General features: G+C 43.6%; 1 protein-coding gene across 3 annotated transcripts; it reads right to left on the minus strand.

Annotated features, from left to right (window-relative positions):
- Window positions 1-14,877: 14,877 nt before the first annotated feature.
- NCOA6 (nuclear receptor coactivator 6) lies at window positions 14,878-100,199 on the minus strand. Of its 3 annotated transcripts, none has more exons than XM_073606376.1 (15): window positions 100,020-100,197; window positions 72,814-72,925; window positions 71,236-71,470; window positions 67,598-67,753; window positions 61,748-61,870; window positions 61,518-61,652; window positions 58,895-59,695; window positions 54,711-54,857; window positions 51,279-52,335; window positions 41,314-41,423; window positions 37,305-40,028; window positions 27,996-28,064; window positions 27,861-27,888; window positions 25,525-25,661; window positions 14,878-19,014 (listed from the first exon to the last, which is right to left on the minus strand). In XM_073606376.1, exons 3-15 carry the CDS (start codon window positions 71,441-71,443, stop codon window positions 18,968-18,970), a joined length of 5,742 nt encoding a protein of 1,913 aa, XP_073462477.1. In that variant the 5' UTR covers window positions 71,444-71,470; window positions 72,814-72,925; window positions 100,020-100,197; the 3' UTR covers window positions 14,878-18,967. The 3 variants fall into 3 exon arrangements, with proteins under 3 accessions (XP_073462477.1, XP_073462478.1, XP_073462479.1); XM_073606377.1 differs by lacking the exon at window positions 100,020-100,197 and adding an exon at window positions 99,868-99,987; XM_073606378.1 differs by lacking the exon at window positions 27,996-28,064 and having other exon boundaries at window positions 100,020-100,199.
- Window positions 100,200-117,727: the final 17,528 nt, after the last annotated feature.

A 117,727-nucleotide genomic window follows, 5' to 3' on the forward strand; every position in this document is an offset into this window, starting at 1 on the left:
TGTAAGGTTGTCATGATGTTTAAAAGAATACTACTGCTCCTTTTTATGTATTGTGCATTTCAAAGAGGTTTGGTGGGAATAAATTAAAATGCCAACAAACAATTCTAAAGGAAAGCAGTTGGGATTCCTGGCTGTCACGCTTCAGTACCTTTTTGAAGTCATCAGGAACCTCACTCCAAACTTTACTGATTTGCGTGCTTGTTCCAGATCCGTGTCTAAAACTACCAAAGCCAGAGACATCCACACAACTAGTGGTTTAAGAATCTGGCAGCTTCTGTTTTTCTTTTAGTATAGTTTTCCTTTAAATGGAGGGTGATTAGGATGCTTGTTGTTAAAAGGTTATACTTTCTGTATGGATCTGCAGCATGAGCATTGGTTGCCTTTAATTTTCTCTGTCTTATTCCCTTTGTGCTTGCTAACTATATCAGGATATAGAAGATTCTTTCTTGGAGTCAGTTAAGCTAGTTCATAACTTCCCCTTTTAATTTTAATTTAAGACCGAGTGGGTAAGAGTCAGAACCTCTCAAGTTTTTATTGCTGCCTGTGTCTTTATTGTGAAGATTTCCCACCACTTTCTGTCTTGGTAATACCAGGACAAGAAATTTAGGTGCATGTGTTGCTGACACAGGAAGACCCAAAAATCAACAAAAAACCCAACAAGTATTCCAGCCGTTCGTCCAGACAGAAAGTGCGGGCAAATATCCCCCCAAGGGAGCCACAGACAGCAGCCAAACTTGATAGAAATTCTTACCTTTCCTCTATCTAAAACTAAGATTTGGGCTTTCAAAATCCTTCCTCTATCCAAAACTAGGATTTAGGCTTTCAAAACCCTTCATCCATCTAAAACTAAGATTTTGGTGTTCAAAACCCTTCCTCTATTTAAAATTAGGATTTTGGCTTTCAAAACCCTTCCTCCATCTAAAACTTGGATTTGGGCGTTCAAAACCGAACAACTTATCTTCACAGTGAAGCTTTGGCGGTTAGGTATAAACCCTTGCTTCAAGTGCCCTCATCACCCTCCAGAACTTGATCAATGACTTTATGTAGAGCTTTGTATTAACTGTTAACATTTTCAGATTAGGGCTAAGAGACGGGTTATAGAACAAAATAACTGAGACAGCATTTATCCTGTCACCACTGTTTAGTAACCCACCACTTTGTAATCCAACTTGTACATAAATCCTAAAAACAAACAAAAAAAAAAAAAGGTGCTTAATAATTTTCTTTAACAACGTGTAAATATATCTTAGAACACTATCGAAGCATGTGTGAGTATTTGGTGACAGTGTTTTTACAACTGGGAACGTGCATGGTTGGTGTCATCCATTCTATTTAGACACAGAGACACCTCACGGCTATAAGATTATTGTTTTGCTCCATTATGTTTTGTAACAGATTGACTTTTATAGAGCCGTTCAGGCTCTTTTTGGAAGCATATGTGATTTAGAGCAAATCTGTGTGGACTCAGGGACCCTAACAGCTAGTGATAAAAGACAATTTGATGCGCATGTTTTATTATGGTGTACGTTCTGTGTTGATAGTGCAGGGAGACTTTTAAGCACATTTGTATCTTATTTTAGGGTCACTTTTGAAGGGAAAACTGCAGTGAGCAAGTATGCTGGCCTCCTTAGCTGATCTCTCCTGAAAATTTTAGTATTAGGACTTCATGCTTTCCAAAGCCAGCCATACATAGATCGAAATTCTGCTGGTCCCTGCTGAACTGGCTGAATTTCGATCCATGTATGGGCACCCTGGTTGAATGAAAAAACAAAAACGATAAATGTATGGGGCACCTAAGTTGCTTATGTGTAACAGATTTATACATTAGCAGCTCCTGGCTATGACATCTTCCAGGCCAGTGCTCAGGGGATTGCATCCACATGGATTTTTAGGAAAGTGCAAGCTAAAACATTGCTAGCACTGAGGAATTCTGGCAGGTTGTCTACTCTGTGGCATGCATAGTAGTTCCTCAGCCTAGCTAGCTTGGTCCAGTAGAAAAAATTCAGATAAAGAAGGAAGGGACATGTAGATACATGCTATACATCAGAAGATTTATTATAAAGTTGGATGGCTCACATCTGCATTTCACACAAGTGCCTAATCAGAAGGCTTTGAGTCAAGATCTTTAAAGAATGGAAAGTGCCAGTTTCCTGCCATAAAAGACGTATTATACTCATCTCTCTGGCGGCCCATGTTTCCCATCTTTCCTCCAGTCCAGTGCTGCAGCCTCCATCATTGTCTTCAGCATTCAACACTTCCACAGATGCCTGTGCTCCTCCACCACGCACCATGGTTCCCAATACGTCGAATCAGTGCCACTACAGAACTTAGTAGTGATGTAGGAGTTAGAGTAAAGGGTCATGGTGGGGTACAAAGGCATCAGATACTCCCAGAAATGTTGAATTCCGAATACACTGAGGCTGCAGCACTGAAACCGAGAGAAGGTGGAAGACACAGGCTACTGGAGAAACAAGTATTTGTAGAAAGCTGTCCTTTTCAGTTCTTTAAAGACTTGGCAGACTCTCCTTAAAGCAGCATGTCATAATCACTTATTTGGATCATCAGAGTTTATAATAAAACCTACTGATGTTTGGCGCACAACTATGTGGACCTTCTTTCTACAATTCTGTATCATTTTCAGGTCAGCAATGGTCAGCCTCCAACTGCAGATTTCCTTAAGGCGCAAACAAGCTTTGTGCCTCCGGACTTAGAGATGTCCCTAGTTCCTTGTGTATTGACAGCTGTCAAGACTTCCAGCATCATATGTAACCAGGCGGAGGGGGACTTGGCCAGCCTGTTTCAGAAGTTGGTCATTTCCTCAGGAAGCTGAGACAATGGTGCTTCTCTCACTCTATTTAATTATGAGCTTTAGTATCTGTTTAGACTTTTCTGTCTATTTTATTTTAGCATTTTAATCCTAAGCAACCATGCATCTGTTCAGTTATTTTAATACTTAATCTGAAGATTGTAGCTACAAAATAGCCGCCATCTTGATTACATACATATGATATTCTAGAATAGTGCCATGGCTAGTTCCATGGCTATGCTGTGTGTATATATTATCGTAGTGCAGAACATTCACATTTAATCTCAAACCGTTTTACCTATTGTAGACTATGGGGTTGATTTACTAAAACTGGAGAGTGAAAAATCTGGTGCAACTGTGCATGGTAGCCAATCAGCTTCTTCAATTAAGCTTTGACAAAAAAAAAAAAAAAAACTGGAAGCTGAATCGTTTGTATGCAGAGCTGCACCAGATTTTTCACTTTCCAGTTTTAGTAAATCAACCCCACTGTGTCTATAGTGTTATCAGCTCTGCCAGTGTGGATGTTTACTGTCTCCCCAGAGCAATGAGAGGCTTATTCCACTGCAGAGAAACACTAATGCAACATGAATGCAGTTGTCAGTGCTTACTGACACTTTGCTGAGAAGTATTTGAAATTCACCGGGTGATCAGCCTAATTTCAACCTATTGGTCACCCACATTCGGCATACATTCACTGTATTCTGTGGTGAATCCTTACAAACTATGCCTGCCATCCATTATTACTTACTAACAAAGAGGATCCCCCTAAAAATATATACATTATATTATATAGATATAAAAAAATATATATTACAAGAATATGACCCCATTTTATTGCTTGGCATGGCTTGGTCCAGCTGATGAAAACGCATCATTTCTTTTGAAGGACCTCTGTCTTTTTATAAATGCTCTGCAAAACCAAATTCTACCATCAGGTGGCAAGTCTTGGAACCACTGTAACTGCGATTTATGATAAATGCTGGATATGTATTGCATTAAAATATATTGGCCTATTCAGTTGACTTGAAAGATAAAATGCAACAGGCAGGCTGTTTTGAACACATCTAATGAAGTTGTGCTGTTCATGTTGCTACACAGGCACATAACCATTTTTTCGAGAGATCATTCTATCAATGCATGACCTAGGGGCTCATGTAGTTGGTGAAATAAAGATTTAAGTTGTAATTTTTATAATTTAATATTAAACACCATCTAGGTGCATATGAAGAGTTTTCATAGCTATCAGTTTGCAGTTATTATGCTATTAAGTTTTATAAATTAAACATTAATGAGCAACATTCACAACATTGCATTGCAGCAGCAAATTAATTTAAATGTTTAGGCCGGGTTCATACACATGCGAATTGGATGTGGATTTTCCACCGCATCCAATTCGCATGACAGGAGAGTTTGACCGGCTCTCAATGAAGCCTGTTCACACAGCTCCAGTCTGCACTTAAACAGGGTCCTGTGCATCTTTGGTTCTGATTCAGGTGCAAATTCAGGCAAAAATTCTGACCTAAATTGCACCTGAATCGGTGAAAAGGGACGCACCGGACCCCATGCTGTGAGCTTTGTCCGCAGCATATGTGAACGGAGCCTTAGTCTACCTTTCTGACCATGTTTTGTATAATACCCATATTTAGGGGGCAACATGAAACATGGTCGCATTCCCTAAACCCCCCCATCTTAAGGCCCCTTTCACACAGGCTGGATCCATTCTCAGCAGCGGATCTGTCTGCTGATCCCATGCTGAGTGGAAGGGGCGGATGACAGGTCTGTGTCTGCTCATGCAGAACAGACACGGACACAGCCCTCTCTGCTCTATGTACAGTTGGATTTAAATGAACCAGCTGACTGTTTACACCCGACTGCCCTCTGATCAGACGGAGCGGAATGGATCCCCTTCCATTTTGTTTTTGCCAGATTGGAGGCAGGACACAAGTCAGTTTACCTCCGCCGCTCCATTAAAGAGAATGGAGGGTCTGCCTGTCTGGAAAACAGACAGGCGGACCGGATAGGACCACTCGTGTGAAAGAGGCCTAAGACTTCCCCACCTTTTCCTATTTACCTGAATTGCAAGGTGCTTCCTCCTAGCAGTCTTCTATCTGCATCTGAATTCGGCATGGCTCAGTTCGCTCAGCCGTGCCACCCATTCACAGATCCATGCGTTATGTTTTTTTATGATTGCTTACTTGCGTGAACAATATAGGCCCCTCTTAATGTTTCTCTAAAATGCTGCAACAGGATCACATGTAAAATAGCTGACTTATTTCACCTTAGAATATCCAGCCTTTTAGATCTGTCAAATGACCATTGATATGCCATCTAACCTCATAGCTGTGCGTTTTATTTCTACTTCTATTTTAGTTGTATATTGCTGTATGTATGTCATTAGATGCAACCCAATATCACAAAGCTTTATGGTGCTGTTTCAGGTCAAAGCTATATCAAAGTTTTTTGGGTTTTTTTTTTTCTTAAAGTTGCACCAGATTCTGTAAGGAATAAAATCCTTCATGGCGTGGATCTGGTGTCATATTTTAGGTGCTAGTTTTGATATTTTGCAGTTTTTAGTGGCTATGCTATCCCAGTGTTTGTGGGTTCAGTAACAGATCATAAAACTATAATAGGAGTCTCCAAGTCCAAACAATAGTTTTGTGTGCAGTGAAATCAATTGCAGCAATATGAAAAAGAAAAAAAAAATCTAAAATAGATGCACTATGTAGTAGTTGTACATCTCTGCAGTATATACAATGCATGTGCCTTTCTAGTCATTTTTGCATGGAATTTTAAGTCACAGATTATGGTGAAGTATTGGACTGGTTGATGTTCTCTAGCAAGAACACTGTATGCGTCCTATTGCTTTGTGAGCAAATGAGTTTTATAATTTAAAAATAAAACAAAAAACCTACAATATCCCTTTTTATAGGGTTAAAACCAGCAACAGGCAGAGCGAGAGCTTGAGAGTGTGTGTGTGTGTTAGAGATGGAAGTCAATGGGAATTAAAGTTAATGTAAGCAATTATTTCAGTTCACTTTTTTTTCAATGTAAATTCTAGACCTTTATTAAATTCAAGAGTTGCTACAAAATAAGGGTTGCTAGATACAAACCTTCCTCTGATTGGCCAAGGCGGTTGGATAACGTTACAATCTCATCCAATTAGAGGAAGCGTTGAAGTTATTCATAAAATGCAAAGCTCCCTGTTAATGGCTGAGTGGCACTCAGTTTTGTTCAGGAGTGGGAAGGGAAGTCTCCACCCACTGCTTGAACACAGCCCTGTATACAGGCAATCCCGAGGAGTTACATGCACTCAACTTACATACACTATATTATCAAAAGGATTGGGACACCTGCATTTACATGGAAATAAACTTTAATAGCACCCCAGTCTTAGTCCGTAGGGTTCAATATTGAGTTGGCCTACCCTTTGCAGCTATAACAGCTTCAACGCTTCTGGGAAGGCTGTCCACAAGGTTTAGGAGTGTGTCTATGGGAATGTTTGACCATTCTTCCAGAAGCTCAATTATGAGGTCAGGCACTGATGTTTTGGACAAGAAGGCCTGGCTCACAGTCTCCACTCTAATTTATTCCAAAGGTGTTCTATCGGGTTGAGGTCAGAACTCTGTGCAGGCCAGTCAAGTTCCTCCACCCCAAACTCGCTCATTCATGTCTTTATGGACCTTGCTTTGTGCACTGGTCCAAAACATTTGGTGGAGGGGGGATTATGGTGTGGGGTTGTTCTTCAGGGGTTGGGCTTGGCCCCTTATTTCCAGTGAAGGGAACTCTTGAGGCATCGGCATACCAAGACATTTTGGACAATTTCACGCTCCTTACTTTGTGGGAACAGTTTGGGGATGGATCCTTCCTGTGCCAACATGAAGGCAGGCGTCACAATACTTTTGGTAATATAGTGGTAACTCATACTTACAAACGGAGTGAGACAATAGGAAGTGAGGGTAAATTTACTCCTGTAAGAGTCATCTTGGGGAAAAAGGGGTCTCCACTGAAGCTTTATCAGCAATCCTTATTTCCACAACAACCAAAAACTTTCCAAATCCAATTGTCATTGGGACAGGAAGTGAGGTGAAATCTTCTAAACAGGGGCCCAGACAGCAAAACAAATGTTACAGGGGTGTTAATCCTTCCATATGCTATCCAAAACTTGAAAAGAAAAATTTTTGGCTGACGTTACACTTAAAAAATTGTACCTGTTCCAACCTACATACAAATTCATCTTAAGAACAAACCTACAGTACCTCTCTTATTTGTAACCCAGGGAGTACCTGTACTGTAGGTAGCTGAGGCTACCTACAGTCCATGTGGCACTGAGAGCCGCTGCATGTCTTAGTGAAGTCATATGTTTGTTTGGACCAGCTTGGTCCAAACTATTTAAACTTCCCTAAAAGCTGGAGATCAGCTTAAAAAACAGAAGTGTGGGCTTAAAAAAAAAAAACCCCAATTATTCATTCTCACCTAGGTGACTGCAGCATCGGTCCTCCACCACCTCTAAGCCCGAGAACTCAGCGATCAAAGACCACTGATCACCAATTTCTTGGTCTTCACAGAGCAGAGAGCGGTGACTGTCAGTTACCACTCTCCATTTTGCCCCTCCAGCACACACTGGAGCGCCAGGCTGTGGAGGGGGCAGAAGCGGCTGGCTCAGGCACTCAGCAGCATGCTAAGAGGCTGAGCCAGCTGCTGGTCAGGCATCTGGGTAGATCCTGAAATTAAAGTTGGGATCCCACCAGCATCTGGACCAGCCGAGTGACGTCAGCCCACTTGTCAGCTGAATCTGGGTTACAGAAATGCAGAACTAAGTGCACTCTTGTGACCTACAGGAGACGTCGGGCCAAAAGAACTTTGCCCTACTTCTCCTTTTAACGTTTTGATACTAGTTTGGGTTGAAAGGACATTTTCATCAACTCTTGGATCAAGTATAAGATTGCCTCATTGGGGAGTCATTCACCTATATATAGCAGTGGGCATTTTGTTGGTTTAAGTAATATTCACAAGACCAGCCTTACAAATAGAAGACACTACTGATGTTTCTAGAGACGCAACACAATATGAACAAAATTCTCTGCTGTGTATAGGTGGAAAGTAAGATCTCTTCAGTGTGGAAGCAATGCAACTATAACCCGTAACCCGGTAGAGCTCTCTGCCCTCTGTACTGTCTGTATGTGTGTGTGTGTGTGTGTGTGTGTGTATGTGTAGTTAATGTTCTGGTAATAAGAAGCGTAATGCAATTAATAGAATATACAACATTCATCCCTGCCGTGGCAGGCGGTGAAGCCTTTTAACCCATTGTATGCCTTACAACAGAACATCATTTCGGAGGATGGACATTAAGGGTTTGGCAGGCACTGTTAAACGAGAAATGTAAATCTCTCATACTAGCAGCTTCCTACAGCGTGTTTTAGTTGCTGTATACAATTGTCTCCTTGCCTGTTAAGTGACCTCTTATTTCTGAGGTTCACTTTTTTTTTTTTTTTTCCCTGTAGTAGTTAAAACAACCCATCCGCTGGCACTGAGTAACAAGTATGTGTTCCCTGGATGTTAACGGTTTACAGTGAGTGTGTTTTTGTCTCCCTCTTAAAGGGAAGCAAATGTGATTCTATATATATAGTGTGTTTGCTATTGGTGTGCGCAGATGTAAGATAATGCATTAATCACTAGTGGGTAAGATGGCTGAGTACAGCGGAGTGTAATTCATTTATTCTGGTATGGCTGTATGCAATTTATAACTGTATATTTTTTTCCCCCTTTTTGTTTTTTGAAGTGAGTCTGTTCTACTGTAACATGTCACTGACAAAAAAAAAAGTATAAAAGGATAAAATATAAAGAAATAAATAAAATATTAATTTATTCTATTTTCTTGGCTCTTTGCATTTTTTTTTACTAGTAGATGCAGCAGCAACATGAGAATTCCAGCCGATGCTTTTTCTGGGTTTGGATAGAGTGGAGAAGGGTTGTAACCCCCGTTTGCTTTTATTGTGTCTACACCAGAAAGATAAGAATAAACTGCATGTTACCAGCACACTATGAATCCGTAATGAATAGTTTGAGCATTTGTTTAACCACTTCACATCCAGGCCATTTCTGACACTTCGCTCCTACATGTCAAAAATCATCATTTCTTTGCTATAAAATTAGATAGAACCCCCAAACATTATATATGTTTTTTTAGCAGAGACCCTAGAGAATACAATGGCAGTCATTGCAACTTTTTATCTTGCACGGTATTTGCGCAGCAATTTTTCAAACGCGTTTTTTTTGAAAAAAAAACAGTTTCATGCTTTAAAAAAAAACAAAACAGCAAAGTTAGCCAAATTTTTTTGCATTGTGTGAAAGATGAAGTTACGCCGAGTAAATAGATACCTAACATGTCACGCTTCAAAATTGCACACGCTCGTGGAATGGCGCCAAACTTTGGTACTTAAAAATCCCCATAGGCGACGCTTTAACATTTTTTACTGGTTACATGTTTTGAGTTACAGAGGAGGTCTAGGGCCAAAATTATTGCTCTCGCTCTAACGTTCGCGGCGATACCTCACATGTGTGGTTTGAACACCGTTTTCATATGTGGGCGGGACTTACGTATGCGTTCGCTTCTGCGTGCGAGCTCACGGGGACAGGGGCGCTTTAAAAATTTTTTTTTTTTTTTTTATTGTTAATTTTACTTAAAAATTTTTATTTTTACACTTTAAAAATTTTTTTTTTTTTTTGATCACTTTTATTCCTATTACAAGGAATGTAAACATCCCTTGTAATAGGAATATGACACGATCAGTCCTCTTTACAGTGAGATATGGGGTCAATAAGACCCCACATCTCACCTCTAGGCTGGGAAGCCTAAAATCAAAAAAAAAAATAAAACGATCGCCGCTTCACAGCTGAAGCGGCGCCGTTTTTTTGAATGCAGAGGCCGGGCGTGACGTCATAACATCGCGCCCGGCCTCCGAACGATCATAGAGACTCCGGCGACCATCTGGTCCGCCGGAAATCTCTATGGTGAACATCCGGTGCCGGCGGATCCGCTATCCAACTCACCGATCGCTGAGGTGAGTCGGTAGTAGCACCGGAGGGCGGCGGGAGGGGGGGGACGTCCCCTCCCGCCGCCCGTAAGAACGATCAAGCGGCGGAACAGCCGCTATGATCGTTCTTATGGTGTACGGAATCGCCGGCTGAAAATGCCGGTATCTGAATGATGTCTGTAGCCTCAGACATCATTCAGATATAAGCCCCGAAAGTCGAGGACGTCATATGACGTCCTCCGGATGTCAAGCGGTTAAAGCTAAATTCCAGGAATTGTTTGCATTATTGCATACTTACATTCCTCCAGCTTCGCACAAACACTATATTGTCAAAAGTATTGGGACACCTGCCTTTACACCAAGGGTCTCAAACTGGTGGCCCTCCAGCTGATGCAAAACTACAAGTCCCATGAGGCATTGCAAAGCTGACAGTTACAAGCATGACTCCCACAGGCAGAGGCATGATGGGACTTGTAGTTTCGCAACAGCCTGAGGGCCTCCAGTTTGAGACCCCTGCTTTACACGCACAAGAACTTTAATGGCATCCCAGTCTTAAGCCTCGTACACATGCTTTGATTTTCGGACGACAGAACGTTTGATTTTTGTTCCGTGCTAGTCTCATGTCGAAAGTGAAGAGGTTACTCACAATACGAGAATTTTCGCATGACAGAATACGTCAAAAGTGACGTAACATGTTGAATTGTTTTGTATGTATTCTTTAGTTTCTGAGCATGCGTAGTCTTGCTCTTACGATTTTTTTCGTACGAAAACCGTACTAATGAAATGAAAATCAAACGTTGAGTTCACATCCGACAAAAATGTTATAGTCTGCACATCCAGTTTGTGCCTGATGAAAAAGTGAAAATCGGCTGTCGAAAGCACCGTACTAACGGTAAGATTTGCGGACGATCGGTCGTCGCAACACAATTGACGTCCGAAAATCAAAGTGTGTGTATGGCCTTTAGTCCGTAGGGTTCAATACTGAGTTGGCCCACCCTTTACAGCTTCAATTCTTCTGGGAAGACTGTCCACAAGGTTTAGTAGTGTGTCTATGGGAATGTTTGATCATTCTTCCAGAAGCACATTTGTGAGGTCAGGCACTGATGAAGACGACAAAGCCTGGCTCGCAGTCTCTGCTCTAATTCATCCCAAAGGTGTTCTATCAGGTTGAGGTCAGGACTTTGTGCAGGCCAGTCAAGTTCCTCAACGCCAAACATCCACAATCAAACCTGCATCCTTGCTAAATGACAGTAAGGACAGAGACTATTCTACTGGAGAATAGAAACAAGCTTATAAAACATAACCACATCACACAGCTCCCCCTTTTTTTTTTTCGTACAAGCTTTATTTGAAGTGTACAAAACGTACACTTCATTCACTGCAATGTTGAGCAGCACGATGCATGGCGCTGCCTGACACTGCAGTGCAATTTGCCTTAATACGCTGTGATAAAATGCAGCATGTCTGCATTTTAGTGCAGCACCAGGTTGCATTGCAGTGTGAATGGGAAACAACGGTTTCCGGCGTGTCCCTGGGGTGACAGACATTATACCAAGAAGTAAAACGTCTGTCACCGCATATAGTGTGAACTGGCGCTAAGTATGTCTGATTCCTTTGAAAGAAGAAAATGTAGTTGGCCACCCCTACTACAGTGATCCTCTATATCTTCTGGGTCTTGTGCCAGGCAGCTGCCCTGCTGCATGGTAACCACAGGGGTAGCCTGCTCTGCATGGGCACCATTCAGAGAACACCTTGTGTTTTTCTCAAAGCATTTAAAGCTTTCTCTTATTGGATTAGGTGGAGATTGTGACGTTACCGCCCACCTGTCCACCTCATCTAATAAGAGAAAGTCTTGCTTTTTTTTTTAACTGAGTAAATGTTATTGAAAAGCAATATTCATGTCAGTATCACAAAACATTGCAGGGTAAAAAAAAAAAAAAGGTACAAAAATATACATAGTATGCATTGTTTACATATGTCTGTATAAGGGAATACCAGTCAACCGTATTCAACAGGAGGACTACTAGAAAAAAGAGGGTTATCCTACATTTACTAGAACACTCTCACCCGGACCAGTGAGTCTTGGACAAACACTGGAGGATCGCCGGAGGGGGGGGCAGGGGGATAAGGAAAGAGGGGGGGATAGGTATGGCGGAGAGGACGGGGGGGCTGGGGGGTCAGGGAGGATATGTAGAAGGGAAGGGAGAGGATGGGGGGGGGGGCTAGACAGATTACAACCAGCCTTGGGTCCACCCAGCCAACTATTATAGATAAAACTAAGGGTCAGCTTCCTCCAGCTGTAAAGAACCCCAGGAATCTATCCAGAAGAACCAGATTTTGTCACTTACTCGGACCGGGCCCCCGCAACCTGGTTAACATCCCCTGCGAACCTGTTCCCAGAAGCTCTGCAAAAGGGGTCGGGACCATATCATATGTATAAAGGAAGCCTCCAGGTTTCCACATCGTGGGCAGGACGAGGATCTCTCCGGGTAGATAGCTGCCAGTCTGCGTGGTGTAAAGTAAGCCCTGTGTAAAAATTGAAGTTGTATGAAGCGATCTCTAGTAGAAATCAGATTGGCGACATAGGAGGAAACACAGCTTTCCCAGTCCTCATCAGTGAGGGAGGGGATATCCTGTTGCCATTTCCTAAAAACCTTAGTTTAGAAGATGGGGATGAACGTCTTGCTTTAGTTAAAAAACAATACATAACATTCTCTGAATGGCACTTGTGCTGAGTGAGCAAACCCCTGTAGTTACCATGCAGCAGGGAAGCTGCCCAAGACAGCGAGGATGACTGAAGTAGCATTCTACATTCTCCGCTAGTACAGAATCTACCAGGTATGGAATATGCATACATACATCGGTCCAAGCTGAACCAATGAAACTATGCAAAAAAACAAAACATACCTGGAATTCAGCTTAAAGACTAAAGATTTACTTGAACATGTAAATATGTTCATATATTTGTATAAAAGCAGTGCAAAAATACAGCTGTTAGAATCACACCATACACTTAAAAGCAGTAGTAAACCGCTGAGAGAAAAAACAAAACAAAAAAAAAACATGCAAGACTAAAGACCAACATCGCATACTAGCACATTAGGAAATACCTTAGAACGAAGCCCTGCAGCAGCACCCGGTTACCGCTGAGGGTGCCGACATGTTCACTCAGCATTTCTTCCAGGATCCCTGACTCCGGCGCTGTGAGTGTCTGGAGCCGCGACAATGTCACTCCGGCGCATGCGCGCGGGAGCCCTCCGTTCCGACAGGATACGCCGGACCTGCAGAGCGCATGCCCTGCTGACATCAGCAGCTGCATACAGGGTCAATATCTCCTAAACCGTGCAGGTTTATGAGATATTCTTTTTACCTAAAGCTAAGCTTTATTATAGGCTTAGCTGTAAGTAAAAATCACCAAGCGGGGTTTACACCCATGGTCACTGATATACACTTACATATCCGTAAAAGTAGAAGCAATATACAGTAAAACCATGGATTGTGAGCATAATTCATTCCAGAAACTTGCTTGTATATCAAAGCAAATTTCCCCATAAGAAATAATGGAAACTCAAAATGATTTGTTCCACAACCATTTACTCATAGGTTCTTCAGTTTATAGTCCATACAAAAAGATTATAGCAACGTGATAGGTTGTGTAACCATAAAATGCCTCCACAAGGGGATTAGAAGCAAAGTCCAGCAGGAGCTACAGAGCATTAAAGAGAAGAGAGGCACCTCTAAGAGTAGCAATATGTTGCTAAATGTTTTACCTTCATTAAATGTAACCATATTGCTATACTTAGAGGCGCTTGTCTTCTCTTTTATACTCAGTTGTGACATGACACTACTTGTAGTAGTGGATAGGGCTGAATGCTGTACCCAGAGGCAGGGGCACCCTGTCTGCCCAGGGATAAAGGTCAGGAACACAGAGGACTTTGACAGCGGCCATGGACCTTGCACCTGTCCCTCCTGGGCATGCTATAATGCTGGGAGGGATGCACTGCAGCTGGATAGCTACATGTGCAAGGGGCGTAAAGCTGGCATAGACAGTGCAAATCTTGGCCGGTTCAGCAGGAACCGGCAGAGATTCAAACCATGTATGGGCAGGATACATGTACCCAAGTTGCTTGTTCGATCAATCAACTTGGGTACAACCAGCGGGGATAGCTTTCACAATGGCTCCACAGGAGGGATTCCTCCATCAACACTTGTATTGATGGGAGAATCAAGAGATTTTCTTTCCTGCAACAAAAATCACTCCATCTATGGTCAGCTTAAGTTGGCCACAATCCTTATTCTTTTATTTATTCTTATCGTTTGGATTACTGTTTACACCTGAGCTATTGTTATAAGGGGTTCACGGAGACCAAAAAGTTATTTCAAGGGTTCATCTGTGTTAAAAAAAAAAAAAAGTTTGAGCATGGCTGCTCCAGAACATTCTACTGACACCCAATTATTGTGGAAGCTCCCAATGGGACCCACTGCCAATTTGGCAGCCACTGACAGAAGTTCCTTTCTTCAATAATAAACACAATAGAACAATATGCATTAGATTCACTATTTGATTCAGCTACAGCAAACCTGCAGATGAAGATAAATATATACCATATTTATCGGCATATAACACGCGCCGGCGTATAACACGCACCCCAAGTTTAGGAGGGAATGTTAAGGGAAAAAACTTACATTTAAATGCCCATCAAAGCAGCCTTGTCAGTGTCCATCTGTAGCCTTGTCCATCATTTGCAGACTACTGCCGTTTAAAAATGGCGCGGCCATTCTCGTTGTGTCTCGGCTGCTCTCGGCCATTCTCAGCCGCACTCTGCGGTTTTCGGCTGGTCTCGGCGGCTCATGTGGGACTGCGAGAGCCGCCGAGAATGGCCGAAAGCGGCCGAGAGCCGCCAAAAGGCTGACGATCGGCGTATAACACGCACCCACGATTTTAAGGGGAAAAAAGTGCGTGTTATACGCCGATAAATACGGTATACACACACACACACACACACACACACACACAAGAAAACAAAAACTGAGCTGTTTCATTAAGAAAAAAAAAACATTTAATTTTAAAACATCAACATATTTGTTACAAACAATGTTTCAACTGGTCCAATTCTACAACAAATTAACCATGATTGTTAAAATTATTTACAACATTTCAGACTCCTAGCTGATGCTTTAATAAACTCTGCTATATAAATACAGTACTTTGACAAGACGAAATAAGGGGTGTTCGCATTATTCAATAATAAATCTATTACAAAAACCAAAGAAAGTACAGGGGACACAATGTTCTGCTATTCTGTGGTCTCGTTTAAAGGAAATCACCGGAAGTCTTTATACTGCTGGATGTATACTACAATATGTACATGTTCTGTTAAAGTTCTCCCATTGCCCTATGCAGTACAAGGATGCTATTTTTTGACTTAAACTACTTGACTTTTCAGTTAGAAAATAGCCTAGGATGGATTCTCATACTGGTTAAGTCTAAAAAATAGCGACCTGCATTGTCTTTTGGCAATGAGAAAACTAAAGCAGATGATTTATAATAAATTTAGAAGCTACTATATATAACTACTATATGCAACAATGAATACACATGAGCCATGACCCTGCAGGCGATCCAGTCTGACTCTTTCCTGAATGACTGCCCTTCAGCTAAGGTGTGCAGTGTATCCAGTTACCCAATATGTGAATTTAAAAAAAAAAAAAGAGTCCATTCTGTCCCAGAATGCTTTGTACCGCTAACCTATGCGTCCAGATACTAAGGCTCTCTGCATCCCTATGTGCCTGGCCAATCTGAGCTGAAGATCAAGAGAGGAACAGTGCAACCTCGACACCATATGTACACTTTCACAACACAATTACAGTAAGTGTGTGAAGAAAGAAGGTTTCATCAGATGGTCTGCATTACACCACAGCAACCAACCAGACCTCACTTTGCAGCAATGTAGAATGTGATTGGCAAATGTGTTGGTAAGGTATATAAGTACATCCCTGTTTTGTCTTTTGCTTCAAGGGTGTGGTGAGCTTTTGGCCACAACATCCGTTTTATACATATTACACATTATATATATATATATCAGTATAAAGCTGCAAAAGGTGCAGTAGGCACTCAACAGACTTCCCAGAGAGGATGATGATAGTATAGGCTAGGTTTACTATTACATGCATATTACCTTGAGAAGGTTGGGCTGTTCCTCAGTGAAAAGTTGGTGTAATAAGGCAACTATGTGATCTTTATCATCGCTTGATGAAAGTTCTTTGAGTGCTTACTATACCTTTTGCTGTAATATTCCCTTTATAGAACCAAAGCATTTACATGAGACTAAGTACGGATACTGGAACTCGCATCAAATATATGTAAAATTAACATTTTGGCCAAAAGCTAACATACTATATCTTTTGTGAAAAACAAATAAGGAAGACATCTGGTAGTCTTTGATAGTGCCCATGCCCACTGCTACGTGTCTTGAAATTTACCTGATTGACAGCAGGGGTGCATGCAAGGTTAATACATCTCTATGTGCAGTAGATGGATCAGTCCTGTCATGCAACAGTTTTCTTTGTGCTTCCACTCGTAGAATTAGGTTCGCCCTTTGTGTCCTGATCCTTGTCCAAAAGATACACTAGGCTGGCAGATGGGGGAATGGCCACCATACCAGAAGATGTCTGAGTATTGTACAACCTAATTATATTCTCTCTTCATATCTAGTTTGCTTTAAAGTAAATCTAGGAGAAACATGGAGGGCTGCCATTGGTGATCACCTTTTCTAAGAATGCCTGTAAATTCAGGAAGAGCTAAAAGTCCTTATGGACATACTTGTTCTGTGTCAGTAACTCAAAGTAATGAAACCAGTGGTTTGGCAGTGGCAACCTCCCATGTTCATGTCAGCAAAGCCATAGGTATTCCTACTTCAATCCTGGTTTCCTTTGTGTATTACTGTGCAGTATTCCAGCATGAAACAACATCTGCACTTTGCCTTTGTACAGGAGTTTCCTGTAATGAAGACCAGTCACTATTGCTCTCTCACTGTGTCAGGTGACTGGTCATGCATCCCCTCTCCCATCTGCCATAATTTTCTGCTGGGGTTCCCTCCACAGCACTGCTCTCTGGGTTTCTAAATGCATTTGGTACACACACAGTTTTTCATATCCTTGTGGCTATAGAGCAGTGGTCTCCAAACTGTGCCTCTCGGGGGAACTTTTCTTCCCACTGATAAAGGACACTATTCCTCCAACTGACACCAACAATGGTCGTAATTTCTGCTACTGACATCAGCAATGGGGCACTAGATCTCCTATTGACGCCAAGGATGGGGCACTATTACTCCACCCAATACCAAAGAGGCATTGTTTACTCCCACTGAAACCAGGACAATTTCTTCTCCCAATGGCCGCAGTCCAGCCCCCCTAAATTCTGAAGGACCATAAACTACCCCTTTGTTTAGAAAGTTTGGAGACCCCCGCTATAGAGGAATATAGTTAAATGTTTGTGCCTGGAGTTCAGATTTCAAACCTGACCACTATTGGGGTAATGCAGACCATGTGAAGAAATTCATCCCCCAGACATCTTGATTAATAAGGCCAGCAAGTTCTGACCGATGACCACTGAACAATGACGAGTGATGTTGTAACCAAATACCTTGTTGTGTTCTCCCAGTGGAGGGTGAAAAACTAAAGATGGCACCTCTCTGTTGCTATTGTGGTATGTTTGCTAAAATGATACAAACTGAAAAAACAAATTAGTCTTCCAATCAGATCTTTTGATTAATGCCAAAGGGGTATAAGTGGCTAGTATGTTTTACAGTTGTTTGAAAGAAGGCATCTCATAGCAGCCAATTTTCAACATCTAAGAGAAAATGAGACTTGGAATCTAACAGCCTCAATCTGAGAATTTCTACTGGCCAGCCTCAGGACTGAAATAAGACTTATTTTTCCTCCTTGCAATCTAGCCATAGGATACATACTGACAAAACCAATCATTTTTTCCATCTTAAAGCGGAACTAAACCCACTGATTAACAGTTTAAAAAAACAGTTACATTCCCAACACGTGCCAGGAATGTAACTGTCACATTTGCTTGTGCTCTCAACCAAACTGTCAAACCATCAAATGTCTGGTGCCATAACTGATCACATGTGCAGCACCATGGCAGCTGAAGATCAAAACAGAGGCCAGGATGGCAGCTTCCTTGGCTGAAAACATTAGGAGGGTTTAGTTCCACTTTAAACTCAACTATATGAGGATATTAACTCCACAATAGGTTTCAAATGTGTGTTTGTGCTCTAACAAGGGTATTCTAATAACGTATCTGAAGGCTAAAGGCTTCTATTCAAAAAACAGTGCAAGGAGTAATGTGCCAAAACCCACAATAACCAGAGTTAGTAATCAGAGTTCAGCTTACTGAAGTTTTCATTCATACTAAATGGATTCTGGCTGGTTGCCCTGGGCACAGCACTTTGTGGTTACTGCATTGCACCTTGCACGGCTGTAGTCAATGAACCCAAATTGTTCAAACACATTAACCGGTCAAACATTGGCTTTCATTTTTAATCTCTTTGCAAGCAATTAAAACTGGAAATTATTTAGTAGGGCAGCAAAAGGAGCAATTATGACTGCATAACTATAGCAACCACATTTTAATAGATACTTCTGACCTGTGTTGCTCTGAGTTAATGACCTTTGCTTCAAGGTGCCGAAGTCAAAACTACCTAATTTCCTGTCTAAAAGGAAGCCATTAGCTGAACTAGTAAGTAAACTGTGACCGTTTTTTAAATATATGCTACTGTGAATTTAAATTAAAAAAAAGCAAAGACAATTTTATATTCCCTAACTTTCTTATTAAGTCTTTTCCCAGTATTAAACGGGCCGCAAAGGAAAAGACTTTAGGTAAAATTGGGGGCGGGTAGGTAGTTTAAAATCTCAGTTCATTAAAATAAGAAAGAAGTACTACGTTTCCCCAAAAGACACAGGAAAACAACAGACAATAAAAACTATGAGAACTGTACAAACATATTCACCTCCAGTTGATAAAAAAATAGAGATATATCACAGCTCACGAACATTTACAGATCTGTCAGCAGATGTGCCAATAAAAAAAGAAGAAAAAAATAAAAATAAAAGTCTACTTGGACTTCCTCCGTTTGGATTGGTTGGAACTGGCTCCAGGTTCTGCAAGGAAAAAACAGTGGTTGATTAACCTCTTCACTGCCAACAGGGAACAGAGCACTGGCACTGACTGCCCCTCCGGCAGTCAAGGGGTTGACGTTGTAATCATTAGTAGCTTTGTAGCTCACATTGGGGGCCCTTTGACTGTTGGGGGTGTTTTCTGAGGGTGCAGAGACCGTTTTAACATCCCAGTGAAAACTTACTGTTATCCTTGCAAATAAGAACCAGATAGTATGTACTATGTAGGGTCTGCTCTGCAGAGGGAATGTAATGCATCATCTATAGACCCCAACAGCACAATACTGCACCACGGTCACATTATACTGCAATATAAGCTACCTGCAAGCCACCAGCAACATAAGCAAAGCAATTTGGTATAATTATGAATTCTATGAAACACACATGAATGCATTACGCATATTGAAGCAGATAGCTGTGACCCATAGCAACCAATCAGACTTCATCAGTCAGTGTGTTGAATGGTGCCCTCTCTATACTATAACTACCAACACACAGGGCTTGTAAGAGGGGGGAGGGGGAGCAATAGTGTACTTGGGAGCAGCCCCTTCTATTTATGCACAAACAAAATAAGAATATTGTAGTATATATGCCAATGTACAATATATGCGGCCAGAAGTTTATGTATACGTAACCATAAAACCCACTACATGGCCAAAAGTATGTGGAAGACCCTAGAGTTTAGGGGTTTCCAGCAAAAGGTAATGCTACAGCATGCAAAGACATTTCAGGGCCTGTTCACGTGAAGTGTGTTGGGACTGCGCTGAGCTACCTTGCCCAATTTATTCCTAAAGCAAGACCAGGCAAAAAGGTTTGTTTCCTATGAGGCTAGTTCACAGCACCATGCTGTGGTACTATGCACAGTGCAACACAATCCACTGCATTGCACCACACTGCAGCCAACAGAACTTTGCAACATTTCAATAAAGTTTGCAAAAAAAAAGTAAAGACAGTTCAGGGATTGGTCATTGGCACCACTGCATTACACTGCACACCAGAGGCTGTGAATGTGTCAAACATGCACCTCCAACATGGTGTAAGCACTTTGGGGAAAACCCTTTTCAGTTTCAGCAGGACTGTGCCCCTGTCTACAAAGCCAGCTTTATAAAAACATGCTATGATGAGTTTGGTTTGGAAGAACTTGAATGGTTTGCACAGAGTCCTGAAAATGAACACCTTTTGGATTATTTGGAACACTGATTTGAACTTTGTTTTCCCATCCAACATCGGTATCTGATCACAATACTCTTTATGCGGAATGGCCATACAGCTTTGCTCAAAAGTTTGCATACCTTGGCAGAAGTTGTGAAATTTTGGCATTAATATAGAAAATATGACTGATCATGGCAAAAAACTCTCTTTTATTAAAAGCGGAGCTCCGGTCATTTTTGTGTTTAAAAATCCGCAGTTACAAAAAATGTAACTGCTGACCTAATAAACACACTCACCTGTCCCAGGATCCAGCGATGCAGCCGCTCGAACCCTCAATTCTCTACCTCGGGCCAGAATTACAACTGTGGGCACTGCGAATGCCGAAACTCGCTGCGCCTCTTGCGTGGTCAGGCAGTCTTCTGGTAACTGTGACATGTCACAGAAGACTGCAGGGAGGGAAGAGAAGAGGAGAACTTCCGCTCAGAACGCCTAAGCCAGTGGTTCTCAACTCCTGTCCCCAGGACTCACTAACAGGCCACATTTAAGTACTACCTTGGGGAGATGCAGACAAGAATACTGCAATCACTGAGCAGCAAATGATATAACCTGTGATGTATTTCAGTTATCTTGCAAACTTGGCCTATTAGTGGGTCCTGAGGGCAGGAGTTGAGAACCACTGCCCTAAGCGATCGGAGCAGAAGAAGGAGTGGGCACCTGTCAAAACTAGGTACCCGCTGCTCCCCCAAAAAATGGCATGCCAAATGTGGCAGAGGAGGGGGGGGTGCTTAAAGCGTAACTTTCCCTTTTGGGTGGAGCTCCGCCTTAAGGATAGTGATCATATGAAGCCATTTATTATCACATAGTTGTTTGACTCCTTTTTAAATCATGATAACAGAAATCACCCAAATGGCCCTGATCAAAAGTTTATATACCCTGGAATGTTTGGCCTTGGTACAAACACACAAGGTGACACATACAGGTTAAAATGGCAAATAAAAGGTTAATTTCCCACATCTGTGGCTTTTTAAATTGCAATTTGTGTCTGTGTATAAATTATCAGTTTGTTAGCTCTCACGCAAATGCACGGAGCAGACCAGATGCTGAGCCATTTGGAGCAGAAAAGAACTTTATAAAGCTGTATACGGATATAAAAAGATATCCAAAGCATTAAATTTGCCAGTCAGTACTGTTCAATCACTTATTAAGAAGTGGAAAATTCAGGGATCTCTTGATACCAAATCAACCAAGGTCAGGTAGACCAAGAAAGATCCTTTTCTTTCTCTTTCTATCGTCTACCTCTCGTCATCAGGCAGCGAAGGATACAGCTGCTACCGTTAAGAAAAGCCTGTTTTTAATGCTCGCTTGTGAGTAGTATCTTTGTTTTTATACTCTTAATAAATCTTTGTTTTGGTAATGCACTAGGTCGGTGCGCCCTCTCCTTTTTTCATTTTTTCTTTAGACCAAGAAAGATTGCAGCCATAACTGCCAGAAAAATTGTTCCGGATACAAAGAAAAACCCACAGGTAACCTCAGGAGAAATACAGGCTGCTCTGCAAAAAAAAAATGGTGTGGTTGTTTTTAAGGAGCGCAATACGATACTTGAACAAAAATTACTGGCATGGTCTAGTTGCCAAAGAGAATCCTTTACTGTGCTAATTCCACAAAAAAGCCTGGTTACAATATGCCCACCACCACCTTGCCATGCCTCACCGGGTTTTTTTGCGGCATTGGTGCAGTAAAGGCTTCTTAGTGGCAACTAGACCATGCAGCTAATTTTTGTTAAAGTATTGTGGTATTGTGCTCTTTAAAAACAACCATACCATCTTTTTCCAGAACAGCCTGTATTTTTCCTGAGGTTACCTGTGGGTTTTTCTTTGTATCCCGAACAGTTCCTCTGGCAGATTATACTGCAATCTGTCTTGGTCTACCTGACCTCGGTTTGATATAAGAGATCCTCAAGTTTTCCACTTCTTAATAAGTGGTTAAAGAGTACTTACTGGCAAATTTAAGGTTTTGGATATCCTTTTATATCTTTATAAAGTTCCATTACCTTGTTACGCAGGTCTTTTTACAGTTCTTTTCTGCTCTCCATGGCTTAGTATCGAGCCTGCTCAGTGCATCCATGTGAGCGCTAACAAACTGATTGACTATTTATACAGACACTAATTGCAATTTAAAAAGCCACAGATGTGGGAAATGAACCTTTATTTGCCATTTTAACCTGTGTGTGCCACCATCTGTGTCTGTACCAAGGCCAACCATTTCAGGGTATGTCAGCTTTTGATCAGGGCCATTTGGTGGATTTCTATTATCAATATGATTTAAAAAGGAGTCAAACAACTAAATGGTTTCATATGATCACAATCTAAATAAAAGAGTTTTTTTGGCATGATCAGTCATATTTTCAATATTAATGCCAAAATATATCTTGATTCCTGCCAGGGTATGCAAACTTTTGAGCACAGCTGTAAATTTCCACATGCAAACTCAAAATCTTGTGGAAATCTTCCCACAAGAATGGAGCCTGTTTGTGATAGCCACAAAGGAGATTGGGGGTGGGGGGTAGAGAGCAGATATAAATGCATGCTAAATTTTGGAATTGGATGGCCACAAAAGGGGAGGAGGCCAATCCAAACAAATGCCCATGATTTGGGAAAATGTGCAACAAGCTTATATAGGTAGTGATGGTCAGGTCCACAAACTTTTGCCTATATAGTGTATACAGTATGTGTGTATATGTGTGTTTTTGAGCAAAGGACAGAGGCCAGAATGAAATTAAAAGCGCTATCCACTGAAATTACACATTTTATGCCTCGTGCAAACTGGCATTTTTTTTTAAACTCCCCTAGAAGCCTCCTGTTTTGAGCAGAAAAAAAAAAAAAACCTGACGCTTGTAAAAGTGTGTACTCCATTTACAAGTGTTTACCAATGTCTAGCGTTTGGGAGTTAATTAAATTTCATTGGCCAGAATAAATCATTTATTCTATCCACTGAAATAAATTAACGCTCATAGCGTTTTAGGCACGTTTAGCAGCTTCAGTCATTTTTTCTGCCAAAACACCGCTGCTCCAGGACGCACTGGGTTTTTTTTTCTGCCACTAAACTCTCCTGCCTGAAAACGCTGCTAGAAGCCTATGTGTGCATGAACACAGGATAACATGCAGGAGAATTTAGAGGTAAGGAAAAAAAAAACGCCTGACGCCCCTAAAGAAGCTTCAATAACACCCAGTGTGCATGAGGCCTTAATGTTTTACTGAATCATAAAAACTTCAATAAAGCCAACATGCAGCCAAAAATCACAAACAGAAAAAATCAGCACAAGGAACATAGCTTACAGTCAAGTAGGATGTCCCTTGTGCTGATTTCTCTTCTTTTAGTGAAAATCTCCCTCCGTCCTGTCAACCCTCACCCACCTGCTCCTGCAATCTTCTGGAACGGTGGGGGTAATACAACTAACTGGCTTTCACAGGTTCTCATCCAGAGAGCCTAACTATGCCTGTCCTGTCTGCCCAGCTGCTTCATTCATTGAAGCCGTACTACCGTTTCTATGAATGAAAACAGACCTATGAATCGAGGGGCTGGAACTAGCAATCATCCACCAGTCCTCCAATCATAGATTGTGTTCCATTCACAGAAGCAGTAGTACAGCTTCTATGAATGGAACAGCTGGGCACAAAGGGCAGGCATAGTCAGGCTGCTTTATTGGCAGTCCCATTAGCTGCATTAACCCCCGTCGCGCCAGAAAACTGAGGAGGTGGGGAGGCAGGACGAAAGAAGATTTTTACTAACCGAAGAGGAATCGGCACAAGGGACACATCCTACTGACTGTAAATTATGTCCCTTGTATTGATTTTTTGGACCGCTTAAAAATACTGATCCAGTCGTTGCGTCCTGGGGAGGTGAGACCAATAGAGTCCTCAGTGTTATTGAAGACTTTGCTGCCAGTGTCTACAATCCAGAGCTGCTGTGGGTCAAGTGACCCATCATATGTGCTTCAAGTCACATGATCCAGAAGTGCTGACAGTTGAGTGCTTACAATTAAGGAACCCTGATTCTGCCTTTCTAATTTCCCTGTAATTTTCCAAAGCAGAAATAAACTCAAAGTGCAAGTCTGCTGTAGTCCCCTTTCACACCAGTGGACCAATCGAGTCCACCTGTCAGTCTTTTAGGTAACCCGATTGGACCACCCATTGTTCTCTAAGGGGCGGCAGATGTCAGCACCCACCGGGCATCTGAACCGATAAAATTCACGAAAAATAGACGTATGGCGTAGTTCCCCATCCGTCCAGCGGATCGGATGACAATCGGTAATGGATGTGCAGTCTGTTTCCATCCGACCGCCCCATAGTGTAGAGCGGGCTGTGTTTGTGTCCGCTTTGCATAGCGGAGCGGACACGGACCTGACATCTGCCTACTCAGCGAGTATCAGTGGAGAGATCCCCGCTGAGCAGGCGGATTCTGCTTGGACGGATCCGATCCATCTGAAAGGGGCCTTACATACCAATAGGCTTAAGACATCACATAAAGTCCAGTTGTTTGCTACAGGTAACACACATGACTTTCTACGACAGTGCTATCCCAGTTCCCATTATTAAAACAGAAAAACATTCAGGCTGTGTCCTCATCAGTCAGATTTGGTCCCATGCTGGCTCTCCAATACCCCTATTAAAACCAAGCATTGCATCGGTGCCATCATTTTCAACACACAACTTTTAAAGTGGATTAGTCACCAGTGTATCTATGCAGTCAAAGCCAGAGGAGGTGCATATACTGCCTGTGCAGCTTCTTCATACTAGCCCACAAAGTAGAAAAGTTTCAACATGGGCAATCAATGGGAAGGTAAAGGGGCGAAGTATTGGCGGCCTAGACATGAGTGGGAGGCTGAGCCAGGCACTCCATCCACTGTCGGACCTTTTAAGTAGAGGAACTAGACCCCAATCAGGAAGCTGAGCTGCTCCAAAGTCATCCTGGTAAGGTCATGGTGGCGGTGACGTCACGGGAAGCTACTGGGTCGGCCAGGTATGGTAAAGTGAAAATCAGCCAAAAGAGAAGTCACCAGCGAGCGCCTGTCAAAGACACATATTAGCCAGGTGTGGCAACTTAACACTGGCCTAAAATATTCTCTTTAAACAGGCCCTTTGAATTAATATTTGTGGAAACGTGTCACTTGTAAGCCACAGAATGTGACGAGACCACTTTAAAGTTCTCCTCTCTCACAGTCTCTGGTAGATGTCCAACAGTTTCTCCACAACCATCCATCATCCTAAACATGTTGACCTTGCAACAACCCGCTAAAACACATCTTGTATATCTACTGCATATCAGTTGGCTGGTTTCCTTCACCTTTCGCGGAAATGGATGTAGCGCTGGGACGGGCCGTACGTTTTCGTTGTCCACTCTCCAAGATGTCTTGTGGGATGGAAAATTCCTCCATTCTGGAATTTCTACGACTTGGGGGCCTGGGCCTTTCTTCTGGCTCGCTAAATGGAATAAGATAATATCAGTGAGCTAAGGACACCTCTATGCAACATGTCTGCTTTACTGTGTTCTTAATATGTGTTTTATATCAGTGATTCTCAACCTGCACAATCTTGAAGCACCCCATTCAAAAATGTAAAAAGTGAACCCACACTTTTACACATCGCAGAAGCATCTACACACATAGGACACCCCACATTGGAGGGCAGTTTATACTTGCAAAGCAGTTTTTCTTTAGAGCTGAACTCTGGGAGCGCCATGGCAAAGGTAGTTTTAATTTTTCCCCATAGTTCAGCTTTAAAGAAATGCCTCATGTTAAATGCTTGTTTTTGCTTAGGGTAGCTTTAAATGAAGTTTTTACTGACCATATCCCTTGCTCCCCCTGGCAGACAGAGCTCATCTCCTCCCTCTGGCTTGTGGGCAGGCCCTCAACATCCTCACTTATAAATGCAGGACTGTTGATCTTGCATTGTACATGATGGCAGAGTGCAACCACCTGTTGGAATGCTAAACAGAAATAGCACAGAGGGAGGAAAGCCTGCTAGAGTGAAGATTAAAGTGGTTCTAAATGCAATAAGGTTAAAAAAAAAAAAAAATTCCAATACCCACTCACTTGAGTCATGTATCGATCTAGCACTGTACCCATCTGCAGTTTTTCTCTCTCCTCTTCCTGTATTCACAGGACACAGAAGCAGCAGCGGGAGCCATTGGCTCCCGCTGCTGTTAATCAAATCATACAAAGAGAGTAGGGGGCAAACCATGTTGTGTGTGTTATGGGGCACTCACAGAACAGAAGGAGGGGACAGTGCTGCGGGGGACCCCAAAACAGGGAGGTAAGCCCTTGTTCTGTGCAATACCATTGCATTCACTCCTGCAATGCGGGAGGGGCCCCGTTGCAAAGGGAGCATCCAAGGGGTTGTAAACCCTTGTTTTTTTAAAATAAAAATAACAAACAAGCCTGTACTTACCTGCAGTCCTGATCATCTTCTTCTGGGGTGCCCCGCTCGCGCTCCAGGCCCCTCCTCTTCATCGGGTGCCCACATGGAAACCAGCCTTCCCTGGGGGCACTCGTTCGGGCTTGTTCCCGAGCCCCGCTGCTGCGTCAATTGACACAGACAGCGGGACTCAGCCTTCCTTCACTGCCGTGCCACTGGATATGTGCCACAGAAGGTTTTACACCTTAATGCATAGAATGCATTATGGTGAAAAACCTTGAGGCTTTACAACCACTTTAATTGTTCCCCGAAGTTGAGTTTGAATAAACAGAATTCTTATAGTACCACTAAAGGCTCCTTGTACTTGTTCTGTACAGTTACTATATCATGCACAAAGTAATAAAAAAAACTAAAACTTTATTTACCTTTCCTGAGTAAAATTCTCCCTGTGTGTCTTACGCACTCTCCTCCCAGACACTGCAAATCACAGTGAGAGGATTGCAGCAACAAAGGCAGTGCTGTCAATCCAGAAAGCAGTGGGCAGAACTAGGTGTGGCTATAGTCTTGTGAATCAAATGTGACCATGCAGATTACACTCATCCCACTGTATTGCAGTCAGGCACACCCTACATTAGAGTGGCAACTCTGCTCTGAAATCAGGAGCAGTGCAGCATTGTTGCCACACCATCATAGGATGCGCAATAGCTGGATTTCACTGGCAGGTTCTACATGTATTTATAGAACTCTGCAGGGAATCAAAGAAAAAACAAACTTACAATGGAGTGCTGCAGCTCCCTTTTGTATGGGAGGTTGCAAGTCTATTTAAATTGACCCAGTTGCCAAGTGAAGAACTCCAGCAATCCCCTGTACAAGAAGGTTGTTTAAACATACCCCTCTGTTGGCACCCTCCCTTTAGACTTCTTTCAAAAAAGCTGTCAATTAAAAAACTGACAGCCGAACAGTAGCTGCTTCCAATAAGATGAAGCTGTTGTTCGGGTATTCTGCAGTAGCTGGCACTGCAAATTTGTCAATCTTAGCTGTAAAGCATGCATGGAGGAATCTGTAAGATTTTTTTTTCATTCAGCCTGCAAAAATCAGTGTATGGTCAGTTTAACAAATATCTAGACAGTGTTCATGCAACTTCTTATTAGGGGTCCTGTGGGATGGGAAGTACCCTACTATATTACTATTCCATTGTTCTAAGATTCTTTTTTGAAAACTCCCATTTAAATTCAACAAAGCACACAAAAAATAGCATAAACTCACCACTCCATAGTCTCTGGCATATCAGCATCTGAAAAGAAAAAAGTATTTTTTTCATAAGATGATGCATGGCAATGTTGCAGGAAGACCATATTTATTTCTTCTTCAGGAAATAAACCCATTGCCATAACATTTTACCTTTTTTCTCTGATGCATTCTGATTGTCACTGCTGGTCCCTTCCTCTGGCCCGTGATTCTGAGGAAAAACTAATCAAGAGAAGACGGGTAAGGGGAACATGGAAGGCAATTGTTCGTAGAACATTCGCTGATAACATTTTTGTACTTGGATCATGCTTCACCTTAAGGAGAAATGGACACTGGCAATCAGAAAAGTTGTAAGCCAACTGGAGTATAACCCCGGGCATAAAACAGAGGGATGGGAGCTGTGTCCCTTAATGGACTCAAAGAAAAAGATTTCACTGTAAATGCAAAAATCTTATTTTCTCCATAATACATTAAGGGACTCAGAAATTTAGAAACAGTCAGGATGTTCAAAAGAAGTCCAACTGAGAGCTGAGCAACAGCCATTGCCGGACCTATGACAGATTAAAGCGGGGGGTCCACCTAAACCGCCAAAAAAAAAATTATTAAAAGCCAGCAGCTACAAATACTGCAGCTGCTGACTTTTAATACATGGCCACTTACCTGTCCCAGGGTCCAGCGATGTCGGCAGGCGACGCCGAGAACCCGCCAGGTTCTCGGCAGCTGCCGCCGCCATCCTAGGTGAGGGAATCAGGAAGTGAAGCGTTGCGGCTTCACTTCCCGGTTCCCTACTGCGCATGCGCGAGTCGCGCTGCGCATCGTAACTGGTCCCCGCTATCTCCTGGGAGCTGTGTGTTTCCCAGAAGACAGCACGGACTGACAGGAAGAGGCATAGACTCCCATGGGAGTCTATGCCGGAAGTGGGTGCAAATACCTGTCTTAGACAGGTATCTGCACCCCCTCCCCCTGAAAGGTGCCAAATGTGACACCGGAGGGGGGGAGGGTTTCCGAAAAGCGGAAGTTACATTTTTGTGTGGAACTCCGCTTTAAGGAACCATCTGCTGCAGAAGGACCAACGCCCAAATCTAAATCAGAGGCGGTGAAGCCCCCTAACAGCAGGGGTTCTCAACCCCCAGGCTGCAGACCGATGCCAGTCCGTGGCCTGTTGAGGGCCAGGCAGCACAACTTGCAATGCCACCCTCCCACCACCAGAGGGTCCCTGCTCCCCTTCTCATGGCACCACTACTCCCTTCCCTCTCTGTGACCTTATCTATGGAGAGGAAGTGTGAGAAGAAGAGAAGGGAGGAGAGCCAAGCTGGCCCAGAGGTGACAGGCTGCACATGCCGAAACCCTCTGGAGGTGACAGGTTGCGCCAACACACACCCTCCCTCCCAGTGACAGGCTGCACACACACCTCCCCATGGAGATGACAGGTGTTGCTTACACAAGGGAGGTGACAGGCTGCACACCCAAAACCCCCCCGTCAGAGGTAAGAGGCAGCACACCACTCCCCAGAGGTAAGAGGCAGCACCAACCCCCCCTTCTCCCGGTCCGTTAAGGGGTTGTCATCGCTGGGGTTGGTCCCTGGTACCGGGGGTGGGTGGGTTTGGGATCGCTGCCCTACAGGACAGGGGAATCTGTCAATGACCAAGGTGAGGTCACAGAGGATCAACTGGATGCTCAAACTAGGACAGAAGAACCACTGCCAAGGGGAATGCCTACACTAGACGGGACACTAAACCTACCCTAGCAACAGCTGTGAGCCAAAACAACCAATAGGTGGAGCAACAAAATTATTCAATAGGAGAGAAACAAGTCACAATAATAACAGATCCTTAGAGGGAACATTGGACAAACAGGTGAAAAAAGGCCTAAGCTTTATACGTTTGGCTCCTGTAACCAGGGAAGGAAGGATCCCAGAAAGAATAAGGCTGCCTGACAAGACACCCCAATCCTGCTAGGAAGTATTTAAGATGGAAAGAACTTTCAGGAACATATCCCAAAGGGATAACCAATGGACCATAGGAACTGGAGATATCTCCAAGGGTACCAACATAGGTTGGACTTGTGTCTTTTTTTTCAACCTCATCTACTATGTAACTATATGTTTTTCATCCACAGGGTTGTATTGGCCCCCATAGGGAGCAGCAGAAATGTCCGGTCTGCTCTCTATATGACAGTCTACGGTAAAATGTCGGCGGCTGACTATCATGGTTGACGTCATTCCTGCCGATGGCGGACGCTCGGGAAGTGACGCCTGGTCGGTACTTCCGGTCCTGTGGAACACAAACATGGCGTGCGTCCCAGGTACAGATCCGGCCGTGAGGGGAAGCCACAAACGCCACTGTTGTGGCAGCTATTACTACTATATTCACTGGCGGCACATCGCGCTGCTAAATAGTGCGTAGAGGAGACAAGCTTTGGACCTCCAGGGTGATGGTGCATGGCGCTGTGAAGTGATGATCTAAATGGGTGAGCTTTGTACTCTTGCTGTCATTAACCAGTATTCAATATGTTGCTATGAGATGGAAATCCCAGATTGCCACATTTGCTAGCTATGTGTGTCCACCTTCTTACTGGTTTGGATTGTTTGTAGTCTTTCGATTGGGTTTATTTGTGTTTGGCTCTTTTATTGTATTTGTCTGGTCTATGCACCAGCAGAGAGTTTTTTTGATGGCTCTCTGCGAATACAGATGTAGGTTACACTATCTGCATCTGTCTGATGGGTACCAGATTAATGGATGGAGGTGTGGTCGTCCATTCAGTTTATTTGGGCGTTACCCTCTTGTTAAGTACCCCAATTTAGGTGCCTCATTGGTGCACACTCTCTCATTTGTGTGTATATATAGGAAACTGAAGGAGATATAACTGCTGGGCTCTGAGGAAGAAGGTATTCCTTCGAAACGCGTCAGCCAGTAGTGGCCCTTATAATCTTCTCTATTACCATCTGGAGTCTGTTATCGTGAGACCGATGGCCATCATCTGAAGGCTTTTTATATTGCAGTTTTTGTCCACGTTTGTGAGTAGTTTTTAATTTTACTTTTTTAATAAAATACATTAAAAGGATAATGCACAAGGTCGGGGCGCCCTCTTTTTTTTTATTTCTCCTTTGACTACTAGGACATCTCTATCCTTGAGGACAGCAAGGCCTGAGACATTGTCCATTACGAACTCTAGCCCACCTGGTTGGCCCACTAGTGCGCAGGAGTATTTGTTTTCTGCTAACTATATGTAACCCTGAGGTCAGTTAGACTGAATAAGTGGGCATACACTATTCCCAACAGGGAGTATGTGCAGCAGGATTCCAACAATGGCTTTGGCTTTCTGGTGACAATCTATAGGAACACAGGTTCTTCCAATGCCGGTTTCTTCCTGCCATGCAGGAATGGGTTCTCCAAAATGGGGAGTATAGGTTAAAAGAGAAGTAAAAGGCAATGCCTTTTGGGAGACCGTGTGGTTGAGAAAAGCACCCCTCAATATCATCCAGCATAGAGCCAGGTCTTAAAGCATTAAAGGGATATCCAACAGAGTCCAAGTCACGGGACCTACTAACAATCGGATCCCTTGAAGAAATTAGGACAAACTGCTCAGAGGAATTAAACTCAATTCCCAGAATGAAGACAACCCTTCAACCCTCTTACCGGGCTCTGCACATATTCAGTTGTTCTCCATTTTTAGGCAGTGCCAAATTTGTAGAGGCCGATTTGCTGACACTCAAAGAAAATTAAACCCTCCTATCATTTACAGCCATGGAAACTGCTTCTATTTGATCTGCAACTGCCATGGTGCTACACATGTGATCAGTTATGACACCAGCCATCTGATGGTTTGACAGTTTGGCTAAGGACACAAGCAAATGTGACAGTTAGCATTCCCGACACGTAACTTTTTTGAAACTGTTAAATCAAGAGTTCCAGCCTGTAAAAATAAATACTGTAGCTGCTGACATTTAATATAAGGACACATGTCCAGCGATGTCAGCATGCCTAGCTGATTCGTCAATCGGTTTTGGGTGCAGGCACCGGCATCTTCACTAAGGGAAACAGGAAGTGAAACCTTGCTGCTTCACAGCCTGTTTCCTACTGTGCATGTGCGAGGAGTTGCGCTGTGCTTTCTGAATGGTCTCGCTGTCTTCTGTGTGTCCCAGAAGGCAGCGGGCAGTGGAGGGGGGTTGCCGGAAATTTCAAAGATTGCCATGATTGGTGTGCAGCGATCTTTCCTGAATGTGGGAGTGGGTAACTGGTTTTGACAGCCCCCCCCCCCCCCCAAAAGTGCCAAATGTGGCAGTGGAGGGGAGGAGGGTGCGTTTAAGCGGAGCTTCCCCTTTTGGGTGGAGTTCCACTTTAAAGTGATAGTAAAGTCTTTTTTTGGCACGTGTACCTACAGGTAAGCCTAATTCCTGCTGTATCGAATTGTATTGTAACTGTACTGTCTGCCCTCATGTTTTAAAGAGCTGCGCAAAGTGTTGGCGCTATATAAATCCTGTATGATATTAATAATAAGGCTTACCTGTAGGTACAGTGAATATCTCCTAAACCTGCACGGTGATGTCACCGGCGCATGCAGTCTGAAGGGAAGGCATATCGGTGCCGTTCCTTCAGAGCTCCGTGCCGCGGTCCGTGACTCCCGCGCGCATGACTGGGAGTGACGTCATCGCACCTCGCCCAATCAGATGGCCGGAGGATGCGACCCCGGAAAGAAGACCGGGTGGAGATGGAAGCCCTGTCAGCAGCGAGAGCACATCGCTGGAGGACTTCGTTCTAAGGTAAGTATTTCATAATGTGCTGGTATGCGATGCATACCAGCACATTATGCAATTGTCTTGCAGAGTTAAAAAAAAGTGTGGTTTACTACCACTTTAAAATGAAGCATTTAGTTTCACTTTATGATTTACTGCTGTTGAGGGGCTCTGGGCTTCGGCAAAATGTCAGCCTCCAGCAAGAAGAAACAGGAGCAATGCTGGAGGAAACTTAAAGCACACACTTACTTTGATATAACAAAGGCCTGAAACAGCAGGCTGATCCTCCAGATGCAAAGGGATATGCACTGCTTCACTAAGGTTTCAAACAACCCATTGTATATCAAGAGACTACGGTGACCTAAAAACAGTCTCTCTCAATATAGACTGTTTGGACTCCGAATCGGAGACAATAACAGGAACTGCAAGCCCAGAATTATTTATGAGCTCAAGGAGGGTCAGGGACAGGCTCTGCAGGGAATGGTGCCGGTGCACACTTAGATCCTGTTTCAGCAGAATGCTCCAGTAACCATGTACAAACAGTTAAGAAATACCAGTGGGCATGGGGAAGGCCAGGCCCCTTCTGACAGATGGCAACACTATAATAATAGGGGTTGCAGATTACTAGTGTCGGTCAAATTTGGAGATAATGGGAAAATGCCACTCAGAACCACTAGGGGAGTGTGGGCTAAGGTCACCCATGACAGCACAACTGTCCACGGTTTATCTTCAGGAAGATATGTTGTGCCACGTGATAGTAAGTAACTAGGCCCAATGTTAGACAAAGCCTCACAAATCCAGGCAGCTGGTGCTAAAGAGGGCTTCATGTGGCCTGAGGTGACCAACTCAATGTAGGTAGCAGTGGAGTCCAGAGACTGGAGATCCAAGTGGTGTTTCTGGAGCAGGAACAGTAGCGGCATAGTGCCTCCCCCAGGCTGAACAGCTGAATGGCAAGCACTTTACCAAGTAATGTCAGCACTTGATCCCTTAGCCGTATGCCTTACCATGGTAAAACCAGCAGTGAGGGGAATTTAAAAATGTACCTAGTGGCACAGTGAAGTAGCTCCTGGTGTTTACGCCTGACCAGCCTTACTCGCCGAGTGAGACGTCAGAGAAGAGGCACGTCACACCAGAGGCTGTTCCATGGCTCTGGACCCATAAAGCACTCCACGGCTACCACAAATCACAAAGGTTTGGAAAGTTCCACAATGCAGAGCCCACTGTCTGAAGGTCACAAGTCAGAGAAGGCTTGCAGTGTCCAGAGGCCTACTCACAGAGCAAATCTTTGGAGAAAGGGTCATACCCGAGTCTGTGCCATGACTCTGGACCCAGAAAGTGGCTAACTTAACCATTACAGTCAGGTCTGAAAAGTGTCACAATGCAGAACCAAGTGCCTGAAGGTTGCATTCCAGGTTAGCCGTGCAATCATCCAGTCCAGCAAGGTGGGTACTGCCTCCAAAGCTATTGCTGAGGAAACGCAGACCTGAATATTTGCATATAGAGACCAGCTAAAGCAGCTCACATCAAGAGGTCATCTTGATTGCAAGAGCAAACCGGCGAGCAAATGAGGTTAGACTTTTCTCAGCAGAGCAGAGAAATAACATTTGTCCGTCTGGAAACAAACAGAAAAACATGCTGGGTAGAGAAGGGGTTATACTGGGGCTGGCTTACAAACTTGTTTGCCAGTGTCCAAACATCCTGAAGAATGCAGCATTACCTGACTGTATTCAATGGACAATGGAGAACTACACATTTGCTGTGCATGCGCAATGCGCTCTGCATTCAGGGCACCCTGAGTGTGCCGTCAATGCAGAGAGTGCTGTGCCGCGATGGACTTCCGCATGCATGCGTAGAAGTGACATAATTGTGGCCTGGCCATTCAAACGTCTGGACAGCTAGAACAAGGAAGAAAGACCGGGTGAAAATAAAAGCGCCTGGTGCGGAGACAGTGCACCGCTGGAGGGCGCCGCTTGACATTGCATACTAGCACAGCATGGCACAGCACTGCAGGGGGGCCATGTAATCAAATTTTGTTAGCAGAGTTTGCTACCGCTTTACTTTACATAAACTCATTTGTAATGACCTTTAGATATTGAAAAGTAAACAGATGACATATTAGAATATTAAAAAATCAAGCTTGGACCTGCCTTCTGATCTTTTCTATTGGCCGTTTACATGATGGGAGGATCACTGACCAACAGAGATAAATATAAGACACAACATTTTCAAAAATGACTTTTGTAAGGAAAAGTTAGATATTAATTCCAGCTGCCTATATCACAACTTTTTTTTTTTATGTGCAGCTTTAGTAAGGATACCATCTGTCTGGGTATTTTTGTGTTCAGCTTGAATTGCTCAGGCTTGTGGTAAGTTTACTTTAAAGTGGTTGTAAAACCACTTTCTGGACTTCTACCTAGAATAAGGCTTACCTATAGGTAGTGGAAATTACTCCTTGTAGTCCGCCGAAAATTCCAACGGCGCACGCATGGGGAAGAAATGAAATGAAGTGCCGTTTCTTCCCTAGCCTGTGGCGTTAATCGCGGCTCCCGTGCGCATCACTGCTTACCTTTCCTATTTGTTTATAAACACTGCCTGGTTTTCCCCTTCAAGCTGAGGCATTATCTTTACCATAATTAACCCTGTCGTACTGTACTGGCAGATCTCATCACCATTTGTAAACTAGCTGTGCACACTGTTCTGACAAAGGGTTAAAAGATCTCAATGCTTGTATGTTACTGCTGTAAAAAAACAACTTTCCCCTATGCTGAGTACACACGGGAATTCGTTTTTCTCCGTTCAATCCAGCGGGCTGAAAAAAAACTAACAAACATACAGTTCGCCATACTAACACATCCAATGTTAGTGCGGCGATCTCCTCGCTGAGCTATTGCGTTCTAACATGGGGACTGCCCCCTGCCAGAACACACTGATCAGCGGTCGCAGCAATTGGCTGTGAGCGCTGAGCGGATGCTGGTTTTCCAGCTAGCTCGTTCTGCCGGATAAGGAGCTGTACAAACAGGCCGAAGCTTGAGCCCAGGTTCACACTGACAGCGAGAATAAAATCGTGCAAGTTCATTTCATTCCTGCATGTCAGTCCCAACTTCAGGGGCGATTTCAGAGACATCTGTGCGGGTTGCTGCACAGATGTCAATGGAAATCGCACCCTGAAGTCGCCAAAAGTAGTACAGAAACTCTTTTTGGGTATCGGTGCGGCGTTGATTTGGACGGTGCCATTGCTGGCAATTGCAGCCGGTTTGGCATGAGATTTGACATTTCGAATCGCATGCCAAATCGCTCCAATGTGAACCAGGGCTTAGTCTGTCCCATAATTGCACATTTAGTTTTCTAAAGCATAATAGAAGCTGCCTACAGAATCCTATGTATAATTATTTTAGGTATGTTTTGTGAAAGTGAACACATAAAAATATATTTAGGAGTTGATTTCTAAAACTGGAGAGTGGAAAATCTGGTGCATCTCTGCATACAAACCAATCAGCTTCCAGGTTTTATTGTCAAAGCTTATTTGAACAATCTGAAGTTAGAAGCTGATTGGTTACTATGCACAGCTGCCCCAGATTGCTCCAGTTTTAGTAAATCTCCCCCATAGTGTCAACTTCTCAAATTTGACTGCAAAAGTGGAAATATACTTTAATTCCTTACAATGTAAGTCACTGAGCAGATTTTATTTCAAACAAAAGTGATTTATATCCCCCTAAGGGGGATATAAATCCTAACAATGAATTTCTCTTATTTGGTGCCTTTCAGTTTGTTAAGGGATAAGTTCACCTTCGGGAACATGTTACATGTTCCACCCGGTTTTAGGGTGGAACATGTAACATGTTCCCGATCCTGCAGCTGCTCTCAGTGATAGCAGTACAGTGAGAAGTTCCCAGTACTAGCTGTCACTTTTTGAAACGTGAAGGGCCGTGCTGGGCTCCGCCCATGCAGCCACATCATTCATTCACAGAGTTTGTGAATGGATGAACTACAAGTCCCGACATCCTTTTCGGCTGTCAGCTTGTAGTTCTGAATGAACTACCACAGCGCTATTGAGTGCTGTGGTAGTTCATTGAGTTTTCCTGGCAGTGTAAAACTGCCTGGCCGTACAATGTACGGACAGACAGCTCACACTCAAGTCTGCAGGTGGCCTGCATGGCTTCAGGGATTCGCTGATCGCTGGTGCAACGCTTTACAGGCTCCTTAAAAGTAAAAAACTAGTAAATGCACATTTTTTTTACTTGCAAAAAAATTGTGCATTTATTTTTTTAAAGTGAACCTATCCTTTAAAAACCACTGAAAGTGTTATACGCAAAATATACCTGTTGATCCTGCCAAAAATCTTGTCAGCTAAAAACTTTCTTTGTTCTACCAGTTACACTATTCTCAACTATCTTTGCAGATTACAGAACCCCTCCCCATTATGTTATTGGGGGGGGGTGGCGGCGGAGTGGTTCTGTGGCCCTTTGCCCGGGTGGCAATGCTGCTTCTCCTTAGATACAGTATGTTGAGTTAGCATTGTCACCCTGAAACAGGAAGTTATTGACAGATCACCATAAATAAGGAAAACAAATTTAAGCTAAAGAAAACCAATGTATCCACCACACCTGACCAGTAATCTGCAATAAATGTAATTTTTTGTTTTTCGGTTTAGATATCCTTTAACTTTACAGAATATACCAAAATGTAAATGCATTTTGTTAGTCTAATATATAAAATAGATAGCATACCTGTTTCTAAAATTTGTTCTGGAACAGTGTCATCGAAGGTGGTGCCAATTTGCTCAGCTAATGTGCCCGTGCTACTTTTTTCAGCCAATAGCATCATTGGTGGATTTGGAGATGGAAACGGCAGAAGGTCATTGGGATTGCTGGATGCATGGACAATTGGTTCCAAGGACAGTGTAGAAGTGCTGTTACTCTCTGTACTGGTCTGACTGGTTAGGGATGGTGACCTTCCTGGTCCACCCACACCAGAGCAGCCGGCTTCAGAGCTTTCCATATGATCTTGATTGGCAACTTTGCCTTGACCCATGGAAGGCGTGGTTAGTAACTTGCTGCCAGATGGGTCCATATTGCTGCCAACTGTTGGTGACAAAGTGGGCTTCATATTAACAGGTGAAGATAAGTCAGAAGCAGAGCCAAGTTGAGTGCTAAGGTCATCTGAACCGTACTGCATTTTGGCTGATGGTTGTGGGAGTGGAGAAGGAGACTGAGATGGTGCACGTTGGGCAGTCATTTGTACCGGGCTTGTGAGGGCTGGTCGGGTTGTAGGTAAACTGTTGGTGCTACTGGAAGGGACAGTAGATGTTGAGGGTCCAGGGAACTGAATATTTTGGGGGATATGCAAAGGTCCAACAACTGCAACAGACTGAGGCATTAAGTTAGTGTTGGGAGATGGCATGTTATTTTGCTGTGATCCTTTCATTACTTGGATAATAGAAGAGGAATTGAAAAAGACTGGAGTGATAAATTGTGGGCGTGTACTAGACTGTACAGGAGGCTGTCCTTCAGACACAATCACTTTGTTTCCAACATTGGCCATAGTGACTACAGTTGGTACCAAAGTGGGCTGCAACTGAGAAGCCATCGTGGCTGACACGCTGGATGAAGGAGTTATAGGATTTGATGTTACAAAAACAGTTATTTGATTTGGTGTCATCGAACTGGAAGCAGAAGGTGGACCACCAGGCCTCTTCAAACTGTTACCCGGTAGGTTCAACGGCACATTAGTGTTATTCTCCACTGTGTCAGTCCTTGACTGGACATTGGATGCCTCTGCATAAGGATGAGTATTAGGCACACAAGCTGTATCTTTTAGAGTGTCCCCTGGCAAAGAAGTAACATCCATTGTTTTTGAGTCTTCTGTTAGTGGCAACATTATAGATGTTTCAGGAAGTGGACCCGGTGGCTTGATATTAAAATTGGGAGCACCAGAGTGGTCCAGCAGTTGACTCAGGGATGTTGGGGCATCTCTCATGGCTGGTGAAATGGCAGACAGATCTTCGGGACGTGGGATTTTTGATGCTTCTAGGAACAGTGCTTCCTTCTTAGCTAGCTCTTCTGGGGACACCATTTTCATTTCTTGGTGAACATCTGTTTTATGTTCTGCTACTGAGTGCTCCCTGGGGATCATCTGCATGGTTTGGTTCTCATTTTCTTGAATCAAGCTTGAACTTTCTTTGATCTCCTCAGAGGTAACAGCTGCACTTGGTATAGATTGTGTTGAGTATTGTCCTATTAAGGGTGCTGTTTGAGGTGGTGGTACAGATGGTTGGCCTGCCAACATGTTTCTCTGCATCTCCATATTATGTAATATTCCAGGAGTCTGTCCTCCAAGTACCATCTTAGGAGTCTTGGAGTTCTGCCTACCAGGACTTGGTGTTGTTTTGCGACTTGATGCGGGACTTGAGCGCCTACTATTGCTTGGACTTGCTCGTTTGCTAGCACCACCAGATGGCGGCTTTCCTGCTCCATTATCCATCTTATTCATGTGTGAAGCAAAATTAGACTGGCTGTTCACAGTCAACCCTGGAGGAGCTTGTCCAATTGCTTTTAGAGTAGTTGGATTCAGTCCTTGCTGATCAAAACCTCGATTGAGGGTAGGCCGAGGAGGTAATGGAATATTGATCTGAGGAGGAAAAAGACCAGCAATGGAGGCATTGAGTCTTTCTGGAGAAAGGCTAATTTCTGAAGGCTCAGTACTAGGAGGACGATTATTGGGTGTCTGAGGGTAGTAAGGTCTCGGACTTGCTCTGTTGGGCGTCTTCGGCCTTGAAGACTGAGATGGAGTCTGAACGTTTTGGTAATGGTGCCCATGGGATCCACCCATAGTATTGGAGTGCTGCTGTTGAGGGCTTGTGCCTTGTGTAAGAGAAAGAGAGGAGGCAGTCCCTGGTTTAGATCCAGCCATCATCATTGGATTTTGAGGCATAAGCATATGTGGGGCCATATTGTTTTGAGATCCAGGAGCTGGGGGAAGCTCAGGAATGTCACCAAGTGGAGCAGCCGAGGATCCATCTCCCAGAGGTGACCCTGTTAGATTCTGCCCACTCTCTGGAAAGCCCATTTTTCTACCACTGCCTCCTAATGATGCACTGGATATCATTGCCATTCTCTGCTTGTCAGGTGAAGGTGGTATGGAACCAGTACTTTGCAAATTCACCATAGCTTGCATGCTGCCTCCTTGCTGCATGGGCATTCTCTGAGCATCTGTGTTCATAGCAGCCCGGGGGTTAAAGATGTTCTGTTGCAAAGGAAGCCTCACTGTTTTCTGTTCCTGCTGCTGCTGCTGTTGTTGTTGTTGCTGCTGTTGCATCATCAGCATCATCATCATCTGCTGAGAAGGGGTGGGCTGCTGATTCTGCCCGCTTTGACCCTGTTGCTGTCCAAGCTGCATTAACTGAGGGGGAATCTGCTGAAGCTGTCTCTGCTCAAGTCCTTGTGTTGGGTAGCCTGAAATTAGATTTTAAACATCATTTTTCTACAATTCCATACAAGATCTGATGCTACTGCATTCATGTATTTCTAGAACAAGCAAATACATGAAACATAGGAACACAGGTTATTACATATCAGTGAAGCAAAAATAAACAGAACTGCCCTGGAGCATGCACCTTCAAAATAGGTCAGTAATTGGCAACTCCCTAATTTCTTTCCTGACAGGTCCCCTTGAAAAGAAAAAAAAACACACCAACAGTGAATTTGAATTTAATATTAGTGTATTAGTGTAACATTAATCTGGACACCCAAACTGTAAACACATTTTTCTCACCAATCAGTGCCCATGGAGGACAGAGCAACTAGTTCAATTTAACCCCCAACCAGCACATTCACCTTAATTTCCCGCACTTTTATTCAGCTTCTGGGAGTAGGACTATTATATTGGATATTGACCCTGTGCTGTCACATAGAGCAGGTCTCCATACCTTAAATACTGGGTATTTTCTTTATTCTAGGCAGCCAAACAGAATGGCAGCCAAAGGCAGGCTAAGATAATTTTTGGACAGAAAAAGGAACTGGAAGGATATTTTCAAATACTGTATATCAATCTCTTAGTAAAACGCATATCTGAAGAGCTCATTAAAGTGGCAGTAAAGTCTATGATGTTTTTTTAACAAATGGGTCCCCCGGTAGCTCTAAGTCATAATGTCCTAGTATGCCGCATACAAGGACATACTTACCTACAAACGCAGCCCTCCAGCGATGCGCTCTCATCGCTCTCCCTTGTCCCTGCAGCTCCCATGTTCACCCGGTCTTTCTTCAGGGTTTGCGATCTTCGGCTGCTTGATTGGCTGTGCCAGGGCAATGACACTCCCTTGCATGCGCACGGGAGTCACATCTCAGCAGCACACAGAGTGGGCCATAAATGTGGTCTGAGCCGCGCTTGTGTGGCTCACATCAAATTACTTGCTGACAGGCAGGGGTGGAATATATGACAGAAGAGACCTCTAGGGTTTCTTCTGTTATAAGAACCCTGCCTGTCAGCGAGTTTTTTTTAAAAATGACTTTACTGCCACTTTAACAGGGTCCACTAAAAATGCTTGGTAAGAGGTTGTTTAGTTTAATGCATTCTCCCCATACTCACCTAAGCCTGATCTGGATCCAGCATTGTGCACGTCTGCAGCAGTTCTTATCCTAAACTATATTATTCCAGTTACATTTAGTATTACCTGATATTTAAAAAAATTAAAATGGGTAAAAGGCACACATTTACAGTTGTAATATTGTTGGTTCTCACCCGGTGGCCGGTTTTGGAATTCTGAGAGTTTCTGACCAGCATCCAAGGCTCCTAATTGATCTCCAACCATTCCAGATTGATCAGAGTCTTCCATACGAGGTTCAGCAGCACTAAAGAAATAACAAATTGGTAACAGATTTATGCATATTACCTGAACAAACACACCGTAGTACCCTTTATAGCTTTAAAATGGATTAACAAGAATGTATACAATTTTTATGGTTATTTTTTTATTTTTTTTTAGGGTTTATATATATGCTTTAATTGTGATAAGGCGTGTGATAAAAGCTTTGCAATTGCTGTGTTTAAATACATTTACACAATAATGGTTCCATATCTTGCTGGTTACTTGTAGATATTTATGGCTTTTGTAAATTGCTGCAGTTGTTTTTGGTGCAGTTGTTTTGTTGACATTAACCACTCAGCCCCGGAAGGATTTGCCCCCTTAATGACCAGAGCATTTTTTACAATTTGGCACTGCGCTGTTTTAACTGGTAATTGCGTGGTCATGCAATGCTGTACCCAAAACGGAATTTGCATCCTTTTTTTCCTACAAATAGAGCTTTTTTTTGGTGATATTTGATCACCTCTGTGGTTTTTATTTTTTGCGATAAAAAGACTGAAAATTTTGAAAAGAATTATATTTTCTACTTTTTGTTATAAAAACATTACAATAAACTCAGTTTTAGTCATACATTTAGTTCAAAATGCATTCAGCCACATGTCTCGGGTAAAAAAAAAAATTCAATAAGCGTATATTTATTGGTTTGCGCAAAAGTTATAGCGTCTACAAACTAGGGTACATTTACTGGAATTTACGCAGCTTTTAGTTTATGACTGTCTATCTCATTTCTTGAGGTGCTATAATGGAAGGGTAGTACAAAAAAACCCTCCATGACCGCATTTTAAAAAGTAGGCACCCCAAGGAATTTGCTGAGAGGCATGCTGAGCACTTTGAATATTTTATTTTTTTGTCACAAGTGATTGAAAAATGACAAAAAAAAAAAAACCAACAAAAAAACAAAAAAAACACAATTTGTCACTAAAATTATATATTGCTCACACAGGTCATGGTTATATGTGGTATTACACCCCAAAATACATTCTACTGCTTCTCCCGAGTACGGGGATACCGCATGTGTGGAACTTTTTGGCGTTCTAGCCGCGTATAGGACCCCGAAAACCAATCACCGCCTTCAGGATTTCTAAGGGCGTAAATTTAAATTTCACTCTTCACTACCTATCACAGTTTCGGAGCTCATGAAATGACAAGATAGCACAAACCCCCCCAAATGACCCAATTTTGGAAAGTAGACACCCCAAGCTATTTGCTGAGAGGTATGTTTAGTATTTTGCAGATCTCGCTTTTTGTCACAAAGTTTTGAAAATTGAAAAAATAAAAAAAAAATTTCCTTTTCTTTCTTCATTTTCCAAAACAAATGAGAGCTGAAAAATACTCACCATGCCTCTTAGCAAATACCTTGGGGTGTCCACTTTCCAATATGGGGTCATTTGGGGGGGGGTTGGTTGTGCTATCTGGACATTCCAGGGCCTCCGAAACTGTGTCAGGTAGTGAGGAAGTAAAATCACCATTTTACGCCCTAAAGGCCCATACACACGATCAAACTTTTTAACAAACATGCAAATTACCTGTTTTAAGGCAACATCCGACCGTGTGTACGCTCCATCGGACAAACTTTTTCAGTTTTCATCGGACAAATGTTGGCTGTGCAAACAAACTTTCCAGCAATAAAAGTCCTATGGTGCAAAATCCTATCGTGTGTACACAAGTCCATAGGACTAGTCCAAAGTACAAACACGCATGCTCAGAACCAATGCAAAAGATCAGACAACAATACAGAAGTTGACCAAAGGGTGGCGGTAAAGAGCTGAAAAACCACATGATTTGGTAAAAGTTGGCTGAAAAAGTCCTGCCGTTTGTATGCATACCAAGTTCACGGCCAACGCCCTTTGGACAGAAATCCACGGAAAAGTATGTTTGTAGTCCGATCGTGTGTATGAGGCTTTAGAAATCCTGAAGGCAGTGATTGGTTTTCAGGGTCCGGTACCCGTACTCAGGAGAAGCAGCAGAATGTGTTTGGGGGTGTAATTTCACATATGCCCATGTCATGTGTGAGCAATATATCATTTAGTGACAACTTTGTGTGAAAAAAAATAAATAAAAAATTACATTTTCCCGAAACTTGTGCAAAATATAAAATAATCCATGGACTCAACATGCCTATCGGCAAATAGCTTGGGGTGTCTACTTTCCAAAATGGGGTCATTTGGGGGGGGTTTGAACTGTCCTGGCATTTTATGCACAACAGTAGAAGCTTATGTCACACATCACCCACTCTTCTAACTACTTGAAGACAAAGCCCTTTCTGACACTTTTTGTTTACATGAAAAAATTTTTTTTTTTTGCTAGAAAAATACTTTGAAGCCCCAAATTTATATATTTTTTCAAACGCAACTTTTTTGGAAAAAAAAAAAACACTTTTGAATTTTAATGCACTAAAACACACTATATTGCCCAAATGTTTGGTAAAATATAAATGATCTTATGCCGAGTACATAGGTACCAAACATGACATGCTTTAAAATTTTGCACAACCGTGCAGCGGCAACAAACTACATACATTTTTAAAAGCCTTTCAAGGTTACAACTTTAGATTTGGAGGAGGTCTACTGCTAAAATTATTGCCCTCGATCTGACGTTCGCGGCGATACCTTAACATGCATGGTGCAATTGCTGTTTACTTATGACACGATACTGACGCTTGCTCGCCTTTGTACACGAGCACGGGGGAACAGGGGTGCTTTATTTTTTTGCTTTTTTAGTTTATTTTTAAACTGTTCCTTTAATTTTTTTTTTTTATCACAGGGAATGGAAATATCCCCTATGATAGCAATATGTAGTGACAGGTACTCTTTTTAAAAAAAAAAAAGGGGTCTATTAGACTCTAGATCTCTCCTCAGCCCTCAAAGCATCTGAACACACCAAGATCAGTGTGATAAGATGCTTTCCCAATTTTCCAATGGGGCTGTTTATATACGGCGAAACTGAAGTCATGAAATGCTCGTAGCTTCCGGTTTCTTAGGCCATACAGATGATTGGAGCCGTTCTGGGCTCTGATCATCAGCTCTATGGTCAGCTGGCGTAATCCCCAGCTGCATTCTCGGGTTCCCCAGTGGGACAAGAGAGCCCGAGAAAATCATGGAAGAAGGCGGGCAAATTAGCTGCTTGGGTTGCTTTTACATGAAAGCCAACCACCAGCTGAAAAGAACGATACCAAGATGATACCTAAACCTGCAGGCATCATTCTGGTATAACCACTCAAAGTCCAGCAACATAACAGTACGTCGCTGGTCCTCAATGGGCATATATTGTAATGTTCTTTTTTTTCATGCAGCCTTTGGGCTGCATGAAAAAATAGGATTTTTACCTGTAAAATCCTTTTCTTGGAGTACATCATGGGACACAGAGCCTAAGTTAATAACTTAATGGGTATATAGGCACCTTCGGGTGATGGACACTGGTATACCCAAATCCAGGAAGTTCACTCCCAATATAACCCCTCCTCCTATCAGGAGTACCTCAGTTTTTGTATCAAAGCAATATACTTAAACCCCAAAAGAGGGGAGAGACCTCTGTGTCCCATGATGTACTCCAAGAAAAGGATTTTACAGGTAAGCTGTTATAAAAACCCTATTTTCTTTATCGTACATCATGGGACACAGAGCCTAAGTTAATAACCTAATGGGACCTCCCATAGCAATGCTATCTGAGGGGAGGGAGACACAACCCGCAGGGTACCCCCAGACTTGAGGACCTATATTGCTGCTTGCAGCACACTGTGCCCAAAGGCGATATCATACCTCATACCTCCTTACATCCACTTGATAAAACTTGGTGAATGTATGTACTGAAGGCCAAGTTGCGGCCTTACAGGTCTGAGCCATGGAGGCCCGGTGACGCGCTGCCCAAGAAGCACTAACCGCCCTGGTAGAGTGCGCTTTGACTTGAAAAGGGGGAATCTTACCCCTTAAATTATAAGTCTGAATTATAACCTGCCGAATCCACTTAGCGACAGTGGATTTTGATGCTGCCTGTCCTTTCTTAGGACCCTCTGGCAGAATAAATAAGACATCAGTCTTTCTAATCTGAGCAGTTGTCTTTAAAAATAGAATTTCACTGCTCTCACCACATCAAGACAATGTAGTGACTTCTCTTCCCTGGAACATGGTTTTGGAAAAAACAATGGCAGGACAATATCCTGGTTCAGGTGAAAACCTGAGACCACTTTTGGCAAAAAGTCTGGATGAGGGCGTAACACCACTCTGTCCTCATGAATAATCAAGTATGGCTCTTTACATGAAAGAGCAGCCAATTCCGAAATCCTTCTTGCTAAGGATAACCAAGAACACCAGCTTCCTTGTCAGAAGGACTAAGGGAATATGCTGTATCAGTTCAAATGGCTGTTTTTGTAACACTGACAAAACTAAGTTCAAGTCCCAAAGGTTCAAAGGAGGTTTGACTGGCAGATTAAGCCGCATCACCCCTTGCATAAAACCCCGGACTAAAGAATGTGTAGCAAGCGGTCTTTGAAATAAGACAGATAAAGCTGAGACTTGGCCCTGTACTCAAGGCCAACTTCATCTCTACCCCTAATTGTAGAAAGGCAAGAATTCTGCTTATGATATACCTCTGAGGGTGCCAACCTTTACATTCACAACAGGAAACATAAGCCCTCCAGACTCTATAATATATAGTTCTGGAAGCTGGCTTCCTTGCATTAATCAGGGTAGAGATAACTGACCCAGAAAGCCCACGTTTCTTCAGAATATGGGTTTCAATAGCCAAGCCGTTAAATTTAGAGACCGTAAAGTAGGATGGAATATAGGCCCCTGTGAGAGTAGGTCTGGCCGTAGTGGGAGGGACCATGGACCCTCCACTGCCATCTTTACAATTTCTGCATACCATGACTTTCTGGGCCATGCTGGTGCTACCAGAATTACCGGCTTTCTTTCCATATTGATTCTGAAAAGAAGTCGTGGCAGCAACTGAATAGGGGGAAATGCATTGATCAGTGAGAACTGATCCCATGGGGTCACCAACGCATCTGAACCGCATGCGAGTGGATCCAGTGTCCTGGACACAAAGTTGACTAACTTCATGTTGAAAATATAAGGTTTTTGGATGATGGACTTTTTAGGCATAACACATTCTTATAAAAAAATAATATTTATTACAAATTTTAAAATCAAAACAATTACACAGATTTCTCATATGATTTATTCACAGAAAATAGGCTATGAGCATGAATAGCACACCACCTATATACAATATAGTCAAACCCCAGAGGACCAGACTGATCACTCTTGAAAATGTATAGAGCTTGACGAGGTAGCATGTCATAAAGTGCTCAACTTTGCTCTACATGTTGCGCGTAACGAAACGCTTCTTCAGGAGCTATGGCGAATTATTCAATCATAGGTAAAAAAGAAAGAAAAGGGATGAGGCAGAGAATAGTATCCTCAATGATGGTAGAGATTCACAATGATTCGGAGGAACTTAGGAGGGTAACACTTCAGGAACCATATAGGTTTAAACTAAAGGGTAATTCTATGCCACTGTCAACAATTAGAAAGTGGTCTTTAAGGTAAAAGATGGTGCCCAGGACTGCTATTGTGTTGCCTTTGCTATTTGTGTGGGGCGGTCGCAAAGAGAAGACTCTGCCAGGAACTTAGTGTTTAAGGGACCAATATTTATGGGATAATAGGCATGGACACAATGGGAGGTTTCCCTACACTGAACAAGCCAGTATTTTAATAGCAGTCCTGAGCACCATCTTTTACCTTAAAGTGGAGTTCCACCCAGGGGCTCCATTAAAAAAAAAAAAAAAAAAAAATTAAAAGTCAGCAGCTACAAATACTGCAGCTGCTGACTTTTAATTGGACACTTACCTGTCCCTGGGTCCAGCGACGCGGGGGGTCGAAGCCCCGCTCGTCTGCGCTGGCATTTCAACTGTGGGCGCCGGGCTGTGGCTTCACAGCCTGGCACCCGCCGCGCGCCGTGATTGCCCGCTCAATCACCTGGGACCTGTAATGGGTCCCAGATGATTGACAGGAGGGAGGGAGCAGAGCTAAGCCCTTCCTGTGCCTGGGGGGAAGTGATGTCACCAGCCCAGGCAAAGGAAGAGGCAGACTACGAGGGACCACCTAGCAACAGGCATTTAGAGGTAAGTAAAAAAAAAAAATATTCAAATGTTTTTTTGTTTTTGTTTTTTACAATTTTTCAGTTAGTTTTGTTTTTTTGGGTGGAACCCCACTTTAAAGACCACTTTCTAATTGTTGACATTGGCATAGAATTACCCTTTAGATTAAACCTATATGGCTCCTGAAGTGTTACCCTCCTAAGTTCCTCCGAATCATTGTGAATCTCTACCATCATTGAGGATACTACTCTCTGCCTCATTCCTTTTCTTTCTTTTTTACCTATGATTGAATAATTCGCCATAGCTCCCGAAAAAGCATTTCGTTATGCGCAACATGTAGAGCAGAGTTGAGCACTTTATGACACGCTACCTCGTCAAGCTCTATAAAAATTTCAAGAGTGATCAGTCTGGTCCTCTGGGGTTTGACTATATTGTATATAGGTGGTGTGCTATTCATGCTCATAGGCTATTTTCTGTGAATTAATTATATGAGAAATCTGTGTAATTGTTTTTATTTTAAAATTTGTAATAAATATTAATTTTTTATAAGAATGTCTTATGCCTAAAAAGTCCATCATCCAAAAACCTTATATCTTCTATACTTAAAATATCGGGACGTGACAAATTAATTTTAACTTAGTGTTGTATCCACAGCACCACTCTATGGAGATATGAAATTTCTAATTAACTTCATGTTGAATCTGGACGCTAGAAGATCTACGTCCGGAGTCCCCCATCTTTGGCAAATAGCCCGAAAAATGTTGTGAAAAAACCATTCACCTGGGAATAACTGCTGGCGACTCAGATAGTCCGCCTGACAATTTTCTACTCCCGGAATGAAGACTGCCGATAGGCATGGAAGATTCTTTACTGCCCAAGTTAGAATATGGTTCACCTCCGTCTGCGCCGCGAGACTCTTGGTGCCCCCCTTGGTGATTGATATAGGCCACAGCTGTGGCATTGTCGGATTGGATACTGACAGGACAATCCCGTAACCTGGACGTCCAGGACTTCAGAGCCAGACGCACTGCCCGAATCTCTAGGATATTGATGGGCAAGGGTCTTTCGGCTCTTGACCACTGTCCCTGGACAGTGATCTTTTCTAGTACTGCTCCCCAGCCTGAAAGGCTGGCATCTGTCGTTACCACTTTCCAGATAACAGGTCTGAAGGATTTTCCTTTCAGCAGATTCTGGGTTAGTAACCAGGCTTTGGGACACCCGCATTGGAAGTCTAAAGCTTGAATTGTTTTGTTCCAAGTAGACAGGATACTGTTTTGCAACAGCCTTGAATGGCACTGGGCATAGGGAACCGCTTTCTAATGAAGCCACCATGTTTCCTAGCAACCTCATGCAAAGGCGAATGGAGGGATCGCCTTTTGACCTGACCATCCGCACCAGCTCTCTTATGGAGTTGATCTTTGCCAGAGGCAAGAACACCTTTTTCTGGGCTGTGTCTATGATCAGACCCAAGTACTCCAGCCTTTTTTTTTTTTTAAGGAAGATTTCTCTAGGTTGAGAATCCAACCCAAACTTTCCAGGTAACTGGTTGTATAATGCGTGCGTTTTGGTCTAAACGAGCCACCGACTGGTCTATTAGCAATAGATCATCTAAGTACGCCAAGACTGTTATGCCCTGTGCCCTTAACCTGGCTAAAGGTGGAGCCAGGACTTTTGTAAACACCCGGGGTGCTGTAGCTAGCCCGAAGGGCAAAGCTACAATCTGGAAATGCTGCTGTTCTACCTTGAACCACAGAAACCTTTGGCAAGCGGGAAATATAGGAACATGCAGATATGCATACCTGATGTCGATAGATGCCAGAAGTTCTTCTCCTAGTGGGACAGAAACTACTGACCTGATCGTCTCCATGAGAAAGGAGCAGATCTTCAGGAACTGATTTAGATTCTTTAGATCTAGAATGGGTCTGAACCCCAAACCTTGCTCTTCTGTGGGGATCTGCATGATCACCCCCTGAGCCATTAATCGGTCTAGTGCCCGAAACAGAGATTGCCTTTTTTCTGGATCTTTGGGAACATTTGACCTCAGGAAATGAGATGGTGGAAAGCCCTGAAATTCCAGCTTGTACCCCAGAGTTACCGTGGAGATGACCCATCTGTCCTGCATTTCCTCTTGCCAGACTTCTGAAAACTGCAGAAGTCTTCCCCCCACCCTAGAGAGGGGGGGTGCCTCTTCATGATGAGGCTTTAGGATTCTGCTTTGCAGGTTTCTGGCCCCAGGACTTCTTTTGAGCCTGGGCCTGACCCTAAGGTTTTCCTCTAGAGTCTGACGGCAGAGGCCGTCGCCACTGCCTAGATGCGGAAGCCCCTGGCGCAGGAGAAAGAGCCCGTTAAAATGAAGGGCGTTTATACTTTTTTTTGACTGGCAAAAGAGTACTTTTCCCACTAGAAATTGTTTGGATGTATTTGTCCAAATCATCCCCAAATAACCGATCCCCGTGAAAAGAGAACCCAGTCAGGAGCTTTTATACATGGTGCTTCGGCTGACCAACTTTTTAACCACAGGATTCTACGCATATGTACTAGCATAAGAGTAAAGCGGGACGCCTGGTGAATAGAATCTTTAATGGCATCTATGGCAAAGCATAATGCTTTTTGTAGTTCGGCCAATTCCTGGGCTTGTTGTACAGGAACCTCTTTAAGGGCCTGTCTAAATTGGTCATTTAGGGATTGACAGACGCCTATTGCAATGATGGCAGGCTGAGTAACGGCACCTGCCAAGGGAAAAGAGGATTTTAACAGGAATTCCAACATTTTATCTGTTGGATCCTTAAGCATTTGTGCATTGTCTACTGGACAAGTTAGACTTTTATTCACACTGGAAATCGCAGCGTCAACTGCTGGTACCTTCCATTTTTTGGTGAATTTCTCCTGCATGGGATAGAGAACTGAAAATCTCTTTGGCGGGAGAAAATGCTAATCCCGGTGATCCCATTCAGCATAAATAATCTGTTCTAGTAATGCATGCACAGGAAACGCATGCAAAGGCTGTGAAGGTTTTAAGGAACCCAAGGAAGAAACCGAGGTTTTAGTAGACTCCATTAGGGGTAGCATGAAAGTAGAACGAACCATCTACGTAAGAGAGTGTATCAGCAATTTCTCAGATTGCAAGGCTGAAAAAGGTTCATCTACCGTTGTTTCCTCCACAGAGGAATCAGGCAGGCCTGGAGAACACAGAATACTCAGCATACTTAATAGGGCTGGGAAAAAAATCGATTTAAATCTTGAATCGAGTTGAGAGGTCAAATCGATTCAAAATTTAAGCAAATCGATTTTTTTAGATTTTTTTTTTCACCGCGCCGGCCCCGAGGCGTTGCGGGCATGAGTTTTTAGGCGAGGCCGCGGCTTCGGCCTAGTCCGCGGCTAAGGCCGGACGCCACGGACTCGCCTAAAAACTCATGCCCGCAGCACCTCCGGACCGGCGCGGACACCGCGCCGAGAATGAAGAGCTGCGGACAAGGAGTTTTTAGGTGAGGCCGCGGCTTCGGCCTAGTCCACTAGGCCGGACGCCGCAGACTAGGCCGAAGCCGCGGCCTCGCCTAAAAGCTCATGCCCGCAGCGCCTCGGGACCGGCGCGGTTTCCAAAAAAAAAAAAACTCGATTCGAATCGTGAATCGAGTTTTTTTTAAGAGAATCGAAGATTTTTTTTTTTTTAAGAAAATCTCCCAGCCCTAATACTTAATACATCAACCACAACATATTCTTCTGCTGGTACCATTAATCACTTACTTCATATGTTCCTCCCCCTGTTGGTTCTTTTTCTTCCTTGGTGGCTTCTTCTTCTTTGGCTTGGCAGCAGCCGTGTTCTGTTTGCTGTTTACACCAAAGTGACCAGCAGATATGTCACTCTGAAGAAGATTTACCAGGAGAGGGCTGGTCAATGTGACATCTTTGTTGACAGGGAAGGTTGAATTTTGTCCACAGGACAGCTGATTTCCATTGCCACCCTGACCAAATGGAGAACTGAAGGAGAGGCCATGTCCAGGAAAGTGTTGTCCAGGTCCGTTATTCCCAGGCATGTTCTGCAAGTGTTGAGGATGTTGTGGAGCCATATTGCCTGTTTGCTGCATGGGTAAATCAGACAACATATTCCCTAAGTCACCAGTAGCTTGAGAAGTTTCTGCATGGGGCTGCTGAAGATGCTGTCCTGGTCCAGCTTGTCGGAGGACCTGAGTCTGTATGTTGACACCCTGTGAAGGATTACCACCCACTGTTCCCTGCTGGGAAATGTTCTGCCCTGAGAACTGAACCATGCTGTTGGCTAGACCAGAGGCTGGTCCCCTTATTATCTGACTAGTTCCTACCATAACACTCCCTGGGTTTTGGTTGTTAAATCCTTGTTTATTTCCCTGCATTATCTGCTCCATTACAGCCTGATTCTGGGCTGTCATCATCTGACTGTGAGAAGGAATCATTTGCTTCGGGGGTGTCATTCTTTGGGGTGTCTGACCCAGATTTTGAGGTCCTGCCAGCATCTGTCCCTGCGACATGAGCTGTGCTCTTGAAAGTACCAGTTGACCTTGGGCATTCAGAGGAGTCTGTCCTTGAAGGTTAACCATTTGTCCTTGGGAGTTAATGATTTGTTGATGCATGCTAAGTATCTGGGACTGTTGTCCTTGCTGTGCCTGACCGTGCAGTCCACCAATACTAACTTGACTCACACCACTACCACTGGTTTGCTGGTTATTTAGGTTGTTATGAAGTCCAATCAGATTGGTCTGCATCATGTTGGCACCACTATGAGAGCCTTGCAGCTGACCATGGGATGATCCATTAGCCTGGCCACCTAAGAGTTAAGCAAATCATTAGTGTTACTCATCACACTTTATGCACAATAAACACAACTACAGAAAACAGTATGTGTCCTACATTGTTATAAATAGGAAAAAGTGTTCCTTCCTAAACCATTATTTTTTTTTCTGGTCGCTTCTCAAAAAATAAGCGTTTTAGACATTTCCCCATCTGTATTCCACAAAAACTGTCCCACACAATGAACACAAGTAAAAGCAGGGGTTAACGTTAGCTGAATGTCAAAGTAATTCCTTAATTCCTTTTTTTCATAAGTCAGTGAGGCATTTATCACAAATAACGACCAACAGGGAGGAGCCTCATGTGCATATGACCAAGGACCAAGCTCGACACCTACTGGAAATGTAAATCATTCTATTTAACTTCATCTGCCTGTATTTCCAGATCAACTGACTATTATGAAAATCAAATTGCATTAAACATAACACATTCATGCATTTTTCATTTTATGCTCAATCTGAATTGCATGGTATGCTCACATACCAGGAAGTACACTACTATTTTTTAGGAGAAATTCCAGACAAAAAGGTAGATGTTTCAGGGTACTGCTTTAGGCACCATTAACATTTCTAGATGTTCCTTTTAACCACTTGCCGACTGTAGTCATACAGCGGCAGAATAGATCTTATGTGCCGGATCACGCACTTAGTACGTGATTCGCACGTCTGGGTTTCGGTACGCACGCCGCTTCTGCTGTGATTAGTCACAGCAGAAGCTGATCAGTGGGTGCTGGTGTTCTGTCAAAATAGCCAATTCATGGAGATCTTCAATCAAGTTACTTCCGGTTACTGTAAAGCATCAGTAATTGGAGATTTAGATGAGTTGCTGTTTTGACACAACAGTGGCAATCGTGTACACTCCGGTATATGATATTATGAGTGGACATTGTTAGTCAATAGATATCCACCAGCACTCGCTGATCGAGGTGAGACACAGGATGGAGCTCTGCCTATGTAAACAATTCAGAGCTCCGTCCTGTCAGCAGGTATGTGGTGGATTTTGTTTCCCTGAAAAGCAGGGAATAAAGTCCAGCACATCCCTTAGTAAACACACCACACTGTGTACACATAAACACTTATTAGGCAGACATTTAACCCTTTGATCGCCGTAGATGTTTAATCCTTTCCAGTCAGTGTCATTAGTACAGTGACAGTGCATATTTTTAGCACTGATCACTGTTTAAGTGTCACTGGTTCCCACAAAGTGTCAGATTGTCCACCGCAATATAAAGTCCCGCTATAAGTCACTGATTGCCACCATTACTAGTATAAAAAAAATACATTATATATATCCCATAGTTTGTAGACGCTATAACTTTTGTGCAAACCAATCAGTATACGTTTATTGGGACTTTTTTTACCAAAAATATGTAGCAGAATACATATTGGCCTAAATTGATGAAGAAATTTGATTTTTTTTTTAAATTTTTATTGCATGTGTTTTATTGCAGAAAGTCTTTTTTTGTTTATAGCGCAAAATATAAAAAAAAACAGTGGTGATCAAATACCACCAAAAGAAAGCTCTATTTGAGGGAGAAAAAAAAATAACATAAATGAAATTTATGTACAGTGTTGCATGATCCCGCAATTGTCAGTTAAAATAACGCAGTGCCGTATAACAAAAAATGGCCTGGTCATGAAGGGGGGTAAATATTCCGGAGGGCAAGTGGATAACATAGAAAATCTTCACTTTTTTTTAGTTCAGATTCATTTTAAGTAGGGCTTACTTCGCACCAACTGACCCTTTGCTCTCCCCAACATACCACACTAACAAACTAATCTTTGTAGCACTGGACATAAGGTAAGAGGTGTATGTCAGTATTTATTTCATAAGCAGAAATGGTAAAATTAGAGTAGGACATTACTGTTGTCTATACTATATAAAGTTACATGCTAAAGTCACTATTCACTATAAAAACTAATATCAAAAATTGAGGAATAATAAAACTATGTTCAGTATCCCTCCCACAGACAGGATGTTAATAAAACAATAATAAGCAGCTGCTATACTAGAAGCAAAATACATCAAATATATGTCAAAGAAAATTTTCTAAAACATTAGCAGCACTAGTGCACAAATAGCAAGCATTTAAAAATAACAATAGATTTTCTATTTGTGCACTAGCGCTGCTGTTTTAGAAATTTTTTCTTTGACATACATTTGATATATTTCACTATAAAAACTAGCTGTGGTGGTCATTTTTCCCTAGAGGTCACATTTTCAACTATCGGTCTAAAAGGAGTAAAAAGAAAAAGCAAATAAAGCATTAAACCACAAAGCATAACCTGTTTAGATACAAAGACAATCGTCAGTTTCATGAAACTTGCTGTGGTTGATAGCAATGGGTCTTACCTGCCCCTTGACCAGCGGCGGTAGCTTGCTGCTGAGCTGTGCCACCATTAGTTGGTGACCCTGCATTGCTGGGTGGGGTCTGCCCCTGCAGAAAACTGGCATTTGCTTGCCCTGCTGAAAAGCCAGGCAGCAGTCGCTTAGGAATTCCTGGGAGAGTAAAGGAAGAGCTCTTTGTAAAAATTAGATTAGTATTCTGCAATTTACACAACTAGTTTGTATAGAAAACCTCTAGTGGGTGAAATATGCTCTTGGCTTAACCACTTGCTGAATGCCCTATAGCAGTTTTACTATATACACATGATCCTGCACTTCTGCATTTAGGGGGTAAACAACACAGAAGGGGGATCTGCCTATGTAAACAAGGCAGATCGCCGTTCTGACAGGGGGAAGGGATGCATTCTGTGTTTCTGCAAAGCAAGGACTAGAATCCATCTCTTCCCCTAGTAAAAGCAGCACACTGTGTACACAAAAACACTGGCTAGGCACACAGTTAACCCTTTGCTTGCTCTAGATGTTTAACCCCTTCCCAGAAAGTGATTAGTACAGTGACAGTGCATATTTTTAGTATTAGTGTCACAGGTTTCTGCAAAGTGTCAGAGTCCAACTGTCTGCCGCAATATCGCAGTCCTGCTATAAAATGCTGATTGCCGCCATTACTAGCATAAAAAAAATGAATCCAAAACCCATAAATATACCAAAGATTGTAGACACTATAATTTTCGCGTAAAATAAATAGAGATATGTGGCGCTAACTCAAAGTGCATAAATGTGATGAAATAAATATAATCCAATTCTTCAAGTAAAGTGCATAAGTGTAAAGAGAAAAATCCCATAAAGTGACTAAACATCCATTAAATTCATAAAAAGTGACATTGGATAAATAACAGTGAAAATTCATGAAATATGACATCAAATAAATAAACAAAACCAAATGAAGGTGAATAAATCCAAAGATAGTCTAAAAGTGCATCAAGATTAAAAAAAAAAAAAAAAAAAAGAAAAAAAAAAAATCACAAATTTAGAAAAAATGTAACAAAAAAAAAAATTGCATGAGATAAAAATAAGTTGCATGCAATAACAAAAATCACATAAAGTGCAAAAACGCTATAAAATAGCCACAAGTTGATCCAATTAATGTAATACAGTTCCAATATGAACAAAGTGAGTCTTCATAAAACAGTTTGTGCAAAAAAATAGATGAAAAAAGTGCAAGTGCAAATGATGATAGGTGCACTTGCACTTTTTTCATCTATTTTTTTGCACAAACTGTTTTATGAAGACTCACTTTGTTCACGTTGGAACTGTATTACATTAATTGGATCGACTTGTAGCTATTTTTCTAGCGTTTCTGCACTTTTTAGCACTTTATGCGATTTTTGTTATTGCATGCGACTTTTTTATCTCAAGCGATTTTTTTTCTAAATTTGTGATTTTTTTTATCTTGATGCACTTTTAGACTATCTTTGGATTCATTCACCTTCATTTGGATTTGTTTATTTATTTGATGTCATATTTCATGAATTTTCACTGTTATTTATCCGATGTCACTTCTTATGAATTTAATGGATGTTTAGTCACTTTATTTATGTGATTTTGCTCTTTATGCATATGCACTTTTTGAAGAATTGGATTATATTTATTTCATCACATTTATGCACTTTGAATTAGCGCCATATCTCTCTATTTACCTTATTATTTTTCTGTGTGGGAACACTGCCGTATTAGTTCTCTTTAGCTGCTTTGGCTCGCCTTGGTTTTGCGCACTAGTTTTCTTCTTTGTTTCTTAATTTTTGCATAAACCAATCAATATATGCTTACTGGGATTCTCTTACCAAAAGCAGAATACATATTGGCCTAAATTTATGATGAAATTTGATTTTTTACATTTTTCTACTGAATACGTTTTACAGCAGAAAGTAAAAAAAATATATATATTTTTTTTAAGTTAGTGTCTTTTTTTGTTTATAGCACAAAAAATAAAAAAGACAGTGGTGATAAAATACCACCAAAAGAAAGCTCTATTTGTGGGGAAAAAAATGACCTACATTTTATTTGGGTATAGTGCTGCATGACCGCGCAATTGTCAGTTAAAGTAACGCAGTGCTGTATCGCAAAAAATGGCCTGGTCATGAAGGGGGGTAAATCTTCCACAGATTTAGAGCCCATTCACACAGGGACGACTTGTCAGGCGACCTAGTCGCCTGACAAGTCGCCTCCCGTTCTGTGCTATGGAACCGTTCTAAGGGGAGCGACGCAAGTCGCTCCGACTTAGAAAAAGGTTCCTGTACGACTTCGGGGGCGACTTGCATAGACTTCTATACAGAAGTTGTTTTGCAAGTCGCCCGAGCAGTCGTTTGCAGGTCGCCTCGCTGAGGCGACCTGCAAGTCGTGTTGCCCCTGTGTGAATGGGGTCTAAGTGATTAAAGCAGTTCTTCACACTAGAAACAAAAAAAAAGAAAAAAGTCAGCAGCTACAAATACTGTAGCTTCTGACTTATAATAATAGTATACTTTCCTGTCCAGGGATCCGGCTCCATCCTCGCCCGAGGCAGGCTTTTTGCTGATCTTCGGGTCCAGGGGCCAGCATGTTTACTTTCAGAAGCCGGCTGGGACTGCTTGTAGCCTCACAGCCAGCTTCCTACTACACTTTGTGAATGGTCCCGCAGCCTTCTGGGACCTGTGACATGTCCCGGACGGCTGCGGGTGAACGAGGGAGGCCAAATCCTCTTAGAATGCATGCCACAAGTATCTCAGGAGGCTTCAGGAAGCTGGGGTATGCCATTGAAGCCTAGGTGAAAATAATGGAAGTGAGGTAATCTTGGGGGGAAAAAAAACGGTATTTACAAAAAAAAGAAAAAAAATGAATAAAGAAGGGAGTAGAAGCATTTTACGGAAAGTGTAGGTCTGCTTTAAAGCACCTGGTGACCTGGAATAATCATGCACACCAGGAGTAGGGTCTTCACTTGCTGCATACTTCTTCTAGGTCACTGAGTCAAACATTACAGAAGCCAAACTACTGATATTTTTTGTAGAAAGTCAGCCTATATATTTTAGTAATTCCTCTCCATGGACAGAAGAAAGCTGTCATGTGACATCTGCTATTTCAAATTTGATTAATTTGGTTTAAGAATAACCCCTGAGACAATCCAGCTGAAGGTAATTTTTAGCAAAAAGTCCAAAGTGCTTTCATATTAATCCAGAAACAGAGCACCAAAAAATTGCCAACTGTAAGTGAAAAACAGTGAAACTCAGTAATGGAACAAAAGCAAAAGAAAACAAAACGAATCTTTGTCTTATCCAATGAAAAGGCATTCTCTCTTTGGTGAGCTTAAAAAGGTTCTCCAAACTATTTGAAAAAAAAAGTCAGCAGTTATAAATACTGTAGCTGTTGACTTTTAGTAAAAGGACACTTACCTGTTCAGGAAACCAGCACCAACCTCACCTGGGCCAGGTTCGCAGGTCTTCAGGTCCCTGGCGCCAGAATGTTTACTGTGGGAAGCCAGCTGTGACGCCCTGCGACTTCACAGTCGGCTGCACACTGCGCATGTGTGCGCCATGCTGTGCTTTGTGAGTGGTCCCGCAGCCTTCTGGGACCTATGACTTGTCTCAGAAGGTTGCAGGCAGGAGAACTTCTGGTGGAATAACCACCAGGGTACCTGCTCTACCCCACAAAAAGTTCCAAAAGAAGGGGAGGGGGGCATAAAGCAGAAATTCCCCTTTAAACAGCAAAATTCACCATAATTGGGACAAATCTGAGAAGATTCAACAAATACAGAATGAACAAGAATGACAACATTCTTGGGGGGAGATTGTGACATCACTGCCCCTCCTCATCCAATCAAAGGACATGAATGGCAGCTGTGCCCAGCGAGCAACCCCCTGTGGTCAGTGTGCAGTGGACCAAGCTGACCCACTGTAAGTATGCAAAAGATATTATCTCTGGAGTTCAGCTTTCAAATGTTCCTAATATGTGTTGGCTTATGTGTGTTTGAATTAAATCATTTTGCTAATTAGCATTCATTGAACCTTACCATATATCCATCAGTCTATAGCCAGCCTAAGCCTTTCAGCGTTACTAATAATAATATCTAACCACTTTAATACTCAAAGACACAGTTATCATTGCTAGATTTACAGTCATCAGGTCAACACGCTGTTTAAATCAGACAGCTTTGTATGACATACCTGCATGAATACCCTGTGGACCCTGATTCTGCTGCATCATAAAGTTTCCTGCTGTGCTCCCCTGTGGTATCACACTACTGCGCCCCGGAGAGCTGACAGCCTGTTGTTGGAAACCCTGAGGCAATGAATTGCCTTGTCCTGGTCGTGGTCCCATGGCCTGTTGCTGGGTTTGGATCACTGTGGGGGACGATGCAGGTGAGCTCTGCTGGAAGGAAGAAGGAGATGAGGCCGGAGATTTGGAGAGATGGGGTTGCTGCAATGGAGTCATCGCCCTCGGAGGTCCCCCCTGCATTGGTTTCATTGGAGGTGTGCTGAACTGATTTGAGTTAGCCATAGAAGGGAAATTAGAGTGAACTTGGGATGCCTGCTGGCTGCCAAATGGGTAAGGAGGGGGAGGGTGGGACGGTGTCTGCACTGCTGACAGAGACGGTCTCTGTGTAAATTGCTGCTGTTGCTGTAATGGCCCTCCTGCACCCAATGCAGATTTCTTCCACTGTTGATTGGGAACAACAGCCCCCATATTTGCTTGAGCCGGGGGAGGCTGCAAGGCTCCTGACGCAAGCTGATTCCAGCCTGGAGGAACAGGGACCTGTGCAGGAGTTGCAAAAGGAGGACGAATGCCTTGAGAAACTTGCTGATGCTGCGGCAGGCGAGCCTGTTGCTGAAACTGCTGAAAGTTGGCTGGATTGGCTGGTCGGTTGCCTACAACTGCCTGCATTTGGTGGAGCTGAGGAGCCAGGAAACCAGACGGATGGCTCTGCTGCTGAACTGTCAAACCAGACGCAAGGGGATCCATGGCATCTAAGGGGAAAAACACTTCATGAGGCATTGACACTTGTACCTTTTTTTCTAAATGTAAAACATCCAAGCCTACAAACTGCAAACCTACGTTTTTTTCTACCAAGGCCCCTTTCACACTTGTGAGACTTGTCCTGTGACTTGGGACTGCAAAGTCACATGAGAAGTCGATCCCCATGTATTCCAAAAAGTACCATTCATGCCTGTGCAACTTCAAAGTAGACCCTGTACTACTTTGGTCTGACTTTGATGCGATTTGAGGTCCATAGACCTCATGTTTACACAGGCATTGCTTAACCACTTCAATACCAGCACTTTCCCCCCTTCCTGCCCAAGTCAATTTTCAGCTTTCAGTCACTTTTTAAATGAAAATTGCGCGGTCATGCTACACTGTACCGAAACAACATTTTTAGAATTTTGTTCCCACAAATAGAGCTTTCTTTTGGTGGTATTTGATCACCTGTATAGTTTTATTTTTTGCTAAATAAAACATTTTGCAAATAAGTAAGTTTTCTCCTTCACTGATGGGCACTGATGAGGCTGCACTGACGGGCACTGATAAGGAGGCACTGACGATGGGCACTGATAGGCGCCACTGATATACAGCACTGATGGACATTGATTGGCGGCACTGATGGGCACTCATAGGTGGCACTGGTGGGCGCTGATAGGTTATACTGAAAGGCTGCACTGATGGGTACTTATGGGTGGCACTGATAGGCGGCACTGATGGGAATGGATAGGCGGCACTGGCAGGCATTGCTGATGGGCACTGATTGGCATCTGCCTAGGCACCGATTGGCATATCCCTGGTGGCCCAGGGTGGCATACCTGGTGGGCATCTCTGGTGGTCCTGGCATCATCCCTGGTGGTCCTAGGCGAGCATCCGTGGGGGGGGGGGGGCTGCGCTGATAAATGATCAGCACAGACCCCCCTTTCAGGAGAGCCACCGATCAGCTCTCTACTCGCGTTTATCAGACGCGAGTGAGGAGAAGCCGATAAACGGGTCTTCCTGTTTTCACTGTGATCCGTCAGAGGCTCTTTACCGAGATCAGTGTTGCAGTGTGTCAAACTGACATACCGCATGGCGGCTTATCCTGCTGAACGTCATATGACACCCAGTCAGGATAACTGAACCACCGCCCGGCCGTCATTTTGCTATAGACCGGGCGGGAAGTGGTTAAAGTTGCATCAAAATTGCAGCAAAAATTGCGCGCCTTTCAGGTTGCACAAGTGTGAAAGGGGCATAAATGTTTATAGCAACATGTCAGGGTAGGAAATTTAGCAATAGCAGTACCCATTTTTTTTTTAATGCTGACAGGTTCTCTTAAAAGCTGAGCTCTGGGCACAACATTCATTTATATCTATTTCTCAACAGCCACAAAGGATAAACAAATCTACTTTCTGTGCATCAGATCCCTGTGCAATGATATCACTGGGCTGTATATAGCCTCTAAGCTGTAGGAGGGACCCAGAAGACCCACCCCTTAAAGGCTGCCTACAGACAGCTACAGGAGGGCAGATGCAAGCCCAGTCACCCTGCCCACAAAGAGAGAGCAGGAGTGACCAGTATTTATTTCAGAGAGGCACCGGAAGGTGGTGGGAGACGTCCCCTTCTGCTGCCTGTAAAAGCAATCCAGCAGATTGAGCAGCTAGGATGGCTTTTTACATTGCAGGGAATCGCTGGCTGAAAAAAAAAGATATCTGGATGATGTTTGTAGCTGCAGGCATCATTCAGATACCTCTACTGAAAGTCCATGACGTCATATGATGTCATGCAGGCGGGAAGTGTTTAAGCTGACTGAAAAGGGTTTCTTTACAACACCTTGCTGTGAAGAAGGTCTTGGAGTCCTTGGTTGGAGTTCGGCATTGCCACCTACAGCCATCATAGAAGATGAAACATGGGGACCTTGGGACATCATGGTGCCTGCGGCAGCAGGGTTGTTCATCCTGATGAGGCCTGGATGGTAACAGAATAGTCAAAAAATATTTTTAGTTATAGTAGTAATAAAAACAAAAAGGCTTTGACTTTCTGAATTAGCTGCTGTAACATACCTGCTCTGCCCTGAACCGCAAAACCTGGGTCAATTCTCATTGTGTTACTTGCTGCCATTGGTCCATTCATTCTAACCTCCTGTGCAGGGTTTTGAGCTAATGCAAGATTTATTGCCCCTTCTCCTGAAAATTATCAGCAGAAAACAAATTCAAATCCATGATGGGTCACGGCAGGAAAAAAACATGTAGAAAACTTAAAATGTATGAAAAAGCTTGGGACCTCCTACCATACAGTGCTGTGAAAAAGTATTTGCCCCCTTCCTGATTTATTTTTTGCATATTTGTCACACTTAAATGATTCAGCCCATTAGATAACCTTAATAAATACAAAATGCAGTTTTTAAATGATGATTTTATTTATTAAGGGAAAAAAGCTGTCCAAGGCTGTAATCTCTCCCCCCCCCCCCCCCCCCCCTTGCTAAATCATAAATAAACTGTGATTAACCACATTTTTTGGAAAGCGGAGTTAACTTTCACTTGCCACTTCATTTGTTGAATCAAGAAATCACTTAGACGAGGGGTTCCCCCCGTGAAACGTGTAAGCCATATTGGACACTGAAGAGTCTTCCTGTGTTACAAGCTGAGTAATGTAGATCTGGTGGCAGTCTCACTTGTATACTTTGATACACCCGTCTATGTCATGCGTTATGTATGAAGGGATTCCCACAGTCCTAAGAGGGCAGCAAGGCATGTCAGCGCTATACCTATAAGCTGAAGGAGTGGACAACTTATCAGGCTCTAAGCACCACAATATAGCGCAGGAGGTTGTTCTTGAAATCCACGGGTGTGATAACCCCCAGCTCTTTTTTTGTGGCTCCGAAGATACAATTAGGAAATGGCTGGATTAACAGCCAGAGGACACCATTTTTTCCGCTCTCCTCCCCTTCTAGTTGTTGACCAAGAAGTGACGTGGAGCACAGGGGAGATATGCAGGGTGGATGTCTCATCAAAGAGAACTTGTCACCAAAAAAAAAAAAAAAAAAAAAACATCAAATAAGCGTATTTTTGACCCCTATGTGATGGGAAAAAAAAGTTGTTTTTTTTAATTGTAAAAAAATAAAAAGTTACACCCAAGCACATAAAATCCCCTCCTCCCCCCAAATTTGAGCCCCCCCCCCCAACATATACGCACGTACAAAGGTAAACGCACGCGGTGGGGCGCCTACACCTGAAAACATTGATTGCTATACACGTTACATATCGCCGTGCACAACTGAATGAGAGCAATAAATCTAGAGCTAGACCTCCTCTGTAACGCTAAACTGATGTTTTAAATTTCGGGTACTGAAATATTTAAGGTTTGACATGTAGGTATCCATTTACTCATTGCTTTTATATTTTACCAAAAAACTGGGTAATTTATTGCGTTTTTGTGCCCCCTAAAATTAACTTTGTGGTAATATCGTGTGACATAAAAAATTGGAACTACCACTATTTTATTATATAGGGTGCTTGCTTTCAGTAAATATATAATGTTTGGGGCGGTTATGTAATCTTTAGGCCTAAAATAATTTTTTAAACGTGTGCAAAATACGCAAATACAGCTCTGGCTGTGAAAGGATTAAGGCAGGGCTCGACAAACCCCGGGCGCCAGGTTGCATTTGCAAATAGAATTAGCGACCTAGCGCCTGGGGCAGCACAGCTGGGGTATCCTGTCTCCGTACGACACCCCCCCTCCCGGCGCAAACGCGTTGGGGCGCGCCGGTAATTGAAGCCACGGCTTTGCTGCCTTCTGCAGTCCTATGGTTCCTTCTGGAATCGGGTGCCCTCTTGTGGTGGCCGTTGGTATGACAAGACAACCACCAATGCTAATGGAGCTTCCCCTGCCTGTTTTCACTGCCCGCCCATCTCCTTCCCTTTACTTAGAACCCCCAAACATTATATACATTTTTTATTCTAACACCCTAGAGAATAAAATGGCAGTCATTGCAATACTTTCTGTCACACCGTATTTGCGCAGCGGACTTACAAGCGCACTTTTTTGTGAAAAAATACTTTTTTTAATTAAAAAATAAGACAACAGTAAAGTTAGCCCAATTTTTTTTTATATTGTGAAAGATAATGTTACGCTGAGTAAATTGATACCCAACATGTCGCGCTTCAAAATTTCGTCCGCTCGTGGAATGGCGACAAACTTTTACCCTTTCAAATCTCCATAGGCGACGTTTAAAAAAATTCAACAGGTTGCAAGTTTTGAGTTACAGAGGAGGTCCAGGGCTAGAATTATTGTTCTCGCTCTACCAATTGCGGCGATACCTCACATGTATGGTTTGAACACCGCTTTCATATGTGGGCGCTACTTACATATGTGTTCGCTTCTGCATGCGAGCTCGGCGGGACGGGGCGCGTTTAAAATTATTCTTTTTTTTATTTATTTTAACTTTTAACTTTTATTTTTTCACTGTTCTTTAAAAAAAAAAAAAAAAAAAAAAAAAAGTCACTTTTATTCCTATTACAAGGAATGTAAAAATCCCTTGTAATAGAAAAAAAGCATGACAGGACCTCTTAAATATGAGATCTGGGGTCAAAAAGACCTCAGATCTCATATTTAAACTAAAATGCATTTAAAAAAAAAAAAGAAAAAAAAATTTTCATTTGAAAAAAAAAAATCAATAAAATGTTCCTTTAAGAGCTATGGGCGGAAGTGACGATTTGACGTCGCTTCCGCCATGCAATGACTTGGAGACGGGCGGGGGGCCATCTTCCCCTCACTCGTCTCCATGTCAGGCCAGGGACAGGTCCGGATCTCCTCCGCTGTTACCGACGGCCATGGTAAGCGGTGTAGGGCACCGGAGCGAGGTGGTAGGGGGGGCCCTTTCCCGCTGCCGATAAAAGTGATCTTGTGGCGAAACCGCTGCAGAGACCACTTTTATCTAAAAGAGAACCGCCGGCTATTGAAGAGGATACCGGGGTTATGGTAGCTAGCTGCTACCATAACAACGGTATTTCTCTTCAAAGACAGGACGTATATAGTCGTTCTGCGGGAAGGAAGCGGTTAATTAAAATGCATTTTTGTCATCTCCCTGCTTGTCTGATCAGGTTCGCCTGTCAGTTTTTCAGGCGGACCTGATCGGACCCTTAGCGGGGATATGGCGGTCTTGTGTCCCTGCATAGCAGGAAATAAAAGCAGTCACATTCGTTCTAGTCGTCTTTCTGTGTAAAGTTAAAGGGGGATTACGGCGAAAAATGTTTTTTAGAGGTCAGCATCTGCAAATACTGCAGCTGCTGACTTTTAAAATAAGGTCACTCACCTGTCCCGGGGTCCAGCGACGTCGGCACCCGAGACCGAACCGTCCCTTGATCCTCGGGTGCTGCCGCCGCCATTCTCAGTGAGGGAATCAGGAAGTGAAGTGTTGCGGCTTCACTTCCCGGTTCCCCACTGCGCATGTCGCACTGCGCGTTCTCAATGGTCCCCGCTATCTCCTGGGACCTGTGTCTTTCCCAGGAGACAGCGGGGGAGTGCGGGAAGGGGCGTGACTCCCGCAGGAGTCTATTCCTGGAAGTGGGTGCAGATACCTGTATTATACAGGTATCTGCACCCCCCTCCCCCCTGAAAGGTGCTAATTGTGACACCAGAGGGGGTGTAACTCCGCTTTAAGATTGGTTAATTTTTATATTGAAAATAAAGCTTTGTCGGTCGTTTAAAAAAAAAAAAATGGCTCCTAACTTTTTTAGCTGGCTCCTAGATTCCAAGCAAATTTGTCAAGCCCTGGGTTAAGGGCCAGTTCACACCAGATGCAGTTCTGTGTGCTTTTTTTTCTGCACAAAATGCATGCACAGTGTTTTCCAGTATTCCAATGGCTCTAGTTCACACCATGCAGTCAGTTTCCGGTCAATTTCTGCATGAAAAATACTGTGCATGCATTTTTAGTGCAGAAAAAAGCGCACGGAACTGCATCCGGTGTTAACTGGCCCTAAAGGATAAGTTCACCTCTGGGAACATGTTACAAGTTCCACCCGTAAGATATGTTAGTTGAAAAAAAAAAAAACTCTTCACTCCTAAAAGTCTCCTAACTTTTTTAGCTGGCTCCAAGATTCACAAGCTAATCTGTCAAGCTCTGGGTTACAGTAACAATTTTGGTTCCTTTTGGGATAAAGATTTTACAGAAAAAAATAAAAGCTGATCATTGTAAGCACCTCTGGTAGTGGTAAATCGTTTGTCTCATCCCTCTAACTGCTATACAGTATCTGCAGTACAGCTTTTTCTGCTAAAATACCAACAGACTTAGTGGCCAGCTCACCAGGTGAAAATAAAGGAAAGAAAGTCTAAAAACAAAAAAAACGAATGCAGCCATTAAATCTAAGAATTGGTAACCTGCAATATAATAAAATGCTTGTTTTCGGGCTTAATATCACATTTTAATAAAACAACAGAAAAACACCTTAAATGGTTTCTGATAGAATAGGGAAGGGTTATATCCTCTGTCAGGTTATTGTTTTCTGTTACTTTATTGGGGATATTCCTCCTCACTTTCTTCTAGGGCAGAAGTGATGAGATCTCTCTCCAATGGGTACACAGACTAACATACATTTTTAGTAGTGTGATGAAGGGTTAGAACTTCTTTTTTTTTTTATTGCTGTCTGTGCCTTCCTGTTCTAGTGACAACTGCTCCGCTATTTCTTGGTCCTGGTCTCAGAGACAGAAGTGAGGGAAAATTTCCCCATTGGGGTCAAACAACAAAAGAGAAAATGGATTGGGTAAGCTTTTAGGCCTTGCGATACTTTTACTATATGGGTTAAGTCCATCAAGGTGCATGCCACCTCATGGACTTACCTCTTATTTACAACTGACAGTTTTATTAAGCCCCGGGACTACAGCTATCAGAGAGTATTAAAAAGATAAAGGCAATGAGGTGATGTGCACCTAGTTGGACTTAAAGGGGTTGTAAAGGTACGCGTTTTTTTCGCCTTAATGCATCCTATGCATTAGGGTGAAAAAAAACCTAACAGTCACCAGCCCCCTAGCGCCCCCCCGTTTTACTTACCTGAACCCCTTCATTCAGTCGGCAGGGACACGCTGGTTCCTTCTCCACAGGCTCCCGGATCTTGATTGGATAGATTGATAGCAGTGCAGCCACTGGCTCCCGCTGCTGTCAATCAAATCCAATGACGCAGGCGCCGGGGCCGAGTCCAGCATTCTGTGTCTATAGACGCAAATGCTGGACTCGGGAGCGTGCCCGCAAGGTAACCCCCTCGGGGAATCGCTTCTCCGAGGGGGTTATCAGATGTGGGGAGGAGCTGCGAGAGCCACCGGGGGACCCCAGAAGAGGATGTTCGGGGCTACTCTGTGCAAAACGAGCTGCACAGTAGAGGTAAGTATGTGTTGTTTGTTATTTAAAAAAAAATAAATAAATAATAAATTACCCTTACAATCACTTTAACCCATAGTAATCTGGCATATTTTAGAAAGAGGCTGAATTCATTGACTTCAGCTTTAAAGTAGAACCTCAGGCAGGTATAATAAGGTACAAATTATTACAGCTCTGCATTCATTAAAGTAAAACTAAACTTCTAAAATCCAAAAGAGTTTGGAGGTAGAGTTTTAGACAGATGAAACATCCTTTCACTGTCCAGTCACAGGCTGGTAAAGAACAAAACCTGTAAGTGTGACTTTACTGCAGCAGAGACAAATCAGGCCTCCTGCCCTGCCAGGCAGGATTGTGCTGTTTGGCAGAGCTGTTTAAATGTCAGAACTGGATGAACACAAATGCAATTAATTTGGCAGGTAAAACAGCTCCAATATTTGTACTTTATCTTTGCATTTGGCTGTTTGCCTAGTGGTCAGCTTTAAATGCAATGAAAGCATTATATTAAAACACAGCTGTATGTGACCATTCATAATATTCCTACCTTCTATCTGAACAGACAGAATTCCCAGATCCCGCAGCTGCTGGTTGTTGCCCTGAGCCAGAAGACGCAAGCGCTCTGCAGCTTCCCTGGGGATGTTGAATGTGACCCGAACGCTGTTCCATGGTTCCACCTTTTTTAACTTCAGCTGGCCACACTCTAAGAGGCAAGATAGAAAATTATGAAATTAGGAAGTACACAAATCATGAAAATTGGGCCTTGTAGGTTAATAGTGTGATGTGAAGAACTTTCTTGCAGTAACCAGATTCTAGCAGTCATTTTTATTTATAGCAATGAAGAAAAACACTTCTCCTATACCATCCAACATCAGCAAGACACAAAAACAGAGACAGAAGTAACCTTTAGCAGCTATACATATTCAGCAGAACAAATGGGCACAGCTACAGTGGGTGGAGAAAAGAATCACACCCCTTTAAAATAATCACATGTTGTTGCTTTGCAGTCTGAGATTAAGACAGACCCAGTTTTTGTTTTATCCAGCTCTATTTAATCAGTGCAACTTACAACATCCAAGTGAAAGATATAACACCATGTCACAAAAAATAAAAAAAAATAAAAAACAGAATCACCGAGTTGGAAAAAGGATCACCCCCTTGTGTCAGTATTTTGTTGAACCACCTTTTGCTTTAATTACAGACTTTAGTCTGTTGGGATATATCTCTACTAACTTTGCACATCTAGACTATGCAATATTTGCCCACTCTTCTTTCCAGAACTGCTCAAGTTCAGATAAATTTGATGGTGACCATTTGTGGACTGCAGTCTTCAAATCATTCCACAGATTTTCAATGGGGTTTAAGTCTGGGCTCTGACTCGCCCATGCAAGGACATTCACCTTTTTTTCCTTAAACCACTGTGTGGTCATTTTAAGAGTTGCTGATGGCCTCTTGGTAGTCTCTCTGACCAGTTTCCTCCTGGCTCTTTCATCCAGTTTGGAGTGACGTCCTGATCCAGGGAGGGTCTGTGTTGTACCAAATACCTTCCACTTCCTAATAATAGACTTCACTGTGCTTCTAGGCCTTGCTAAACCCTTTAAAAAAAATTTGTATCCATCTCCTGACTTGTGCCCGTCCACAACTTTATCCCGGAGATCTTTTGACAGTGCCTTGCCACCCACAGTTGATTGCTTCAGTTACACTACCAGGGACCATGCTGCGCTAATCAAAATGACTACAGCTGATCACAGCTGAAAGTCAAATGGCTTTGTGTACCATTGAGAAGGTGATTAGCTACACCTGATTGAGCTTACAAGTCATTTTTAGGAAGGGGGTGATCCTTTTTCTAGTTTTTTTTTTTTTCTGACATGTTAGTGTTATGTCTTTCACTTGGATGTTATAAGTTGAACTGAGTAAATACAGTTGGATAAAACAAAAGCTGTGTCTGTCTTCATTCCAGGTTGGATAGTAACAAAATGTGTTTATTTTAAAAGGGGGTGATTCTTTTCTATATCCATTGTGTGTAATTATGTTTTACTTTATTTGCAATTTTAGTCAAGACGTGTTTTTATTTAAAGTATAACTGAAGGCAAAACTTTTTTTAGTTTTGGATAGCATGGAAAGAGATTAGAACCCCTGTCAGGTTTGTAATGCTGTCTGTGTCCCTGTTAGGGAGATTCACTTTCTCTATCTGTCCTGTTTACCTTCATAACCAAAAGTGGAAGTAAAAGAAAATCACAAATTTTGGGTTGTACCCAGAACAGGAATAGAGAGGAAATCTTCCAATGGGGACACTAGTTCTGGTGACACTAGTGGTCACTTTGGAGGGATTTGCTCTCACTTCCTGTTTTGATATGGGATAGGTAGTGAAAGGAAATCTCCCCAATGGGACACAGATAGCAAAAAAAAAAAAAAAAACTGACAGGGATTATAACCCTCCCTTACTATATCCAAAATGTAAAAAAGTTTTGCCTTTAGTTCTACTTTAAAGTGAAGTTCCACCCATTTTTACAATTTACTTGCATCCACGTGCCCATCCTCAGTGCATTTCTAAATGGCTAATATTTTTATTTTTGTGTCTAAATACCTCATTTTGATATGTTTATGCGCCACTTCTGGTCCGGCCGCTAGGCGATGTCGTCATAAGGCAATTACCTTGGACTCCTGGAATATCGGTGTCATCTATCCCAGGAGTTCAAGGCAATCGCCTAAAACTCCTCTGATTGACAGGTTGCCATAACAGGGTGGGAGCTTCCGCAGATGTCACCACTGCTTTGGAAAATGGTCATGAAGATACTGCACAGGTACGAGATCGGGAGGTGCATGCTGGGCAGAAAAAAAAGACAAGCGGGCTTCAGATGCCCACAACCTCAATGGCCCCTGCCTGCTTCCGAGATCAGGTTAGATTTTAAAGCAAGAAGAAGGAACACATTAGTAACATAATGCCAATCTTAAGTGCTAACAATTAGGGCTGAAACAACTAATCAATTAATCGACAACAAATCGATTATGAAATCAATTACTATTTTCATAATGGATTAATCGGCCAGTAACAATGGGGGTTAAAAAAGCTAAAATTAGCCCTATATAGTATAAAAAGAGCAAATAATCTCTACTGTAAATATTACTTTCACTGTTGCACAGTAAAAAAACTATTTTTTTTTTTTTTTTTTTTAACTCCATTATGTTACTAAATGTCTTAGGCCTGGTTCCCACCCATGTGTTTTTGGTGCTTTTTGCAGAAATGCACTACAGTTCATTTAATGTTTCACATCTATGCTTTTTTCAGCTGTTGTGTATTTGGAAAGGGTCAAGGACCTGTTTCAATGCAAAACGTTTGGTTCAATATACTTCAATGGAGAAGCTGCAGAAAAGCATGTAATATTACAGTGCTGTTTGAAAATCTGCAAAACAGCCTAGAATTTTTTTTTCTTTAATTAAAAAAATCTGATGAGTCCAGATTCAACCTCTAATAGTATATAGAGTATATCTCTTCTGTCTGTTATTCTCAGAGAGGAAAATTTTACTCCTAATCATATAGTTGGTTATTTATATTTCCCTAATCATATAGTTGGTTATTTATATTTACCCCTGCGTATAAAGATATTTAGGAATAAATTGCCTTTTTTTAAACTTTACATATTAACTAAATTATACACCACACCTTTTTTTTTTTTTTATTAACCGATTAATCGAAACAATAATCGGCCAACTAATCGATTATGAAAAATAATCATTAGTTGCAGCCTTACTAACAATGATAGGGGGGCATTTGAAAAAAAATGATTATGGGAACTGGAGCTCTGCCTCATCTTTTAAAAAGCTATAAGGCAATGATTACAGGATCAGTCCACCCTAATATATGACCGTTTTATTTCAATGTTGGGGAGTTTTCTATCTCTCTGGTTCTTATTAGTGAGATTTCCTTGTTTTACAAATTTACTTTGACTCGTTTTTTCATATGAAAAATGTAACAGGAGTAGCTGGAACAAGGAAAAGTGGGTGGGAAAAACCAAAACCCCCAGTGAACAGGGTCAGAGTCAGGAATTATGGGAGATCTTGCTGTTGGAGTATCCCAGACAGGGTTTGACTCATCCACCAGGCACCGCCTATAACTAAAATATCACCTTCGGGTGACTTGAACCTTCAAAGAAAATGGCTTACTTGCAACATATGGAGGCTTACCCATGTTAATCAGCTCAGGCACTCCATATATTATCTTTTCCAGTTTCTGTTGCAAGTCTTGGTCTTTTATATCCCCTTTAAAGGCAACAAAGATAGTAGAGTTTCTGTCTTCTGCTCTGGGTTCATCTTCAATACCAGAGTCTTCGTCCCCTTCAATCTCTAGGTCAGGCTGGGACAGAGCTCGGACCTGACTCTCTCTTGGGTCCATAGCTGGGTGTCCTGCAGTTGTCCGTCTCTATTTGGGGGTTAAAAAAAAAAAAAAAAAAATGGATGTTACAATCAAAATAATACATTTATATAGGGCTGAAACAACTAATCGATTAATCGATAACTAATCGATTATGAAATTAATCGATTACTATTTTCATAATCGATTAATCGGCCAGTAACATAATGTGGTTTAAAAAAACTAAAATGAGCCCTTTATAGTACAAAAAGAGCAAATAATCGCTACTGTAAATATTACTTTCACAGTTCTACAGTAAAAAAATGAACCCCTTGCAGTAGTGATTATTTGCTTTTTTTTGTACTATAAAGGGCTAATATTCGTTTTTTTTAACCCCATTATGTTACTAAACGTCTTACACCTGGATCACATCTATGTGTTTTTTGGTGCTTTTTGCAGAAACGGACTACAGTTCATTTACATGGTTTCCTATGTAGCACGTTCACATCGATGCTTTTTCAGCCGCTGCGTATTTGGAAAGCAGCAGTGACTTTTTTTAACGCAAAACAGTGCTTTTTTGGTTCAACATACTTTAATGGAGAAGCTGCAGAAAAGCATGTAATGCGTTTTTGCAGCAATTTGTGTTTTTTAATCTGCCCAACAACAAATTGGCCAAAAAAAATGCAAAAACGCAAATCGCAGCAAAATCACGTGCGCAAAAATCAAAACGCACAGCAAAGAGCACTTCAGAAACAGAACAAAAGCAAACTGCATAGATGTGTACAGAGCCTTATGCTGGCCACACAGATCAATTTTCAGATGAGAAAATTCAGACGAAAAATCTTTGTACATTCGATGAATGAAAGAATGTTTGAAATTTTCACTTGTTTTTAACATTCTGTTTTTAAAATAATTGTAATTTCTGAACGAAAACCACATACACTGTCTGATAATTCCTTTCACCAAGAAGTTTTTTTATTATTTCCAAATTTTCCCATTACTGTGGTTGAAAATGAACGTCGATTTGACCCCACTAACGATTAGAAAATCGAACGAACGTTCTTATCTCTCCTCTAATAGTATATACAGTACATCTCCTCTTATAGTATATACAGTATATCTCTTCTGTCTGTTATTCTCAGAGTGGATTAGATATTTTGCTCCCTAACCATATAGTTGGTTATATTTATTTACCACTGCATAGAGATATTTAAGAATAAATTGCCTTTTTTTAAAACTTTACATATTAACTAAATTGTACACCACACTTTTTTTTTTTAAGGTTATTAACCGATTAATCGATTGATCGAAACAGTAATCGGCCAACTAATCGATTATGAAAATAATCGTTAGTTGCAGCCCTACATTTATAAACCGTATTAACTGCAGAAATGTGTTGATGCTTCTGTTACCGATTTGTATCAAGTTCTTCCTCCTACGTTTCTAAACAGCTGGCTCTCTTCAACAGAAAGGCAACTGCAGGCATCTTTAAACCAATTTGCAGCTGGAGTTCCTGGACGTACCCTACGAAAAAAAAAAAGTAGTAACATAAATATGCATATTAAGTCCAAAACAAGGTACTGTCCATAGTCCCACCGCACAATTTCCTGGACATAGACTTTTCAGTAGTGGGTAATGTAGCATCTACCAGCTGGAAACTAGGCTTGTCATGAAGCGCACATATTCACCAGCACACCGTGGATCATCAGATATCATCCAAAACTTGTATTGCAAAACCCACTTGGTTCTTTGTGCTGTGATCTTTCTGCAATAAAAGTTTTGGATGATACCTGATGCTCCATGGTGTGTTGGCGAATATGTGTTTCTTTCAAGTTAAAAAACAAAACTCGGAAAGGTTTAGGGCCCATTCACACCAGCGAGCCACGCTATTTAATTTTTTCACAGAACTTTATTGAAATCTCACAAGCGACATTTCCATAGAGTTCTAGAGATGCAGTGGTACGCGTTGCAACCACCTGCACTACATGGAGGATTTTTGGTTCAGTGTACACCACAGCGACACTGTGGTTTGAACTGACATCATTGTCAACAAGGCATTCTGCCTCCTCTATGCATTAGGGCTGTGCTAGAAATAATTTGCAGCATTTAAGGGGAATGAGCCCTACGAGTGATTCAGAACAAGCTAAATTTAAGCCAAGGAGGGCCTTATTGATCAAAAGTATCTAAAAAAAAAAAAAAACAGGTTCTGGATTTTGCAAAAGCTTTTTACATTGTCCTTCATAATAGCCAAGGTTAACCACTTCAGGTCTGGAAAGTTTACCACCTTCATGACCAGGCCATTTTTTGGGATACGGCACTGCGTTACTTTAACCCCTTGCCAACCAGCCGCCGTCAATTTACTGCAGCAGGTTGGCACGATCTGTCGCAGCTATACATCGGCTCGCGGGATTGGGATAGCAGGCGCCACGCATGTGCCTGCTGCACAGTGGGGGTGCCGATGCTTGTGACTGACGGTCGCGATGACTGCCGCCCACGAGTGTTCACAGGCACGAGAGGCAGAACAGGGAAGTGTGTGTGTAAACACACAAATCCCTGTTCTGTTCTGTGAGGCGTGACAGATTGTGAGTTCCTATTAGCTAGGAACCATGATCCATCACTTCCTCTAGGTCAGCCCCCTCCCCCCTACAGTTAGAAACACAGTTAACCCCTTGATCGCCCCCTAGTGTTACCCCCTTCCCTGCCAATGACATTTTACAGTAATCAGTGCATTTTTATAGCACTGATCGCTGTATAAATGCCAATGGTCCCAAAAATGTGTCAAAAGTGTCCGCCATTATGTCACAGTCCCGATAAAACTCGCAGATCGCCGTCATTACAAGTAAAAAAAAAAATAATAAAAATGCTATAAATCTATCCCCTATTTTGTTGATGCTATAACTTTTGCACAAACCAATCAATATACTCTTATTGCGATTTTTTTTACCAAAAAGATGTAAAAGAATACATATCGGCCTAAGCTGAGAAAAAATGTGCTTTTTTAAAAAAAAAAAAAAAAAAAGAAAAAAAGTGGGGATATTTATTATAGCAAAAAGTACAAAAGATTGCGGTTTTTTCAAAATTGTCGCTATTTTTTGTGTATAGCGCAAAAAATAAAAACCGCAGAGGTGATCAAATACCACCAAAAGAAATCTCTATTTGTGGGGAAAAAAAGTATGTCAATTTTGTTTGGGTGCATCATCGCATGACCGCGCAATTGTCAGTTAAATCGACGCAGTGCCGAATCGCAAAAAAATGGCCCGGTCATTCAGAAGCCAAATCTTCTGGGGCTGAAGTGGTTAACTGACAATTGAGCAGTCATGCAACACTGTACCTAAATAAAATTGATGTTATTTTTTTTCCCACAAATAGCGCTTTCTTTTGGTGGTATTTGATCGCCTCTGCAGTATTTAATTTTTTGCGCTATAAACAAAAAAAAATCCTGACAATTATAAAAAATAAAAAAAAAAACAACATTTTCTACTTTGTGCTATAAAACATATCCAATATTTTTAAAAAAAAAAAATAACGAATTTCTTCATAAATTCAAGCCAATATGGATTCTGCTACATATGTTTGGTAAAAAAAAAATCCCAATAAGCGTATATTGATTGGTTTGCGCAAAAGCGATAGCGTCTACAAACTTTTTCCCCCTTCTTCCCCCGCCCCCCCCCCTTCCTCTCTGCACCTATATTAATACATATAAAACCTCGAAGTAGATATCTATAACTTTTATCTCAAACTGTCAAGATTTTCGTTTAGATAAACCACACAACCACTTAAATGAGACCCTCATATCCCCCCTTCCCCTCTTATGTTGTTATTTTCCAGTTATCCAAGATATATTCAGTTTACACCAACCATCTTCGTTATTTCCCTTTGAATCTTCAACACTAGTTCAACCAGGTATGATACACTTGCACGATTTCTAAATTTTCTTTTTACTATCAAGTGGACCCATTTGGCTGGCTATTATATATTTCTATAACTTCACATTCTACAGGACCCGCATTTGACCTCAGTGGAACTCCAGATCCAAAATCTCTTTACGCCCTATGTATATGGGCCTCTCTTCCCACTATGAGGAAGTAAACTACCTATAAATATCCATACTCACCTACTTCCATCTGCTACATATGGATTACTAATAATCTGGGGATACCAAATAACCCTGATGTATCACGATTGGGAAACACGCTGGATGGGCAGACAGTGTCAGCGCCTTTGTTTTTAGAAGAAGGAGGCTAAAACAACTCCGAAACGCGTCGGGTGCAAGCACATTGGTATCAATAGTTATAGTTGTATAAATGTATGAATCGCATTCCCTTCACTATCTGTTATAATGCTATTGATGTTTTTATGATGTTTTTGCAATGAATACATTATTATTTATATACTATACATTTTTCCATACGTCCTTCTATATGTGCCTATATGTTTTACTAGTAATTATGTGCGATTAGCGACTTATAGCGGGACTGTAACATTACAACAGACAAATCAGACACTAAGTGACATTTTTTTGGAACCAGTAACACCAATACAGCTAAAGAATATGCACTGTCACTGTACTGACACTGTCTGGGAAGAGGTTAACCATCAAGGGTGTTCAAAGGGTTAAATGTGTTCCTAGGGTGTGCTTGCTAACTGTGAGAAGACAGAGATGCGTGTTCCTGCTTAGAAGAAACCCAGATATCCATCTTCCCTTGTCACAGAATGACAATCTGCCTTGTTTACAGAAAATCCCCCCACACACACACAAAGAAAACCTGAAAGGGTTTAATTCTTATTTACTCTTTCCAGAACTAAAAAAAGGCTTTAGAAATTGTATACAGTACATATTTGGTGGCAAGGTGTACGCCGCTGGCAACCTGCTCCCGCTGTGATTTGACCCGCCGATCGTTCCCGAGAGAGGCAGAACAGCGGTCTGCCTCTCTCGGGAACGATCGGCGGGTCAAATCACAGCGGGAGCAGGTTGCCAGCGGCGTACACCTTGCCACCGAATATGTACTGTATACAATTTCTAAAGCCTTTTTTTAGATCTGGAAAGAGTAAATAAGAATTAAACCCTTTCAGGTTTTCTTTGTGTGTGTGTGGGGGGATTTTCTTTCACTTCCTGTCCTAGATACAAGAAGTGGAAGGGAATCTTACCAGAGTGAGAAGAAATCCCTTCTTAATGGTGTGTGGTGGAGGCTACTAGGTCTTTCTTATGTTCTTTTTGTCCTTGATAAAATGTTTTACTTAAAATGGAACTTCACTCTCTCAATCAAGCTTGATTAATTTTAAATAAGGATTAAATCCTCATGTTGCTAACATTAGTAAATAGATAGGAAGTTATAATATATTTACTTGTTTAAAACTTTTTTTTTTTTTTTTTTTTTACATTTCTTCGGTTACTTCCTGTTTTTTTGCCTAGGCAAATTATGTCATGCATCCCAGGAGTCTTCACGAGGGAAGGAAAGGGCTTTTCTCAGCTAAGCACACCGTCCTGCCTGCATGCTTGAGCTAAGGGCAGATGGAACCCGCTGACAGCTGATGAGTCATCTGTTGTTAAGGACGTGGCAGCCGGCTTTCCAGCCCGCTTCTTAGCAACCAGCTCAATGCGATAAATTAACGCATGAAAATATGCGCTAATTACCTCATTATAAAAACTTTACCGCACAATTCTTAGTGAATTGAACATTTGCACAATTGTTTCTGCATGCGTTATTTAACCACAATTTTTCAGCGTTATTTAACTCTTAGTGAATTGACCACTGGGTTTTTTTTTATTATTTGCGAAAGATAAGCGAAAAAAGACAAAACATTTTGAAAAAAAAATTTAAAAAATGATATTTTCTACTTTCTGTCATAAAAACATTCAATAAAATCAAATTTTGGCATAAATTTAGGCCAAAATGTATTCTGCTACAGGTCTTTAAAAAAAAAATCCCAATAAGTGTATATTGATTAGAGTGAAAGTTATAGCATCTACAAATATATATGATATATATTTTAAAATTGATCAATTCTGATGTACTGACGGCCTATCTCATTTCTAGAGGCCCTAAAATACTAGGCCAGTTCAAATCCCCCCCCCAAAATGACCCCTTTTTGGAAAGTCAGTCTGAGGCATTTAGTAAGATGCATGGTGAGATTTTGGAAGTTGTCATTTTGTGACACAATTTTTTTTGGAAAATTAAGAAATTGAATAAAATTCTTTTTTTTTCCATATGTCACCAGTGCAGTACAGTGTTATCATATGACTGATGTGGCGGTCATCAGGGACACTGACTGGTGACAGTATGTTAAAAATAATTAAGTCATCTTTTATTCCGTTTTTTTTTCCCGCATCCTGTCATCATAGTAGTTCAGTATCACCATAGTAACACTGTACGGTGGGTGATCAGAGATTATTTTTTTCACATTTTGTTTGTTGTTGCAATGAATATCATTGTAACAGAAAAGTTTTAACTGTCATGAATGGGTTAACCATAGGTGACAGCTGTGATCACTAATGATCTGTGATTGGTTACAGCTAAGTACATGGTACAGGGTGTTGTGATTGGCCCCAAGTACCATGTGATAGCTGTGGGTCAATCAGATTAGTCAACACAGCTGTTGTGAATGAATTTGAGAAAATATCCTGTGCTCTTTGTATTGCTTCCTTTATGTGAAGTCCCTGGTGTTCCTGTCAGTCCCTCTGCTTTCCTAATAAAAACTGACCACACTAAGCAGCAGAATACACCATGGTCAGTTCTCTGTCTGCTCTCCTCCAATGATCAGACCCCCCCCCCCCCCCCCCACACACACACACACACACACACACACACACACACACACACACACACACACACACACTCACTCACTCACTGGGAAGCTCAGTGTGCTTTTATGCACCTGAGAACAGAGGACAGGTGATCATTTATAAATAAAAAAAAAAATGAATAATAAAATGGGGGGGGGGGGGGGGGGGTAATTTATGATGTTTTTTGTATCTATATACAAATGTTTTGCCTGTTTTACAAGGTAAGGGTTTACAACAGTGGTCTCAAAGTAGCGGCCCGCGGACTGGTTATAAATGGCCCGCCGAGCCTGGACGGGTTTGCAGAGGGGGAGGCGCCGAAGAGCTTTGTCTCCGTCCCCTCTCTGCTACACGCTGCTGCAGCCCAGTGAGAGAACAGAGCGGAGGAAGGAGCGGAGGAAGGATCCGCCCATCGCCCCGCCCACCTAGGCACTGGTGATCGTTCAGAGGGCCGGATCCAGGGTCCCGGAGAGGTGAGTGAGCAATCACACTGAGGCAAGTCCTTAGTGGGGTGACTGGGGTAGAAATTTGTGTGTGGGGGTATTTATGGAGTGTGAGGGGTATTTGTGGGGGTATTTATGGAGTGTGGGGGGTATTTGTGAGGGTATTTACGGAGTGTGGGGAATATTTGTACAGTGTGGGGGTTATTTGTGCAGTGTGGGGGGTATTTATGGAGTGTGGGGTGTATTTGTACAGTGTGGGGGGTATTTATGGAGTGTGGGGTGTATTTGTACAGTGTGGGGGTATTTATGGAGTGTGGGGGTATTTATGGAGTGTGGGGGTATTTATGGAGTGTGGGGGTATTTATGGAGTGTGGGGGTATTTATGGAGTGTGGGGGTATTTATGGAGTGTGGGGGTATTTATGGAGTGTGGGGGTATTTATGGAGTGTGGGGGGTAATGCTGGGTTAATGCGTTTAATAATGCTGACACCAGTGCTGGGGGTTAATAATGTGTTTTGCTGACACCAGTGCTGGGGGTTAATAATGCGTTTGCTGACATCAGTGCTGGGGGTTAATAATGTGTTTGCTGACATCAGTGCTGGGGGTTAATAATGCGTTTGCTGACATCAGTGCTGGGGGTTAATAATGCGTTTGCTGACATCAGTGCTGGGGGTTAATAATGCGTTTGCTGACATCAGTGCTGGGGGTTAATAATGCGTCTGCTGACATCAGTGCTGGGGGTTAATAATGCGTTTGCTGACACCAGTGCTGGGGGTTAATAATGTGTTTGCTGACATTAGTGCTGGGTATAGTATATTATTGCTGGTATAGTTTATTGTTTTGAAAGTTTGCATGCGGCCCCCATGGGATATGAAAACTTGTCATGTGGCCCTCTGGCAATTTGAGTTTGAGACCCCTGGTTTACAATCACTGTAACTAGGTAAACAAAAACATGCTGGGGGTCTGTTTATTGAAAGTCAGCAGCTACAGTTAGACCCCTTTCACACTGAGTCTGTTTTCAGGCATTTTAAAAGCACCTGAAAACCGCCTCCCATTCATTGCAGTGTGACTCTTCACACCGGGGCGGTGCACTTGTGGGACGTTAGGAAAGGTCCTGCAAGCAGCATCTTAAGGGCGGTTTGGGAGCGCTGTATTTAGAGCTCCCAAAACACCCTTCCCATTGAAAGGAATGGGCATCGCTTTTGAAGCGCTTTTTCGCTTTTAACCCCTTCTTTTAGAGGCCGAAAAGCACCACTTAAACAGCGCTAAAGTGCAGCTAAAACAAGCGGCGCTTTAGCGCTAATGTGCCCCCAGTGTGAAAGGGGTCTTATTGTAGCTGCTGACTTTTAATAAACACAAAAACGATTGGAACTCTGCTTTAATCAGTTCAGCAGATTTTATGCCCTTGACGACAAGGCCATTTTTTGCTATTCGGCACTGCGCTACTTTAACCACTTCCCATCCGGGACAATTCTGGCACTTCGCTTCTACATGTAAAAATCATCATTTTATTTATAGAAAATTACTCAGAACCCCCAAACATTATATGTTTTTTTTTTAGCAGATACCCTAGGGAATAAAATGGGGGTTGCTGCAAATTTTTATGTCACACGGTATTTCTATAGGCGACGCTTTAAAAAATTTTTTTACAGGTTACATGTTTAAAGTTACAGAGGTCTTGGGTTAGAATTGTTGCTTTTGCTCTGATGTACGTGGCAATACTTCACATGTGTAATTTGAATGCCGTTTACATATGTGGGCGTGACTTACGTATACGTTCGCTTCTGTGCGCGAGCACGCAGGGACTGGGCGATTTAAAAAAAATTAAAAATTTCTATTATTTATTTTAACTGTTATTTTTACACTTTCTCTTTAAACATTTTTTTTTTAATTCCTATTACAAGGAATGTAACCATCACTTGTAATAGGAATAGTGAGTGACAGGTCCTCTTTAAGGAGAGATGCGGGTTCAATAAGACCCCTCATCTCCCCTCCAGGCTGGAAAGGCTGAGAATATAAATAAATAAACTCTCTCGGCCTTTCCACCCATGTCCTTGGCTTTGTTTACTTCCACCGGCCCAGACGTGACATCATAACGTGGCGCCCGGGCCACAGAGGGACATAGAGATGACTGGGGACCATCTGGTCACCAGAAATCTCTATGGTAAACTTACGGCGTCGACCGATTCGTCCTCCGGCTCACCGATCGCACAGGTGACTCGGGAGAAGCACCAGAGAGCCGCGGGAGGGGAGGAGGAACCTCCCCTCCCGCCACCTATAAGAACGATCAAGCGGCTGAACTGCCGATATGATCATTCTTACAGTGCACAGAATCGCCGCCTGAAAAAGATGATATCTGAATGATGCCTGTAGCTGCAGTCATCATTCAGATATCCCCGCTCAAAGTCCATTATGTCATATGACGTACCTTGGGCGGGAAGTGGTTAACTGCAGATTGCACGGTCATGCAACGATGTGCCCATATGAAATTTGCATAATTTTTTTCACACAAATAGAGCTTTTTTTTTTGGTGGTATTTTATCACTTCTGCGTTTTTTTTATTTTTTGCAATATAAAGGATATCATTTAAAAAAAGACAGAAAATTTTGGGGTAAAAACACAATACTTTTTACTTTCTGCTATAAAACAATTTTCTTAATAAATTTTGGCTAAAATTTATGCTGTTACATGTTTTTGATTTAAAAAAAAAAAAAGTGTACATTGATTGGTTTGCGTAAAAGTTATAGTCCTACAAACTATGGTATGTGTACTGGAATGTTTCTTTTTTTATACTACTAATGGTGGCGGATCAATGACTTATGACGGGACTTATTTTGCAGCGGTCAATCTGACATTACCTGGTGCTGGGGGGGGGGGGGACAGACTAACTGCCATTGAGATCACCAGTGACATTATTAGAGTGATTAGTGCTAAAAATATACACTGTCACTGTACTAAGGACACTGGCTGAGAATGGGTTAACATTTAGGGAGATCAAGGGGTTAAATAGGTGCCTAACTAGGTGTAATGTATGCTGCTTTTTACTAATGATCTCTAAATTTCTCATCCCCACTTTGCCAGGATGAGAAACTGACAGATCTCTCCCTGTGTACAGAACTCTGTGTTGACTTTCAACACAGAGCTCTGGGCTGTCATTGTACACAGCTGATCAGCATGTCCTGGCCGGGCCTTGATGACAGGCTCCTGCTGTGTACAATCACAATCCTGGGGCGCACATCCTAACCCGGAGGTAGGCAGCGACATACCAGGGCTCTTTACACTCATGATACGATTTAGCTGCGTTTTAACCACCCTCCTCCCAAGCTGCAAAGGTAGCCGAACAGGGTTGTGCGCAAGTCTCACCCCTTATGCTTTGCTTCGCAGCAAAAATGATACACTCTGTTGTGTCGGGCAGGCAATACTGCCACCAAACACGACCCATTCAAGTGAATGGGGCTGCACTGCAACGGTTTTGCAATCTGCGCTGTGATGCAGCACTTACAGGCGGTGAGGGGGCGACCTATCACCAATTTGCCGCCTCTTAAAAGCAATCCACGGTGGGTCATTTTTTAGAGGGGCGACAAGGTCTGCCACACAGCTAAACTTAGCATAGAGGTTTGAAGAAACCTGAACTTGCACATTATGCCAAGTGCTCTTGCAGCCCCCAATGGCTCAAGTTCCACTTTAAAATATAAGAAACACTAATAATACATTGTTATTGGTCGCATCCCTTTGGTCTGGTAGATATACCATTGAAGATGCTTTGTTATACCTGTTGTATAAGCGCCTTTTGATCCTGCCAGAAATCTTGTAAACCAACAACCTATTGTGCTTTTTGCCTGTGCTGACAGTTGGAATTGTTCACAGCTATCTACAGGTGCATCTCAAAAAATTTGAATATCATCAAAAAGTTAAAGAAGTTGTAAAGTCAGAAATGTTTTTATCTTAATGCATTCTATGCATTAAGATAAAAAGCCTTCTGTGTGTAGCAGCCTCCCCAGCACTCCCCTAATACTTACCTGAGCTCCCTCTTTGTCCAGGGGTGTCGAGTCCCTCAGCCATCCAAGACTCTGCCTCCTGATTGGCTGAGACACAGCAGCGGCACCATTGGCTCCCCGGGCTGTCAAAGTCAGTTAGCCAATCAGGAGAAAGATGGGGCGGGGCTGAACACCAGATCTGTCTCTGAATGGACACAAGGAGCTACAGCTTGGCTTGTGTGCCATCATAGCAAGCTGCTTGCTGTGGGGGCACTCAACAGGAGGGAGGGGCCAGGAGCACCGAAGAGGGACCTGAGAAGAGGAGGATCCGGGCTGCCCTGTGCAAATCCACTACACAGAGCAGGTAAGTTTACAAAGTTTTGTTTTTTTGTTTTTTTTTAAACCAGACTTTACAATCAATTTAATTTTTTTCAGTAATTCAATTCAAAAAGTGAAACTCATATTTTATGTAGATGCATTACACACAGAGTGATATACTTCAAGCATTTCTTCCTTTTAAACTTGATGATTATGATTTATGCCCCATACACACGATCGGAATTTCCGACAACAAAACCGTGGAATTTTGTTTGAAGGTTGTTGGCTCCAACTTGTCTTGCATACACACGGTCATACAAATGTTGGCCAATAATTACGAATGTGGGAACGTGGTGACGTACAACACGTATGACGAGCTGAGAAAAAGGAAGTTCAATAGCCAGAGTGGCTCCTCCTGCTTGATTCTGAGCATGCGTGAACTTTTGTGCGTCGGACTTGTGTACACACGATTGGAAATTCCAACAACAAAGTTTTGTTGGCGGAAAATTTGAGAACCTGCTAGCCAACATTTGGCAGAAAGTCCGACAACAAATGTTCGATGGAGTCGGACTTTCAGCCAACAAGCTCACATCCAACATTTGTTGTTGGAAAATCCGATCGTGTGTACGGGGCATTAGTTACTGAAAACCAAAAATTCAGTATCTCAGAAAATTAGAATATTACATAAGACCAACAAAAAAAAAAAGGCATTTTTAAATAAAGAAATGTTAGCTTACTGAAAATCTGTCCATGTACAGTATAGTATGCATGCAATACTTGGTCGGGGCTCATTTTGCATGAATTACTGCATCAATGAGGCGTGGAATGGAGGCGAGCAGCCTGTGGCACTGAGGTGTTATGGAAGCCCAGGTTGCTTTAAAGAGGAAGTAAAGTCTTCTTTTTTAATTGTACCTACAAGTCTATAATAAGGCTTACCTGTAGGTACTGTAAATATCTCCTAAACTCACACCGTTTAGAAAATATTTACTACATACGCCGCCGATTACATCATTGGCACATGCGCTCTGAAGGAACGACCGTATGTGCCATGACCGGCGACTCCTGAGCACATGCGTGGTAGTGACGTCATCACGATTCCTGCCACTCACAGCGCCGGAGACCGCAAATCTAGAAAAAACACCGGGGAAGAGGTCAGCTGTCTCAGTGGTGTGCGGGCACCTCTGCAGTGCTTCGCTCTAAGGTAAGTATTTCATAATGAGTTAGTATGCGATGCAGTTGTGAACAAGGCCGTTGCGGCTGAAACGCGTCTACCTCTGCTGTCCTTTTATCTTTATGGAGATATAAAAAAATACGGAGTGGCGGATTGTCCTTTATCCATGCATACTTGCTCATTATGCCTTTGTCTTGCAAGGTATTTTTTCTCGGGTTTACAACCTCTTTAATAGCGGCCTTCAGCATTGTTGGGCCTGGTGTCTCTCATCTTCCTCTTGACAATACCCCACAAGTTCTCTATGAGGTTTAGATCAGGCAAGTTTGCTGGCCAAATCAGAATAACATGATCATTAAACCAGGTATTGGTACTTTTGGCAGTGTGGGCAGGTGCCAAGTCCTGCTGAAAAATGAAATCAGCATCTCCATAAAGCTGGTCAGCAGAGGGAAGCATGAAGTGCTCTAGAATTTCCTGGTAGGTACTTTGGACTTGATAAAACACAGTGGACCAACATCAGCAGATGACATGGCTCCCCAAATCATCACTGACTGTGGAAACTTCACACTGGACCTCATGCAACTTGGATTCTGTGCCTCTTCACTCTCCCTCCAAACTCTAGGACCACAATTTCCAAATAAAATGCAACAATTACTTTCATCCGAAAAGAGGACTTTGGACCACTGAGGAACAGTCCAATCCTTTTTCTCCTTAGCCCAGGTAAGACGCTTCTGACGTTGTCTCTGGTTCAGGAGTGGCTTGACACAGGGAATGCGACCATTGCAGCCCATGTCCTAGATCTGTGTATGGTGGCTCTTGAAGCACTGACCCCAGCTGTAGTCCACTCCTTGTAAATCTCCAAATTCTTGAATGGCCTTTGCTTCACCAAACTCTCAAGAATGCAGTTATACCTGTTGCTTGTGCACCTTTTTCCACCATACTTATTCCTTCCACTCAACTTTCCACAGCACTTTGTGAACAGCCAGCTTCTTTAGCAATGGCCTTTTGTGACTTACCCTCCTTGTGGAGGATGTCAATGACTGTCTTCTGGACAACTGTCAAGTCAGCAGTCTTCCCCATGATTGTGTAACCTACTGAACCAGACTGAGAGACCATTTAAAGGCTCAGGAAACCTTTACAGGCGTTTTGAGTTAATTAGCTGAATAGAGTGTGAGTCTACAACAGGGATATGCAATGAATGGACCTCCAGCTGTTGCAAAGCTACAAGTCTCTGCCTCTGGGTGTCATGCTTGTGGCTATCAGAGTCTTGCTATGCCTTATGGGACTTGTAGTTCTGCAACAGCTGGAGGTCCGCTAATTGCATATCCCTGGTCTACAATATTGAACTTTTTTAACAATATTCTAATTTCCTAGAATACTGAATTTGGGGTTTTCACTAGCTGTAAGCCATAATCATCAAAATTAAAAGAAAGAAATGCTTGAAATATATCACTCTGTGTGTAATGAATCTATATAATATATGACTTTCACTTTTAAAATTAAATTACTGAAATAAATTAAGCTTTTGATTCTATTCTAATTTTTTGAGATGCACCTGTTTGTGTTCTTTAAATTTGCAATGTGCCTCTGAACTTGCTAGAACATGTTATTACTCCATAGAGCCAATTCCATCTACGATACAACAGGCCAATCGCCTGGTGAATTCTGCTTTGCCTAAATATAAGCTCATTCACACAGAAAGAGCTTGCCAAAAATAAAATGTACTAAAATGTCAGCCATGGCCAGACATCCCTGCCTCCACCCCCAATGGACCGATATCTCTACCTCTTAACTGTCTCTGTTTAACTCTTACTTAACCCGCATTGCTGGCGTGTGTACCCATCTTTTTTCGGGAAGGGGGGGGGGGGTATGTGTGTGTTTGTATGGATGGACATTATCTTGTGTACATTGTTTTTAATATTCTGGTCCCTACGTAGCCTTTTGCTACATTTGGACATGATGTAAACTAAGTAAATGGCTACATTTTCTTTTTGTTTATGTGACAAAAATAAATAAATACCTATTAAAAAAGTAATTTCCCTAGCACAGCCCCCTCCCCTCCTTGCATGTAATAGCTTTCCTCCTCTGGTAGTGTCCAATTACTCTCTGTGCTGGCCCAGCTCCTTCAGCCCACTCTTCATCTCCCTACATAATATTTTATGTAGCTGTAGTGAAGGGGAATGTTATAATGGGTCACGATTGACAACTTTGAACCAGCTGGAGTTGCTGACATCACAACCAAGATGGTGCATCCAGCAGAAGTCTCAGGGCTTTTGGATGTCTACACCAGGTACATTTTACAGATAAATAATATGCATTAAATATGTGAAATCATATAATCCTGTGGGAAGATTTTTGTTAAAATGATGGTCTGGCAACAGGGTTTTTTTATTCTTTGGAGCTCATACCCACTGTTTTTTATAAAGTACCCAGTGTCATCCAAGCACTGCTTTTCCAAATGCTGGGAATGGATGTATTCTTATCATTATCATTGCAGTGGCAAGAGCTTGCCGGTCCAAACTACCTACTATTGCTCAAAAATAGTCTGGTTCTTGACAAATAAAGGTGGCCACTATCTTCAACTACTTTTTTTTTTTTTTTTTTTAAATTTGGACACCATGGATAGCACATTGTTATCCGAATAACTCTCCAACATCGTATTTACATATTCATTACAGGCAAAATCATGGACATGTCTTGGGTGGGCTTACTCCAGAGTTCCTCATTTAGACCCCTTTCACACTGGGGTGCGTTGCAGGCGCTACAGCGCTAAAAATAGTGCCTGCAAAGTGCCCTAAGAGGGCCGCTCCTGTCTCTTCAGTGTGAAACCCCTGAGGGCTTTCACACTGGAGCGGTGTGCTGGCAAGACCAAAAAAAGTCCTGCTAGTAGCATCTTTGGATCGGTAATGGAGAGGTGTGTATACCGCTCCTCCACCGCTCATGCCCACTGAAATCAATGGGGCAGCGCGGCTATACCGTCAGCAAAGCGCTGGACCCCTTAGTACCAATTGAGAATCGTTGAAACGCCACGGCCTACCTGAGTATTGTTGCTGACCATGTCCATCCCTTTATGACTACAGTGTACCCATCTTCTGATGGCTCCTTCCAGCAGGATAATGCCACAAAGCTTAAATCATCTCACCACTGGTTTCTTGAACATGACAATGAGATCACTGTATTCCAATGGTCTCCACAGTCACCAGATCTCAATCCAATAGAGCACCTTTAGGATGTGGTGGAACGGGAGATTCGCATCATGGATGTGCAGTCGACAAATCTGCAGCAACTGCGTGATACTATCATGTCACTATGGACCGAAATCTCTGAGGAACGTTTCCAACACCTTGTTGAATTTATGCCACAAAGAATTAATGCAGTTCTGAAGGCAAAAGGGGGTCCAACCCAGTACTAGCAAGATGTACCTAATAAAGTGGCCGGTGAGGATATGCAATTTCTTATTTTTGCCCATAGTTACAATTTACCGGTTATAATCTGCCACAACCACTTTTATTTTCAGCTAAAGGAAAGCTGAAAAATAACAGCCATGTGGCCATGTAAAAATAATCATCATTATAGCAAATATCGCATGCATTAAAACTGTATATACAACCTATTAAAAACATGATTACCATTAGTTCATATGGGTAACAGGGTTGTCATGGTAACAAAGGTTCTAGCATGGAAAGAAAATCCTGGAATGTCCCAACTGTCAGATGGATGACAATACTAGAATTCAAAAGTTCTATGTTTTCTTATAGGCCAAGTTCACCTTTAACCACTTCCCACCTGGCCACTGCACATATGCAGTCGGGTTCAGGAACATCCCTCAGAAGGAGGGGGGATAGCGCGCTTGCCCTCGCAGCGGCGCCATCCCGACATGGCGCATCTTCGATCGGCAGGAGGGCTCTGTGACTGGCCCACCTGATCACATGACGGCTGTGTCCAATCAGAGCCGTCATGTGATGTAAACAGAGAGCTGGTTGCTAGGCGATCGGCTCTCCTCTCCTCACACGGAAGTGGTCAGTGAGGAGAGGAGAGAACAGATCGCTGCAGCCAGCCGGTGATCAGTGATCAGAGTTTGAGCTGTTTTTACACACCGATCACCAGCACACAATGTAAACACACACAGTGTCCCCAAAATACTGTCCCCACATATGTAACACTAAAATCATATGTCCCAATGATCATCTGCACACATATGTCAGTGATCATTGCGTACATATGCCCGTGATCACACAAACCAATTATTATACACTCAACTGAATATTTTTTTGACAAAGACATGTAGCAGAATACATTTTGGCTTAAATTTATGACAAAATTAGATTTTATTGGATTTGTTATAAAACAGAAAATATTAATTAATATTAATTTTTAATATTAATTTTTTTCAAAATATCCACTCTTTTTTTCGCTTATATCGCAAAAAATAAAAAATAGATTTGTGAATAAATACCACCAAAAGAAAGCTCTATTTGTGTGAACAAAATGATAAAAAATTTCATTTGGGTACAGTGTTGCATGACCGCGCAATTCTTATTGAAAGTGGAAGAGCGCTGAAAATTGGCCTGGGCAGGAAGTGAGTGAAAGTGCCCGGTATTGTAGTGGTTAAAAAAAAAAATGAATAAATGCACATATTTTTGCAGTAACAAAAAACTGCAAAAAGGGCCTTCATGACTCCAGGGGTCAGTTGGAAGTTCAGTCTTAAAGCGGTACTAAACACACCTAACCTTTACAGCCAAGGAGGCTGGCAACTTAACCTCTGTTTGATCTGCAGTAATTTGCCAACTTGTCATACTGCAAATATATTGATTCCTGCTACTGGGATTTACAGCTGCGCACAAATATCAGTGGTCGTTGAACCTGTACATTGCAATGACAGGCTGTTGGCAGCCAGAGCTATCCGTGCCTGATCACATAGCCAGCGATCACCTGCGGTAAGAGCAGCTTGATGCACTTTGTGTGCTGCTGGGATTTGCAACGTGGCAAAACACCCATGCAAATGCTGCCTTGTTCACTGTGTAATGAATAAAGCCCCTTTCACAGTGGCGGATCTCTCCGTTGATCCCCCACTGAGCAGGCGGATGGCAGATCTGTGTCCGCTCCGCTGATGCAGAGCGGACACGGACACAGCCCGCTCTACTCTATGGACTGTCAGATGGAAACGGACCATCTGTCAATGGATCCCCATCCGTCTCTTTTTAGCGGACAGGTTGGATCGGATGTCATTGGACACGTCTGTTGACATCCATTGCTCCATAGAGAGCAGTGTATTGTCCCAGGGCTATCTTAATGAGTGGGCACACCTGGGCACTGCCCAGGGGCCCCAGCTGCATGGGGGGCCCCTGCACTTTCCCCAAAGCAGTTGGTCCCAGAACCCGCGCTGCCCCAAAATTGGGGGCAGGGCCAGAGCGCCAGTGATGCTCTGACCTCGCCCCATGCAGCTTGAATGGGAGGAAGTTCACCGCTTACAGTTAACTACCTCTCCTAGGTTCAGCTGTCTCCACAATCAAGCAGGGGTAGTCTGTACCGATTTGTGATGCTTTGATATCCATTTTTATACAATAAAGGTGAATTTTTTGGAGAGCGGCTATCCAGCTATTTATTTTTCCTTGAATGCTCGGAACTCGAAGGCTGCGGGGTAGGAGCTGGGGGGATATCTGAGGTGTAGAGGGGTCAGAGTGCTGGGGAGATATCTGGGATGTAGAGGGGTCAGAGTGCTGGGGGGATATCTGGGATGTAGAGGGGTCAGAGTGCTGGGGGGATATCTGGGATGTAGAGGGGTCAGAGTGCTGGGGAGATATCTGGGATGTAGAGGGGTCAGAGTGCTGGGGGGATATCTGAGGTGTAGAGGGGTCAGAGTGCTGGGGGGATATCTGAGGTGTAGAGGGGTCAGAGTGCTGGGGGGATATCTGCGGTGTAGAGGGGTCAGAGTGCTGGGGGGATATCTGAGGTGTAGAGGAGTCAGAGTGCTGGGGAGATATCTGAGGTGTAGAGGGGTCAGAGTGCTGGGGGGATATCTGAGGTGTAGAGGGGTCAGAGTGCTGGGGGGATATCTGAGGTGTAGAGGGGTCAGAGTGCTGGGGGGATATCTGAGGTGTAGAGGGGTCAGAGTGCTGGGGAGATATCTGAGGTGTAGAGGGTCAGAGTGCTGGGGGGATATCTAGGATGTAGAGGGGTCAGAGTGCTGGGGGGATATCTGGGATGTAGAGGGGTCAGAGTGTTGGGGGGATATCTGGGGTGTAGAGGGGTCAGAGTACTGGGGAGATATCTGAGGTGTAGAGGGGTCAGAGTGCTAGAGAGATATCTGGGATGTAGAAGGGTCAGAGTGCTGGGGGGATATCTGGGGTGTAGAGGGGTCAGAGTACTGGGGGGATATCTGGGGTGTAGAGGGGTCAGAGTACTGGGGGGATATCTAGGATGTAGAGGGGTCAGAGTGCTGGAGAGATATCTGGGATGTAGAGGGGTCAGAGTGCTGGGGGGAAATCCGGGGTGTAGAGGTGTCAGGTGCTGGGGGGATATCTGGGCGTAGAGGGGTCAGAGTGCTGGGGGGGGGGGGGGGATATCTGGGATGTAGAGGGGTCAGAGTGCTGGGGGAATTTTTGGGGTGTAGAGGGGTCAGAGTGCTGGGGGGATATCTGGGATGTAGAGGGGTCAGAGTGCTGGGGGGATATCTGGGGTGTAGAGGGGTCAGAGTTCTGGGGGGATATCTGAGGTGTAGAGGGGTCAGAGTTCTGGGGGGATATCTGAGGTGTAGAGGGGTCAGAGTGCTGGGGGGATATCTGTGGTGTAGAGGGGTCAGAGTGCTGGGGGGATATCTAGGATGTAGAGGGGTCAGAGTGCTGGGGGTATATCTGGGGTGTAGAGGGGGCAGAGTGCTGGGGGGATATCTGGGATGTAGAGGGGGCAGAGTGCTGGGGGGATATCTGGGATGTAGAGGAGTCAGAGTGCTGGGGGGATACCTGTGGTGTAGAGGGGTCAGAGTGCTGGGGAGATATCTGGGGTGTAGAGGGGTCAGAGTGCTGGGGAGATATCTGGGGTGTAGAGGGGTCAGAGTTCTGGGGGTATATCTGAGGTGTAGAGGGGTCAGAGTGCTGGGGAGATATCTGGGGTGTAGAGGGGTCAGAGTGCTGGGGGGATATCTGGGGTGTAGAGGGGTCAGAGTGCTGGGGAGATATCTGGGGTGTAGAGGGGTCAGAGTTCTGGGGGTATATCTGAGGTGTAGAGGGGTCAGAGTGCTGGGGGGATATCTGAGGTGTAGAGGGGTCAGAGTGCTGGGGGGATATCTGAGGTGTAGAGGGGTCAGAGTGCTGGGGGGATATCTGTGGTGTAGAGGGGTCAGAGTGCTGGGGGGATATCTAGGATGTAGAGGGGTCAGAGTGCTGGAGGGATATCGGGGGGGTATAGGGGGCAGAGTGCTGGGGGGATATCTAGGATGTAGAGGGGTCAGAGTGCTGGGGGGATATCTAGGATGTAGAGGGGTCAGAGTGCTGGGGGGATATCTGGGATGTAGAGGGGTCAGAGTGCTGGGGGGATATCTAGGATGTAGAGGGGTCAGAGTGCTGGAGGGATATCGGGGGGGTATAGGGGGCAGAGTGCTGGGGGGATATCTAGGATGTAGAGGGGTCAGAGTGCTGGGGGGATATCTAGGATGTAGAGGGGTCAGAGTGCTGGGGGGATATCTGGGGTATAGAGGGGCCATAGCGCTGGGGAGGCATCAATCTAGCAGATATATTATATGCACAGGACAGCTTTGTTACTTTATGTATGTAGTGTTTTCCCACTGTTTCTTTGCTGTACAGAATGATTGTTCATGTAGTTAATGCGGAGCTCCACCCAAAAGGAGAAGCTCCGCTTGTCTGCCTACTACCTACTTGATGTCTGTTTACCTGCACTGTCCCCGTTGTAGGGGCCCCAGAGCATTACTTTGCCCAGGGGCCCATGATGCCATTAAGACGGCCCTGTATGGTCCGATTGGGTATGCCTGCAAAATTGACAGGCAGAGCTGATTAGCTGATTAAATTGACATTGAGCTGAATAGCCCATTTGTGTGAAAGGGGCCGCAGGCCCCTTTCACACGATCGGACCGTTCAGGTCCGCCTGTCAGTTTTGACGGCGGACCTGAACGGGCGCTCCATGTTAGTCTATGGAGCGTCGGATGTCAGCGGAGACATGTCCGCTGACATCCGACCCGGTCCGATCCGAGGAAGAGCAGACGGATGGCCCTACGTCCAGGTCCGTCGCTGGCGGATCGGATCGGGGGAGATCTGACGAAAACGGACACGCTGTCCGTTTTCGTCCGATCCCTCCATAGGCGGCAGCGGCGCCTGACAAGCCCCTCCCCGCTCAGTGAGCAGAGAGGGACCTGTCATCCGCCGGCTCAGCGGAGATCAACGGACAGATCTCCTGCTGAGCCGGCGGACCGAGGCGGGCTCCGTAGCAACGGAGTCCGCCTCGTGTGAAAGGGGCCTAACAGTTCGATAGAACTGAGCCATGTCCAAGTGTCCACCTACAGTGAGGGGAAAAAAGTATTTGATCCCCTGATGATTTTGTACATTTGCCCACTGACAAAGAAATGATCAGTCTATAATTTTAATGGTAGGTTTATTTTAACAGTGGAAGACAGAATAACAACAAAAATGTCCAGAAAAACGCATTTCAAAGTTATAAATTGATTTGCCTTTTTATGAGTAAAATAAGTATTTGATCCTCTATCAATCAGCAAGATTTCTGGCTCCCCGGTGTCTTCTATACAGGTAATGCCCTGAGATTAGGAGCACTCTCCAAGTGCTAGTTCACAACAGATGCAGTTCTGTGCGCTTTTTTTCTGCACTAAAAATGCATGCAGTGTTTTCCATGTATTCCAATGGCTCTAGTTCACACCAGTGCAGTCAGTTTCCGGTGCAGAAAAAAAAAGTAGAGCGTGCTGCATTTTTTCTGCACAGAACTGTACTGGAACCTAGCAAATTAAACTGTAAACAAAAACGTATCCAGAACGAGTGCATCCAGAATGAGTGCATTTTTGTGGTGTGAACTGGCCCTAAAAATGCATGCACAGTGTTTTCCATGTATTCCAATGGCTCTAGTTCACACCAGTGCCGTCAGTTTCCAGTGCAGAATCTGACTGGAACTGACTGCATTGGTGTGAACTAGAGCCATTGGAATACATGAAATGCATTTTTAGTGCAGAAAAAAAGCGCAGGGAACTGCATCTGGTATGAACTGGCCCAAAATCTTGTACATACGATCAGATTTTCGGACGACTGTTCTTCTTGTTTTTTTTTTGCATGTTAGTCTCATGTCGAAAGTGAAGAGGTTGCTCATCATATGAAAATTTTCGTACGACAGAATACAACGACAGAAGTGACGTAATGTGTTGAATTGTTTTGTATGTGTTCTTACATTTCTGAGCATGCGTAGTCTTGCTCTTACAACTTTTTTGTACGAAAACCGTACTGATTAAACGAAAATCGGATGTTGAGTTCACGTACAAACTTTTTTTTTTATAGTCTGCACATCCACCTTTTGTCGTACGAAAAAACAGAATCGGCTGTCGAAAGTACCGTACTAACAATCCGAAAATCGGCAGATCGTTCGGATGAAATTTTACTTCCGATTTTCGTATCGTGTGTACAGGCCTTTAAGGGAGGCTCCTAAATTCAGCTTGTTACCTGTATAAAAGACACCTGTCCACACAAGCAATCAGATTCCAATCTCTCCACCATGGCCAAGACCAACAAGCTGTCAAAGATGTGAGGGACAAGATTGTAGACCTACACAAGGCTGGAATGGGCTACAAGACCAATCGCCAAGCAGCTTGGTGAGAGGGTGACAACAGTTGGTGCGATTATTTTCAAGTAGAAGAAACACAAAATAACTAGCAATCTCCCTCGGTCTGGGGCTCCATGCAAGATCTCACCTCGTGGAGTTTCAATGATCATGAGAATGGTGAGGAATCAGCCCAGAACTACACGGGAGAATCTTGTCAATGATCTCAAGGCAGCTGGGACCATAGTCACCCAGAAAACAATTGGTAACACACTACGCTGTGAAGGACTGAAATCCTGCAGCGCCCGCAAGGTCCCCCTGCTCAAGAAAGCACATGTACAGCCCCGTAGGAAGTTTGCTAATGAACATCTGAATGATCCAGAGAACTGGTTGAAAGTGTTGTGGTCAGATGAGACCAAAATCAAACTCTTTGACATCAACTCAACTCTCCGTGTTTAGAGGAAGAGGAATGCTGCCTATGACCCCAAGAACACCATCCCCACCATCAAATATGGAGGTGAAAACATGTTGCTTTGAGGGGGGGGGTGTTTCTGCTATGGGGACAGGACAACTTCACCACATTAAAGAGACGATGGATGGGACCCATGTACTGTCAAATCTTGGGTGAGAACCTCCTTCCCTCTGCCAGGGCATTGAAAATGGGTTGTGGATGGATATTCAAGCATGACAATGACCCAAAACAGACGGCCAAGACAACAAAGGAGTGGCTCAAGAAGAAGCACATTAAGGTCCTGGAGTGGCCTAGCCATCGAAAATCCCATAGAAAATATGTGGAGGGAGCTGAAGATTCGAGTTACCAAACATCAGCCTCAAAACCTTAATGACTTGGAGAGGATCTTCAAAGAGGAGTGGGACAAAATCCCGCCTGGGATGTGTAAAAACTTGGTGGCCAACTACAAGAAACGTCTGACCTCTGTGATTGCCAACAAGAGTTTCTCCACCGAGTACCAAGTCATGTTTTGTGAAGGGGTCAAATACTTATTTCATTCAATAAAATACAAATCAATTTATAACTTTTTTGAAATGCATTTTCTGGATATTTTTGTTGTTATTCTGCCTCTCACTGTTAAAATTAACCTACCATTAAAACTGATTTGTATCTGTCACTCCTGGGCAGAGAATTACACCTGAATGTATGCAGTATGGCCTTAGGCTGACCACCCATTATACAATCAATTTTCTTTACATCTTCCATCAACTATTTAGTGCAAGGGCCTGCCTAATGTTATAGAAATTGAACACATTGTTTAGGTAGGTCCTATTACATTGTACAGGTAGGTCATCATATTACACAGTTTTGGTAACTATAATGCTGCCCATGCACTATACAATATGATTGAGCAATCTCCGTACAATCTCCTTTAGCTTTACCAAAACAATAAAATATAGGGATAATACAGGGTTGCACCAATACCAAGTATTTTACACTCGTACTTATGAACACACATTCAATCCAGTTTCAATGCAAAGCTGCCTGCACCTTATTCATGCGGATGCGGTGCGATTGGAGCCTTTCAAAATTAATGAACTCAAAACACACCGCACAGAACGACATTGTGAAAGGGGGCTTAGCGAGGTGTGATTTTAGCCTATGGATTTTCGATGGGCTCAAATCGCACAGCATGCACTACTTTTGGAAACGCACTGCAACTGGATCTACCGCATGGTAGTTTTGTACTAAGCGGTCCAGTGAAGGCAAACGCTCTGCGATAGCGACCAACATTTGGGGTGTCTTTAACATTGCACTGACATCCGCTGCAGATCCCAAGTGTAGTTCATTTTGAACCCGGTGCAGGAAACGCGCACGGAACGCAGGTTTCTTGCACCAGGTTTTAGTGTGAACCGAAGCGTTAAAGCGGTTTTAAACCAATTTTTTTTCCCGGACCTGCAAGATAAAGGCATAATGTGCTAGTATGCATCACATACTAGGAGCTGCAGAGGGACCCCAGAAAAGCAGGATTGGGGCCACTCTGTGCAAAACGAGCTGCACAGTGGAGGTAAGTATGATATGTTTGTTATTTAAAAAAAAAAAAAAAAATGAACCTTTAGGGGTTTATTTACTAAAGGCAAATCCACTTTGCACTACAAGTGCACTTGGAAGTGCAGTCGCTGTAGATCTGAGGGGGAGATGCAAGGAAACTAAAAAACAGCATTTTTGCTTGTACATGATTGGAGGATAAAATCAACAGAGCTTCCCCTCATTTCAGAACTTCCCCTCGGATCTACAGCGAGTGCACTTGTAGTGCAAAGTGGAGTTGCCTTTAGTAAATAACGCCCTTAGTGTCACTTTAAGCTGTAAAATTGGGTGTTTTGTTTACATGCTTCACATTACACCCATGTCAAAAACTATCCAACGTGTTGCGATCGGCAGGTGGCATGCCCACCAAATGCGGCCCAATCAAGGGAACAGGGAAGCGCTGCGACCGAGATCCAAATGTTGAGCGCTCTTCACAAGAGCAGTGGATTTAGATGTACGTCCAAATCTACACTGAGAGCCGGCACAGGATTCTGAGGGAAGGGCACTGGTGGCCGATCCTTCAGAGCGCATGTGCCGGTGACATCATCGGCTGCATATACAGTAAACATCTCCTAAACGGCGCACGTTTACAAGATATTTACAGTACCTATAGGTAAGACTTATTATAGGCTTACCTATACGGACAAAGGGGGTTATTTACTAAAGGCAAATCCACTTTGCACTGCAAGTGTACTTGGAGGTGCAGTCCCTGTAGATCCGAGGAGGACATGCAAGGAAAATAAAAAACTGCATTTTTGCTTGTACATGATTGGATAATAAAATCAGCAGAGCTTCCCCTCAGATTTAAGCCTCGTACACACACTTATATTTTTGGACAACCGAACGTCCGTTTTTTGTTCCATGCTGGTCTCATGTCGAAAGTGAAGAGGTTACTCACAATATGAACATTTTCGTATGACAGAATACAACGTCAGAAGCGACGTAACGTGTTGAATTGTTTTGTATGTATTCTTTAGTTTCTGAGCATGCGTAGTCTTGCGCTTATGTTTTTTTTCGTACGGAAACCGTACTAATGAAACGAAAATCGGACGTTGAGTTCACATCCGACAAAAATTTTATAGTCTGCGCATCCAGCTTTTGTCTGATGAAAAAGCGAAATTGGCTCTTGAAAGCACCGTACTAACGATCCGAAAATCATCAGACAGCTCGTCGTACGAATTTTCCATCCGATTTTTGTATCGTGTGTATGAGGCCTTTACAGCGACTGCACTTCAAAGGGCACTTGTAGTGCAGAGTGGATTTGCCTTTAGCAGATCAACCCCACACTATGCATGGGGCTTACCTTCCTTTACTGCATGCAGTCCTGTGCCATTCAGTCCAATCAAAATGAAGGGGCTGAAATTGCACCGCATGTGAATCGCACAGGAACACGCTGGGGTGAATCGGCTTTCAGTGTAGATTTGGACGTGCATCTAAATCCACTGCTCTTGTGAAGAGCGCTCAACATTTGGATCTCGGTCGCAGCGCTTCCCTGTTCCCTTGATTGGGCTGCATTTGATGGGCTTGCCACCCGCCTATCGCAACAAGTTGGATAGTTTTTGACATGGGTGTAATGTGAAGCATGTAAACAAAACACCCAATTTTACAGCTTGAAGTGTAAGTAAACCCCCCTATCGTTTTCAGACAAGGAAGCTGCCATCTTTGCCTTTGTTTACTCTACAACTGCAATGATGCTTCACATGTGATCAGTTTAGACACCAACTATTGAATGGCTTGACAGTTTGGTTGAGAGCACAACCAATGGGAGTGTTACATTTCTGGCACATGCCGGAAATGAAACTGTTCTATGGGTGGGTTTACTTCCACTTTAAAGTGACACTAAAGGTTCGTTTTTTTTTTTTAAAAACAAACATATCATACTTACCTCCACTGTGCAGCTCATTTTGCACAGAGTGGCCCCCGATCCTGCTTTTCTGGGGTCCCTCGGCGGCTCCTCCCCTCATCAGATAACCCCCTAGGAGAAGCGCTTTCCCAGGGGGTTACCTTGTGGGCGAGCTCCCGAGTCCAGCGTTCGGTGTCCATAGAGGCCGAATGCAGGACTCGGCCCCGCCCCCCTGGGTCATTGGATTTGATTGACAGCAGCGGGAGCCAATGGCTGCACTGCTATCAATCTATCCAATCAAGAGCCGAAAACCCCGGGCAGAGAGACAGCGCGTCCTCGTAGGTCAAGTTTGAGGGTTCAGGTAAGTAAAACAGAGGGGGCCGGTCACTGACAGGTGTTTTTTCACCTTAACGCATAGGATGCATTAACCACTTGCCAACCAGCCGCCGCAGAATGGCACAGCTGGGCGAAACGACGTTATGTTACGTCGCTTCGCCCTGTGGCCACCAGGGGCAAGCGCGCCTGCTGCTTGCCCCCCGGAGCCGATGCGAGTGCCCGCCGGTCACGATCACCGCCGGGCTCCTGCGATCGCTGCTGACACACAGAGAACCCGAGATCTGTGTGTGTAAACACAGCTTCCGGTTCTCTGAGGGGAGAAGAGACTGATCGTCTGTTCATACAGAGTATGAACAGCGATCTGTCATCTCCCCTACACAGTCCACTCCCCCCTTCAGTTAGAACACACACTAGGGAACACAATTAACCCCTTGATTGCCCCCTAGTGGTTAACCCCTTCCCTACCAGTGACATTTCCACAGTAATCAATGCATTTTTACAGCACTGATCGCTGTATTAATGCCAATGATCCCAAAAATGTGTCAAAAGTGTTCGTCATAATGTCGCAGTCCTGATAAAAATCGAAGATCGCCACCATTACTAGTAAAAAAAAATTAATAGAAATAAATTACCACCGCTCCGGACAAGCCAAGCTGAAATCTCTTTTCCTCCACAGCAAAGAAAAGGAGAGAGCCCCAGGTGCTGGCATTTGCTGGTACAAGTGGAATCGTGTAGAAAGATCTGGACGGCCGCACACCGGGATAGGCAGATAAAATCTTCTTTATTCAAAACATCATAGCTATGAGTAAGCGCTCCGTACGAGCGTGAAACGCGTTAGCGGCTAAGCCGTACCACTCCAGCGGTGCCTTGTACTTTATTATTCCATGTTTTGAATAAAGAAGATTTTATCTGCCTATCCCGGTGTGCGGCCGTCCAGATCTTTCTACACGATTACAAAAGAAAAAATGAATAATAAAAATGCCATAAATCTATTCCCCTATTTTGTAGACATAACTTTTGCACAAATCAATCAATATACGCTTATTGCCATTTTTTTTACCAAAAATATGTAGAAGAATACGTATCGCCCTAAACTGAGGAAAAAAATAGTTTTTTATATATATTTTTGGGGGATATTTATTATAGTAAATGGTAAAAAATGGTGTCTTTTTTTTCAAAATTGTCGCTCTTTTATTGTTTATAGCGCAAAAAATAAAAACCGCAGAGGTGATCAAATACCACCAAAAGAAATCTCTATTTGTGGAAAAAAAAAAGACGTCAATTTAGTTTGGGTACAACGTCGCACGACCGCGCAATTGTCAGTTAAAGCGACGCAGTGCCGAATCGCAAAAGGTGCTTTGGTCACGAAGAGGGTAAAATCTTCCGTGGCTGAAGCGGTTAAGGTGAAAAAACACGAACCTTTACAACCGCTTTAAGAGGGGCGGTAAAAAAAAAAAAAGGGGGGGGCTCAACCACACATTTTTACCACCATAATGGCCATCCATTCCTCTTCTGAGATGAGTCATGGCGGACCCGGGGATACCAGGCTCTCCCAACCATCGCCCATGGAGGCAGACGGGTCACCTATAGCGTTGGGTATCCTCTCCAGGAACACAGCGGCTGGTGTCTGATCGGTTGCTATGAGCAACGCGAGCGCTTCCCTCCAATCCCAGGGCCCAGAAGCCTTTTTATTGAAGAGCTGTATACTCTGTGAGGGTGAATGTAATGTACACACAGGAGGGAACATACTACAGGGCGCAGGGGACACACAGTCTGCCAGCACCGTGCTGCTCACCACAACATCATGCTGCGCAACGTCCTCTGCATACAGGCAATACCTCACACCCTGCTATTCATTCTCCCTCCTCCTATACACACATGAGGCCTCATTTATAATGCACCGCCTTCCCCTCCTCTTCCCACACCCCGGTACACCGGCGCCCTCACCTATGACCGGACCCTCGGCTCCTTCCGCTCCCGGGAACAACGAAAACGCAGCGAGGCCCAGATGACACCACTTGGCGGTGGGAATGGGGAGCGCCTCGGTCGGCAGAGGCATACGTCTAGGGCAAACAGAAAGCGAAGCGGGGCAGCGACACCCCTGCAACAATGGTACGGCCCACTCGACCAATCAGGAGAGGGAGCGTTACGTCCCTAGCAAAGGGCTACGGAGCGGGCGGGCGGGGCTTGTTACAGGGAGTGGGCGGAGTTGGAATACAAAGTGTAGCAGCGGAGAGGGAGCATCACTTAGGGGCGGTGACGTGCTGTTACCTCAGTGCGCTCGGTGCCTGGTCCTTCTGTAGAGGGGGGAACCGGAGCAAGGCTGCAAAATTCACTTCCTGTACTAAGCACATAACGACCGGGCCTGGTCTTCAAACTTGTTGTTTACAAGTTAAAATCAGGTTTTTTTTTGCTAGAAATTTACTTGGAACCCCCAAACATTATATATATATATTTTTTTTCAGATACCCTAGAGAATAAAATGGCGGTCGTTGCAATACTTTATGTCATACCGTATTTGCGCAGCGGTCTTACAAACGCAATTTTTTTGGAAAAAATACACTTTTTTTAAATAAAAAAATAAGAAAACAGTAAAGTTAGCCCAATTTTTTTTATATTATGAAAGATAATATTACGCTGAGTAAATTGATACTTAACATGTCACACTTCAAAATTGCGCTCGCTTATGGAATGGCGACAAACTTTGATCCTAAAAAATCTCCATAGGCGACGTTTAAAAATTTCTACAGGTTACCAGTTTTGAGTTACAGAGGAGGTCTAGTGCTAGAATTATTGCTCTCGCTCTAACAATCGCAGCGATGCCTCACATGTGTGGTTTGAACACTACATATGCGGGCGCGACTTATATATGCGTTCGCTTCTGCGTGCGAGCTCGGCAGGATGGGGCACTTTAAAAAAAAAAAAAAAATTATTTTACTTTTTATTTTTACACTGTCCCTTTAAAAAAAAAAATTGTATCACTTTTATTCCTTTTACAAGGAATGTAAACATCCCTTGTAATAGAAAAAAAGCATGACAGGACCTCTTTAACCACCTGCCATCCGCACTATAGCTGAAAGACGGCTACAGCGCGGACAATTGCCGGGAGGGTGTCCATGGACGTCGTCCCGTGCTCGAGCAGCCTGTGCGCCCCCTGCAGGGCGCGTGCAGCACGCTCTGTGATCAGCGAGTCTATGAGACTCACCTGATCACAGATCGGAGTAAGGGGTCGGTCCCGACCCCTTACCACGTGATCAGCTGTCAGCTGATCATGTGATGTAAACAAAGCCAGTGATCGGCTATTTTTCCTCCTCACGCTGATAGGAGGAGGAAAAAAAAAGCCAATCACCGGCGGCTGCGAGAGAGACATCGGTCCCAATCGTGAAGCTACCACCAGCGCCACCTACCAGTGCCCACCAGCGCCACCTACCAGTGCCCACAGTACCACCCATCAGTGCCCACAGTGTTACCTCACAGTGCCACCTGTCAGTGCCCACAGTGCTGCCTATTGTGCCGCCACAGTGCGTCATTACCAGTGCTGCCTATCAATACCACCTATCAGTGCCACCTACCAGTGGCCATCGGTGCCACCTATCATTGCCCATCAGTGCCATCTGTCAGTGCCACCCATCAATGCCACCCATCAGTGTCACCCATCAGCGCCACCCATCAGTGCCGTCTTATAAGTGCCCATCAGTGCCATCTTATCTGTGCCTATCAGTGTCGCCTTATCTGTGCCTATCAGTGTCGCCTTATCTGTGCCTATCAGTGTCGCCTTATCTGTGTCTATCAGTGTCGCCTTATCTGTGCCTATCAGTGTCGCCATATCTGTGTCTATCAGTGTCGCCTTATCTGTGCCTATCAGTGTCGCCATATCTGTGTCTATCAGTGTCGCCTTATCTGTGTCTATCAGTGTCGCCTTATCTGTGCCTATCAGTGTCGCCATATCTGTGTCTATCAGTGTCGCCTTATCTGTGCCTATCAGTGTCGCCTTATCTGTGCCTATCAGTGTCGCCTTATCTGTGCCTATCAGTGTCGCCATATCTGTGTCTATCAGTGTCGCCTTATCTGTGCCTATCAGTGTCGCCATATCTGTGTCTATCAGTGTCGCCTTATCTGTGCCTATCAGTGTCGCCATATCTGTGTCTATCAGTGTCGCCTTATCTGTGCCCATCAGTGCAGCCCATAAGTGCCCATCAGTGCAGCCTCACCAGTGAATATCAATGAAGGAGAAAAGTTACCCGTTTGCAAAATGTTATAACAAACTATGAAACATGGTTTTTTTTTTCAAAAATTTCTGTCTTTTTTTGTTTGTTTAACAAAAAATAAAAACGCAAATGATGATTAAATACCACCAAAAGAAAGCTCTATTTGTGTGAAAAAAAAAGATAAAAAATGTCATTTGGTGACAGTGTTGTATGACCGCGCAATTCTCATTCAAAGTGTGACAGCGCTGAAAGCTGAAAATTGGTCTGGGCAGGAGGGGGGGGGGGGTTTAAGTGCCTGTTAGCAAGTGGTTAATGTGAGATCTGGGGTCAAAAAGACCATTTGGGGATGTCCCCTTCCTGTTCCAACATGACTGCGCACCAGTGCACAAAGCAAGGTCCATAAAGACATGGATGAGCAAGCCTTTAATATCACTTTAAAGCGGTAGTAAAGTCTGCTTTGTGATTTTTACTACAGGTAAGCTTATAATAAAGCTTACCTGTAGGTGAAATGAATATCTTCTAAACGTGCACCGTTTAGGCGATATTCGCTCTTTTGGCACCCGCTGACGCCACCAGTGGAAGTGCTCTAGAGGAACGGCATACCCGTGCCATTCCTTCAGAGTGCTGTGCCGTGGCCACGATTCATGTCATCGCGGCTCGGCCATTCAAGCTGCCGGAGCCCGCAAACCTGTAAAGACGTGGGTGAAGGTGGAAGCTCTGTGCCGCCAGAAGGCTTCGTTTCAAGGTAAGTCTTTCATAATGTGCTAGTAAACGATGCATACTTGCACATTATGCTCTTAACTTGCAGATGGAATTTTTTTCTTTTTTCTGCTTAAGTCATGGAGATGAAGATCCCAGGCCTGTGGGGGAGTATTTAGGAATCATCGGCAGTCACTTAGGTGTGAAGAGGGCTGACAGGTGTGTATAAGTGTTATGTTCACAGTTGTAGGCAGGTGCAGTCCGCTTCCTCCATCCTCCACTGAAGATGGCGCCCAACCAGAGCAGCATCCCAGTCTGGAGAGGAAGTCAGGGGAAACTCGGTTTCTCTATGGTTTCCTGGCTCCTGGAGGCAGTGTTCCTGTTGGCAGTGCTGCAGTAGGATGACCCTTGGTGGCCATCTTGGATCAGCAGGGTCTTGGTTACGAGACAGCCAGGCCACATTCTGCCCCTCCAAACAGGCACTGAAACCTGCTTCACTAGACGCTGTTAGAATTTGTAAGTGTTCCCGATTGGGCTGTCTGTGCTTTACTTCAATACAAGTTCTGACACATATCTTGGAGGTGAGCCTGACGTGCAGAGGAAGACCTCTCGTACAGCCCTGGCTCAGGAGTCACTGGAGTTGAGACAGTGACTGTAGGAGCACAGTTAGGTATGGGTGCCCACAGAGTTCTCTTGGCCGGAGATGATGGCAGCTGAACAGGAACCGGCTTGGGTGCTGTGGATACAGAATGCAGGTGCACTGCGGATGCAGGTCAGCTGATGCAGGAGCGTTGAGGGGCAGAAGATGTAGATGCACTAGAGTTGCAAGACAGCAGGCAGGAGAAAGGTCAGACAAGCCAGGTCATTCACAGGGCATCAGACAGCAGGGACGGCAGGCAAGGGATGGTCAGAGTTCAGGCCGGGTTGGTAAAGGAGGATCAGGCAGACAGGTAAACAGAGCAAGGTTAAAGAAGCCAAGGGTCAGGAAGCTGGGTCAGTATTAGATCAGATGCAGGCTCAGGATCAGGTCACAGGTTAAAGCTGCAGATCAAACAGCAAAGAACTAGTGCAGCTGAAGCCCTTTTAAAGGCCACTGGGCGCCAAGGCATAGTTACTGCGCGTGCATGCGCGATCTGAGCACACGCATGCTCAGCAATCTGCGCATGCGCATTGGCGCACATCTGTTCACCGCTGGATGCCTATTAGCTGGACTGTGCCTCTGTGATCCTGTGTGCCTTAGACTAGCTGCAGAACTATGAGTAGTGTGTTCATGACATTGCCCCCTCCTTATGGGCAACCTCTGGGTGCCCAAAATAACAATATTTTGAGGGTGGCTGCAGAAGAAGGCCTGGATCAGCTCTTGGGCATGGATGTTCTGCTTAGGTTCCCAAGAGTTTTCTTCTGGCCCATACCACCTCCATTTGATCAGATATTGCAGTTGATTACCTCTTCTCCTGCAGTCTACGACAGCTTCCACCTCATATTCCTCATCCCCTTTGAAGATTAGGGGTTCAGGTGGCCCCGATCCCCTGTCTGGGAAGGGGCCTGGTACTGTGTGTTTCAGCAAAAACACATGGAACACTGGGTGGATCTTGAACGAATCAGGTAAAGCAAGTTCGTATGAAACTTCATTCGTTTCTTCTTAATCGGAAAAGGGCCAATAAATTTGGGTGCCAGTTTTTTCGAGGGGCAAGAAATTCTGAGGTTAGTAGTAGACAACAACACCTGATCACCTGGTTGGAGACACAATTCCCCTCTTCTCCTTCTGTCATATATCCTCTTGTTGGTCACCTGTGCCTTGACCATAGTTTCCTGTAACAATTTGTCCTTGCGACTCAGGAAATCAAGAGTGCTCTGTACTGCTGGAACCGGGGACTCAGGGACAATGTTAGGCAGAAAGACTGGATGGAATCCATAGTTCGCGAAGAATGGAGACTGACCCGTAACTGAGTGACTGGCATTATTGAAAGCGACTCCGCCAAGAGTAATAGTGCTACCCAATCATCCTAAACAAATGGGGTGAAGCACCAGATATACTGTTCGAGTGTCTGGTTTGTCCTCTCAGTCTGTCCATTAGTCTGAGGATGGTAGGCAGAAGACATAGATATCTCAATCTTTAGGGCCTTGCATAGTGCTTTCTAAAAGTGAGGGGTGAACTGGACCCCTCTGTCTGACACAATGTTTGTTGCAACCCCATGTAACCTTACGATTTCCCTGACGAAGACCTGGGCAGTCTCCATGGCAGAAAGTGTATTCTTTAGTGGTTGAAGTGGGCCATTTTAGACAGGCGGTCAACCACTGCAAAAATAGCCGTACATCCTTCAGACGGGGGTAGTTCTACTATGAAGTCCATAGCAATCATGCTCCAGGGTCTATCAGGGATTGGTAGTGGTCTGAGAAGGCCCCAAGGACTTGCTTACATATTCCTTGCAGTTATTCTCGAGATTCGGCCACCAGAACATACGCTGTATTAAGAGTCTTGTTGACCCTAAAATGGCCAGCCAGAGGATGGTCGTGGCAAAGACCCAGTACTGTTGTCTGGAAACTTTCTGGCACAAAAATTGTATTGTTCTTCCAAAGCAACCCATCCCTGGGTATCAGGGTAACTCCCGGAGGACTGGACACTCTCGCTGAAGCTTGCTTTAGGCCAGACATCCGATCCGTCTGAAGAAGCAGAAAATTGCCTTCCGATAGAATGCTATCTGGAACTGAGATTTCTTTTGGGTCATCAAACATGCAGAAAAGTGCGTCTGTGACACGTACCTTGGAGGTGAGCCTGATGTGCAGAGGGAGACCTCTCGTACGGCTCTGGTTCCGGGATCACTGGACCCTAACACTGACCCTCAGAGCGTAGTGGGGTATGAGGGCCTTTAGGGTTCGCTTGGCTGAAGATGATGTCGGCTGGCAGAGACAGGAACAGGCTTGATTGCTGTGGATGCAGGTACGCTGAGAGGCAGCAGGCAGATGCGCACAGGTGCAGGACAGTAGGCAAGTGCACACAAGCGCAGAACAGCAGGCATGAGCAGAGTCAGACAAGCCAGGTCACAACAGCGGATCAATCAGGCAGAAGTGGCAGGCAGAGAATTGTCAAAGTCCAGGCAGGATCGGTAACAGGAGGTCAGGCAAACGGACAGACAGAGCAGGGTCAAGGCATGTCAAAGGTCAGGACTGGAGACAGCAGCGAGGTCAGGAAGCCGGGTAAATACTGGATCAGATGCGGGTTCAGGATCAGGTTACAGGATGAGCTGCAGATCAAACAGCAAGGATGCATTCCGAAGAGGCCCCTTTTAAAGATCACTGGGCGCCAAAGCAGCGTCACTGTGCACGCGTGCACGATCTGCGCACGCGCATGTGCATTAGCGCAAGTCTGTTCACCGATGGATGCCTGTGAGTTGGAACATGTCTCAATGGACCAGTGCGCCTGCGATCAGTTGCAGCGCTATGCGCGGCGCGTCCATGACAGTCTGGCTTCTTAGAACCCAGCCGGTAAGTGATATGAAGTTAAAATCTGGAGAATAATAACGCCCACCGCGCTTGACGTGGCTTCAGAAGCTTGGCGGCTCTCACATATTCCAAATTTACTCAAATACCTCCACTCTTCGAGTGCAGCCCTAATGGCCAGAAGTTCATGATCACCCACGGCATAATTTTTCTCGGCCGGAGAAAGCTTGCGGGAGAAGGAGGCTATGGGGTGCATTAGATCCTTGAGGCCTTGGCGTATGGAAATAACTGCCCCTACTGCTGTTTCTGAGGCGACTACCTCAAGTAGGTAAAGCAGAGAGGGATCCGGGTGACTCAGGATGGGGGCAGAAGTCCCTTTTAGAGTTGCAAAGGCAGCTTGAACCTTGGAATTCCAATTTTTGTCTGAGGGTGCAGGCCAGTCCAGTACAGCTGTAACTTTTTGTGGGCCCCTCACAGGTCCAATTTGGTAAATACGGAGGTAGTTCTCAGTCTTTGAAAGAGCTCAGGTACCAGGGGCAAAAGATACCGGTTCCTAACAGTGACTTTTTTTAGTTCTCGGTAGTCCACACAGGGCCGTAAAGAGTGATCTTTCTTTTCTACGAAAAAGATTCCTGCCACTGCCGGAGAAGTAGATGGTCGGATGAATCCCCTCTTAAGATTTTCGTCCACATATTCTTTTAGTACATCCAACTGCCGCTCAGATAATGGGGAGATTCGTCCAAAGGGTATCTCAGCCCCTGGAAGCAGTTCAATGGGACAATCATATAAACGATGGGGAGGAAGAGTCTCAGCCCCCCGTTTGCTAAAAACGTCCAAAAAACTTGTGATATGGCTCAGGTACTATTGAGTGTATCTCCAAATCAGATTCTAAGCACAGCAGAGGGCAGGAGACCTTGGGAGGCATGGGCAGGCAGTGTTTTTGACAATAGGAAGACTGGAACTTGATATTTCCGGAGCCCCAACCAATTTGCAGATTGTGGGCCTGTAGCCAGGGTAAGCCCAAGATGACTGGAAATAGAGGGGAAGCAATTGCATCCAGACTCAGCAGTTCCTTATAGTCTGTGGAGGTGATCACAGGTAGTAGAGGGGTCTCCCGGGTCACCAAACCAGACTTGATACGGGACCTGTTTGCTAGAAAGATGGAGAGTCCTTGGGCCTTGGGTCGGAGTGGGATGTGTTGTCGGTTTGCAAAGTTCAAGTCAATAAAACAACTACAATACATTCCCCGGAGTCAATTATTGCAGTAACTCGCACTGTTCTTCCTGGAAGCTGAAACGAGAGGGAAAGAGCCAGGTGCGTGGTGTTGGCAGAGGGTGCTGGATAACTGGAAGGGGCGATAGACATTTACGTAACTTTGCTGGACAAGACTGTACATAGTGGCCGGCCCCCCTACAGTACAGGCATAGGTTGTTCTGTCGCCAGCATAACCGTTCTTCAGCAGTTAGTGAGGGTCTCATTAATCCAAGTTGCATAGACTCAGGGATATTTGGCGTCAGTTGAACTGGTACAGGATTATCTGAGACAGGACTGGTGGAAGCAGGATGAGCAGGAGCAGGCACTCGGGGTGACATCCAGGTTGGACGGACTTGCTGGGTAGCTCTTTCTGTCTCCCGAAGACGTCGGTCTATCTGGATTGCCAGAGTAATTAAAGTCTCCAATGAGTTTGGTATAGTTACCCAGGCCAGTTCGTTCTTTAAGCTTTCAGATAGGCCAAGGCAAAACTGGCCTGCGTTATTCCACTGAGTATCCACGCTCCAGTGTCTGAAGTCCGTAACATAGTCCTCGCTCTGTGGCCTTGCTGCAGCGCATGAAGGGCAGCCTCTGCAGTGGAAGTCCGTCGTGGTCAGGGGGCCATCCTAGCCCAAGTGCAGGATGGCCAAGAGAGGGTGATTGCTTACACCAGCTGGAGCGTACGGCCCACCAAAAAGAACCCTCACAACTGCCAAACTTTATTGTTGAGAGGAATTAGCACTGATTCAGCAAAAAGACCCAGACCTGATACGGGTACAGATCTACCTCTATCGAAAGCACAAACCAACCTCCTGAGAGTGCCAGAAGTTGTCTCCTGTTGCTAGAGCCATCCTAAGACAATGGGACTGGCTGGAATTACGGTACAAGATACTTTACTGTCAGGCATACATCCCCACTGAGCAGCAGGATATCCTCCAAGTTGTGGTCCCCCAGTTTCAAATCCTGCAAATCTGTCAGGTGGTCCACACAGCAGACGGCCATTTCGGGACAGATTGGACTAAGTCAATAGTCTGGAGATACTTCTTCTGCCCCTACTTGTCAGACTGAGTGCCCAAAGCTTGCCAGGAGTGCGTAAGTTGCACTGTACACAAGGTTCCCCTGGAGAAGACAACTCCCTTGACAATCACCACCTCTGAATCTTTCAAATTGGTGGGCTTCCTAACGATCTCCAGCACGCGCTCTGGTTATCAGTATGTTCTGGTTTTTATCGATCACTTTACCAAAATCACAGTGGTGGTGCCCACCAAGGACCAAACAGCTGCCACCACTGCCAAGCTTTTCTGGGAGCACATCATCCAACCTTATGGCTGTCTGAAGTGGATTCTTTCAAACCAAGGCCCAAACTTCGAGTCAGTAATCATGACAGAACTCTACTGCCGGAAGTCCCACACCACCCCCTATCACCCCCAGGGTAATGGCGCTCCTTGCGAGATACTCTGATAATGTTGTTTGTCTCTGTACTTGTTATGCTTTAATTATGTTCATTGCATTTTTCTTGTTGCTCCTTGCTGTGTTGCAATGCTGAGGACAGCATCTTTCAAAGAGGGGGAGAGTGTAGGCAGGTGCAGTCTAGTTTCTCCACTGCAGGTGGCGCTCAACCACAGTGGAAAAGCAGGAGGAGAGGAAGTCAAGAAGAAGATGGTTCCTCTATGTTTCCAAGGTCATTGAGAAGTTTTCCGATTGGAAGCTGCCACCTCATGTGACTCTAGCAGCCATCTTTGGGCCCTGGCTCCCAGGTTTGGCACGCATTCGCGTGTGGGTATTGCAAGTACAGGTTACCCGTCTGTGAAGGACAGTATTAGTGGCAGCGAAAGGTACCAGATGAGAAGGGAAAGCTTAGGGCTTGCCATCTTCTTGAACATTTTCCTGATTAGATAGGATTGGATAGCTAGGCCGCATTTTGCCCCTCCAGACACTGTCAGTTTGGCTGAGACCCACTCCGCTACACGCTGCTGGCATTTGTGAGTGTTCCCGGTTGGGCCTTCTCCTACCGGGTTTGTTGTGAACTGTTTTTGCCTTTACTATAATACAAGTTCTACCAATTGCACTTGGACTGTGTGTGAGTTCTTGCCACTGCACAATGCTGCACCCACATTTAGGCTCCCAGGGGCTCCCATTACCAGACTGCGGCATCTGTCCCCACCACCCACTATGTTCTGGAAACCTCCAGTAAGTTCCAGCATACAGGGGGAGGTAACAGAGCCACAACCTGTGAAGCACTGCACAGCCCCTAAACACAATTAACCCCATGCTTCTCTGCCTACAGGGGAGCTGACTAAATGTACCTAACAACTACCAAACTAGGCGCGTGCTACATCAGGAATATTAGGTCTAAGGGCTGATTCACACCACAGTTTCTGCATTCCGGATGCATTTATGCATGCGTGTGTATATGAGATTTTGATGTGTTCTGGTGAGTTTTTCCTCTCTTTTTTTCTTCATCTCAGTTCAGGGCATGTGCATTCTAAAGCATTTCTGGTGCATTTACACGCATTCCTGTGCCTTTTCCATGCGTTATGTTGACTGCACTGGAACGCACTGCATCAGTGTGAATTAGGGCCCTTGGAATACATGGAAAACTGTGTATGCTTTTTTGATGCAGATTAAAAACTCACTGGACTGTATCTGATGTGATCCAGTCCTTAGTAAACTAAACAACTTCACCGCGATCAGTACAGGCAGCCAATATGCAAAGTGGAGAAGATGTGGTAGAGCAAGAGCATAGGGTGTGATGCCAAGATAACTTACTGGTGTGAAGGAGAACATAACACAATTATGCAGTTCAGGGAATATACTGTATAGCACCTGAGCTGCAAAAAGACAATCTGGAGAGTGACAATGGGGGTTATTTACGAAAGGCAAATCCACTTAGCACTACTAGTGCACTGCAAGTGCACTTGGAAGTGCACTTGGAAGTTCAGTCGCTGAAAACAACATTTTAGCTTGCACATGATTGGATAATAAAATCAGCAGAGCTTCCCCTCATTTCAGATCTTACCTTCAGATCTACAGCGACTGCACTTCCAAGTGCACTTTCAGTGCACTTGCAGTGCACTTGTAGTGCAAAGTGGATTTGCCTTTCGTAAATAACCCCCAATGTGATACAAAAATATATTTATTATAGAGCTAATATCTGCTTTAGTTGACAAAACTATTCCCACCTAGCAACACATAAGTAGGTTTAATGTTCTCCTATATTTTTAGTCTTTAACCAGTATTCTACAACATGGATGGCACTTAAATATATATATTAAATCATATCCATGTGGCCATGTCTGTGTAATTAGGCCACACCCACCATTTGGTGCCACACATCACCATATAAACAGCTTTTACAGGTTGATGTCTCTATTGTTTAGATTTTAATGGTCCACCTTTTCAATTTCTATAGAAGGGATTTGGACAAAATAAAGTGGTTAATCACTTCTTGGAAAAAGGGTGCCCAACTTAACCTCTTGCCAAAGCCACCAGGGGCAAGGACCTGTGAATGGCCTAGAAGTTCGGTAAAGGATATGGGGCCTGGAATAATAATGCCGTGAACAACCAGATGGTAAAAAGTGCTTCTTAGATCTGTGATCACAACGGGGTTGATTTACTAAAACATTAGGCAGAGGCTGACAACATGAAGATATCTAACCTAGCAAGTTCTGCTTTGCAATGGTTTTGTTATCTTGTGGAAAGGGTTTTTCTCTGTCAATTAGATGTTTCATAACATGCATGCAAAAGAAATAGCTTTGGTCCTAAAAAAAGCGCATTTACTAAGAAAATGACCCAATCGGAAACACCCCAAGGTAGTGGTAGAGTCACCAAAGGGCTCCCGTGCAAAACAAATTTTTAGGCCCCCTCCTCCAACTGCTGAGACACCTTCCAACTGCCTGTGATGAGAAAGAGGGACACCTTGTTGAACAAAGTTTGTAGGCAAAGGATACATCCTTACCATGCCCACAATTAGGTGGATCAGGAAGAATTCATATGCCAAAAAGGATTAGTTAAATTTACATGTTTTTCACTACTTTTCTTCATATTGCTTCCTATCAGGAGAGGCCAGTCCATAAGGGGCGCAGGGGTGCCACCCTCCTAGTTTGCATGCAGAGTTGCATGCAGGACTACATGGTTAGAGCCCCGAGGCTCTAATCGGCTATTGGTTTCCGGCTTCTCCTCCCGGCCAATCAGGACAGGAGGTAGATCTAAATAAGACCGGGTTGGCCGGGAGGAGAAGCCAGGGAAGCCATAGCACGGTGACCCAGGAGGGGTGAGTGTGGACCTGGAGGGGTTTGTTTGCCCCCCCAAAAAAGGTTTAGCACCAGTCACCACTGTTTCCTATATAAAAAATGCAACAATTTAGAGGTAGGATGAAAAGTTCGCTGCTGGGGGCCAGGGGCGTACCTACAGGGGTCGCAATTGGGAGCTGGCCCCGTGCTGCAGGTGACCCTTGTGCACCCCCTGTGCACTTGGATAGGAGGAGCAGCGGGGGGGGCAGCTGCATGTAGAAGAACCGATCTCTCCATTTTCCACTTGCAGCCACTGAATGCCTGCGGGAGGGAGAGGAGGAGAAAGGGGCATTCAGCGGCTGCAGGAGGAAAATTAAGAGATTGGTTCCTCTATATGCAGAAGCCCCTGCTCCTCCTATCCAGCTTCTTTCTGCTGCCCCTGTATGCTCTCCATCCCCCATGTGCTCTCCATCCCCCCTGTACTCTCTCCTGCCCCCCCTCATCCCCCGCTGGGTCCCCCCCACCCCTCTTCTGCTGTCAAGATGGAGAGCCTTTTCTGAATGGAGAGTCAGTGATCCGTACTGATCACTGACTCTGTCCATTCATAACTGAAACCTGGTAAACTGTTATTGCTATGCTTCAGTTTGTGAATGAATGGGAAGCCTCTGTACAGAGCTATTCCTGTCCATTCATTCTGTACAGCAGATGCTACAGAGATGGAGATTGAGGACTGTGTCCTCAATCTCCTTTCTCTGTCTCAAAGGTAAAACATCAGAGGTCTGATTAGACCCTGATATGTCACCAAATCCCCCAGCGGGGCTCCTAATAAAATTGTAAAAAGTAATTAAAAAAAATATCTGATCACACGTAGTAAAAATGGACCTCTAAGTCCCAAAGAGCACAGTCTGCATAAATGGTATGTCTTTCCATGCCCTCAGGCTATACCTACCACTCAGGCTAAAAGTATATTTTCTTATGCATTAGAGTGACACATATGGACGGTACTATGGGTCATTGGATCTATACTTTCCCTTCTAAAAACAAAGCCACACAAAAAGCAAATGTGTCATATTGTTTATCCTTCCAACTGTACAGATGCAAAATACACATAGTCAGCCCCAGTAATTACAGAGCATGTATTGTTCATACAAAGACAAATGGCACGTGGCATAGACTAAAAAGACATAATTTGTTCTTACAATATGTGCAAATTCAACGTCTTTACTTTAATTTTGTGAATAGATCTCACATGTGCAAAAAGCCATCACACTGATTTAACAGGTGTACATATTACTACAGCAATGTGAAAGGTGTATTAACAGCACGTAAAAAATATGTCACCAGTCTAATGCCCCGTACACACGGTCGGATTTTCCGACGGAAAATGTGTGATAGGACCTTGTTGTCGGAAATTCCGACCGTGTGTAGGCTCCATCACACATTTTCCATCGGATTTTCCGACACACAAAGTTTGAGAGCTTGCTATAAAATTTTCCGACAACAAAATCCGTTGTCGGAATTTCCGATCGTGTGTACACAAATCCGACGCACAAAGTGCCACGCATGCTCAGAATAAATAAAGAGATGAAAGCTATTGGCTACTGCCCCATTTATAGTCCCGACGTACGTGTTTTACGTCACCGCGTTCAGAATGATCGGATTTTCCGACAAGTTTGTGTGACCGTGTGTATGCAAGACAAGTTTGAGCCAACATCCGTCGAAAAAATCCTAGGATTTTGTTGTCGGAATGTCCGATCAATGTCCGACCGTGTGTACGGGGCATTACAGTTCTCATAGATGCTTTGCGTGCTTTGGCCTATGTGGTTTTTTTTGGGTGTTTAATACGTTTTATGTAGAAAACAAATGAAAAAGATGAATTTATCCAAAAGTACAAGACTATTTAGAAAAAGGCATTATAGTCAGGTTAGAACTATGTGAAATCTCTTTACAGAAACTATATTTTTTTTGGGTAAAGGGGAGAGGTCACTTAAAAAATTAAAGTGCTTTACTTTTCCTCTAAATTAATAACATTGTAAGTAGCTTTAGGCTGATGTCTCACGGGAGTTTCTGCCACTAGAGACAATCGCCAGTGGCAGGATCACTAAAAAGGCTGCCTTTGTGTCCAAATGGAATCGCTCCCTCTGTAGCCACATGCAATGTGATGTCGCTGAATCTCAATCGTTAGCAATAGGAGCGACATCTTGCTGCTTTACCTACAAAGCATCTTAGCGACACTGCTGCTGATTTCGACAAATTGTCAGTGGCAGGACCACTAAAAGAAAAGCCACCCATGTGTCATCAGCCTTAAGCTAAAAGCTGGCCATACATAGGCTGATGATCAGATGAAAATCCAAAGATGGGTGCCACACATGCTTCCATCTGATTTTACAAACTTAGCTTCACCAAACTATGCAGTGTGAAGGCCTAAATACAGAATACGTTCATTTTACATCCAGTCAAGCAGGCCTTGGAGTTACATAGTTGTTAAAGAATCTAAAGGATATTGTGCAGTTGGAATGCAATGTTTGTGGACAGCAAATGAGTTGCTTACAGCAATTTTGAAGTGACTCTGCACTTGATTCGCAACTAAGGACACTATGGGGGTTATTTACTAAAACTGGAGAGTGCAAAATTTGGTGCAGCTCTGCAGAGAACCCAATCAGCCTCCAGGTTTTATCGTAAAAGCTTCATTGATGAAGCTGAAGTTAGAAGCTGATTGGCTGCTATGCACAGCTGCACTCTCCAGATTTAGTAAATGATCCCCTATATGGTCAAACGTTTATGGGCACCTGAACATCACAACTACATGACCCCCATGGGAAAAACGCAGGCATTAATATAGAGTTGATTTGCAGCTGTAACAGCTTCTAGTCCCCTGGGAAGACTTTCCACAAGATCTTGGAGTGTGTCTGCTGGAATGTTGACCTATTCAACCAAAGCTACATATATGAGTTCAGGGACTGATGATGGATGAGAAGATCTGGCTTTCAGTAGGCATTACAATTCTTACCAAAGGTGACTATTGGGTTTAAGGTTGGTACTTTGTGCAGGCCACCTGAGTTCTTGCAGACCAAACTCATCAAACCATGTCTTTATGGAGTGGGCTTTGTGCACAGAGGCAAAGTAGTGGTGGAACAGAAAAAACCTTCAATAAACTGTTGCCACAGGGTTGGAATTGCACAATTATCTAACATGTCTGTATATGCTGTAGTAATAACAGTGCAAGTCAATAATTTGGAGATCTCTCTACATACTTTTGGTCACATAATCTAGGTGTGATGGCCAGGGGTTCAAAAGCTTTTGGCTTTATAGTGTAATTGCTGATTAATCCAAAGGAGATAAGACTGCAGTCAGACTATAAAGTTTATGGTTAGCACCACTAAAACAACTCTGCACAAAATCACTGTTAAGAAAAATAATGTCTCAGTTTGGTACTCTCCAACAAACTCACACCCATCCCACATGCAACAGCAACTGAGCCTGACATCTGGCCGCACTGAGCTTTGAATTGTGGAAGGATTGGTGCCACCTGCTTGCCAATACACGAAAGTGCTATTTTTTCTTCCTGGGGCTCCAGGCAGAGCACTAGAAAGGTTTGAGCAAGTATATTATGGTGCTACCAAACTAACATGCTACTTCTCGAAGTTTGTGGAAAAAGAGAGTGCTTTGATTTTGCTGACAGTCCAGATACAGTTTATTCCTCACAGCAATTATTTAAGAATATCCAATGCAATTTGGAATTTCCATGGCTTGGCGATGTTGGACTGGATGTGGTGGTCTGAGTAAAAAGGTTTGAGAATCTTGAAGATAATAATGATCATTGGTTTAGCTGTTAGGCAGACCTTACGTTTGCTTCTAAATTGTAACTAAAAGATTTGCAAACTTTTTTGCCCAGACCTACAATTCCAGTCCATCACCATTAAGCCCTTATTAAGAGGACCCCTTGAAACCCATAAAACAGGTTGGCTGTTTTGTATACAATTACTGCGATTAGAAAAAAAAAAAAACTTCATCTAGATTGTCAACGATATATTGACAGTCTCTTTTTCTATAAACTTCAAGATGTTATTCTGTGGGCAAGTCAGGGCCCTGTGTACATTTGAGAGATGCCTTGTACAGAACTCTCACACCAGATTGTCATACTCACCTACATTGGGGTCCAGCACTCCCATCTCTCCTTTTCATATTACTTTTCTTGGTTATGACTCAGTAGAATTGGCCCTAAACTTTTTTTTAGTTCTGCGTGGAGTGGGCACTGTTAAGATCCACACCAGATCTTTGCTGCAGTTCCTGACCCTTCATGGTGATTTTGCCCCATCTCTGTGAACAGAACTTCCTTGTCCCCTCTACCCCCTTAGGACTGGAACCTCAGTCTATTCTTATGGAGAATCAACAACTTAAAGGATCACTAAAGATATATATTTTTTTTTAAATAACAAACATGTTATACTTACCTCCACAGTGCAGCTCGTTTTGCACAGAGTGGCCCCGAACCTGGTCTTCTGGGGTCCCTCGGCGGCTGTCTTGGCTCTTCCCCGCAAGGACTCAACACCTTCATGCGAGCTACCTCGCATGGTGTTGAGCGCTTGCGGGCGCGCTCCCGTGATACAGCCGGCGGCCATAGCTGCTCACTGTATCACTCGTCCCCGCCCCCGGCGCGCCGCGTCATTGGATGTGATTGACAGCAGCGCGAGCCAATGGCTGCGCTGAAAACAAATTAGGAGGTCTGGATGGCCGCACTTCCGTGGAAAAAGCACCTTTATTGTAGTAAAAGATTTCAGGTCACATCAAGGTGGATACATAGGACAACTACTAGCTAACGCGTTTCACATCAACAGATGCTTACTAGTTCATAGTTCAATAGTCCCATGGCTGCGCTGCTTTCAATCCATCCACTGTAACCAATCAACGTCGAAGAGGATGTCGGGGGCGAATGGGGGACTTTTGAGGGGTCAGGTAAGTAAACGGGGGGGCTGGGGGGGCCGGTATTGACGGATGTTTTTTCACCTTAATGCATTGAATGCATTAAGGTGAAAAAACTTTTACCTTTACAACCCCTTTAAGCCTCGTACACACGATGAGAATATCAGACGAAAGACCGTCCGTTTTTTTTTTTGCATACTAGTCTCCATATCTAAAATGTAGAGGTTGCTCAACTTACAAAAATACAACTTTGGAAGTGATGTAATGTATTTGTATTGTGTTTTCAAACGAAAACTGTACTGATTAAACGAAAATCGTACGATCTGGTATTGTACGAGAAAAATGTGTTGGTCCCTTTGGATAATATCCGATGAACTGTCGTGCTCCGCTCTCAAAAGCTATGTACTAATGATCAGATTATCATATGATCGTACGATTTTTCATATGATAGTGTGTTTTCTAGGCTTTAAAAACACTGCAGGCTTTCTTCATCCTCCACTTTTATTTCATTTATCCTGCTGCAACAGGGAGAGTCTCCCTCCATCCTGCTGCATAAAATAAAAATGTAATGAATGGTCCATCAAGAAAGTAATGCCGCATACACACAGTCGGAATTTCCGACAACAAATGTTCGATGTGAGCTTGTTTTTCGGAAATTCCGACCGTGTGTAGGCTCCATCGGACAATTTCTGTCGGAATTTCCGACAACAAAAATTTGAGAGCTGGATCTCAAATTTATCTGACAACAAAATGCGTTGTCGTAAATTCCGAGCGTGTGTAGACAATTCCAACGCACAAAATTCCACGCATGCTCGGAATCAAGCAGAAGAGCCGCACTGGCTATTGAACTTCAATTTTCTCGGCTCGTCGTACGTCCCCGCGTTCTTGACGTTTGGAATTT

This window comes from Aquarana catesbeiana, linkage group LG12, assembly GCF_042186555.1.
Source record: "Aquarana catesbeiana isolate 2022-GZ linkage group LG12, ASM4218655v1, whole genome shotgun sequence".
NCBI lineage: Eukaryota > Metazoa > Chordata > Amphibia > Anura > Ranidae > Aquarana > Aquarana catesbeiana.

Excerpts from the sequence above, each read along its gene's own strand:
- NCOA6 (XM_073606376.1), bottom strand. The coding sequence starts at position 71,443 with ATGGACCCAAGAGAGAGTCAGGTCCGAGCTCTGTCCCAGCCTGACCTA. Across the intron at positions 27,889-27,995 it reads GAATGCATCAGAGAAAAAAG|ATGCTGATATGCCAGAGACT; the intron begins GTAAAATGTTAT and ends TTTTCTTTTCAG. Across the intron at positions 19,015-25,524 it reads TACATCCATTTCCGCGAAAG|AACCTGGAGCCAGTTCCAAC; the intron begins GTGAAGGAAACC and ends TTTTCCTTGCAG.